The sequence below is a fragment of the Budorcas taxicolor genome, chromosome X, assembly GCF_023091745.1.
Source record: "Budorcas taxicolor isolate Tak-1 chromosome X, Takin1.1, whole genome shotgun sequence".
NCBI lineage: Eukaryota > Metazoa > Chordata > Mammalia > Artiodactyla > Bovidae > Budorcas > Budorcas taxicolor.
Genome location: NC_068935.1, coordinates 10792190 through 10936368, shown reverse-complemented (window position 1 = coordinate 10936368; position 144179 = coordinate 10792190). Strand labels below are relative to the sequence as shown.

General features: G+C 41.7%; 1 protein-coding gene and 1 pseudogene across 1 annotated transcript; one reads left to right on the top strand and one right to left on the bottom strand.

Annotated features, from left to right (window-relative positions):
* Positions 1-30825: 30825 nt before the first annotated feature.
* Positions 30826-31352, top strand: LOC128070279 (ferritin light chain-like; annotated as a pseudogene).
* Positions 31353-51774: 20422 nt separating this feature from the next.
* SYTL4 (synaptotagmin like 4) lies at positions 51775-115030 on the bottom strand. Its single transcript, XM_052663369.1, has 17 exons — positions 114926-115030; positions 85247-85418; positions 84788-85003; positions 84547-84656; positions 84198-84300; positions 74819-74920; positions 74297-74372; positions 73548-73638; positions 73332-73435; positions 68937-69026; positions 67141-67319; positions 66745-66847; positions 66064-66225; positions 57297-57405; positions 55351-55450; positions 54124-54332; positions 51775-51923 (listed from the first exon to the last, which is right to left on the bottom strand). The coding sequence occupies exons 2-17, from the start codon at positions 85354-85356 to the stop codon at positions 51775-51777; spliced, it is 2013 nt and encodes a 670-aa protein (XP_052519329.1). The 5' UTR covers positions 85357-85418; positions 114926-115030.
* Between the last annotated feature and the right edge of the window lie 29149 nt (positions 115031-144179).

Genomic DNA, 144179 nt, shown 5'->3' with positions numbered 1-144179 from the left:
CTTTACTAGAGTGTGAGATGAGTGCAATTGTGTGGTAGTTTGAGCATTCTTTGGCATTGCCTTTCTTTGGGACTAGAATGAAAACTGACCTTTTCCAGTCCTGCAGTCGCTGCTGTTTTCCAAGTTTGCTGGCATATTGAGTGCAGCACTTTCACAGCATCATCTTTCAGGATTTTAAATAGCTCAACTGGAATTCCATCACCTCCACTAGCTTTGTTCGTAGCGATGCTTCCTAAGGCCCACTAGACTTTGCATTCCTGGATGTCTGGCTCTAGGTGATTGATCACACCATTGTGGTTATCTGGGTCATGAAGATCTTTTTTGTGTAGTTCTTCTGTGTATTCTTGCCACCTTTTAATATCTTCTGCTTCTGTTGGGTCCTTTATACCATTTCTGTCCTTTATTGAGCCCACTTTTGCATGAAATGTTCCCTTGGTATCTCTAATTTTCTTGAAGAGATCTCTAGTCTTTCCCATTCTGTTGTTTTCCTCTATTTCTTTGCACTGAGCACTGAGAAAGGCTTATCTCTCCTCTCCCTCTATAAATGCACCCCGAGATCCTCAGGCTATTCTCCCATTGAGATCTTATACAGGAGACCACCCCCAGTAATAGAAAGGCTCAAGGGAGACCACCAACAACTAGCTGACCTGGAGATGTCCTGACACCTCCAGGCCCTGGAAAAGTCTTTTGCCATATCACATGAGAAACCTTAGAAAGGACACCCATTCCTTGGGCAATTGGGTTCATCCCTATCAGCCAGGAGATGAGATGTGGGTTAAAGATTAAAGGGAAGAACCACGTCAGCTTGTTTGAACATGCCATCACACGGTCATCCTGGCAACCCCTGCTGCTGTTAGAGTTATAGGCATCATCCCTTGGACCCACCACACCAGAGTCAAGAAGGCAGTGGCTTTCTGTGATGAGGACACCTGGAAAACAGTTCAGGACCCTCAAAACCTCCTCAAGGTCAAGTTACAAAGAAAACGGCCCTCACCTACGAAGGACACTGAGCCCTGCTCTAGTCACTCTGGGAGCTGACTCGTCAATGCACGGCAGAAGCTTGAGGATTCTTCAGCCTTGCTCCAGCCACACTCTGGCAGCTGGCTGGTCAATGCACGGTGGAAGCTGAGGATCCAGCTATCAAAATATCAATGGATTTTCATTGTCAACCCTGGCCTCTATCCCTGATAGGTATCATTGGTGCACTTTTCAGTACAGGACCAACTAGACTCCCTGGTTGAGGTGGTTTTACAGAATGGGAGAGGGCTAGACCTACGGACAGCTGAAAAGAGAGGACTCTTGTCTCTTCTTAAATCAAGAAAGCTGCTTTTATGTAAACCAATCAGAAACAGTCAGGGACATGGCCCAACAGCTAAGGGAACAAATCATAAAATGGAGAGAGAAACTAGCTAATTCCTGGGGTAATTAGAACAATATCTAGAGCTGGGCATAGTGGCCTCTCCCTTTAGGTCCTCTCTTCATGCTTTTTGTGGTGCTCTTGTTTGGCCCTTGTATTCTCAATGCAGTTACCTAGTTCATAACCTCTCGGATTGAATCCATAAAGTTATAAATGGTAATAGCTCAATATAGCCCCCTAACAATGGGGAGCTCTGAATGTTCTACCAAAACATGAGATGATGATTTCTACAACAAGTGATAGAAGCATCAAGAGGGGGGAATGAAGAGGAAAAGTTAAAATTTTATATAACCTCCTGCTCCTTCTGCCTCTGTAACCCAGCTTGCTCCTTGCAAAGTATAGATCATGTAGGTCTCAGAAAGTGGGGACTCACAATACTAGGAACTGGAGCTTGTCTCACTCACCCTTATCCTGCTCTTTGCAATCACCTAGCTCCTGGAAACCCACAAACCTGCTTAATCGTGCAATGTCCGTGTATAAAAAAGCCTGTAACCTCTTTGTTCGGAGCTCAGAGCTTGGAGTGCTAACTCCCCTGGGCCCGCCAGTGTAACAAATCTGAGTTCTCCAACTCTCCGAGTGTAGTGCTTGGTTTCTTGAGTACTGGTTTCTGCAACAGAGAGAAGGTGGGATGCTGTTGCAGTAGTTCAGGAGGAAAATCACCAAGGCCTAATCTGGGGGTGACTCATGATCAGTGGAGAGAAAGGTACAGAGGTGGGATGTTTTCCGGAGGTAGAACCAATAAAACCCAGTAGGAGTTGAAGACTTGAGGGCAGAGGGGCAACTTGGTTGGGGTAGGTGAGGTAGATAAGACAGATCATGCGCTCAATTTTTAACAAACTCAATAGAGTGAGAAGCCAGGGTGCAGTGAATGTGTGCTCAAGTGCCTTCCCCATAGAGCCTGACAGATGGAGCAGAAAATTCTACCTTGAGCAGCAATGCACCCATGGTCTGCACACCCATTTCTTTGGGTAGTGCTCCTCCAGTCACACCAGGGTGTGTACTTCATGTGTGTGTCCATCTCAAGTGAGTATAGAGAGAGCAGAAGGCCTCTGGTATGTGAATCCAGAGAAATGTGAGAAATGTCAGGGTCAGAGCAAGAAGCCTGGAGGTTGGGAACCTGGGAGTCCCCCCACTGTTGGTCTCTGCAAATCAGGAAGTTGGGATCTGGAAAGGCAAAGTGTAGAGCCTGGGGGAGTGTTACTGTTAAGTTTACATGGTGGGGCTGTTTGATGTGTTTCAGGTCTATTCAGCTTAACACAAGAGTCTCAAGTGTCATGACCTCCCTTGTGGTCCACTGGTTAAGAGTGCACTCCCTATATAGGTGCCTGGGTTTGATTCCTTGTCAGGAAACTAGATTCCAAATGCCACAATTAAGAGTTTGCATGCTGCAACTAAAGGTCACATGCCACAAATAAAGATCCTGCATGCCATACCTAAATATTCCACATGCCACAACTAAATATCCTGCATGCTACAACTAAAAGATGTCACGTGGTTCAACTGAAATATCCCTCATGTCGCAACTAAAAAAAAACTTGCATGCCCCAACTTAAAGAACCCCAAGGCCACAACAAAGATCACACATACTACAACAAAAACTCCACATATCCCAACTAAAGATCCAACGTGTCACATTCCATGTGCCACAACTAAAAGATCCTGCATGCTGCAACTAAAATGATCTTGCATGCCACATCTAAACAACTAAAGATTCCACATACTGCAACAAAGATCCCACATGCTGCAACAAAGATCCCACATACCTCAAGTAAAATATCCCATGTGCCAAAACAAAAGATCCCTCAGGCAGTAACTAAAAAGATCCTACATGCCCCAGATAAAGATCCTACATGCTGCAACTAAAGATCCTACATTCTGCAACAAAGATCTCACATGATGCAATGAAAAGATTCCACGTGCCATGACCAAAAACCCACATGCTGCAACTAAAGAACTAAAGATCCCACATGCCACAACAAAGATCCCACATGCCAAACTAAAGATCCCAGATGCCACAACTAAAGAACCCACGTGCCACAACTAAAAGATCCTACATGTCACTACAAAGATCCCATATACCAGACTAAAGGATCCCTGCATGCTAGAACTAAAAATCCTACATGCCGCAGCAAAGATTCCACATTCTGAAACTAAAAGATCCCCCATGCTGCAACTAAAGATCCCACGTGCTGCAACAAACATCCCACATGATGCAACTAAAACATCCCTCATACCGCAATGAAATATCCAGCATGCCACAGGTAAAGATCCAGCATGCTTCAACTAAAAGATCTTACATGGCACAACAAAGATCCCACATGCCACGACTGAAAGATCTTACAGGCTGCAAATAAAGATACTGCATGCCACAACTAACGATCTCACATGCCGAAACAAAGATCCCACCTGCAGCAACAAAGATCCCACACCAAAGATTCCACGTGCCACAACAAACATCCTGCATGACACAACTAAAGGAACCTGCATACCACAACAGTGAAACAACACACTGCAAATGAAAGATCCCACATGCCACAACGAAAGATCCCTCATGCCACAATGAAAGATCCCACATGCCACAAGAAACATGCCACATGTCACAACAAAGATCATGCATACCTCGACAAAATATCCCATACACCAAAAGTAAAGATCCTGCATGCTGCAAGTAAAGATCCCACATGCCACAACTAAAAGATTCCCCATGCTGCAACAAAAGATGACACATGCTGCAATAAAGATCCCACATGCCATGACTAAAAGATCCAGTATGCCACAACTAAAAGATCCTCCATGGCACAACAAAGATTCCACAGGCTGCAACAAAGATCCCATGTGTCACAACTACTGATCCCATGGGCCATAAGAAAGATCCTGCATGCTGCAACAGAGATCCCACATACTGTAACAAAGATCCTGCATGCCATAACTAAAAGATCTTGCATGCTGAATCTAAAGAACTAAAGATCCAGCATTCTGCAACTCTGATTCCACGTGCTGCAACAAATATCCATCATACAAGAACTAATGAATCCCACATGCTACAGAAAAATGATCCTGCATGCTGCAACAATGATCCCATGTTTGCAACAAAGATCCTGCATACCTCAACTAAAAGATCTCAAATGCCACAACTAAAAGATCCACATGCCACAACTGAAAAGATCCCAGATGCCACAGATAAAGGTCCCACATGACACAAAGATCCCACAAAGCAAAGGTCCCACATGATGCAAGATCCTACATGCCACAAGAAAGATCCCACATGCTGTAACTAAAAGATCCTGCATGTCACAACTAAAGATTCCACATGCCACAACCAAAAGCTCCTGTATGCCACTATAAAGATCCTACATACCATAACAAAAGGATGCCACAGGTCAAAAATATCCTACATGCTGCAACCAAAAGATCCTGCATGCCACAACTAAAAGATCTCGCAGGCTGCAAATCAAGATTGTATATGTCACAACTAGTTATCCCACGTCATGTAACAATGATCTCACATGCCACATCAAAGATCCATATGCTGCAATAAAGATTTCACATGCCTCAACAAAGAACCCGTGTGACACAACTAAAAGATCCCACGTGCTGCAACAAAAAAAACTGCATAATGCAACTAAAATATCCCATGGGCCACAAATAAAGATTCCCATGCCACAACTAATGATCCTGTATGCTTCAAAGATCCCAGTGTCACAAGTTTCCACATGCCACAACTAAAGATTCCGCACACCACAACTAAACGTCCCAAACGCTAAAACTGTAAGATCATGCATGTCACTACAAAGATCATACATACAGCAACTAAAGGATCCCATGTGCCAGAACTAAAGATCCTACATACTACAAAAAAGATCCTACATGCCACAACTAAAAGATCACCCATGCCACAACTAAAGATCATGCATGGCACAACAAAGATCCCACAGGCTGCAACTAAAAGACTCCATGGGCTGCAAATAAAGATACCACATGCCACAATGAATGATCCCATGTGCAACAACAAAGATCCCACATGCCAAAACAAAGACCCCATGTGCTGCAACAGAGATTCTACATGCCACTACAAAGATCCCTCATACCACAACTAAAAGATCCCACATACTACAACAAAAAGATCCTTTGTGTTGTAACCAAAGATACTGCATGCCACAAATGAAAAGAACCTGCATGTGGCAATGAAGACCTCAGATGCCAAAACTAAGACCCAACATAGCCAAATAAATTTTTTAAATATTCAAATATTAAATATAGGAAGATTCATTTAAAACCCTTCACCTGTCTGCAAATAAACTTATCTGTGAAACAAAAACAGTTTACAGACACAGAGAACAGACTTCTGGTTGCCAAGGCAGGGGTGGAGGAAGGCTGTAGGAGAGGAATGGATTGCGAGTTTAGGATAGCAGATGCAAAAGATTATACACAGAATGGATAAACAACAAAGTCTTACTGTATAGCACAGGGAACTATATTCAGTATCTTGTGATAAACCATAATGGAAAAGAAAATGAAAAGAGAATGTCTAACTATGTAACACTGAGTCACAATGTTGTGCACTTGAAAATAACACAACACTGTAAAATAATATACATTAAAAAAAAAAGTGTGTCGAATCACCTTACTGCCAATATATGACTCAAGGGATACGATGTGGTGTCAGTACCCTGTTCAAAACCTTCAGAACCATTTTCATTGGCATAGTTTTTGCTGAAACAGAGAAGTCACTGGTCATCAGTAAATGCCATATTATTTCTCAGAGAACAACAGCAGAGAGTACCCCAGCTGTTACCTTTCCAGGGCTGTGCCTTCTCTGGCATGTAAACAAGTACATTCCTAAGGGTACACATTATATCCCCCACTCCCTTCTCTTCTGAGTCAGCCAGAAGGACACAGTGACACAACCTCCTCCTCCTCCCCAGCTTTTATCCAGAGGATGGGGCACAAAGCCCGGGTCTGTGTCACCAGGCAGGATAAGGGGCTGGGGTAGAGGGGGCAGGCATTCTTGCAAGTGGAGAGGAGAGGAAGCAGGCAGGAGGCAGCTCTCAGGAAGTATTACTTCAAACCCCTAAAGAGCCCCATCTGGGAATCAGCATGGACACAGCTCTCCATGTTGGTATGGATCCATCCAGGGGCAGCTGACTGCCCCGGGAAAAGTAATCTTTCACCCTCAATGTTCTTCTGAGCTGAGCTAACCAGCCTGTGTTTTCCAGCACAAGTCACATTTCCCCACTGAGCTGGGACTGGCATTTTGTAGCCACATCCATGTCAACCTTGCTCCTGTATACCTCTGTTTTTAGGGCTGGCAAATGGTAGGACACAGAGAGAACCTTCTGGCCCTCGCCCAACAAAATTATTTCAGATTCTTAGGCCTCAAGGTTGTCTTCTCAAAGACATTCATTCTGGGAGCTATTATTTATCTCATGAATCACATGCTTTCAGCCTGCAGGTGTCCTGGATGAGTATAGGCAAACACCCAACCTGAGCCATGCACAGAGCTGGCCTTTCCAAAGCTTTGTGATGCGCTCACTTAAGACACCTGAGACCTTCAGGAAGGATGTATTTTCCCAAAGAGCATGGGAATGGGAACAGGCCCTGAGCATCACTGTGATCCTATGGTACTTTCAAATGATGACCAAGGAATGTCAGTCTCTGCAATGTGTTTGTATCTGTTCAATATATATAATATAAAGTCAATACAGGTAATGAATGACTACTAAAATATTGCTCCTAGGTGAAATAAAGGGTTAGGCTCCTGTGAGCCTCTGGTCACAACATTTTCATCAATCAATCAATATATAAACTTGTTTTATATTTCTTTCTGTGGGTAGTGATTTTCCAGTCACACCAGAGAGTATGCTTCAGGTGTAGATCCTTCTCAAGGGAATGTAGAGAGAGCAGAAGACCTCTGGCATGTGAAGCCAGAGAAATGTGAGAAATTCCAGGGTCATACCTAAAAGCCTGGAGGTTGGAACCTGAGAGTACCCACACTGCAGGTTTCTGCAAATCAGAAAATTGAGATCTGGAGAGGCACAGTGTAGAGCCTGGGGGAGTGCCAGTGGTAAGTTTACATGGTGGGGCTGGTTTGCTGTGTTTCAGCTCTATTCAACATGACATGGAAGTCTCAAGTGTCATGACTTCCTTGCTGGTCCACTGGTTAAGAGTGCACTCCCTGTATAGGGTGCCTGGGTTTGATCCTTGGTCAGGAAACTAGATCCCAAATGCCAGCACTAAGAGTTCACATGCTGCAACTAAAGGTCCCACGTGCCACAAATAAAGAGCCTGCATGCCACAGCTAAATATACCGCATGCTGCAACAATGGTCCCACATTCACAACACAGATCCCACGTACTCTAACTAAAAGAACCCACATGCAACCACTAAAAACATCCCACAAGGTGAAAAGGCTGGACATGCTGCAACAAGGATCTCAGATGATACAATTAATAGACCCTGTGTGCCGCAACAAAGAAACCACATGCCACAACTAAAGATCCCACATGCCACAACAAAGATACTGAATGCCACAACTAAAGGCCCTGCATGCCACAACTAAAGCTGCCACAACTAAAGCTACCACATGCTGCAACTGAAAGATCCACATGCCACAACTAAACAACTGAAGATCCCATTTGCCTCTAAAAAGGGCCCACCTACCACAACTAAAAGATCCCTTGTGCTCTAACTAAAGATCCTGCATGTGGCAAGGAAGATTCCACGTGCCACAACTGAGACCCAACATAGTCAAATAAATTAAAGAAATATTTAAATATTAAATATAAAAAGACTCACTTAAAAACATTCATCTGTCTACAAATGAACATATCTATGAAATAAAAATAGACTACAGACACACAGAACAGACTTATGGTTGCCAAAGCATGGGTGGGGGGATGTAGGAGAGGAATGGATTGGGAGATGCAAAATATTATACATTATATATATTATGCAAACTATTATTCAGATGTAAACTATTATATACAGAATGGATAAACAAGGTCTTACTGTATTGCACAAGGAACAACTGTATTCAATATCTGTGGTAAACCATAATGGAAAAGAAAACGAAAAGAGAATGTCTAAATATGTAAAACTGAGTCACTATGCTGTGGACCTGAAACCAATATAACACTGGAAGCAACCTTGATGTCCATCAGCAGATGAACGGGTAAGAAAGCTGTGGTACATATACACAATGGAGTATTACTCAGCCATTAAAAAGAATACATTTGAATCAATTCTAATGAGGTGGATGAAACTGGAGCCGATTATACAGAGTGAAGTAAGTCAGAAAGAAAAACACCAATACAGTATACTAACACATATATATGGAATTTAGAAAGATGGTAAGGATGACCCTGTATGCGAGACAGCAAAAGAGACACAGATGTATAGAACAGTCTTTTGGACTCTGTGGGAGAAGGTGAGGGTGGGATGATTTGGGAGAATGGCACTGAAATATGTATAATATCATATATGAAATGAATCACCAGTCCAGGTTTAATGCATGATACTGGATGCTTGGGGCTGGTGCACTTAGACGACCCAGAGAGATGGCGCAGGGAGGGAGGAGGGAGGGGAGGTCCAGGATGGGGAACACATGTATACCTGTGGCGGATTCATGTTGATGTATGGCAAAACCAATACAGTATTATAAAGTAAAATAAAGTAAAATAATATAATAATAATAAAACTATACTTCAATTAAAAAAAAAAAACCTCATATATTGGCTTACCTCCAATATATGGACTCAGAGAGACACAATGTGCTGTCAGCACCCTGTCTGAAACCTTTAGAACCATTCTCATAGTTTTTGCTGAAACAGAGAAGTCACTGGTCATCAGTAAATGCCACATTGTTTCCCAAAGAACAAACAACAGAGAATACCCCAGATGTCACTTTTCCAGGGCCATGCTTTCTCTGGCACACATATAGACGTGTATAGTCATAAGTGTACACGTTATTTCCCCCACCCCCTTCTCTCCCTATGGTGAGTCAGCCAGAAGCAAGCATGCAGTGATGCCACCTCCTCCTCCTCCCCAGCTTTCATCTGGAAGATGGGGTGCAAAGCCTGGGTCCATGTCGACAGGAAGGATGAAGGGTTGGGGTAGGGGGGCAGGCATTCTAGCAAGTGGAGAGGAGAGGAAGCAGGCAGGGGGAGCTCACAAAAAAAAAAAAGCATTTGTATCCTAAAGAGCCCCATCTGGGAATCAGCATGAACACAGCTCTCCATGTTAATGGGGATCCATCCATGGGCAGCTGATTGCCCCAAGAAAAGTAATCTTCCACCCTCAGGGTTCTCTTGAGCTGAGCTAACCACTCTGTGTTCTCCAGCACAAGTCACATTTCCCCAACTGAGCTGGGACAGAGATTTTTTTGTCACATCCATGTCAACCTTCATCTTGTATACCTCTCTTTTTAGGGTGAGCAAATGGCTTGACACAGAGAGAGAGAGTCTTCTGGCCCTCGCCCAACAAAATCTTTTCATATTCTTAGGCCTCCAGGCTGTCTTCTCAAAGACATTCATTCTGAGAGCAAGCATTTCTCTCATTAATCACGTGCTTTCAGCCTAGAGGTGTCTTGGATGAGCACATGCAAGTACCCAGACTAAGAACTGCAGAGAACTGGCCTTTCCAAAGCTTTCTGACATGCTCAAGAAAGACACCTGAGACCCTCAGCATGAATGTTTCCTCCCAGAGGGCATGGGAATAGGAACAATCCCTGAGCATCACTGTGATCCTTTGGTACTTTCAGAAGATGACCAAGGTATATCAGTCCTTGCAATGTGTTTGTGTCTGTTCACTCTATATTCTATAAGGTAATGAATTAGTGACTATAAAACATTGCTACCAAGGGAAATAAAAGGTTAAGTTCCTATGAGCCTCTGATCACAACATTTTCATCAATCAATATATAAACTTGTTTTATACCTGTTTCTGTCTAAAGTTACAATTTAATCCAATTAGAAGCCCAGAATTTACTAAAACAATTTACATTAACAAAATGATAAAGCCTTCCAACAAAAGACTCTAGAATCTGTCCATGTCTAAATCAATGGACATTCCCATTAGTGTCTCCAGAGGTTCCTTCGCTGATGAAGCCTTAGTAACCTTTACCTACACCCCCCTGGCATTTTTGGACCATCTATGACAGCAGTAAGTTGCCCACAGGCCACTGATGCAAGAAACTACCCTTCTAGGCCTTGTACTACAAACAATTAGAGTGGCAACTATAGGTCACATACTAGGCCATCCTTAAAATAGAAGTCCTCAGAGACCCTGAGCCTGCTATGCTCCATACCCAGTTGCCCAACATGCCTTGGGTCATGGAACCAGCAACCTAAAACCTCAGCATGGTTTCTGAGGCCTTCCTGATACAAGAGAGTTTTCTAGCATATACTTTTTGCAAGAGGGCATGGTCTACTGTCCTTAGTCCCTTGCTAGATGAGATAGTGGAGAAGAAGTCATCCTTCTCTCAGATGTCTTGGCTACCTGAGGAGCCCCTTTAATCAACTGAGTGGACAATATTGGGTGTTTGTACACTACATATGTTCTTGTCTCCATCATCCCCTGTAGGGATGGAAAGCAGTCATACAAATGATGGTGACAATACCCATGATAAAGGATGGGACCAACGGGTCAGCACAATTGGCCAAACTTCATTTTACTACTGGATGCCCTGGATAACAAATGGGCCCATCTGTACATTTTTATAAACTCTTGGGCCACTGCCTAAGAGGTGTCCCCTTTGAGGTAAAGAACTCTGGGAATCACTTGCCTTGCACACACCCAAAATATAAGTCGAGATGTTATGAACTGAATCCTATTCTCTCAAAATGGGTATCTTGAAACCTTCACCCGCAATGTGACTGTATTTGGAGATATGGCCTTTAAAGAGTAATTAAGATTAAATGAGGTCTTTTTATTTTTAGTATAAATTTATTTATTTTAATTGAAGGCTAATTACTTTACAATATTGTATTGGTTTTGCTGTACACTGACATGAATCCACCACGGGTGTACATGTGTTCCCCATCCTGAACCCCCCTCCCACTGCCACCCTCCCTCCCCAGCCCATCCCTCTGGGTCATCCCAGTGCACCAGCCCCGAGCATCCTGTATCATGCATCAAACCCAGACTGGAGATTAATTTCACATATGGTAATATACATGTTTCAATGCCATTCTCCCAAATCATCCCACCCTCACCCTCTCCCACAGAGTCCAAAAGACTGCTCTATACATCTGTGTCTCTTTTGCTGTCTCAAACAGTGTGGAGATTCATTAAAAAATTGGAGAACTGCCATATGACCCAACAATCCCACTGCTGGGCATACACACTGAGGAAACCAGAACTGAAAGAGACATGTGTACCCCAATGTTCATCGCAGCACTGTTTATAATAGCCAGGACATGGAAGCAACCTAGATGTCCATCAGCAGACGAATGGATACGAAAGCTGTGGTACATATACACAATAAAGTATTACTCAGCCATTGAATGTCTTTTTAAATGAGGTCTTATTAAAGATTACATCTTTAATAAACATTGAATAAGATTAAATGAGTAATTAAGATTCAAAGCATGGAGTTGTAATCCAACAAGAGAGTATCCTTATAAGAGGAGACACCACAGAGCTTTCACTCCCTCCTCACACTAAACAAAGAAAACACCATGTGAGCACACAGTAAGAAGACAGTCGTCTGCCAAGGACAAAGGTATAAATTCTTTTAGCAAATTCTAGATTTCCAACTGGATTAAAGTGTGGGCCATTCAAATTCTTTCCTCCCTCTGTATTCAAGTTTTCTGATTTCTTTCTCTCTCATCCATTTTGCTTCTTTGTCACTGGATATACTTTGTGTGTGTCAACGGGGAGGTGTCTTCTCTATTCTGCTCATATTTATGCATTTCTTCTTCAGAGAGCCTCAACTCGGGTTCATTAGGGCTAGGGGCCTCCCCTATGACAATGGTTGCTTAATAAGTTTTAAGGACTCTGGCTTAAGTTGGGTTTGATTTCATCTCATCACTGTCACAAAAGTGCCATGGTCATTTTGCCCTATAACTAGGATTAGGATTTTTACTGAAAAAGAGACAAAGGTAACAGAGTGGCACAGCAGAACATTGCTGGGCCCTCAAGCCAGACAGGGCTGGACTGAAACCATATTCTGCTATGTTGCTGCCACATTGGTTGCATGGAAATCTTTCATTTTGTCTTTTCTCTCTGCACAAAGTTGTTCAGAATCTTTTTTTGAGCAGTGCAAATTTACAGCTTTGGATTTTGTCTACATTTAATCGTGAGTGGTCCAGACCTTCTGGGTGGTTATGGGGAAAGGTTCAGAGACCCAGTGACTCACCTCTTGGGTAGCCCAGGAAAAAGAGGACAATCAGAAGGGTCGGTGGCAAGAGGGTTTTGCAGTACTAAGTGGGTGAGGTAGCCTGTGATTCCTGAGCAAGATGTGATTGGGGTCTTTGAATGGTTCTGCTGGCAGAAAAGGAAACACTATTAAGGGAGAATATGCAGGAATGCATCAGGTGCATTCAATAAGGAGGGCTTCTGAGAGGACCCTATCAGGTGGAGCAGAGTGAGGAAAGAAACTTGGGATTAGGCCATTCAAGATCCTCTCAATTTTACCACGTTAACTCAGCACAAGCTATTAATTTTAGCCCTCACCCCACAATTGGCCACTCCCTGCACAAGCACATGGGTGCATGTGCATGCACACACGCACACACACTCACACACACATGAACGGTACATATGGCTGAAGAGAACTCAGTCCCTGGACATGGATGGGTGGATCCTTGGTCGTGAGTTCCCCATCCTCTGTGATTTGGGCACTGTTAGCTACCACAGTAACACAGGCACTGAAACAAAGGGACTCCATCTCAACCGGACGTCGCCTTCCCTACCACCAATTCCTCTAGGGACTGGCCAGTAGGCGGGGTGCATGGGCAGAGGTTTAAAAGCTCAGACCAGTGTCTACCCGAGCCGTCTTCTTCTAAAATGTATATTCGTTCACTGCCGTTCCAGTGCCTGGCAGCCTGGCAACCCCTGCTTATCAATTAAAGAAGTCCAGAATGACTTCAGGAACATCAGAGGAGGAGAGGTTAGATGTCAAAGTTGAATCTCCAGTTGGGATTGTCGTCATCGCCCTTCAAGAGCTGGATGCTGGTGAGCAATACGGGCACAGGGACTTGCCACTCATCTGGACACCATAGCTCTGAATTGGAAAACGACTGGAGACTGCTGGAGAGCTGGCGGAAGACAGAGGAGGGGGTGAGCGGGCTAACCATGAGATGGGGCTGGGAGCCTGTTATTCCGCAAATAGCCGCCTCTCACGTGAGACCGTTGTGGGCAAGGGAGACAGGGAAGGTGGGACTCGATCAGGGAAGCTGAACCTCAGAGCAGTGAAAAGAGCAGCTGCCCAGCAGCTTGACTCCAGAAGCACACTGCGAACCAATCCCTTGGCTTCTAAGAGCACTAGGTCTGAGGCGCTTCTGGCTGCTAGCAAGGGAGCAGGAAGCTTAGCATGCAACTGGCTCCGCCCACCCTGATGGCCTTGCCAGTTTAGCAAATCCTGCAGATGCCAGGAGCCATTCAAAATGATGTGCAGTCCTGCCTCCTCCTGTGGCTTGGGCACCACCCAGCCCTCTACTCATTCTGGCCCCTATAGTCATTCCTGAGTCAGCTCCAGAGGAGCTGGAGCACTGGGCTATGGGTTGGTGGTGTGGGGCACCCCTCCTTGCACCTACCCTCTGTAAAAACACAAAATCTTTTCTCTTGAAATAGCTTATGCCCAAGAGTTCGCTTTGTGTAGTCAAAGGATAATTTGACTGCCCAGCTTGAATTCTGAAAGATCTGGACACCTTTGACAGATCGGGAGATAGGTGACTGGGGATCACTTCCAGACCCCTGGGCTTCCAGTGAACCGGAGTGCTTCCCCTCTCCTTGAGAAGGAATGGAAGAGGTTCAGCCAATGCGTTCTTTGATAGGGCTCTTGAGCCTCATTAGGACAGAAATTGGGCTCCAGTAGTACCCCACTCCCATTGCAAAAGGAGGCAAAGATGAAGTGAAGGTTCTTGGCTGACATCGTAGAAGGGGAAAAGAAGGTAAAGGTCAGTGTATCAGATCTTCAGGGCAATTAACTCCTGGAGAGCAGGCCACTCTAATGCTCTAGCATTCTGGCCCCAACATGTAGAGGAAAAAAAACCTCACATTTATTGTTGTTGTTGTTTAGTCGCCAAGTGGTGTCACACTCTTTTGCAGTCCCATGGACTGTAATCTTCCTGGCTTCTCTGTCAATGGGATTTCCCAAACAGACTTCTGGAGTGGCTTCTCATTTCCTTCTCTGGGATCTTTCTGACTCTGGGATCAAACCGGAGTCTCTTGTGTCTCCTGCACTGGCAGGTGGACTCTTTACCATGGGAATAAATGATTTCTTTACCAGGGGGGTACTCTAAATGGATTAAAATCTGCTTGTTTGGAATATACTGGATTGGCCAAAAAGATTTTTCAGGTTTTTCTGTAAGATGGTAAGGATAATCTGAACGAACTCTGACCAAACCAATATTTAAACCAATTGGTGTGTAAAAACTGAGTTTGGCACTGCCCGGTTTTTCAGCTAATGGGTTACAGCCTGTTGTGAATAAGTAAGGTGAGGCCATCTATGGTTCCTTTATATTGCAGTGTCTGTGTGGAAAAATGAATGCGTGAGCCTCTTCAAGTGTGAGTGTGTTAATAGGAATATAAACTTGTGACTAAGGAAATATTTGTGCATGTTCATATGTATGAGTGGACAAGTGACTATATCAATGGATATTACCATGTTGGGGTGTGTGTGTGTGTGCGTGTGCATGTGTGTAAATTTAAGCTTGATTATTTGTCTGATATTTTGGGGAGGGCATGTTGCACAGGTTTCAGGATCTTAGTTCCCTGACCAGATATTGAACATGGGGCCACAGCAGGGAGAATGCCGAGTCCTAACCACTGGACTGTCAGGAAATTCCCCTTCTAATATTTTAAATGCACATCTGACTCTTAAACAACAGGAGTTTAAACAGGTCTACATAAATGCAGATTTATTCAATAGCAAATACTGCAGTACTACATGACATATTATTTGAATCCATGGATGCAAAACCCAGATTGACAGAAACATCATATTGTGAGAGCAGATTATATGTTAAACATATTTAAATACACATGAATGGACAGCACACCTAAACTCTGCATCACTCAATGGTCAACTATATTAGTATATTTGAATGACTTTGTGTGAGTCAATGTGTCTCAGTGAGTGTGATCACATTCCTACCTCTGAGCATATTAATGTGTATGTGAGTGACTATGAGTGTATGGATGTTAATATGATTTAATTTGTTGTCACATTCAGGTGAATGTGTGAGCAGTAACTATGAGTGAATGGGTGTTGGAGCATGTTTGTGCAAGTGAATGTGACCTTGGACATGTATATAATCACATTTGTGTGAGTGATCATGGGAGCCTATTCAAACATATGAGTTTGTGTGTTGAAATGAATGGAAGTTTTCATATGGATGAGTGAATGTGTGACCACGGTCATGAATGTTAGCATATTAATGTGTGTGAGAGTGAATGTACATATTTGTGAGCATGTGAAACTGATGTATATTTCCGTGAGTTATTGTCGAAGTGTGTGTGTGTGTATACTAGAACATCTCTTTGTGTATAAATGTGTGAACTTCATGGTAAATGTGAGCATACTCATCTGTGAGAATATGATTATGATGCTGTTTGTGAGTGTCTCATACCTGGGGAATTGTATATGATGGGATTATATGAGAATGTGTGTGAGTGAATGTGTGAGCTTGTTTGAGGAAATGTATATGTAAGGACATTTTCATGAGTGAGTGTGTAACTGTTCATTAGTATAAGCTTGTTACTGTGTGATTTCATTTTTGTAAAGATGATATGAGTATGTGCTTGTGAGTTTATATGAGTGCCTGTGTGTGTGAAAGTATGAGCTTAGTGATGCCTGTGAGAAAATTTGTGTTCACATATATACATGAAAATATTGCTGTTTGTGAGCATATTAATATGCACATATAAGGGCATCTGAGTATACTGTTGTCAGCATATATGAGGATCTGAATTTGTAAGGATGTTCATGTGTTAGTGGCACGTGAGCATTTTGTGTGAGGGAATGTGTACGATTGTATGAGTGTCTATGAAAGTGTTAGCTGCTCAGTCATTTCAGACACTTTGTGACCCCATGGACTCTAGCCTGCCAGGTTCCACTGTTCATGGATTTCTCTGGATTAGAATACTGAAGTGGGTAGTCATTCCCTTCTCCAGGGGATATTCCCAAGTCAGAGATCAAAGCCAGGTCTCCTGAACTGATTCTCTTGAAAGATTCTTTGTCATCTGAGCCGCAAGAGAAGCCTGACTGTGTCTAGACACATGAATAAATTGGTGAATATGTTTTAAGTCTGTGAATATGCTTCAATATTAGAGAATTTGGGTCTGTTGTGCATGTATGTGAACATTTCTTATATCTCAGTGAGTCTGTGAATGTGTTCATGTAAAGAATATTCTGTGAATTTGAGTGAATAGTGACCACACAAGTATATGCAAACATGTTAATGTTTGTGTTTCTTACAGTTTTGTTTCCCTGTGATTGATATCTAGTCTCATAGCATTGTAGTCAGAAAAGATGTTTGATACAATTTCAATATTCTTAAATTTTATAAGGCTTGATTTGTGACCCAAGATGTGATCTATCGTGGAGAATGATAGACCAGGAGAATGTTCCGTGTGCATTTGAGAAGAAAGTGTATTCTTCTGCATTTTGATGGAATGCCTGGAACATAGGTCCATCTTCTCTAATGTGTCACTGAAGGCTTGTGTCTCCTTATTAATTTTCTGTTTTGATGATCTGTCCATTGGTGTAAATGGGGTGTTAAAATCCCCTACTATTATTGTGTTACTGTCACTTTCCCCTTTTATATCTGTTAGTGTTTGCATATGTATTGAGGAGCTCCTGTGTTGGGTGCATAAATATTTACAATTTATTATGTCTTCTTCATGGTTTTGAAAGGTTGCTGCTAAAATGAGCCATGAACAATGCCAGGATTCTTGGCTTCCTGAGGAGATGAATTCAATCTGGGGCCACTGACAAGGCTTGATTGCTCAGAGCTTTTGTGTAATAAAGTTTTATTAAAGTATAAAAGAGATAGAGAAAGCTTTTGACATAGATATCAGAAGGAGGCAGAAAGAGTGTCCCCTTGCTAGTTTTTAGCAAGGAGGTACATACCTATTGGCAAGCTGCTAATTAGAGAAAATAAATGCCTCAAAATTGAGAAAGTGGCTCCAGGCCTCTCGGCCACAACATGCATTCTGAGATAGCTTCGGCATAAGGTGAGTCATCCTGAGCCATAAAACAATTGACATGAATCTTGAAGAAAGACAGATTTCCAAGCAAATACGTAGTTTTATAAACATAGCTTAAGAGAATATTTCCATGAGTAAAACCTGCTGGTTTGTTGAGCCATTATTAGTTCTGAGTCTTAGGCAGAACTGACTTGAAGAAAGGTAGATTCTAAGGTAAATACATAGCTCATTAACATAGCTTACAGAAAACATATCCATAAGAAAAATGCATTGGTTAGCACAAGGTTTGAGAAAAGTCAAGTTTAGGTGGAACCAGGTGTTGTCATGGCAACACAGAATTTTAAAAGAAACCTTTTAATTTTGTATAGAGAAGGGGAAAAAATGTCTGACATTTGTAGTTTGTTTCCTCCTGCTGCTTGAGAGAAAAAAAAAAAAAAGTCTGACATTTGCAGTCTATTTCCTCCACTTGGGGACCCCTAGCCTTCCTGCCTGTTACCTTCTCAGTTTGATGCCTTGATCATTAGGGAATGTCCTTTATCTCTTGTAATATTTTATATTTTAAGGTCTATTCTGTCTGATATGAGAATAGCCACTCTGGTTTTCTTTTGATTTATATTTGGATTGGAATAGCTTTTTCCACTCTCTCACTTTCAGTCTGTATGTGTCTTTAGGTCTGAAGTGCATCTCTCACAGACAGCAATATATGCGGGTCTTGTTTCTGTATTCCTCAGTCAGTCTTTGTCTTTTGGTTGGAGCACATAATCCATTTATATTTAAAATAATTATTGATATATATGTTCCTATTGGCATTTAATTGTTTTCCATTTGTTTTTGCAGATCTTTTCCTTCTCTCATGTTTCATGCCTATAGAAGTCCCTTTAACATTTGTTGTAAAATTGGTTTGGTAGTGCTAAATTCTCTTAACTTCTGCTTTTCTGTATAGCTTTGTATTTCTCCATCAATTTTGAATAACATCCTTGCTGGGTAGACTAATATTGGTTGTAGATTTTTTTCCTTTCAGTACCTTAAATATATCCTGCCATTCCCTCCTGAGTTTCTGCTGAAAGATCACCTGTTAATCATATGGGTTTTCACTTGTGTGTTACTTGTTGCTTTTCCCTTGCTGCTTTTAATATTCTTTGTTTGTGTTTAATGTTTGTTTAGTTTGATTAGTATGTGTCTCGGTGTATTTCTCTTTTGATTTATCTTGAATGAGAGCATTGGCTCTCCTCCGAAGTGACTATTTCCTTTCCCAAGTTGGGAAAGTATTCGACTATAATCTCTTCAAAAATTTTCTCAGACCCTTTCTTTTTCTCTTCTTTGTGTACTAAGTCCCTTCACTCAGGTCCAACTCTGTGCAACCCCATGGACTGTAGCCCACCAGGCTCCTTTGTCCATGAGATTCTCCAGGCCAAAATACTGGAGTGAGTTGCCATTCCCTTCTCCAGGGGATCTTCCTGACCCAGGGATTGAACCAGTGTCCCTTATGTCTCCGGCATTGACATCCGGGTTCTTTACCACTAGAGGAACCTTGGAAGTCCTTCCTCTTTGGGACCCCTATAATTCGAATCTCACTGCATTTAATATTGTCCTAAAGGACTCTGAGACTATCCTCTATTCTTTCCACTCTTTTCCCTCTATTCTGATCTTCAGCAGTTATTTCAACCATTTTCTGCCTCAGTTATTGTTCTTGTTTCCTTCTAGAGTATTTTTAATTTCAGCAATTGTCTTGTTCATCTCTGTTCATTTTTATTTCTTCTAGGTCTTTGTTCAGTTCAGTTCAGTTTAGTTGCTCACTCGTGTCTGACACTTTACAACCCCATGTACTGCAACACGCCAAGCTTCCCTGTCCATCACCAACTCCAGGAGCTTGCTCAAACTCATGTCCATTGAGTCAGTGATGCTGTCCAACCATCTCATCCTCTGTTGTCCTCTGATCCTCCTGCCCTCAATCTTTCCCAGCATCAGAGTCTTTTCCAATGAGTCCGTTCTTCGCATCAGATGGCAACCTGCCTAAGGTTACACAACTGATATATGGAAGCACAGACAGGTTATGAAACTTGCTTAAGTTCACACAACTCACATGTAGAAGCACGGAGAGGTTTGGCAACTTGCTGAAGATCACACAGCTCAGATATGGAAGCACAGAGAGGTTAGGCAACTTGCCTAAAATCACACAGCTCAAATATGGAGGCAAAGAGAGCTCAGACAGCTTGCCTTGGATCACACAGCTCATACATGGAAGCATCAATACATTAGGGAATTTGCCTAAGACCACACATCTCAGATAGGGAGGCACTGAGAGGTCAGGCATCTTGCCTAAGATCACACAGTTCACTAGCGGAAGCACAGAGAGATTGGGCAACTTGTGAAACGTCACACAGCTCAGATAAGCACAGGGAGTTCAGGCAACTTGCTTAGTTCCCACAGTGCTGAAGTGTAAGCACAGAGAAGTTAGGCAACTTGCCTAAAATCACACAGCTCAGAGGTGGAAGCACTGAGAGGTCAGGCTACTTGCCTAAGATCAAACAGCTGAGAAGTTAAAGCAAGGAGATGTCAGGCAACTTGCCTAAGGTCACACAGCTCAGAATTGAAAGCACAGAGAGATTACCCAACCTACCTAAGAACACAGAGCACAGAAGTGGAAACAGAAAATTTAGGCAACTTGCCTAAGATCACACAGCTCATTAGTGCCAGCACAGAGAAGTCAGGAAACTTACCAAAGATCCCACCTCAGAAATGGAAGCACAGAGTGGTTAGGCAAGTTACCTAAGATCACACAGCTCAGATGTGGAAGCAAAGACATCAGGCAACTTGCTTAAGATCAAAGAGCTTCTGTGGAAGCAGAGAGAGTTTAGGCAACTTGCCTAAAATTACACAGTTCACAAGAGGAAGCACAGAGGTCAGACATCCTGCCTAAGATCACACAGCTCACATATGGAAGCACAGAGAGTGTTGGCAACTTGCCTAAAATCACACAGCTCAAATATGGAAGCACAGGGAGGTCAGGCAGCTTGCCTAAGAACAGACACCTCAGATATGGAAACACTGAGAGGTTAGGCAACTTGCCTAAGATCTCACAGCTCGGATTTGGAGGCACAGAGAGGTCAGGCGTCTTGCGCAAAATCACACAGCTGAAAAGTGGACGCATGGAGATGTTCGGCAACTTGTCTAAGAACACACAGCTCATATTTGGAAGCACACAGAGGTCAGACTTCTTGACTAAGATCACACAGTTCCGAAGTGGAAACACAGAGAGGTTAGGCAACTTGCCTAGATCCCATAGTGCAGAAATGGAAGAAGAGAGAGAGGTCAGGCAGCTTGCCTAAGATCAAACAGCCTAGAAGTGGAAGGACATAGAGGTCAGGCAACTTGCTTAGACACACAGCTCTTATGGAAGCAAAGACAGGTCAGGGAACTTGCCTAATATCACACAGGTCAGAAGGAGAAGCACGGAGATGTTAGGGAACTTGCCTAATGTCACAGAGCTTAGATATGGAAGAACAGAGAGGTCAGGCAATTTACCAAATATCACACTGCTCAAAAGTGGAAGCACAGAGGTTTCAGGCAACTTTCCTAAGATCACACAGCCACAAAAAGAAGCACACAGAGGTCAAGCAACTGGCCTAAGATCACACAGCTTGCAGTGGAAGCACAGAGAGACTGGTAACTTGCCTAAGATCTCACAGGTCAGAAGTCCAGGCACAGAGCAGATATGGGACATTCCTAAGATGGGTGCAATCTCAGAAATGACAGAATCATTTCTGTCCATTTCCATGGCAATCCATTTGATATCACAGTAATCCAAGTCTATGCCCCAACCACTAATGCTGAAGAAGCTGAGGTTGAACAGTTCTATGATGACCTACAAGACCTTCTAGAACTAACAGCAAAAAAAAAAAAAAGAAACCCAAACGTGTTTTTTCCATCACAGCAGAATGGAATGCAAAAGGAGGAAGTCAAGAGATACCTGGTGTAACAGGCAACTTTGGCCATGGAGTACAAAGTGAAGCAGGGCAAAGCCTGACAAAGTTTTGTCAAGAGAATGCACTGGTCGTAGCAAACACCCTCTTCGAGGCCCTCAACACCTGACTCGACACACAGACATCACCAGATGGTCAATACTGAAATCAGATTGATTATATGCTTTGTAGCTGAAGATGGAAGCTCTATACAGTCACCAAAAAAAAAAAAAAAAAAAGCCCAGGATATGACTGTGGCTCAGATCATGAACTCCTTATTGCCAAATTCAGACTAAAGTTGAAGAAAGTAGGGGAAACCACTAAACCATTCAGGTATGACCTAAATCAAATCCCTTACGATTATACACTGGAAGTGACCAATAGATTCCAAGGATTAGATCTGATAGACTGCCTAAAGAACTATGGACAGAGGTTTGTGACAATGTACAGCAGGCGGTCATCAAGACATCCCCAAAAAATGAAATGCAAAAAGGCAAAATGGTTGTCTGAGGCGGCCTTACAAATAGATAAGAAATGAAGAGAAGCTAAAGGCAAAGAGAAAAGGAAAGATATACCCATCTGAATGCAGAGTTCCAAAGAATACCAAGGAGAGCTAAGAAAGCCTTCCTCAGTGATCAATGCAAAGAAATACAGGAAACAAATAGAGTGGGAAAGACTAGAGATCTCTTCAATAAAATTAGAGATACCAAGGGAATATTTCATGCAAAGATGGGCAGAATTAAAAACAGAAATGGTATGGACCTAACAGAAGCAGAAGATATTAAGAGATGGCAAGAATACACAGAAGAATGATACAAAAAAGAATTTAATGACCCAGATAACCACGATGGTGTGATCACTCACCTAGAGCCAGACATCCTGGAATGTGAAGTCAAGTGGACCTTAGGAAGCATTACTATGATCAAAGCTAGTGGAGGTGATGGAATTCCAGTTGAGCTATTTCAGAATCCTAAAAGACAATGCTGTGAAAGTGCTCCACTCAATATGCCACCAAATTTGGAAAACTCAGCAGTGGCCACAGGACTGGAAAAGGTCACTGTTCATTCCAATCCCAATTAAAGGCAATCCTAAAGAATATTCAGACTACCACACAAATGCACTCATCTCACATGCTAGCAAAGTAATGCTCAAAATTCTCCAAACTAGGCTTCAATAGTACATGAACCAAGAACTTTCAGATGTTCAAGCTGGATTTAGAAAGGGCAGAGGAACCAGATATCAAATTGTCAACATGTTGGATCACTGAAAAAGCAAGGGTGTTCCAGAAAAATATCTACTTCTGCTTTATTGACTATGCCAAATTCTTTGACTTTGTGGATCACAACAAACTTTGGAAAATTCTTAAAGAGATGGGAATACCAGACCACCTTATCTGCCTCCTGAGAAATCTGTATGCAGGTCAAGAAGCAACAGTTAGAACTGGACATGGAATAACAGACTGGTTCCAGATTAGGAAAGGAGAATAACAAGGCTGTATATTGTCACCCACTTATTTAACTTCTATGAAGATTACATCAAGCGAAATGCCAGACTGGATGAAGCACAAGCGGGAATCAAGATTCCTGGGAGAAATATCAATAACCTCAGATATGCAGATGACACCACCCTTATGGCAGAAAGTGAAGAACTAAAGAGCCTCTTGATGAAAGTGAAAGAGAAGAGTGAAAAAGCTGGCTTAAGACTCAATATTCAAAACACTAAGATAAGGCATCTGGTCCCAATCCCTCATGGCTAATAGAGGGTGAAACAATGGAAACAGTGACAGACTTTATTTTCTTGGGCTCCAGAATCACTGCAGATGGTGACTGCAGCCATGAAATTAAAAGACCCTTGCTCCTTGGAAGAAAAGTTATGAGCAACCTAGACAGCATATTAAAAAGCAGAGACATTACTTTTCCAACAACAGTCTATCTAGTCAAAGCTATGGTTTTTCCCATAGTTATATAGGGATGTGAGAGGTGGACCATAAAGACAGCTGAGCACCAAAGAATTGATGCTTTTAAACTGTGGTGTTGGAGAAGACTCTTGAGAGTGTCTTGGACTGCAAGGAGATCCAACCAGTCAATCCTATAGGAAATCAGTCCTGAATATTGTTTGGAAGGACTGATGCTAAAGCCGAAGTTCCAATACTTTGGCCACCTGATGCAAAGTACTGACTCATTGGAAAAGACCCTGATGCTGAGAAAGCTTGAAGGCAGAAGGAGAAGGGTACGACAGAGGAAGAGATGATTGTATGGCATTACTGACTCGATGGACATGAGTTTGAGCAAGTTCCCAGAGTTGGTGATGGACAGGGAAGTCTGTCATGCTGCAGTCCGTGGGGTCTCAAAGAATCACACATGACTGAATGACTCAAATGAACTGAACACACCTCAGAAACAGAAGCACAGAGAGTTCAGGCAACTTGCCTAGGGTGACACAGATCAGAAGTGGAAACACAGAGAGGTTAGGCAGTAGCCTAAGATCACATGGCTCGGAGTAGAAGCACAGAGAGTTTAGGCAACTTGCCTAAGATCACACAGCTCAGAAGTGGAAACACAGAGAGGTCAGGCACATTTACTAAGGACACACAGCTCATATATGGAAGCACAGTGAGGTCAGACAGCTTGCCAAGATCACACAGCTCAGAAGTGTAAGCATAGAGAGGTTATACAACTTGTGTAAGATCACAGAGCTCAGAAGTGGAAGCACAGTTATGCAACTTGCCTAAGAGCACACTGGTCACATATGGAAGCACAGAGAGGTCAGGCAACTCGTCTAAGTACCCACAGGTCAGAAGTGGAAGCACAGAAAGGTTAGGCAACTTGCCTAAGAACACATAACTCACGTGGAAACACAGAGAGGTTAGGCACCTTGCCTAAGAGCACATAGCTCACATATGGAAGCACAGAGTGTTTACACAACTTGCCTAAGATCACACAGGTCAGAGGTGGAATCACAGAGAGGTCAGGCAACTTGCCTAAGATCACAGAGCTCTTCAGTGGAAGCACAGTGAGGTCAGGCATCTTGCCTAAGATCTCACAGCTGTAGTGGAAGCTCAGAGAGGTCATGCCCGTTGACTAAGCTCAAACAGCTCACAGGTGGAAACACAGAGAGGTCAGACAGCATGCCTAAGATCACACAACTCAGATGTGGAAGCACAGAGTGTTTATGAGACTTGCCTAAGATTACATAGCCCATAAGTAGAAGCACAGAGAGGTCCAGCAACTAGCCTAGGATCAAACATCACAGATGTGGAAGCACAGAGAGGTCAGGCAACTAGACTAAGATCACACAGCTCAGAAGTGGAAACACAGAGTGGTCAGAAAATTCCCTAAGATCAAACAGCTCTAGTGGAAACACTGATAGGTCAAGTAACATGCCTAACATCGAACAGATCCAAAGTGAAAGCACAGAGAGGTCAGGCAATTTGCCTGAGATCACACAACTCCTCAGATATGGAAGCTAAGAGAATTTAACCAAGTTGCCTAAGAAAACACAGCTCTAGTGGAAGTAAAGAGAGGTTAGGCACCTTTTCTAAGAGCACACAGCTCATTTATGGAAGCACAGAGATGCTAGGCAAATCTGAAGGTCACACAGTTCAAGTGGAAGTACAGAGTGGTCAGGCGCCTTCACTAAGATCATGCAGCTAATAGGTGGAAACACAGAGATGTTAGGCAATTTGCCTAAGATCACACAGCCCAGAAGTGGAGGCAAAGAAAGGTCAGTCAACTTACCTAAGATCAGACAGCTCAAAAGTGGAAACAAAGAGAAGTCAGGCACCTTTACTAAGGTCACACAGCTCAGATATGGAAGCACAGAGAGGTCAGGCAACTTGCCAAAATCACACAGCTCAGAAGTGTAAGCATAAAAAGCATAAAGAGGTTACCCAACTTGGATAAGATCACCGAGCTCAGAAGCGGAAGCACAGAGAGTTTACACAACTTGCCTAAGAGCACAAGACTCACATGTGGAAGTACAGAGAGGTCAGTCAACTTGCCTATGATCACACAGCTCAACAGTGGAAGCACAGAGAGGTTAGGCATCTTGTCTAAGAACAAACAGCTCATATGGGAATCTCAGAGATGCCAGGCAACTGTAGTAACATGACACAGCTCTGAAGTGGAAGCACAGAGATGTCAGGCACCTTGCCTAGGATCACACAGCTTAGAAGTGGAAGCATAGAGATGTTCAGTAACTTGCCCAAGATTACACAGCTCAGAAGAGAAAGCACAGAGAGGTCAGGCAACTTGCCTAAGATCACAAAGTTCAGGAGTAGAAGCACAGAGAGATCAGGCAACGTGCTTAAGATCACACAGCTCTTTAGTGGAAGTACAGAGAATGTATAGAACTTGCCTAAGGGCACAGAACTCACATAAGGAAGCACAGAGAAGTCAGTCAACTTACCTAAGATAACACAGTTCAGAAGCGGAAGTACAGAGAGGTCATGCTCCTTGACTAAGGTCACAGCTATGAGCTGGAAACAAAGAGAGGTCTGGCAACTTACCTAAAGTATAGCTTGCAAGTGGAAGGACAGAGGTCAGGCTAAAAACTTGCCTAAAATATCACAGCTCAGAAGTGAAACCACAGAGAGGTCTGGCAACCTGGCTAAGATCATACATAGCAGAAATGGATGCACAGTGATGTCCCACAACTTGCTTAAGATCACAGAGCACAGAAGTGGCACCTGAGAAAGGTCAGGCAGCTTGCCTAAGATCATATAGCTCAGATGTGGAAGCACAGAAAAGTTAGCAAGCTTGCTTAAGATCACACATCTCACATCTGGAAGCAGTGAAAGGTTAGGAAACTTGCCAAGGATCTCAGAGTTAAGATATGGGAGCACTGAGAGGTCAGACATCTTGCCTGACTTCACAAAGCTAACAAGTGGAAGCTCATAGAGGTCAGGCAACTTGGCTAAGATCCCACAACACAGAAGTGGAAGAACAGAGAGGATAGGCAACTGCCAAAGATCACATTCCTCATAAGTAGAAGCAAAGAGAGGATAGGCAACTTGCCTAAGATCACAAAGCTCAGACTTGGAAGCACAGAGATTCAGGACACCTCCCTGACATCATAGAGCTCAGACATGGAAACACAGAGACATCAGGTAACATGACTAAGAACACAGAACTAAGATCACACAGTTCACAAGTGAAAGCCCAGAGAGGTCGGGCACCTTGACTAAGAGCCCACAGCTCACATTAAAGCACAGAGAAATCAGGCACCTTGAATAAGATCACACAGCTCAGAGGTGTGGAGAAAGCAATGGCACCCCACTCCAGTACTCTTGCCTGAAAAATCCCATGGATAGAGGAGTCTGGTGGGCTGCAGTCCATGGGGTCGCTAAGAGTCGGACACGACTGAGCGAATTCACTTTCACTTTTCACTTTCCTGCATTGGAGAAGGAAATGGCAACCCACTCCAGTGTTCTTGCCTGGAGAATCCCAGGGACAGCAGAGCCTGGTGGGCTGCCGTCTATGGGGTCGCAAAGAGTCGGACACAACTGAAGCGACTTAGCAGCAGCAGCAGCAGCAGCTCAGAGGTTTAAAAACAGAGATGTCAGGCAACTTGACTAAGATCACATAGCTCAAGAAGCAGAATCATAGAGAGTTCATGCAACTTTCATTGGAAGACAGTTCCAAAGTGGAAGCACAGAGAGGTCAGGCAACTTGCCTAAGATTACACAGTTCACAAGGAAAAGAACAGAGATGTCAGGCAACTTGACCAAGATCTCACAGCTCAATAGCGGAATCACAGAAAGATCAGGCAACTTGCCTAAGATGAAACATCTCAGACTGGAAACACAGAGAGGTCAGGCATCTTGCTTAAGATCACACAGCTCAGATGTGGAAGCAAAGAGAGGTTAATCACGTTGCCTACCAGCACACAACTCATAAGTGGAAGCACAGAGAAGTCAGCAAATTTTCCTAGGATCATGTAGCTCAGCGCTGGAAGCACAGAAAGATTAGGCAATTTCCTTAAGATTACACAGCTCTTAAGTGGAAGCAGAAAGAAGTTACGCACTTTGCTAAGAGCACACAGCTCATACATAGAAGCACAGAAAGGTTAGGCATTTTCAATAGATCACACGACACAAAAATGGAAGCACAAAGAGGTCAGGCAACTTGCTTAAGATCACGCAGCTCAGAAATGGAAGCACAGAGATGTTAGGCACTTTGCCTAAGACCACACAGTTCATACACAGAAGCACAGAAAGGTTTGCCAATAAATGCCTGATATCACACAGCTCGGAAATGGAGGCAAAAAGAGGGCAGGCAACATGCTTAAAATCACACAGCTTAGAACTGGAAGCACAGAGACATAAGGCAACTTTGCGAAGATAATACAGCTCAGAAATGGAAGCACAGAAGGTCAGGTAACTTTCCTAAGACCACACAGCTCAGTGGTAGAAGCACAGAGAAGTAGGGCGACTTGTCCAAGAACTCACAACTTCAGAATTAGAAACACAGAGAAGTTAGGCAACTTGCCTAATATCACAGAGCTCAGACGTGGAAGCACGTAGAAGTCAGGCAACCTGTGTATAAGATCACACAGCTCTGAAGTGGAAGCACAGAGAGTTGAGGCAACTTGCCTAAGAACACACAGCTCAGAAACAGAAGCACAGTGAAGTTAGGCAATTTGCCTAACATAACACAGCTCAGAAGTGGAAGAACAGAGAGGTCAAGCAACCTGTCTAAGATCACTCTGCTCAGAAATGGAATCACAGAAAGGTTAGGCACCTTGCCTAAGAGCACAGAGCTCATATATGGAACAATACAGAGCTTAGGCAACTTTCCTAAGATGATCCAGCTCAAGTGGAAGCACAGTGAGGGCACGCAATTTGACTGAAATCACACAGCTCACAAGTGGAAGCATTAAGAGGTCAGGAAACTTGCCTAACATCATACAGCTCAGAAGGGAAAGCAGAGAGAGGTCAGGAAACTTGGTAAGATCACACAGCTCATAAGTAGAAGGACAGAGTGATTAGAAAACCTGCCTAAGATCTCATGGCTCACATGGAAACACAGAGAGTCAGGCAACTTTGCTAAGATCACAAAGTTCAGAGGTGGAAGAACAGACAGGTCAGGCAACTTGGCTATGATCACCCAGATAAGAAGTAGAAGCACAGAGAGATTAGGCAACTTGGCTAAGATCACACAGCTCAAAAGTGAAAGTACAGAGAGGTTAAAACCTTGCCTAAGAGCACACAGCTCATATATGGAAGCACAATTTATCTAAGGTCACACAGCTCATAAGTCAAAATACACAGAGGTCAGGCAACTTGCCTAAGATCACACAGCTCAGCAATGGAAGCACAGAGAGGTTAGTCACCTTGCCTACCAGCACACAGCTCAGATGTGGAAGCACAGAGTGGTCAGGCAACTTGGCTAAGATCATACAGCTCAGATATGGAAGTACAGAGAGGTCAAGCAACTTGTCTATGATCCCACAGCTCAGAGTGGAAGCACAGAGTCAGGAAACTGGACTAAGATCAGAGGTCAGAGGTATAAACACAGAGAGGTCAGGCAACTTGCCTAGGATGAAACAGCACTTATGTAGAAGCACAGAGAGGCCAGTCAACTTGCCTAAGACCACACATCTCAGAAGTGGAAGCACAGAGTAGACAGTCACCTTGCCTACCAGCATACAGCTGTTAAGACGAAGAACAGAGAGGTTGGGAAAGGTTCCTAAGATGATGTAGAACAGAGCTGGAAGCACAGAGAGGTCAAGCAATTAGCCTAAGAACACACAGCTCTTAAGTGCAAGCACAGGGTGGTTACGCATTTTCCCTAACAGCACACAGCTCAGAAGTGGAAACACAGAGCCCTTAGGCAACTTGACTATGATCACACAGCTCAGAAAGAGAAGCAAAAAGATGACAGGCAACTTACTTAAGATCACACAGCTCAGAAGTGGAAGCACATAGAGGTTAGTAAAATTTCTAAGATCACACAGCTCAAAAGTGAAAGCACAGACAGATCAGGGGAATTGCCTAAAATCACACAATTCACATATGGAAGTGCAGAGATGTTAGGCAACTTTCCTATGATCACAGAGCTCAGATATGGGAGCATAGAGTGGTCAGGCAACTTGCCTAAGATAACACAGAACAGAAGAGGAAAGAGAGAGGACATGTAACCTATCTAAGATCACACAGCTCACATGTGGAAACACAGAGGTCAGACTACTTATTTAAGGTCACATAGCTCAGAAGTGGAAGCCCAGAGAGTCCAGGTCATTTGCCTAAAATCAAACAGCACTTTATTCGCAGTACAGAGAGGCCAGGCAACTTGCATAAGATCACACATCTCGAAAGTGGAGGCACATAGAGGTTAGTCACCTTGCCTAGCAGCACACAGCTCCTAAATGGGAGCATGGAGGGGTCAGGAAATTTTCCAAAGATCGTGGAGCTCAGAGCTGAAATCACACAGAGGTCAGGCAATTTGCCTAAGATCACACAGTTCTTAAGTAGAAGCACAGAGAAATTTGTCACTTTGCCCAAGAGCACACAGCTCATAAATAGAAGAACAAAGAGGTCAGGAAACTTGCTTAAGATCACAAACCTCAGAAGTGGAAGCACAGAGAAGTTAGGTAACTTGTGCAATATCACACAGCTCAAAAGTGGAAGCACAGAGAGATCAGGAAATTTGCCTACAATCACATATCTCAGAAGTGGAAACACAAGTGGTTAGTCACCTTGCCTACCAGCCTACACAGCTCTTAAGTGGAAGCACAGAGAAGTCAAGCAATTAGCCTAAGAACACGCAGCACATCAGTGGAAGTACAGAGTGTTTAGGCACTTAGCCTAATAGCACATGGCTCAGAAGTGGAGACACGGAGGGTTAGGCAATTTGACTAAGATAACACAGCTCAGGAAGTGCGCTGGACGGCCCCGCGGACCTGTCTCTTGCTTCAACAGTGCTTGGACCGAACAGACCCAGGGACGCCCCTTGCTCCAGCCTCCAACCACCCTCCAACCTTTTTTCCAGTCGCAACCTCCGGAGTTAGCCACTCAGCTATACACGATCACCGGGACCAGCCGCCATTTTTTAACTCCTTATTACCGACCAATCATGAGCTCCCAGATTCGTCAGAATTATTCTACCGAGGTGGAGGCCGCCGTCAACCGCCTGGTTAACATGCAACTGCGGGGCCTCCTACACCTACCTCTCTCTGGGCTTCTATTTCGACCACGACGATGTGGCCCTGGAGGGTGTGGGTCATTTTTTTCGTGAATTGGCCAAGGAGAAGCGTGAGGGCGCAGAGCGTCTCTTGAAACTGCAAAACCAGCGTGGCGGCCGCGCCCTCTTCTGGACGTGCAGAAGTCATCTCAAGATGAGTGGGGTAAAACCCAGGAGGCCATGGAAGCCGCCCTTCTCGTAGAGAAGAACCTGAATCAAGCCCTGTTGGATCTGCATGGCCTGGCTTCTGCCCGCGGAGACCCCCACATCTGCGACTTCCTGGAGAACCACTTCCTAGATGAGGAAGTGAAACTCATCAAGAAGATAGGTGACCACGGGACCAACCTCCGCAGGCTGGCTGGTCCCCAGGCTGGGTTGGGTGAGTATTTCTTCAAAGACTTACCCTCAAGCACGACTAGGAGTTTCTGAAGACCAGTGGCCAGTGAAGAACCCACCTCACATCAGGGCTGCCTGAAGCCCCTCTCTGCAGCCACTAGGCAGCTTTTTAACACCGTGGAGCCCTCTCTCAAGCCTCGGACCAAATGGAAACAATAAAGCTTTTTGCAGCAAAAAAAAAAAAAAAAAAGATAACAGCTCAAAAGTGGAAGCACAATGACGGCAGGAAACTTGCTTAAGATCACACATCTCAGAAGTGGAAGCACAGAGAAGTTAGGTAACTTGTGTAACATCACACAGCTCAAAAGTGGAAGCACAGAGAGGTCGGGCAACCTGCCTGAGGTCACACAGCTCAAAAGTGGAAGCAAAGAGAGGTGAGACAACTTCCCTAAGATATGCCAGCTCATAAATGGAAGAATAGGGAGGTCAGGCAAATTGTATAAGAATCACACCATTCAAATATTGGAAGAACGGAGATGTTAGGCAACATTCTTAGGATCACAGAGCTCAGTTATGGAAGCAGAGTGGTCAGGCAACTTGCCTAGCTAACACAGCTCTGAAGTGGAAGCAGGGAGAGGTCAGGCAATCTCCCTAAAATCACCCAGCTCAGATGTGGATGCACAGAGTGGTTAGGCAACTTGGCTAAGATCACACAGCTCAGATATGGAAGTACACAGAGGTCAGGCAACTTGTCTATGATCCCACAACTCACAGTGGAAGCACAGAGAGGTCAGGAAACTGGACTAAGATCAGAGGTCAGAGGTATAAACACAGAGAGGTCAGGCAACTTGCCTAGGATGAAACAACACTTATGTAGAAGCACAGAGAGGCCAGTCAACTTGCCTAAGACCACACATCTCAGAAGTGGAAGCACAGAGTAGACAGTCACCTTGCCTACCAGCATACAGCTGTTAAGACGAAGAACAGAGAGGTTGGGAAAGGTTCCTAAGATGATGTAGAACAGAGCTGGAAGCACAGAGAGGTCAAGCAATTAGCCTAAGAACACACAGCTCTTAAGTGCAAGCACAGGGTGGTTACGCATTTTCTGTAATACCACACAGAAGTGGAAACACGGAGCCCTTAGGCAACTTGACTATGATCACACAGCTCAGAAAGCGAAGCAAAGAGATGACAGGCAACTTACTTAAGATCACACAGCTCAGAAGTGGAAGCACATAGGAGTAGGGCAACTTTACTAAGATCACACAGCTCAAGTGGAAGCACGTAGAGGTTAGCAAAATTTCTAAGATCACACAGCTCAAAAGTAAAAGCACAGACTGATCAGGGAAATTGCCTAAAATCACACAATTCACATATGGAAGCAGAGATATTAGGCAACTTTCCTACGATCACAGAGCTCAGATATGGAAGCAGAGTGGTCAGGCAACTTGCCTAAGATAACACAAATCAGAAGAGGAAGCAGGGAGAGGTCAGGCAATCTCCCTAAAATCACCCAGCTCAGATGTGGATGCACAAAGAGGTCAGACCAGTTAATTAAGGTCATACAGAAAAGATGTAGAAGCACAGAGAGCTCAGGCCACTTGCCTAAGAATATACAACTCTTTGTTGGAAGCACAGAGAGGTTAGTCACTATACCTATCAGCACACAGCTCCTAGAAAGAGGTCAGGAATTTTTCCTAAGATCATTTAGATCAGAGCTGGAAGCACAGAGAGGTCAGGCAATTTACCTAAGATCACACCACTTAAGTGGAAGCACAGACAGGTTAAGCAACTTACCAAAGATCACACAGTTCATAAGTAGAAACACAGACTGGTCAGGCAAACTGCCTAAAATCACACAACTTACATATGGAAGCACAGAGAATTCAGGCAACTTTCCTAAGATCACAGAGCTCAGATACGGAAGCGCAGAGTGGTCAGGCAACTGGCAAACTTGCTGAGACCTCACAGATCAGAAATGGAAGCACAGAGATGTCAGACCACTTATTTAAGGTCACAGAGTTGAGAATTAGAAGCAGAGAGAAGAGAGACAACTTGGCTAAGATCACACAGCTCAGAAATGAAAGCACAGAGAGGTTAGGCAATCTGCCTAAGATCACAGAGCTTGGAATTGAAAGCAGAGAGAGGTTAGTCACTTTGTCTACCATTACACAGCTCACAGAGAGGTCAGGAAATTTTTCTAAGATCATGCAGCTCAGAGCTGGAAGCACAGAGAAGTCAGGCAGTGTGCCTAAGATAACACAGCTCTTAAGAGAAAGCACAGAGAGGTTAGGCACTTTGCCTAAGAGCACAGAACATGTACATAGATTCACAGAGAGGTTGGGCAACTTGCCTAAGATCACAAAGCTCAGAAATGGAAGCACAAGAGGTCAGAAAACTTGCTTAAGGTCACACAGCTCAGAAGTGGAAGCACAGAGAAGTTAGGCAACTTGACTAAGATCACACAGCTCAGAACTGGAAGCACAGAGAGGTCTGGCAATCTGTGTGGAATCACATAGCTCATATATGGAAGTACAGAGCAGTTAGGCAACTTCCCTAAGATCACACATCTCAAAAGTGGAAGCAGAGAGACATCAGGCAAATTGATTAAAATCAGACAGCTCACATATGGAAGCACAGAGAGATTAAGCAACTTTCCTAACATCACATAGCTGAGAAATGGAAGCAGAGAGTAGTCAGGCAACCTGCCAAGTTAACACAACTCAGAAGAGAAAGGAGCGAGACATCAGGTAACCTCCCAAAGATCACACAGCTCAGAGGTAGAAGCACAGAGAGGTCTGAACACTTATTTAAGGTCACATAGTTCAGAAGTGGAAGCACAGAGAGGTCAGGCAACTTGCCTAAGAAATCTCATCTGAAAAGTGGAGGCACAGAGAGGTTAGCCACCTTCCCTACCAGCACATAACTCCTATGTGGAAGCACAAAGTGGTCAGGAAACTTTGCTAAGATCATGTAGCTTAGAGCAAGAATCACAGAGAGGTCAGGCAATAAGCCTAAGATCACACAGTTCTTAAAAGGAAGCACAGAGAGTTTAGGCACTTTGCACACAGCTCATACATAGAAGAACAGAGAGGTTAGGCAACTTGTCTAAGATCACACAGCTCAAAAATGAAAGCACAAAGTGGCAAGTAAACTTGCTTCAGATAACACAGCTCAGAAATGGAAGCACAGAGAGGTCAGGTGCCTTGCCTAAGTCACAAGGCTGATAAGTGGAAGCACAGAGAGGTCAGGCAAATTGTTTAAAATCACACAGATCACATATGGAAGCACAGAGAGGTTAGGCAACTTTCCTAAGATCACAGAGCTCAAATATGGAAGAATAGAGGCATCAGGCAACTTGCCTAAAATGACATAGCTCAGATGACAAAGCAGGGAGAGGTCAGGTAACCTCCTTAAGATCACATAACTCAGATATGGAAGCACAGAGAGCTGAGGCAACTTGCCTAAGATCACAGTGTTCTATGTTGGAGACACAGAGAGGTTAGTCACCATGCCTATGAGCACACAGCTCCTAGAGAGAGGTCAGAAAATTTTCCTGAGATCATTTATATCAAACCTGGAGGCACAGAGAGGTCTGGCAATTTGCCTAAGATCTCACAGCTCTTAAGTACAAGCACAGAGACATTAGGCACTTTGCCTGAGAGCACACAGCTCAAAAATAGAAGCACAGAGAGGATAGTCAACTTGCCTAAGATCACATGGCTCAGCAATGGAAGCACAAATAGGTCAGGCAATTTGCTTAAGATCACAAGGTCAGAAGTGGACGTACAGAGAAGTTAGGCCACTTGCCTAAGATCACACAGCTCATAAGTGGAAGCAGAGTGGTCTGGCAACCTGTCTGGGACATATAACTCAACAGTGGATGCAAAGAGAGGTTAGACAACTTCCCTAAGATCTCACAGCTCATAACTGGAAGTAGAGTAAGGTCAGGCAATTTGTATAAAATCACAAGCTCAAATATGAAAGCACAGAGAGGTTAGGTAATTTTCCTAAGATCACAGTGCTCAGATATGGAAGCAAATAGTGGTCAGACAACTTGCCTAAGATAACACAGCTCAGAAGAGGAAACAGAGAGAGGTCAGGAAACCTCCCTAAGATCATCCAGCTTAGATGTGGAAGCACAGAAAGGTCAGACCACTTATTTAATGTCACAGAGATCAGAAGTGGAAGCACAGAGAGGTCAGGTAACTTGCCTAAGTCCACAGAGTTCTTTGGTGGAAGCACAGAGAGGTCAGGAAATTAGCCTAAGATCACACATCTCAGAAGCAGATGCACACAGTGGTTAGTCACTTTGCCTACCAACAAATGGCTTCTAAGTCATAGCAGAGATCTGTAAGGAAATGTTGTTAAGATCATGTAATGCAGAGCTGAAAGCACAGATCGATCAGACAATTTGGCTAAGATCACACAGCTCTTAAGTGGAAGCATAGAAAGGTTAGGAACTTTGCCTAATAGCACAGGGCTCAGAAGTCAAAGCTCAGAGAGGTCAGGCAACTTGCCTATGATCACAAAGCTAAAAAATGGTAGCACAAAGAGGTCAGGTAACTTGCTTAAGACCACACAGCTCAGAAGTGGAAGCAAAGAGAGGTTAGACTTCCTTAAGATTTCACAGCTCATAACTGGAAGCACAGAGAGGTTAGGAAATTTGTATAAAATCACAAGCTCAAATATGGAAGGACAGGATGGTTAGGCAACTTTCCTAAGATCACAGAGCTCAGATATGGAAGCATAGAGTGGTCAGGCAACTTGCCTAAGATAACAAAGATTAGAATAGGAAGCAGAAGAGGCCTGGCAACCTCCCTAAGATCACACAGCTCAGATGAGGAAGCACAGAGAGGTCAGACCACTTATTTGATTTCATACAGCTCATAGGTGGAAGCACAGAGAGGTTAGTAAAATTTCTAAGATCACACAGCTCAAAAGTGGAAACACAGACAGATCAGGCAAATTGCCTAAAATCACACAATTCACATATAGAAGCACAGAGAGGTTAGGCAACTTTTCTCAGATCACAGAGCTCAGATATTGAAGCAGAGAGTGGGTCAGGCAACTTTCCAAGTTAATACAACTCAGGAGAGGAAGCAGAGAGAGGTCAGGCAACCTCCCTAAGTTCACACAGCTCATATTCCCAAGCACAGAGAAATCAGACCACTTATTTAAGGTCACGGAGATCAGAAGAGAGTGGACAGAGAGGTCAGGCAACTTGCCTAAGATCACAGCTCTTTGGTGGAAACACAGAGATGTCAGGAAAACTCGCTGAGACCTCACACATCAGAAATGGAAGCACAGAGAGTTTAGGCAACCAGCCTAATTTCACACAGCTTGGAAGCTGAAGGACCAGAGGTTAGTCACCTTGCCTACCATTACACAGCTCATAAGTGGAAACACAGAGAGTTCAGGAAATTTTCCCAAGATCATGCAGCTCAGAGCTGGAAGCACAGAGAGGTCAGGCAGTGTGCCTAAGATAAAACAGCTCTTAAGTGGAAGTACAGAGAGGTTAGGCATTTTGCCTAAGAGCACAGAACACGTACATGGATTCACAAAGGTGTTAGGCAACCTGCTTAAGATCGCACAGCTCAGAAGCAGACGTACAGAGAAGTTAGGCAACTTGACTAAGATTACACAGCTCAGAACTGGAAGCACAGAGAGGTCTTGTAATCTGTGTGGGATCACACAGCTCATATATGGAAGAACAAAGCAGTTAGGCAAATTCCTTAATATCACACATCTCAATAGTGGAAGCACAGAGAGATCAGGCAAACTGACTAAAATCAGACAGTTCACATGGGGAAGCACAGAGAGATTAGGCAACTTTCCTAATGTTACATAGCTGAGAAATGGAAGCAGAGAGTGGTCATGCAACTTGCCAAGTTAACACAACTCAGAAGAGGAGGAAGGGAGAGGTCAGGTAACCTCCCTAAGATCACACAACTCAGATGCAGGAGCACAGAGAGGTCAGGCAACTTATTTAAGGTCACAGAGCTGAGAAGTAGAAGCAAAGAGAGGTCAGGCAAGTTGCCAAAGATCACATGGCTGTTTGGTGGAGCACCTAGAGGTCAGGCAACTTGCCTAAGTTCTCACAGCTCTGTTAGTCACCTTGCCGACCAGGATAGAGCTCATAAATGGAAGCACAGAGAGGTTATGAAATCTTACTAAATCATGTAGCTCAGCACTAGAAGCCAAGATTGGTCAGAAATTTCTCTAAGATCACACAGCTCTTAAGTGGAATCACAGAGAGGTTAGGCAGATTGCCTAAGAGCACACAGCCATACATAGAAGCACAGAGAGATTAGGCAACTTGCCTAAAAACACACAGCTCATAAATGGAAGCACAAAGAGGTCAGTCAACTTGCTTAAGATCACGCAGTTTGGAAGTGGAAACACAGAGATGTTAGGCAACTTCTCTAATATCACACAGTTCTTAAGTGGAAGCACAGAGAGGTCTAGGAACCTGCCTGGGATCACAGGGCTCATAAGTGGAAGCACACAGAGGTTAGACACCTTCCCTTCGATCACACAGCTCATAAGGAGATGCACAGACAGGTCAGGCAAATTGCTTAAAATCACACAACTCACATATGGAAGCACAGAGAGATTATGCAACTTTTGTAAGATCACAGAGCTCAGATATGGTAGCACAGAGTTGTTAGGCAACTTGCGAAGCTAACACAGCTTAGAAGAGTTAGTAGGGAGAAGTCAGGCAACCTTCGTAAGATCACACAGCTCAGATGTGGAAGAACAGAGATGTCAGACCACTTATTTAATGTCACAGACATCAGATGTGCAAGCACAGAGAGGTCAAGGAATTTGCCTAAGATCACACAGTTCTTTGTTGGGAGCACAGAAATGTTAGGCACTTTGCCTAATAGCACACGGCTCAGAGTGGAAGCACAAAGAGGTCTGGCAACTTGCCTAAGATCACACATTTCAAAAATGGAAGCACAAAGAGGTCGGCAACTTGCTTAAGATCACAGAGCTCAGGAATGAAAGTACAGAGTGTTTATACATCTTGCTTAAGATCACAGAGCTCAGAAGTGGAAGCACATAGAAGTCAGGCAACCTGTGTATAAGATCACACAGCTCAGAAATGGAAGCACAGTGAAGTTAGGCAACTTGCCTAACATAACACAGCTCAGAAGTGGAAGAACAGAGAGGTCAAACAACCTGTCTAAGATCACTCTGCTCAGAAATGGAATCAAAGAAAGGTTAGGCACCTTGCCTAAGAGCACAGAGCTCATATATGGAACAACACAGAGCTTAGGCAACTTTCCTAAGATGATCCAGCTCAAGTGGAAGCACAGTGAGGGCACGCAATTTGACTGAAATCACACAGTTCACAGATGGAAGCACAGAGAGGTTAGGGACCTTACCTAAGAGCTCAAATATTGAAGCACAGAGAAGTTAGGCAACTTGCCTAAGATCATACAGCTCACAAGTGGAAGCACCGAGAAGTCAGGAAACTTGCCTAACATCGTACAGCTCAGAAACAAAAGCAGAGAGGGGTCAGGAAACTTGGCTAAGATCACACAGCTCTTAAGTAGAAGCACAGAGTGGTTAGAAAACCTGCCTAAGATCATAGGGCTCACATGGAAGCACAGAGAGGTTAGGCAACTTGGCTAAGATCACACAGCTCAAAAGTGAAAGTACAGAGAGGTTAAAACCTTGCCTAAGAGCACACAGCTCATATATGGAAGCACAGAGAGGTCAGACAATTTATCTAAGGTCACACAGCTCATAAGTCAAAATACACAGAGCTCAGGCAACTTGCCTAAGATCACACAGCTCAGCAATGGAAGTACGGAGAGGTTAGTCACCTTGCCTACCAGCACACAGCTCAGATGTGGAAGCACAGAAAGGTCAGGAAACTTGCCTAAGATCACACAGCTCTTAAATGGAAACACAGCGAGGTCAGGCATCATGACTAAGAGAAAACAGCTCAATGCTGGAAACAGAGAGGTCAGGCAACTTGCCTAAGATGAAACAGCTCAGAAGCGGAAGCACAGAGAGGTCAGGGAACTTGCTTAAGATCACAAAGCTAAGAAGCAGAAGCGTAGTGAGGTTAGGCAACTTGCCTAAGATCACAGAGCTCAGACTTGGAAGCACAGAGATGTCAGGCAACCTCCCTGACATCACACAGCTCAGAACTGGAAGCACAGAGAGGTCAGGGAACCTGCACAGGTTCACACGGCTCAGATGTGGAAGCACAGAGATGTTCAGGAACTTGCCTAAGAACACACAGCTTACATGTGAAAGCACACAGAGGTCAGGCAACTTGACTAAGATTACACAACTCAGAAGTAGAAGCACAGAGAGATCAGGAACTTCACTAAGATCACAGTGCTCAAAAGTGGAAATACAGAGAGGTAGCAACTAGTTTAAGGTCACACATCTCCAAGTTGAAAGCACAGAGAGGTCAGGCAACTTGCCTAAGATAAGAGACTCAGAAGTGGAAGCACAGAAAGATCAGGCACCTTGCCTAAGATCACACAGCTCAGAAGTGGAAGCACAGAGATTTTACACAACTTGCCTAAGGTCACACAGCTTAGATATGGAAGCACAGAAGTTAGACGAATTGCCTAAGATCACACAGCTCAGATGTGGATCACATAGCACACAGATGCCAGAAAACTTCCCAAACATCACACAGCTCATAAAGAAAGCACTAGAGGTCAGGCTACTTGCTTAGGATCACACAGCTCCAAAGTGGTAGCACAGAGAGTTCAGGTAACTTGCCTAAGATCACTCAGCTCAGAGCTGGAAGAACAGAGAGGACAGGCAACTTGCCTAAGATGACACAAGTCAGAAGTGTAAGCACAGAGAGGTCAGGAAGCTTGCCTAAGATCACACAGCTCAAAAGTGGATACACAGGCAACTTGCCTAAGAACATAAAACTCACCAGGAAGCAGAGAGTTTAGGCAGCTTGCCTAAGAGCTCACACCTTGTTAATGGAAGCACAGAGAGGTTAGGCAACTTGCCTAAAATCACACAGCTCAGATGTGGAAGCACAGACCTATCAAGCAACTTCCCTAACAAACAAAGTTCATAAGTGGAAGCACAGAGAGGTCAAGGAACTTGCCTATGATCACACAGCTCAGTGGAAGGACAGAGAATTTAGGCAACATGCCTAAGATCACACAACTCAGATATCGAAGTACAGAGAGATTAGGCAAGTTGCCTAAGAACACAGCACAAGTGGAAGCATGGAAATTTTTGTCACCTTTCCTTAAAGGTCACAGCTTATATATGGTAGTACAGAGATGTTAGGTAACTTGTGTAAGATTGGATATCTCAGATATGGAAGGGCAGACAGGTTAGGCAACTTGCCTAAGATCACACAGCTCAAATTTGGAAACACAGAGAGTTTATGCAACTTGCCTAAGATCACACAGCTCCCATATAGAAGCACAGAGAGGTTAGGCAACATGCCTAAGAACACACAGCTCATGTGGAAACACAGAGAGGTTAGGCATCTTGCCTAAGTGCACACAACTCGCATATGGAAGCACAGAGTTGTTAAGTAACTTGCCTAAAATCACACAGGTCAATGGAAGCACAGAAAGGACAGACATCTTAACTAAGTTCATACAGCTCATAGGTGGAAACACAGAGAGGTCATGCAAATTGCCTAAGATCACACAGCTCTTAAGGGGAAGCACAGAGAGTTCAGGCACCTTGACTAAGATAGGACAGTTCAGAAGAGGAAACACCTATAGGTCAGGCACCTTGCCTAAGATCACACAGCTCAGAAGTGGAAACACAGTAAAAACAGGCAACTTGCCTACAATTGCACAACTCAGAAGTGGAAGCAAAAATGGATTAGGCAACTTGCTTAAGATCAGATAGTTCAAAATTAGAAGAACAGAGTGGTCAGGCAAATTACATATGATAACACAGGTAAGATACTGAAGCATAGAGAGGTAGGCAACTTGCCTAAGATCACAGGGCTCAGAAATGGAAGCAAAGGGAGGTCAGGCAACTTGCCCAAGATCACACAGCTCATAAGTGGAAGCACAGAAAAGGTCACACAAATTGTCTAAGATCACACAGCTAAGATATGGAAGCACGAAAAGGTTATGCAACTTGACTAAGATCACACCACTCACATATGGAAGCACAGAGAACTTAGGTAACTGGCCTAAGATGGGTACAATCTCAAAATGACAGAATGAACTCTGTTCATTTCCAAGGCAAACCATTTAGTATCACAGTAATCCAAGTCTATACTCCAACCACTAATACTGAAGAAGCTGGAGTGAATGGTTCTATGATGCCTACAAGACCTTCTAGAACTAACACCAAAACAAAAAAGATGTCGTTTTCATCTAAGACGATTGAAATGCAAAAGGACGAAGTCAAGAGATATCTGGAGTAACAGGCAAGTTTGGCCTTGGAGTACAAAATGAAGCACAGTAAAGGCTAACAGTTTTGCCAAGAGAACACACCTGTCATCACAAACACCCTCTTCCAACACACAAGGAAAGACTACACATGGACATCACCAGGTGGCCAACACTTATATCAGATCGATTATATCCTTTGCAGTCAAAGATGGAGAAGCTCTATACAGTCAGCACAAACAAGATCAGGAACGGACTGTGGCTCGGATCATGAACTCCTTATTGCAAAATTCAGACTTAAACTGAAGAAAGTAGGGAAAGTGACTAGACCATTCAGGTATGACCTAAATAAAATCCCTTATGATTATACAGTGTAAGTGACAAATAGATTCAAGGGATTAGATCTGATAGACAGAGTGCCTGAAGAACAAAGGACAAAGGTTTGTGACATTGTATAGGAGGTGGTGATGAAAACCATCCTCAAGAAAAAGAAATCCAAAAGGCAAAATGGTCATCTTAGGAGGTCTTACAAATAGCTGAGAAAAGAAGTGAAAGGCAAAGGAGAAAAGGAAAGATATACCCAACTGAATGCAGAATTCCAAAGAACAGGAAGGAGAGATAAGAAAGCCTTCCTCAGCGATCAATGCAAAGAAATAGAGAAAGACAATAGAATGGGAATGACTATAGATCTCTTCAAGAAAATTAGAGATACCAAGGGAACTTTTCATGCAAAGATGGGCACGATAAAGGACAGACATAACAGAAGCAGAAGATATTAAGAAGAGGAGACAAGAATACAGAGAAGAACTATACAAAAAGATCTTAATGACCCAGATAACCACGATGGTGTGATCACTCACCTAGAGCCAGACATCCTTGAATGTGATGTCAGGTGGGCCTTAGGAAGCATCACTATGAACAACGCCAGTGGAGGTGATGGAATTCAAGCTGAGCTACTTCAAATCCTGAAATTGATGCTGTTGAAGTGTTGTACTCAATACGGCAGCAAATTTGGAAAACTCAGCAGTGGCCACAGGACTGGAAAAGGTCGGTTTTCATTCCAATCCCAAAGAAAGGCAATGCCAAAGAATGCTCAAACTACTGCACAATTGCACTCATCTCACACGCTAGCAAAGTAATGCTCAAAATTCTCCAAGCCAGGCTTCAACAATATGTGAACTGAGAACTTCCAGATGTTCAAGCTGGATTTAGAAAAGGCAGAGGAACCAGAGATCAAATTGCCAACATCCATTGGATCACAGAAAAAGCAAGAGAGTTCCAGAAAAACACCTACTTCTGTGTTGATGACTATACCAAAGACTTTGACTGTGTGGATCACAATAAACTGTGGAACATTCTTAAAGCGATGGGGATACAAGAGCACCTTACCTCCCACCTGAGAAATCTGTATGCAGGTCAAGAAGCAACAGTTAGAACCGGACATGGAACAACAGACTGAAACGAAATTGGGAGAGGAGTACGATAAGGCTGTATATTGTCACCCTGCTTATTTAACATCTATGCAGAGTACATCATGTGAAATGCAAGGCTGGATGAAGCACAAGCTGGAATCAGAATTACTGGGAGAAATATCAATAACCTCAGATATGCAGATGACACCACCCTTATGGCAGAAAGTGAAGAAGAACTAAAGAGCCTCTTAATGAAAGTGAAAGAGGAGAGTAAAAAAGCTGGCTTAAAACTCAACATTCAGAAAACGAAGATCATGGCATCCGGTCCCATCACTTCATGGCAAATAGATGGGGAAACAATGGAAACCATGACAGACTTTATTTTCTTGGGCTCCAAAATCACTACAGATGGTGCATGCATCCATGAAATTAAAACACACTTGCTCTTTGTTTTTGTTTTTTTTTTCCTCTCTGATATCTTTATTTTTTTAATTTAAATTTATTTATTTTAATTGGAGGCTAATTACTTTACAATATTGTATTGGTTTTGCCATACATCAACATGAATCCACCACGGGTGTACACGTGTTCCCAATCCTGAACCCCCCTCCCTCCTCCCTCCAGGTACCATCCCTCTGGGTCATCCCAGTGCACTAGCCCCAAGCATCCTATATCCTGCATCGAACCTAGACTGGCGATTCGTTTCTTATATGATAATATGCATGTTTCAATGCCATTCTCCCAAATCATCCCACCCTCTCCCTCTCCCACAGAGTCCAAAAGACTGTTCTATACATCTGTGTCTCTTTTGCTGTCTCACATACAGGGTTATCGTTACCATCTTTCTAAATTCCATATATATGCGTTAGTATACTGTATTGGTGTTTTTCTTTCTGGCTTACTTCACTCTGTATAATCGGCTCCAGTTTCATCCACCTCATTAGAACTGACTCAAATGTACTCTTTTTAAGGGCTGAGTAATACTCCATTGTGTATATGTTCTTTGGAGGAAAAACTATGACAAAGCTAAACAGCTTATAAAAAGGAGAGACATTACTTTGCTGACAAAGTTCCGTCTAGTCAAAGCTATGGTTTTTCCAGTAGTCATGTTTGGATGTGAGAGTTGTGTCATGAGCACTGAAGAATTGATGCTTTTGAACAGTGGTGTTGGAGAATACTCTTGAGACTCCCTTAGACTGCAAGGAGATCCAACCAGTCCATCCTAAAGGAAATCAGTTCTGAATATGCTTTGGAAGGACTGATGTTGAAGCTGAAGGTCCAATACTTAGGCCACCTGATGCGAAGAACTGATTCACTGGAAAAGACCCTGATGCTGGGAAAGTTTGAAGGCAGGAGGAGAAAGGGATGACAGAGGATGAGATGGCTGGATGGCATCACTGACTCGATGGACATGAGTTTGAGCAAGCTCCAGGAGTTGATGATGGATAGGGAAGCCTGGCATGCTGCAGCCCATGGGGTCTCAAAGGGTGGAACAGGACTGAGCGACTGAACTGAACACAGCTCAGATATGGAGCACAAGAGGTCCCTCAACTTGCCTAATATTACACAGCTTACAAGTGGCAGCACAGAGAGGTCAGGCAACTTGCCTTGGAACACACAGCTCAGAAGTGGCAGCACAGAGGTCAGGCAACTCGCCTAAGTACAGAACTTTGAAGTGGAAGCACAGAGAAGTTAGGCAACTTGCCTAACATCACCCAGCTCATAAGTGGAAGCACAGACAAGTCAGGCAACTTGCCTAAGATTACACAGCTCAGAAGTGCAAGCACAGAGATGTCAGGCTACTTGTTAAGACCAAACAGCTCAAAAGTGGAAGCACAGAGAGGTCAGGCAACTTGCCTAAGATCACAAGTGGAAGAACAGAGAGTTCAGGCAACTTGCCTAAGATCACACAGCTCACCTATGGCATCACAGAGAGGTTACACAACTTACCTAAGATCATATTGCTGAGATATGGAAGCACAGAGTGGTCAAGCAACTTGTCTAAGATAACACAGCTCAGAAGTGGAAGCACAAAGAGGTTAAGCAATTCCCCTAAAATCACACAGCTCAGAATTTAAGCACAGAGAAGTCAGGGAAATTGCCTAAGATGACACAGCTCAGATGTAGAAGCCCAGGGAGGTCAGACAACATGCCTAAAATCACACAGCTCTTAAGTGGAAACACAGATGGGTTAAGCAGCTTGCATAAAACCACACAGCTGAGATATGGAAGGAGAGATTTAGGCAACCTGGCTAAGGTCACACAGCTTAGATATGGAAGCACAAAGAGGTTAGGCAATTTGCCTAAGATCACACAGCTTTTAAGTGGAAGCCCAGGTAGGTTATGCAACTTGCCACAGATCACATAGCTCAGATGTGGAAGTACAGAGAGGTTAGGCAACTTGCCTAAGATCACACAGCTCATATTTGGAACACAGAGATGTCTGACAACTTGCCTACGATCATAAGGCTCACATATGGAAGCACAGAGAGGTAAAGCAAGATGCCTAAGATGAAACAGCTCAGATATGGAAGCACAGAGAGGTTAGGCAACTTTCCTAAGATCACACAGCTCACATATGGAAGCACAGGGAGGTTAGGCAACTTGCCTAAGATTGCACAGCTGAGTTGTGGAAACACAGATAGGTGAGGCAACTTAATTTAAATCACACATCTCAGAAGTTAAGCACAGAGTGGTCAGAAAACTTGCCTATCATCACACAATGCAAAAGTGGAAGCACAGAGAAGTCAGGCAACTTGCCTAAGATCATACAGCTGAGATGTGGAAGCACACAGTGGTCAGGCAACTTGTCTAAGATCACACAGCTCAGACGTGGAAGCACAGAGATGTTAGGCAACTTGCATCAGATCACACAGCTCAGAAGGAGACACACAGAGAGGTCAGGCAACTTGTCTATGATCACACAACTCGTAAATGAAAGCACAGACAGGTCAGGCAACTTGCCTAAGATCACACAGCTCAGATGTGGAAGCATAGAGAGGTCAGACAACATGCCTAAGATAACACAGTTCAAAAATGGAAGCACAGAGGGGATGAGCAGCTTGCCTAAAATCATACAGCTCAGAAGTAGAAGCACAGAGATGTTAGGCAACTTGCCTAAGGTCATGCAGCTGAGATGTGGAATCACAGAGAGGTTAGGCAACTTGCCTAAGATCACACAGCTCAGATGTGGAAGCACAGAGAGGTCAGGAAACTTGCCAAACATCACTGAGCTCACAAGTGGCAGTCAGGATTTAAACCAAAATGGCCTAGCTCCAGAGCCATTGTTCCTAAACAGGATGTTATACTGTTTCTGCTTCTCTTTCTACTTTTCATTTAAAGACAGCTGAAAATTCTAAGCAAGGAGAAGTTTTCATCTTTTGTAATTCCACTCAGATGGAAAACTCAAGAGTTTGCCCAGGAGGAAAGAGGGAAAAGAGAAGCTCCCAACCCAAGAAAACTGTCTCAAGCAGAATGATGAAATGGGAAATCGAATGTCCAGGACCTATGGGTGCAGTGGTGAGTCATAGAGAACCTATTCTACTGGGCCGATTAGTGAAAACTATTTTAAAAATGAAAAAGTAAAAGGCAGTTTCTGGGTAGAATTGGACAAATAGCAAATCATCAAATTTGGAGCACAAAGGTCCCTTTTCCCTCCCGGGAAATATAGGAGCTCTGAAAGGCAGGAAGCAAGTTATGGGCAGAAGGCAAAATATAGTGAGTCAATGTGGGAAATCTCCGGTCAGACAGGGTCAGTGGCTCCAAAGGCAAAGATCGCACCTCGGGTAAAATGAATGCCTTCCTTGTCTTTCTCACGCATGCTCCATGTGGCAAGCCAGGGCACGCCAGAGGGTCAAAGCCCTGAGTGAAAACCCAAGGAGGCCTATGGCCTCTCAAGCAGAGTTCCCACCTGGGCCTGACTCTCTATATAAATGCTCCTCTAGCTTAAAAAAATTCAGGAGCTTTTGTTTTGTTTCACTTTATTGTATAGTCAAGACAAATTAATCTTGCTTTCTTTCAGTCAGATTTTACTGTTACTTCCTTTGGAATATTAGTCAGGAAATTCTAACTCCTTAAAATAGGAGACACAGTGGAGTCAGATTGCCAGCCAGACCCAAAGGGGTTACTAGACCCAACCCTCTAGGGCCTATACACACACACACACAAAAGCTATTCCGTCAGTCTGCTGACTAGGTAACATCAAAGCATTCTGATTGTTCTGTCTTGTGAGCAAAACTCCTTTCTTTGAGATATTTCAGAAGAGCCATCCCTTCCTTCAAATCTTGGCCTCTGCCACGCATATCATCTTCACAGGAGGCAGCATGTTCCAGCAGAGTCAGACCTTGATTCACATCCCCACTCTACTGCCTGAGAGTGGGCTGACTTTCCTCACCTGTGCAAAGGAAAGTTTTCCTACTTCATAATGAGTCTTAACAGCCTCAGTAGTGAGGCCAGAGGTCCCCAAGCGCCAGGAGGAAATAAAACTAGAAGTGGCAGAGCTTTTTTTCTTTTTAAAATTTATTTATTAATCTGTTGTCATGGTGACAACACATTAAGTTCTGCTTGAACTTAAACTTTATCTCAAACCTTGAGCTAGCCAATGCATTTTCTCATGGAAATGTCTCCCTTAAGCTATGTTAATGAACTATGTATTTGCTTGGAAATCTAGTCAAGCTATGGTTTTTCTAGTAATCATGTATGGATGTGAGAGTTGAACCATAAAGAAGGCTGAGCATCAATGAATTGATGCTTTTGAACTGTGGTGTTGGGAAGACTCTTGAGAGTCCCTTGGACTGCAAGGAGATCCAACCAGTCCATTCTGAAGGAGATCAGCCCTGGGATTTCTTTGAAAGGACTGATGCTGAAGCTCCAATACTTTGGCCACCTGACGTGAAGAACAGACTCATTGGAAAAGACCCTGATGCTGGGAAAGTTTGAAGGCAGGAGAAGGGAACAACAGAGGATGAGATGGCTGGATGGCATCACTGACTCGACAGGAGTTTGAGCAAGCTCTGGGAGTTGGTGATGGACAGGGAAGCCTGGTGTGCTGCAATCCATGGAGTTGCAAAGAGTCAGACACTACTGAGTGACTGAACTGCCTTTCTTCAAGATTCCTGTCAACTGTTTTATGGTCTTGGATGACTCACCTTGTGTCAATGCTAACTCAAAATGCACGTTGTGGGTGAGGGGCCTGGTGTAACTCTCTCAGTTTTGCAGCTTTCTAATAGGTATATAGCAATGGCACCCCACTCCAGTGCTCTTGCCTGGAAAATCCCATGGATGGAGGAGCCTGGTAGGCTGCAGTCCATGGGGTCGCTAAGAGTCAGACACAACTGAGCAACTTCACTTTCACTTTAATAAGTATATAACTCGTTAAAAAACTAGCAAGGGGACACTCTTTCTGTCCCCTTCTGATGTCTATGTCAGAAGCTTTCTCTATCTCTTTTATACTTTAATAAAACTTTTATTACACAAAAATCTCTGAGCAATCAAGCCTCATCACTGGCCCCGGATCGAATTCCTCTCCTCCAGAGGCCAAAAATTGTAGCTTGGTTCACAGCTCATAGCAGCAACCTTTCAATAAGGACTTGGAGAAATTAGGGAAATAACATGCCTAGCAGAAAGCTTTGTATCCAAGAGGCATTCAGTATATTTTCATGCCCTTTTGTACAAGAGATCAAAAATCACTTGGGCTTTACCTGGAAACCCAGAGCTTTATTTTTGAGATGGGTCACTAGGCATCTGGGTTCTTTATCTCTCAAAACTAAATAGTAGAAATAGGAGTGATAGAAAAGGCCCTCCCTCCTAGAGAAAGTAAAAGATCCAGAAACAGCAGAGGATGCCTTTCCTCCCCTGTGTACTTTTCTCTCCTTCCTGAAGCTGCAGAGATGGGGTGGGGGTGGCTGCAAGACTTAAGGAAGAGTTCCTTTGATACTTTAGAGAAAGGCAAGCATTGGCACTTCTCAGGTGGCTTCTCATTCTCTCCCTGTCTACCAAACATACAGACCAACGCATCAGACCTCAGGGGAGGCATCAGGCAGTAATGTGAGGAGAGGGAACTTTTCTTTGAGTCGGCAAATGATGCTTAGGGAAGGGCATTTGTCACTTTGGTTCTTATCCTTCAAACCATGTGAAAAGCAACAACAAAGTCAGGACACCAGAGACAAAAGTGTCTAGAGAACTAGGGAATGCAAACACTTGACAAGGAAGAAAGTTTTATTGAAGCACACGGACATTTCAGGGGGGATGGAGAACAAAGGAGCAGTGACAGTCCAGGATCCCATTATGCTTTCCAGTGCAATATTAATCCACACCAAATACTATTTTGTTCACTTCACACATACAACAGAAGCCACAGTGTCCACCTGTGACCCCGCAGCCTCACAGGACAGGCAGCTGGCAGCCGACAAGCAGCTGGCAGCCGACTCTACTGAAAGGAACTTCTTCTCCAGTATAGACTCCCTTTACAGATGACTTTGGGAAGGGAAAATGGTGAGAATTAAAAGGTCAGTTTGGGACAGTGGGTTTCAGAAAATGAACCTTAGGTCAACAGACCCTTCTCAGGAAGGTTTCAACCCACCACACCCAGGTTACATCTAGGTCAACTCTGGGAAACAAGAGGAAAAAAATAGGAACTGAAACCACTTCAAGAAGGAGGTCAGAAAAGCTGTGTTCTCTGAACACACTCTCTTGGACACTAACAGCGCCCAGCCCAGAGAAAACACGGGACTGGTTTAGACCATAGCTGGCTATTCAGGCTGATATAACAGTTCAGTTCAGTTGCTCAGTCGTGTCTGACTCTTTGCAACACCATGGACTGCAGCATGCCAGGCTTTCCCGTCCATCACTAACTCCTGGAGCTTGTGCAAACTCATGTTCATTGAGTCAGTGATGCCATCCAGCCATCTCATCCTCTGTCATCCTCTTCTCCTCCTGCCTTCAATCTTTCCCAGCATCAGGGTCTTTTCCAATGAGTCTGTTCTTCACATCAGGTGGCCAAAGTATTGTAGCATCAGCTTCAGCATCAGTCCTTCCAATGAATATTCAGGACTGATTTCCTTTAGGATGGATTGGTTGATGTCCTTGCAGTCCTAGGGAGTCTCAAGAGTCTCCTCCAACACCACAGTTCAAAAGCATCAATTCTTTGGCGCTCCGCTTTCTTTATAGTCCAACTCTCACATCCACACATGACTACTGGAAAATCCATAGCTTTGACTATATAGATCTTTGTCATCAAAGTAATGTCTCTGCTTCTTAATATGCTATCTAGGTTGGTCATAACTTTTCTTCCAAAGAGCAAGCATCTTTTAATTTCATGGCTGCAGCCACCATCTGCAGTGATTTTGGAGCCCAAAAATATAAAGTTTGTCACTGTTTCCATTGTTTCACCATCTATTTGTCATGAAGTGATGGGACCAGATTCCATGAGCTTAGTTATCTGAATGTTGAGTTTTAAGCCAACTTTTTCACTCTCCTCTTTCACTTTCATCCAGAGGCTCTTTAGTTCTTTGCTTTCTGCCATAAGGGTAGTGTCATCTGCATACCTGAGGTTATTGATATTTCTGTTGGTAATCTTGATTCCAGCTTGTGCTTCTTCCAGCCCAGCATTTCTCATGATGTACTCTGCATAAATGTTAAATAAGCAGGGTGACAATATACAGCCTTGACGTACTCCTTTCCAAATTTGGAACCAGTCTGTTGTTGCATGTCTAGTTCTAACTGTTGCTTCTTGACCTGCATACAGATTTCTCAAGAGGCAGGTCAGGTGGTCTGGTATTCCCATTTCTTTCAGAATTTTCCAGTTTGCTGTGATCCACACAGTCAAAGTGTGTAGACTGTAACACATGGCGGACACAAACACTACAAAAGATGTGCTATGTGAGAGCGAAAATGTCTTTTATTCCATTAGGAGCTTTCTAACAACTGCTGTATCAGTTTAAAATGCAAAGAATCAGCACAGGCTGAGAGATCCTCCATTGCTGGTCCTCTGGAACCACTGAAAAGCCTGTACTGGGCATGCCTGTGACCTAGTCCAAAGGCCATTATCTAACTAAAGTGCTCTTCTAAAGCAACTCTATCATAAGGGTCCTGCAGAGTTCTAGGGAAGGTGTTCAGAACTGGAAGCAACTTAGACTTCTTCTTAGCATTTCCAGGAAAACTGTTAGACTCAAGCAAGGCGGAAACTGCTCCAAACAAGAGTTAAAAGCTAAATTTCAGAAATGTGTCAAGGTGGAAATGGAGTGAAAAGCATAAAGTGGAGAAGAGAGAAGGGACCCAGTCACCTCTCTCCAATCTTCTTCTGTCTTTAGTAAACCACCCCTGCTTCCCAGAGCCCTGGCCTCAGACCAGGCATACCCTGAAACACAGACCAGTACAAGTGCCAAAGGCAGCCAGTGCTTCCTATGGGAGGAGGAACCAGGATAGCAAGACAGGTGACTAACAAGTTATTTTAAAAGATAAACGAAATCTCATACAGATATAAGAATCCAGGATTCTGAAAATATATAGTAGTTAATGCACAAATAAAAATATTTTGAAGAGACCCTTATTCTTGAGCCTGCTTTAAAAAGGGGAAGTCTATATCACTCTAGCATAATGAGGGCTGTAGAAATACACATTTATATACACACACATACATCACACACACACACACAAATTATAAATCTTCACCCTTGGTTTCTTCACTTCCTCTGACTTGCCCTGGACAGGGATGGACCTGCAGAGCAGGACAGGGCTCACAAGCCCAGCTTCTGCTTGGCCATTGAGGAACGGAGTTGCAGAGTCCCTTCGGCCCAAGACCCTGGGTACTGTCGCATCTTCTGCCACAGGCTCACTTCTTCCCCAGTTGAGTCCATCCAGTCCACCACTTCCCCGTTACTGATCCCTGAGGAAAAACACCAGAGGAGGCTGAACAGAGATCCCACTCCTCAGCCTGCCGAGGAAGATGGGTTATGCATTAAGGGCAGCATCCCATAAAAGACAGTGTGCTATGCAGATGGGCTAATGGGGACAGTGTTCTGGGAACAGCTCCCTGTTGACTCTGCACTGCCATATTTCTCTGCTCCTGAGATTCCATCAAGAGACTTTAAGTTGATAAAATAGGGCTCCAAATGGCACATGGTAGCTCGAGACCTCTTATTCTAAGGCTATTACAGCTAGGGCCATTCTGTTACTGCCAAGTTGACTTATGATGGAAAGGGAGAGGAGGGGAATATAGGGAAGGGAGGAAGAAAGGAAGAAAGAGGGAGAGAGGAAGGAAGCAGGGAGGAAAGGAGACAGAGAGGGTAAGAGGGACGAAGAAAGAAAGAGAGCTGAACACTTTTATTTTCTAGCTGTAGACTCCAGGCTGGAAGTTTGGATCATGTGGGGCCTCATTTCTATTCTCTTGTACATTCATTCATTCAGGAACATTTATCAAGTGGCTGCTGTGTACTAAGTACTCTTCCAGGCTCTGGAGGTACAGTGTGAACAACACAGAAAAAGTTCTGCCTGCAGGCAGCTTATGTTTGAATAGAGAAGATAGAAAATACAGAAGTAAACCAACAAGAGTGAGATAAGCATCATAAAGTGAATAAACAGAGTGATTTGTAGTGCCTAGGTCAGGGTCTCCCTTAGATGAAGTGGTCTTTGGGCCCCTCTGAGAAGGAGATATTTGAGTTAGGAGCTGAAGGATAGAAATGAAGCAGCCCTTCCAGACAGAGAGAACACTCATAGCAGAGGTTATAAAGTGGGGAGAAACTTGGTATATTTGCAGAACACAAAGCTAGTCAGCATGTTTAGAGCACAGCGAGCAAGCAGTGTTACAGGACAGATAAGAAATGAACAGAGGGTCCAGATCACACAGGGGCCTCTTGGCATGGTGAGAACTTTGGGTTGTTTTCTAAGTACAGTAGGAGCTCCTGAAGGGTTTTAAGCAGGGGACTGACATGAACTGGCTTACATTTGTAAGAACATCCCTCTAGATGCTTTGTGTTAAATACTTTGTATGAATTAACAATATACAAGTAATATTCACAGTCACAGGAATGCAGACTGTAGCGACAGAAAAGAGTATTCAAGACTAAGCCTTGAGAACCACCAATATTCCAAGTTTGGCTAGAGGATGAGGATGCCCCAGAGAAAAGTGTGGTGTCAACAGAAGCTAAGTTATTTCAAGAAAAAGGGAGTGATCAGCTATGTTAAATAGCGTGAAAATTCTAAAATGATGAAAACAAAATTTTGACACAAGCAGTTGCTCAGTGGAGTGGTGGGACAGAGGTGGGATCACAGTGGACTGAAGACTAAAGGAGACATGAGGACATAGGGACGACTCTTTTTCAGAGATTAGAGGGGGGACGTGGGCTCAGGAGAAGGTTTGTTTCTGTTTATTAAAACTAGAAGTACCAGAGCATATCGACTTTCACCTTCAATAGGGAGGCAGAGAGAATAAAACTGATTAGACAGGAGACACAGGAGATTCCAGAAGAAAGGTCATTGAGAAGGTGAGGGTGTTGTGATCTAGAACACTCAGACAGAGCTTGGCCTTTGCTAGGAAGGGCCCCTTCTTTTATATAACAGGATGGAAGGTGGAAATCTGAGGTACAGATATAGGGACATTTGGGGATGTTTTTGGTGGGAAGCTGATGGCATTCCTGGGCATTCAGGGTACTGTTTATCTGTACACGTGACAGTGCATGAGCTTGGCCTCCCTCCAGCCCTGCACATATTAGGCACTCAGTAAATCCGTCTGAATGTTCACTGAAAGGAAAGAAGACAACTCTTGACATAGAGGAGCTATGCAGGGAGGAGCTATGCAGCGAAAGTGGCTCAGTCACGTCCGACTCTTTGTGACCCCATGGACTGTAGCCTGCCAGGCTCCTCTGTCCGTGGGGATTCTCCAGGCAAGAATACTGGAGTGGGTTGCCATGCTCTCCTCCAGGGGATCTTCCCAACCCAGGAACTGAACTTGTGTCTCCTGCCTTATGGGCAGATTCTTTACTATCTGAGCCACCAGGGAAGCCCAGGCAGGGAGAGCGATGGGTCTGTTCAGAGTGAAATATCTAAGAGGCCCTGAAGACAGTGAGGGTGAGGGGAGAAGCTCTCACCTGTGCCGACACTCAGCCTGACCCCACCCAGGAAGTCATTGCTGGCCAGGGGCTCCCGGTCCCACACAGTCAGTTCCAGGCACATGTGTTGGAGATCTTCCAGCCTCACACCATTGTAGACAAATGTATGGTTATAGTGGGGATTCAGGGTCTTCTTCACCACAGGAGTTTTACGCTTACTGGCCTTGTTCCTCATGGGAAGGAGGTATCTGGCAGACAGTGTGGAGGAGTCAACAACCTACTCAAAGCTGGCAACATCTCTCTAAATTCCCCTTTCCTCTCCCACAGGCCTAGCCCACGAAGGTGAGTCAAAACTGGGATCCAGGAACACATATTCCCTCCTTTGAATATGAGGAAGCACAGTTCCTACCACCTCCACTAGATCATTCACCTGATTCAATGCCTTTATCCTGGAGAGAAAATTAACACAATGTTATTAGGGAGCTGTTGTCTATACTCCACCAAAAATGGGTTTTGAATATCTGGTTCCACCTCTATTGGGCAAAGTCCTCTTTGGTAAAAAAAACAACAGTAATAAGCAATTCTTGTTGTTCAGCTGCCAAGTCATGTCTGACTCTGCGACCCCGCGGACCACAGCACGCCAGGCTTCCCTGTCCTTCATTATCTCCCGGAGTTTGCTCAAATTCATCTGCATTGAATTGGTGATGCTATCTAACCATCTCATCCTCTATCGCCCTCTTCTTCTCCTGCCTTCAATCTTTCCCAGCATCAAGGTCTTTTCCAATGAGCTGGCTGTTCACATCAGGTGGCCAAAGTATTGGCACTGTAATAAGCATAGGCATTGCCAAACATGATTTCATATTTTCTAGAGAAGTGAAGTCAGTGGGGGTGAACTGTAACTTGGGGAAAGCTGGCATTGCTTAAATACTGTGGGGAACAAAGTCCTGAGTCCCCATCTTGATAGTCAAGGAATGCAGATTTTTATTCAGGATTAAGAGCACAAATCCATAACAAAGGAAAAGTTGGATCTAACTGTCCACCACTCTCCTTTTTGGAAATCAGCACTGCAGCCCAGTCCAAAATGAGCCCCAACCAGTGCCAACACAGTAGTGGAGGTTGGGCCATTACCTAATTCCAAGAGCAAAGTTGGCTGCTGGAGGGGGCAGGACACACAGGGATAATATCCACAGAGAAAGGTTTAGCTAGATTCCTCTCTGAGTGCTCATGTCCTGAAACCGGTTAATTTGAGCTGGTCCATGGACTCACCCTTTTACAAAGCTGTCTGAAGTCCCTCCTAATTTGGCAGCTGTGAGGTTCTTGGCTTCTTTGATCCACACCTGGAGCTCTCCCCCTTCCCCACCTTTACCTGGAAGGGATATCAGCCAAAGCAAATGAGTTCTGACACCTTCACATTTCTCTCAAGCTTTATCTACATAGCACTTTCTTTCCTGGTTCCTGAAGACAGCCAGCTCCACGATAAGCGGACCACACCTGCCTTGTATTCGCAGTACCCAGCACAGTGCCTGACAGTGAGCAACAGGCACTCAAGTCATAACAAAAATAGCAATAAAGGCTTACTGAAAACTGGGTATGTGCCATATTCTACATTAAGCATTTATTCCTCAAAACAATTATATGAGATATCGACTATCATTGTCCTCATTTTACACATGAGAAGATTGAGGCATAGAGAAATAAAGTTGCCTGAAATTTGTTGAATGATTGAAAAAAGGGAACTCCTCCATTTCTGTTCTGGATGCCATCCCCATGGCAACAAGACTCATCAGGCATCATCAATTTCAACCCCCAGCGCACATTTTAATATCTCATTCTCTACTGGTTCCATTCCTTTCAGTCTAAACAGAAGCTAATCTCACTTCTGCTTTTAAAAAATTCTTTTGAAAGAATATTTCCCTTCACCCTATCTCCTTCTCAAGATTTCCTCCATTGTTCTCTTTTCTTTCACCATCAATTTTCCTAGAAAATAGAGTCCACATGCATCACTTCTACTTTGCTTCATTCACTCAGCCTAGTTTCTAGTGAAATCTGGCTTCTGCTTCCACTGAGATCCACTGAAAATGTAATCTAATGCTGAGGAGGTGTGTCTTCTCATTGGGCCTGACAGGCCAGTGGTATTTCAATACTGTTGACAACCCTGCTCCCTTCTTCAAGCTCTCTTCCAGCATGGCTCTCTTCTGATAAGCCTCTACCTCACTGGCTTCTCTTCCCCCTCTTCATACTTTAAATTGTTCCTCATGCTTCTCTCCTTGCCTCTCTTCTCTAGTCATCCTGCACACCCTCCTCGGAAATCTCATTGACTTCCCCAAACCCTATAGATTAGATCTTGCTGCAAGGAACTTTTAAAGAAATTTTTCTTTAAATTTCTTGATTTTCTTGCATTGCCAAAGCATCAAGTTCAACTTCTTACTATTACATCCATGCCCCTTTATAGCCAGGCTCCAACCCCATCAACAATTTCATCTCCACTCCCACATCTATATATCAGAACTCCAGCCCCACTTAACTAAGAAGTTAATTGCCTCATAGTCACACGCCACCTCACATTTACCATGCTTTTTTCAAACCTTTGCTCCTGCTATCTCTTCTTCTTAGAAAGTGCTCTTCTCACCCCACTCTCTTCCTTTTCTGCCTGGTAAAGTCTTAAGTCAAATATCATCATTACTTCCTCTTTAAAACTCTCCCAAATACAACCAGACAGAATTCATCACTCCTGTATCTGTGTTCTTTGAGCAGATGACTGTCATTCTTTCTAAAATAAGCTGTACAAGGGAGAGCAAAAATCATGTCTTATTCACCTACATATCCAGTCACTAGTACAGTGCCTGGTGTGTTGACTTACTCTTCCTCAGCCTTCAACTTCCTGTCCCTTATACTTATACACCACCCTTTCCAACCACCTCCTCTCAGTCCTGAAGTTTCTGTTCTGCTCTGACCTCTTAGTAGCGTTCCAGAGCTGGACCAAGATCAAGTTAGTTTAACGGCATCAAAAAAACAATTTCAACTTGAAGGCATTCCCTTCCGGTTGAAAAACAGAAATGGCTTACTTACTACAGAAATCTTCCTTAGAAGACAATCCAGTGTGAATCATAATCTGGTCTCTCCAATAGTGCTAGCCGCTAGCCAGTACCAACCTTGCACAGATCAAGTGCGGAAAACTAAGAGTTAAATCCAAGGCCCCCAAGAAAACTTACTCTTTTTCCGGTCACTTCCAACGGGGAGTTTGGAAGCTGGGATATATTTCAATGAAACCACCAACTCGCCTTTGTGTGCTGGCAAGCTAGTCGAGGACTCAGCACTGATCTGAAACACAGAGAAACCCAATAGGTCAGGTTGGGCTATTCAGACTGTTGAGACCCCTCACAGAGGCAAATCTAAAATTACCCTCAGGAAGAGCTTCACAGCATAAAAGTATCCTCCTCCTTATTTATGAATACCATCCTGGATCCCTAGGCCATGGAAGCCACAGGATTCTAGGCAGTTTCTTCAGAAGGAGCTGCAGAAGAACTAGCAAGGAGTCTTCTGTGATGCTGACTGTTTTGCTACTATGAGGATACTGTTACTAGATTTCAAATACCCTTGAACGTCTTCAAGAAAGGCTTGCCATACAAAATGACAGGGGACCAATGGCATGCTGAAGAATCTTGTTACCAACATTGTTAGTGATAGCCCCAAAGTGGAAACAATCTAAATGTCAATCAATATAGGAAAGGTTACATGAGTGATTTTAATGCCCTTGTATGGCATATGGCATGTGAGCCTCAAAAAGGATGCAGTGACTCTCTACACGCTAACAGGGGAAGATACCCAAGATGTACTGTTAAGTCGACAAAGCAAGATGCAGAAAAAGTATCCCACTTATATTAAAACATATTCTTATTTGTATATGTGAATATATATATATATATTAATAATGATTATGATCATTATTACTCATACAGTACTTACTATATCTGCCAGGTATTGTTATAGTATTTTAAGTATATCATTTTGTTTAATCCTCAAGATACTCCCTGTGACATGAGCACAATTACCCCCACTTTACAGATTATTGAACGGAGGAACAGAGAAGTTAAGTAACTTGCCCAAGGTCACAGAGTAATTGGCAGAGCCAGGATTCAAATTCAGACAGACTGGCTCTCAAATCCATGCTTTTAAGCACTATGTTACACTGCATAGAAAAACCCAGAAAGATACAGACAAACTTAACACTTGTATCTTCTAAAGAAGGGAGTAGAATGCGGAAAGGAAAAAGGGCTTTCACTTTTTACTCTCTCTATATCTATAGTGTTTTTTTAATGAGAAAGGCAAGTATCACTTGTATGATTTTCAAAGATCAGAAGTCTTTTTTTAAAAGAGAGCTTGCATTAAATTATTGATGATTGATTTATACTTGAAATGTCAAAGTCAACACGTAAATGCTCTGAAGGCAGTTGTTTCATATACTAGTTTTTAGTTTTAAATTAATTGGAATTATTGAATAATTTGAGGATTGTAATAGTTAATATCATTAATGTTATTTTTTTCCTACTTTTTTTTTTATTTTACTTTACAATACTGTATTGGTTTTGCCATACACTGACATGAATCCACCACAGGTGTACATGAGTTCCCAATCCTGAACCCCCCTCCCACCTCTGTCCCCATATCATCTCTTTGGGTCATCCCAGTGCACCAGCCCCAAGCATCCTGTATCCTGTATCGAACCTAGACTGGCGATTCATTTCTTACATGATAGTATACATGTATCAGTGCCATTCTCCCAAATCATCCCACCCTCTCCCTCTCCCACAGAGTCCAAAAGTCTGTTCTATACATCTGTGTCTCTTTTCCTGTCTCACATACAGGGTTATCATTACCATCTTTCTAAATTCCATATATATGTGTGTTGACTTTGATATTTCCAGTATAAATCAATCATCAATAATTTAATTCTAAATTCTCCATTAAGAGAAAGTGATGGTGGTGAAGTCGCTCAGTCGTGTCCAACTCTTCACGACCCCGTGGACTGTAGCCTACCAGGCTCCTCCATCCATGGGATTCTCCAGGCAAGAATACTGGAGTGGGTTGCCATTTCCTTCTCCAGGGGATCTTCCCGACCCAGGGATCAAACCCAGGTCTCCCACATTGGAGGCAGACGCTTTAACCTCTGAGCCACAGTGGAAAGGGGAAAATAATAAGATGAGCAAATAATGCAGAATAAAGTTTGCATTCATTACAAAATAATAATAATAATAATTTAATCCTTAAAACATTATTTCTCCATTATTTTCTTGCATTTTGTGTTGCTTGTAAGAAGTCTCTTCTTAATACTGTTTTTATTCCTCTACATATTATTTTTTTCCTCTCTGAGAGTATCTAGAAATAAAAAGAATTCTTTCTGGAAAAAAATAAAATAAAAAAGAGAGCTTGCAGATATTTGAGGGCTCGGTGAAACTCTGTTACTAAGATTTGAATATGCCATAATTTTAATTTTATGTTACTTTTGGTTAATGACTCTCTCTACCACTAGAATCTAAATGCCAGGAGACAGGAATCAAGTGTTTTTTATCATTGTCCATCCTAGCATGCCTGACACTTAGCAATGTACCTGGCATATATAGGTGCTCTACAAATATTTCCTGAAAGAATGCAAGAGGGAATGAGTGGGTGTCAGGGATGAGTAGTAAGTGCCAGGAGGAGCAGGATGGTTTCACTCTGCTGGCTCTCTTGGCATGCTTGTGTCTTGGAATCCAGAGCATGAGCTGGTGCAGATCAGAGGTGCTCTTTCACTGCCTGTGTTCACGGGGGCTCCTCTAACATAGGGACTCAGCTCTTAAGTATAGCAATACAAGGAAGGCATAATCCCCATCAGTCTGGAAAAATGTATCATATACCAAGAATGCATGGCAGTGTAATGGATGAAAGAGACATAGAAGGATAGGGAGGTGGATGCCAGGAAGAGAAAACTGAATGGGAGCAAACGGATCACTAGGGCAAGAAAAAAAAGAAAAATCAGAGACAAAAAATGGAGAATGTTTTCAGTTAAAATAAGTATGCAATACTGGAGTGGTCTTTCTGTTGTTTATAAAATATCTATACAATTTGTCAGTCTTTAGATTGTGAGCTTCATGTTAGCTGGAAATTGACGTAATTGGCGTACTTGTTTAATTTTGAGCATATTTTCATTCTGGCTCAAAATAATTTCAAAGAGCAAACAGTTCCATTTCAGTGCAGGGTTTTCTTTTGATGGAGGGCATTCTTTGTTGGCACTAGTTCATGATGGTTTACAATGACATTTCCATTAGAACTGCATCAACTGTAGGCCCTTGAGAGAATGACTTATATACCAAATGCTTAAGAAATTCTAAATTTCTAATAATATGCTATAGTTTTATTATACTGGCTTTCCTATTTGTATTAGTACTTAAAGGGAGATTTTTAATGTGGTTACTATATTTTTGGAGGGCAATAGCTTCACAATATTGAATGTTCATTTCTTTTGACTCAGCAATTCCACCACCAGAAATTTCTCCTACAGTTACACTCACAAAAGAAGGACTAGATATAGTATACCATAGTTTTAACAGAGAAAAAAGAGGCAAAAATATTAAATGCCCATCAGTGAGGGAACTGTAAATATAATACAGGTACACGAAGAATGTGTTATGTGTCCTTAGTCACTCAGTTGTGTCTGACTCTTTACAACCCCATGGACTGTAGCCCACCAGGCCCATCTGTTCCTGGGATTCTCCAGGCAAGAATACTGGAGTAGGTAGCCATTCCCTTCTCCGAGGGATCTTCTGGACCCAGGGATTGAAACCAGGTATCCTGCACAGCAGGCACATTCTTTACCATCTGAGTCACCAGGGAAGCCCACATGAAGAATACTATTCAGCAGTTAAAATGAGATAAACCTGCAGTGATGGCATAGAAAAATGTCCATGATAAATGACAAAGTGTTAAATGAAAAAAATCAAGATATGTATACACACAATGAGAAGAGCTCATTTGTGTAAAAAGGAAAAAAAAGGAAATCCATATTTATATATCTGTGCTGCTTAATACAAAATTTCTATAAAGATATTCAAGTAGTTGATAACAGTGCTAACCTACTTTTCTTTTTATATACTTCTATAATGTTTTATGCAATCTCAAAAACAACAGAATGATCTGTTTGTTTTGAATGCAAACCATTCAATATCACGGTAATCCAAGTCTATGCCCCGACCAGTAACACTGAAGAAGCTGAAGTTTAACAGTTCTATGAAGACCTAAAAGACCTTCTAGAACTAACACCTCAAAAAGATGTCCTTTTCATTATAGGGGACTGGAATGCAAAAGTAGGAAGTCAAGAAACACCTGGAGTAACAGGCAAATTTGGCCTTGGTGTACAGAATGAAGCAGGGCAAAGGCTAATAGACTTCTGCCAAGAGAACGCACTGGTCATAGCAAACACCCTCTTCCCACAACACAAGGGAAGACTCTACCCATGGACATCACCAGATGGTCAACACCAAAATCAGACTGATTATATTCTTTGCAGCCAAAGATGGAGAAGCTGTATACAGTCAGCAAAAACAAGACCGGGAGCTGACTGTGGCTCAGATCATGAACTCCTTATTGCCAAATTCAGACTGAAATTGAAGAAAGTGGAGAAAACCACTAGACCATTCAGGTATGACCTAAATCAAATCCCTTATAACTATACAGTGGAAGTGAGAAATAGATTTAAGGGATTAGATCTGATAAACAGAGTGCCTGATGAACTATGGATGGAGGTTCATGACATTGTACAGGAGACAGGAATCAAGACCATCTTCGTGGGAAAGAAATGCAAAAAAAAATTATGGCTGTCTGAGGAGGCCTTACAAATAGCTGTGAAAAGTAGAGAAGCAAAAAGCAAAGGAGAACATTGGGGTACACGTGTCTCTTTCAATTCTGGTTTCCTCGGTGTGTATGCCCAGCAGTGGGATTGCTGGGTCATAAGGCAGTTGTATTTTCAGTTTTTTAAGGAATCTCCACACTGTTCTCCATAGTGGCTGTGCTAGTTTGCATTCCCACCAACAATGTAAGAGGGTTCCCTTTTCTCCACGCCCTCTCCAGCATTTATTGCTTGTAGACTTTTCGATTGCTGCCATTCTGACTGGTATGAAATGGTACCTCATTGTGGTTTTGATTTGCATTTCTCTGATAATGAGTGAAGTTGAGCATCTTTTCATGCATTTGTTAGCCATCTGTATGTCTTCTTTGGAGGAATGTCTATTTAGCTCTTTGGCCCATTTTTTGATTGGGTCATTTATTTTTCTGGACTTCAGCTGCATAAGTTGCTTGTATATTTTTGAGATTAGTTGTTTATCAGTTGCTTCACTTGCTATTATTTTCTCCCATTCAGAAGGCTGTCTTTTCACCTTGCTTATAGTTTCCTTTGTTGTGCAGAAGCTTTTAATTTTAATTAGATCCCATTTATTTTTGCTTTTATTTCCAGTATTCTGGACAGCACTGTTTATAATAGCCAGGACATGGAAACAACCTAGATGTCCATCAGCAGATGAATGGATAAGAAAGCTGTGGTACATATACACAATGGAATATTACTTAGCCATTAAAAAGAATACATTTGAATCAGTTCTAATGAGGTGAATGAAACTGGAGCCTATTATACAGAGTGAAGTAAGCCAGAAAGAAAAACACCAATACAGTATACTAACAATATATATGGAATTTAGAAAGACGGTAATGATAACCCTCTATGCAAGACAGCAAAAGAGACACAGATGTATAGAACAGTCTTTTGGACTCTGAAGGAGAGGGTGGCATGATTTGGGAGTGTGGCATTGAAACATGTATACTATCAGATAAGAAACGAATCGCCAGTCTATGTTCGATACAGGATACAGGATGCTTGGGGCTGGCACACGGGGATGATCCAGAAAGATGATATGGGGTGGGAGGTGGGAGGGGGGTTCAGGATTGGGAACTCATGTACACCCATGGCTGATTCATGTCAATGTATGGCAAAACCAATACAGTATTGTAAAGGAAAATAAAGTAAAAATAAAAATTAAAAAAAATAAAATCAGTTAAAAAAAAAAAAAGAAAAGCAAAGGAGAAAAGGAAAGATATACCCATTTGAATGCAGAGTTCCAAAGAATAGCAAGAAGAGATAAGAAATCAGCGATCAATGCAAAGAAATAGAGGAAAACAACAGAATGAGAAAGACTACAGATCTCTTCAAGAAAATTAGAGATACAAAGGGAACATTTCATGCAAAGATGGGCTCAATAAAGGACAGAAATGGTATGGACCTAACAGAAGCAGAAGATATTAAGAAGAGGTGGCAAGAATACACAGAAGAACTATACAAAAAAGATCTTCATGACCGAGATAATCACGATGGTGTGGTCACTCACCTAGAGCCAGACATCCTCAAATGTGAAGTCCAGTGGGCCTTAGAAAGGATCACTACTAACAAAGCTAGTGGAGGTGGTGGCATTCCAGTTGAGCTATTTCAAATCCTGAAAGATGATGCTGTGAAAGTGCTGCACTCAATATGCCAACAAATTGGGAAAACTCAGCAGTGGCCACAGGACTAGAAAAGGTCAGTTTTCATTCCAATCCCAAAGAAAGACAATGCCAAAGAATGCTCAAACTACCACACGATTGCACTCATCTCACACACTAGTAAAGTGATGCTTAAAATTCTCCAAGCCAGGCTTCAGCAATACGTGAACTGTGAACTTCCAGATGTTCAAGCTGGTTTTAGAAAAGGCAGAGGAACCAGAGATCAAATTGTCAACATCCGCTGGATCATGGAAAAAGCAAGAGAGTTCCAGAAAAACATCTATTTCTGCTTTATTGACTATGCCAAAGTCTTTGACTGTGTGGATCACAATAAACTGTGGAAAATTCTGAAAGAGATGGGAATACCAGACCACCTGACCTGCCTCTTGAGAAACCTATATGCAGGTCAGGAAGCAACAGTTAGAACTGGACATGGAACAGACTGGTTCCAAATAGGCAAAGGAGTACATCAAGGCTGCATATTGTCGCCCTACTTATTTAACTTATATGCAGAGAACATCATGAGAAATGCTGGGCTGGAGGAAGCACAAGTTGGAATCAAGATAGCGGGGAGAAATATCAATAACCTCAGATATGCAGATGACACCACCTTATGGCAGAAAGTGAAGAAGAACTAAAGAGCCTCTTGATGAAACTGAAAGTGGAGAGTGAAAAAAGTTGGCCTAAAGTTCAACATTCAGAAAACGAAGATCATGGCATCCAGTCCCATCACTTCATGGGAAATAGATGGGGAAACAGTGGAAACAGTGGCTTTCTTTATTTTGGGGGGCTCCAAAATCACTGCAGATGGTGATTGCAGCCATGAAATTAAAAGACGCTTACTCCTTGGAAGGAAAGTTATGACCAACCTAGACAGAATATTGAAAAGCAGAGACATTACTTTGTCAACAAAGGTCCGTCTAGTCAAGGCTATGGTTTTTCCAGTGGTCATGTATGAATGTGAGAGTTGGACTATAAAGAAAGCTGAGGGCCGAAGAATTGATGCTTTTGAACTGTGGTGTTCGGTAGACTCTTGAGAGTCCCTTGGACTGCAAGGAGATCCAATCAGTCCATCGTAAAGGAGATCAGTCCTGGGTGTTCACTGAAGGGACTGATGTTGAAGCTGAAACTCCAATACTTTGGCCACCTGATGCAAAGAGCTGACTCATTGGAAAAGACCCTGATGCTCAGAGGGATTGAGGGCAGGAGGAGAAAGGGACGACAGAGGATGAGATGGTTGGATGGCATCACCGACTCGATGGACATGGATTTGGGTTTACTCCGGGAGCTGGTGATGGACAGGGAGGCCTGGCATGCTGTGAGGCCTGGGTTGCAAAGAGTTGGACACGACTGAGTGACTGAACGGAATGGATATTGTTTTAATTTTGAACCATGTACACATAAATCCTTTTATTATTAATGTTCTTGATAAGCAATATATGTAGACATGGTAAAAATTTCAAATGTTATAAAAAGGCATATAGAGAAAACTAAATCACCCTCCCACCTCAGTTTCTTATTTTAGAAGCAGTCACTACTACTACTTCTATGTCTATCTTTCCAAGTTATTCTATCTACCATGAACTATTTTTAGCATTGAAAATGCTAATTTTAAAAAGTTTTACAGAAGAATCTTGCCACTGAAAAGTTCTGATAATCAAAAAGTCCTAACTCTGTTTTAGCAATTTCATCTTAACCAGAATGACAATAACCTACTGAACATCTTCTATGTGCCAGGCACTGATTGGTACTCTGTCTATGATCCTGCAGAAGAGAATATTATTATCATTTCCACTTCATAGATGAAGAAACTAAGGCCCACAGGATTTAGGTGACTTCCCTAAGTTAGTTTTTAAGTTAGGTAATTTACCTAGCTGTCAAATCACAGTGTCTGGATTCAAATCCAGGTCCACACTCAGATCCCAGGTAATATTACACCCTCTGCTAAACTCTCCCCTGCGATTCCATCTCAAAGTAATACTTCCCCTGGCTTGTATGACAACGAGCATGGGAAGTGGAGCTCCATGAATTGGTTTACTTCCCATTTCTGTAGTGAAAACGGTAGTTTGGGAAACCAGCACAGATTAGGATATATCCAAAAGGTTAGCTTGGAGAAAAGGCACAAGTCAGGATGTTAGGATACACCCAGACTCTGGAAGATTAGGAAGCAAAGCTTGACACACATATATATGAAAGACTTCAAAGGGGAACCACGGCTTCATCGTTCACCTGGCTTGTAACAGAAGAGATTACTGACACTTGCCGTCCAAGAGCATCCAAAATCACTGTTAAACTAGGAAGCCCCAGCAGGGGGCGCGAGAGTTCCACAAACTACAATCAAAACTGTTCCTGCACAAGTCTCTGCAGATGATTCTACGTCAGATGTAAGCTCTGTAAGGAGTTGTTAAAGCAGCCTACCTTTCCATGTAAAGGGAGACAATGATCCAGTTTCTTATCAAGCTTCCAGGAATCCATCTGGACCTCTGCCTCTCCAAGAAAAGTGTTTCTGCCAAAACGACCGTGATGCCACACCGAGAATTGCAAAGTCCTCTGGGCCAACAGAGATTCTGGGATTTCATACTGTGAAAGGAAAGGAGATACCCAAGATGATTAGTTCACAGTAATTCCTCAGAAAAAGATTATTCCAAAATCTGAGCAAGCATACACAAAGTCCATAGTCCTGATCAAATCACTTTAGTCCCTAAGCACTTTGAGCTTCATCCCTCAAAGCCTTTACTTATCCCATTTCACAAAAACCTACCATACTCCAGGGGAGGACCTGGGATATAATTTTTCCTTCAGTGAGTGAGAGAACACTGGAATATGCAAAAGAACTGCCAGGGAGACTCCTGATTACAAATGACCCCTTAAAATGAGATTTGCGACCACGTGGCCCTCCAACTTCACCAGAATCCAAGCAAATCAAACCAGCTTTGTTTGCTGAGAGGTCAGGATGTGAACAGATGCCCACAGTGTATCCTCAAACAGAGACATGGCCACTGAAAACCATGTTGACCAGCCACATAGTAGAGGAATTGCTACAGCTCAGCACACAAGACAGAACAAGTTCTCCTATCCTCTCAGACTCTAGATACTTACTCTGAGGATCTCATCATATAACGGATTAATAGTGTCCTGCTTGATGCTGGTTTTTCTTTTTCCTTGGCGGGATTTGTCTGGCAGAAGATAAGCCTTCACATATCTAGAAACCAAGGAGAATACTGAGTCATTGGCTGTCTTTTTGGAAACCTGCTTCTCACTTCCCTGCCCTCCATACACATATGCCATGATGAAATGAAAATATCACATCAAGCCCTCCTCTACACACCATTCTTGGATTTTCCTAATCCTGGCCCCTTTCCCACATCTCCCCTAACCACTCTCAATCACACCTCCCTGTCTGCCCAGGAAGTGAGAGCTTTGGTTCAAGGGTGCCCAGGGAGATGTTGGGGTCTGATCATCTCCAAGCACTGTGCAGGGTCCAGAAGCACTCACGGATTTGAGCGCTTCTTGGCTTCATCAGCATAGGCCAACTGTTGGCACTCCTTCACGTGAATGACCAGAGCCTGTTTTTGCTGCTCGTACTTCAGAGAAAAGGCAATCTTTCCGGTCACAAAGATGTTCCCGAAATCACCGGCTTCACTATAGATGCTCATCATGCTGCCAATCGTACTCTGAAGATAAAGCACCCACATAACAGGTGGTAACTAGACTTATCATGGTGAGCATTTTTAAACTTTCAAAAATCATTATGTTGTATAACAGGAACTAACATAGTGTTATAGGTCAATTATACTTCAAACACAAACAAAACTCATAGAAAAAGATAGCAGATTTGTTGTTATAAGAGGCAAGGGGTCTGGGGAGGGGGAATTATATGAAAGTGGTCAAAAGGTACGAACTCCCAGTTATAAGATAAATAAGTGCTTGGGATATAATACACAACATGATACACACACACAGCATAATTAACACTGCTGTGTGTTATATATATTAAAGTGGTTAAGAGAGCAAATACTAAGAGTTCTCATCACGAGGAAAAAAACTCTATTTCTTTAATTTTGTATCTATATAAGATGATGGATGTTCCCAAACTTATTGTGGTAACCATTTCAAAATGTATGTAAGTCAAATCATTATGCAGTACACCTTACACAGTGCTGTATGTCAGTTATATCTCAATAAAACTGGAAGAAATAAAGAAGATAAAGCACCCATAAACATCTGGTGAAGGCACGCTCTCCCTGCTACATTGCTCACGTTTTCACTCATGAGAAAGTCATAGTCACTAAACAAAACAAAAGCCCCTGCAACTAACCAGTACTGCCAATGGTCTTGTAGCCAGAATATAAGAGACAGCTAACAGCACATTCACAACTGCTTACAACTGCTCAGGTTTATCAATCAGCTCACCTGGGCTCTGAGCTGTTCTTCTTATTCTCTTTTTATACATTTTTATTGTTAAATTTCAACTGCCCCAGAAGGTCGGCAAGGAGGCAGCGTGCCCCTGAGTCTGATTTTGGTGTATACTATGTATGTTACAATGTTGGTTAGAAGGTATCAGTTACCAATTAAAACAAGGGGTGTTAATTATCTGTGGGTTTCTTTTCTCCACCTTATCCCTCTCAAGGCCTATAGAGAAAAGTGACTGTGTCATATTTGGAGGGAAAACCCCACCAGAGGTGAAAAGCTACGTTCCTCTCAGCTAATAATCAACTCTGCAAGCCTACCGTTCTCTTCCTGTGTGTGAGTGTGATCATCTATTTACCCTGCTTTCTGACTCTGTTTCCCCTAAACATCAATCTTCATACTTAATGGCAGAACTAGGCCCTGATTCTTAAATGTCCCTTTAACTTTATGATTCTGATTGGTATTGTTTTCCCTTAACCATATCCTGATGCTAGGTAACCCCGCCAAGACCCTTATGGCGTTCACTGCCCTTGAATGTGAGACGTGGGGTGTGCTCTGATGAGAACACCTGATCTTTCTCAGTTTGAGGCCTGGGTACCTTTTTAGGGTAGAAGTTATGGGTTACTGTTCACAAAGCTATGATGAACATCTCTAGCCCTAACTACCTGAAATAAGAATTTCCAGGGCAGAGGCTGAGAAAGTCACCTAACTGCGCACTAAGCAACTACGGCCTAACTTGAGAAAAGGAACAAACAACTGCATCTCGCTTACCCAGAAAGAATAACCAGAACTTCCCCACATCCTAACTCTGCTCTAGGGAAGTAGTTCCATCTTACCTGGCGCCCCAACATGTCCACAGCCACAGAACCGACAGAACTTACCATGGAGGAACCACTTCTCATGCTGCTTCTGGCTAGCTTCTGACGATGCAGCTTCACCAGGTGGTCAATGTCTTCTTCTTCTTCCTCTTCCTGGAATGATAAATATACATTCAGAGTTAACAGAAATAAGAAAAAGTTCAAACCCGAATATCTTTCCTTTAGTAGGGGCCATAATTGTTGCTAAGCTCTGAGGTGTCATGTGCACACATACATGCTTATCTCTATCTTTGTGTTTCCCTATTTCAGGCTCCCAAACTACATCCCAACCACCCTTCTCAAATCACAAAATAGTAAGAATATCTCTTTCTAATTTGACTGCCCCAACCCAGCCATGTCTTTACATTTTATTAAGTGTGGCATAAATCCCTTGGAGGAGATTACCATTAGCCCCACCACTGAGCCACCAAGCAGATGACCCACAAACTGGAGAAAAATTATATCAAAGAGTGTCCAGGAGTCTCTGGTGGACATGTGGGTCAACAGTGGCCTGCTGCGGGGTCAGGGGCACTAAATACAACAGGCCTGGGAGCCGCAGAGCATGCTGGCATAAGTCCTATTGAAGGAGGTCACCATTACTGCCATTACCCCTAAGGGAGGGAATACAGCCCCACTCATCAGCAGAAAACTGGGTCAAAGATTTACTGAGCATGCCCCCCCATCAGAGCAAGACCCAGATTCCCCCACAGCTAGTCCCTCCAATTAGGAAGTTATCACAAGCCTCTTATCCTTATCTATCAGAGGGCAGACAGAATGAAAACCACAGTCACAGAAAACTAACCAAACTGATCACATGGATCACAGCCTTGTGTAACTCAATGAAACTATGAGCCATGCAGTGTAGGGCCACCCAAGATGGGCGGGTCATGGTGGAGAGGTCTGACAGAATGTGGTCCACTGGAGAAGGGAATGGCAAACCACTTCAGTATTCTTGCCTTGAGAACCCCATGAACAGTATGAAAAGGCAAAAAGATATATGACACTGAAAGATGAACTCCCCAGGTTGGTAGGTGCCCAATATACTACTAGAGTAGAGAAATAGCTCCAGAAAGAATGAAGAGGCTGAGCCAAAGAGAAAACAACGCCCAGCTGTGGATGTGACTGCTGATGGAAGTAAAGTTCAATGTTGTAAAGAACAATATTGCATAGGAACCTGGAATGTTAGATCCATGTATCAAGGTAAATTGGAAGTAGTCTAATAGGAGATGGGAGTGAACATCGACATTTTAGGAATCAGGGAACTAAAGGGACTGGAATGGGTGAATTTAATTCAGTTGACCATTATATCTACTACTGTGGGCAAGGATCCCTTAGAAGAAATGGAGTAGCCCTCACAGTCAACAAAAGAGTCCGAAATGCAGTACTTGGGAGCAATCTCAAAACAACAAAATGATCTGTGTTACAAAGGCAAACTATTCAATATCACAGTAATCCAAGTCTATGCCCCAACCACTAATGCCAAATAAGCTGAAGTTGAATGGTTCTGTGAAGACCTACAAGACCTTCTAGTACTAAGACCAAAAGAAGATGTCCTTTTCTTCATAGTGTACTGGAATGCAAAAGTAGGAAGTCAAGAGATACCTAGAGTAACAGGCAACTTTGGCCTTGGAGTACAGAATGAAGCAGGGCAAGGCTAACAGAGTTTTCCCAAGAGAATGCAGTGGTCATAGCCAACACCTTCTTCCAACAACACAAGAGATGACGCCACACATGGACATCACCACATGGTCAATACTAAAATCAGATTCATTATATTCTTTGCAGCCAGAGATGGAGAAGCTCTATACAGTCAACAAAATCAAGACAGGGGACTGCCTGTGGCTCAGATCATGAATCTTATCACAAAATTCAAACTTAAATTTAAGAAAGTAGGGAAAACCACTAGCCCATTCAGATTTGACCTAATACAAATCCCTTATGATTATACAGTAGAAGTGACAAATAGATTCAAGGAATTAGGCCTGATAGACACATTGCCTGAAGAACTATGGACAGAGGTTCGTGACACTGTAAAGGAGACTGTGATCAAAACCATCCCCAAGAAAAAGAAACGCAAAAAGGCAAAATGGTTGTCTCAGGAGGTCTTACAAATAGCTGAGAAAAGAAGAGAAGTGAAAGGCAAAGGAGTTAAGGAAAGATACCCAACTGAATGTAGAGTTCCAAAGAATTACAAGGAGAGATAAGAAAGTCTTCCTCCATGATCAATGGAAAGAAATAAAATAAAACAATAGAATGAGCAAGACTAGAGATCTCAAGAAAATCAGAGATATAAGGGAACATTTCATGCAAAGATGTGCAAAGATGGGCAAAATTAAGGACAGAAATAGTATGGACCTAGCAATAGCAGAAGATATTAAGAAGAGGTGGCAAGAATACACAGAAGAACTATACAAAAAAGACCTAATGATCCACATAACCACGATGGTGTGATCACCCACCTAGAGCCAGACATCCTGAAATGAGAAGTTAAGTGGCCTTTATGAAGCATCACTATGAACAAAGCCAGTGGAGGTGATGGAATTCCAGTTGAGCTATTTCAAATCCTGAAAGATGATGCTGTGAAAGTGCTGCTCTCAATATGCCAGCAAACTTGGAAAACTCAGCAGTGGCCACAGGACTGGAAAAGGTCAGTTTTCATTCCAATGCCAAAGAAAGGCAATGCCAAAGAATGTTCCAGCCACTGCACACTTGCACACATGTCACACACTAGCAAATTAATGCTCAAAATTCTCCAAGCCAGGCTTCAACAGTGTGTGAACCAAGAACTTCCAGATGTTCAAGCTGGATTTAGAAAAGGCAGAGGAACCAGAGATCAAATTGCCAAGATCCACTGGATCACTTAAAAAGTAATGAAATTACAGAAAAACATCTACATCTGCTTCATTTACTACGCTAAAGCCTTTGACTGTGTGGATCACAACAAACTGTGGAACATTCTGAAAGAGATGGGAATACCAGACCACCTGACCTGCCTCCTGAGAAACCTGTATGCATGTCAAGAAGCAACAGAACAAGACATGGAACAACAGACTGTTTCCAAATCGGGAAAGGAGTACATCAAGGCTGTATATTGTCACCTTGCTTATTTAACTTATATACAGAATACATCATGCAAAATGCCAGGCTGGATGAAGCACCAGCTGGAATCAAGATTCCTAGGGGAAGTATCAATAACCTCAGATATGGAGATGACACCACCCTTATGGCAGAAAGTGAAGAACTAAAGTGCCTCTTGATGAAAGTTAAATAGAGTGAAACAGCTAGCTTAAAAAATTCAACATTCAAAAAACTAAGATTGTGGCAACTGGTCCCATCACTTCATGGCAAATGGATGGGGAAACAATGGAAACAGTGACAGATTTTCTTGAGATCCAAAATCACTGCCGATAGTGACTACAGCCATGAAATTAAAAGACACTTACTCCTTGGAAGAAAAGCTATGATCAACCTAGACAGCGTAATAAAAAGCAGAGACATAACTTTGCTGACAAAGGTCCGTCTAGCCAAAGCTATCATTTTTCCAGTAGTCATGTGTGGATGTGAGAGTTGTTGGACCATAAAGAATGCTGAGCTCCAAAGAATTTATGCTTTTGAACTGGGGTGTTGGAGAAGAATCTTGAGAGTCCCTTGGACTGCAAGGAGATCCAGCCAGTCCATCCTAAAGGAAATCAGTCCTGAATATTCATTGCAAGGACTGATGCTGAAGCTGAAACTCCAAAACTTTGGTCACCTGATACAAAGAACTGAGTCATTTGAGAAGACTCTGATGCTTGGGAAAGATTGAAGGCAGGAGGAGAAACTGACTTGATGACATGAGTTTGAGCAAGCTCCAGGAGTTGGTGATGGACAGGGAAGCCTGGCATGGAAAGAGCTGTACATGACTGAATGACTGAACTGACTGACTGAAGTATTCACTTGAGCCTCCAACCGTATATCAAGCAATGTTTAGAAAACAAAAGAGATAGTGAAATATAATCTCTTTCTTTAAGCAGTTTAGCAACCAGATTTACTTTAGAATTGAGGGAGAAATGAAAATTCATGTTACCTTTTCCTAAAGAACTAAACAGGTAAGTTGAGAGTACCAGGTAGTAAAGTCAACTTTACTTGCATGCACGCTAAGTTGCTTTAGTTGTATCTGACTCTTTGTAACCCTATGGGGAGTAGCCCACCAGGCTCCTCCCAGAATCCTCCATGGGATTCTCCAGGCAAGAATACTGCAGTGGGTTGCCATGCCCCCCTCCAGGGGATCTTCCCGACCTAGGGATTGAACCCATGTCTCTTACGTCTCCTTCATTAGCAGGCAGGTTCTTTACCACTAGTGCCACATGGGAAGCCCAAAGTCAACTTTATATATATAATTTTTCATATGGTGACCAAGTGAAATACAAGGGTATTTACCATATCCACACTGAGGCCGGGGACAGATTTGCTCCTGTCTCCCAAGGCGCCACTTTCATGCCCCACATCTTCCGGGCGAAGATCGATCACAGACTTAGTATATTCTGAGTGGAAAATCAAAAACCAAAGCAAAAGAAACATACTCTTCTCCATACCAACAACCCACCAAGTACTTCAAACATCAATCTCAAAAGGCCATGAAGGGAAACCAGCTACCTGAAGGCCTGAGGATTTTTCTGGTGTTCTTCTTGAATATCATTTCACCCTCGTCCACAGATACCACATTTTGACCCCTAGGCTGAGCTTCCTAGGAACAGATAAGGGCGAAATAATGGAAAAAGACAGTTCGGTAGGTGGAAAAGTGGATTGGGGAAGGAGACTCAGATATTCACTAAATTTATGACAAACTTAAAAGATTAATTTAATCTTAGGGCTTTAACTTAATCCTAGGAAGTTGCACAAAATCTATTTGTTTTTGTTTGTGGTTTATACTAACTTCTTAAACTTTTATTTTGTATTGGGATATAGCTGATTAACAATGTTGTGATAGTTTCAGGTGAACAATAAAGGGACTCGGCCATACATATACATGTATCCATTCTACCCCAAATTCCCGTCCCATCCAGGCTGCCACATAACTTTGAGGAGAGTTCCATGTGTTATACAGTAGGCCCTTGTTGGTTATCCATTTTAAATGCAGCAGTGTATATATGTCCATCCCAAACTCCCCAACTATCCCTTCTCCATCTTTCCTCCTGGCAACTGTAAGTTCATTCTGTAAGTGTCTTTCTAAAACCTATTTTCTCACGTTTCAACCAAAACCGTAGAAAATGCTACCACGGGAATCTGAACTAAAATTTGTTTGCTTCAATTCTTAATTGAAATTCTTCCTGAGAAAGGAAGAAGAGAGAGAGAGAGAGAAAGACAGAAAGACAGAGATCGACCAACCAATAACTAAAGCTTACCTTTTCTACTTGAGGTTTGGGGGCAGACATCTTCTTCCATTCTGGAAAGAGGCCAGATTTATCCAGAGAGTCTCTCCTGGGGGCAGATACAGAAACTGTAATAAAATCACCTCCTCCTCCCTTCCCTGTCTATCTAGGGACCCAAGCTCTATGGAAGGAAAGCCACTGGCTTAAGGTCCTAACCAAATGCAGAAGGTCAACTTCACATCCGATTCACCTTGAAGGAATGCAGACAATCAGATAAGTAGCTTTGTACAAATACAAACACTCATACCCCCATGCCTAAGGGACAGCAGCATCCACTGGTGCTGGTCCAGGGGTCCCAGAACACTCTCCAAGATGCAGCAGGCTGTGCTCAGAGAAGTGCTAGCGGGGGACTCACAGCAACAGAGAGAATACTTCATTCACCTTACCAACTACAGAAGGCAGGAACACTGAAGGCAGGGGACCCCCACACCCTGGCTCTAGAGAACAAAACAGGAGCTTGGCTGAGCAGAATGGCCGGGACTGGGGACATCTCACCTGGACATGCTATCCGAGTCAGCTGTATAGCTATCCAGGCTCTCACTCTCAGCTTCCAGTGCACTCTTTCCACTTTTCAGCTTGGGCACTTCAAATGACATGCTACAATAAAAACCAAGAGCCAACACATAAAGAAAGTGGGCTCTCCTGCTGGGTGTTGGCTTCCTTCCAACTCCTTCACAGTGGTAGCCTAAGTGATCTTTCTAAGAGCTGAGTACACTTTTAAAACTGCTCAGAGGTTCTCTATTGCCCTTGAGATTGAGTTCAAACTCCTTAGCATGGCAAGAAAATCCTTATGAGCTGACCCCCTGCTCATCTCTACAGACTCATTTTTCACCCTCTGCCTCTCCTCATACTTTACATTATGGAATGATGAAGCTCTCTTGGTTCCCTGAATATGACAAAGCTGCTTTTCTTCCCTCTTCTCTCTGCCTGGGATGGTCACAGTGGCCATTTTTCTTGTTTACTTCAAACTCCTGGCTAAATCTACTCCTTCTTCCAGTCTCTCCTTACATGTCAATTCCTTCACATTTCTGACCATGCCCCAAACGCAAGTAGCCTTCCTATGTGCTCCTAAAGCAACTTGATGTCTTTGTAGTAATCATATGCATAATTCTTATGTCTTTTATACAAATTATTTAATTTGCTCGATAAACAAACTACTTCTTTAGTGTCTTTCTCCTCCATTAGACTAAGTTCCAGGAGATCAGTGATCACATATTTTGTTCACTGCTATGTTCCCAATGCCTAGCAGAGAAACCAGCATATACTGGGCACTCCATTATTTGTTGACTGAATTCTTGACTAAATGCCTTCAGTGGGCCTTAAAGTATGTACATAAATAAGCAGTATGCTTTGAAGATATTATTAAGAAGACCACCAGAATTTCTTTTCAGTTTAATGAAGGATGACCCTGGGCATTCAAAACAACAGTCCTCATCTCTAAAGGGAAGGACACAATTCCTGGACCCCTTACCTCAAGAAATGCTTGTAATAGTCTCCTAACTGAACTCCCTACTTCTGCCCTTGTCCCCATACAATCTACCCTCAACACAGCAGCTAAAATGAGCTTTAAAAATATAAACCCAGGGAATTCTCTGGTGGTCCTGTGGTTAGGACTCCACACTTCCACTGCCAAGGGCCCAAGTTCAATCCCTGGTTGTGGAACTAAGATCCTGCAAGCCTGGCAATGTGGAATAAATACACACACACACACACACACACACACACACACACACACACACACACACACATATATATATACACACACACTAGATTATATATATATATACACACACATATATATATATATACACACAGTACAGAATTACCACACAACCCAGCAATTCCACTCATAGGTATCTACCCAAGAGAACTGGGAGCACGTGTCCACACAAAAAAATTGTATCTAAATGTTCACAGCAGCATTATTCACAATAGCCAACAGGTAGAAACAGTCCAAATGTCTATCAACAGATGAACAGATAAAGGAAATGTAGTACAGCCATATAATGAAATATTATTGACAACAGAAAGGAATGAAGTGTCACACATGCTGCAACATAGATGAACCTTGAAAATATTATGCTGAAGTGAATTGCAAGACACAAATGGCCACATTCTGTATGATTCCATTTATAGGAAATGTCCAGAATAGGCAAATCCATAGAAACAGAAAGCAGATTAGTTGCTGCGGAAATGGGGAGTGACTGCTTAATGGGCACAGGGTTTCTTTTTGGAGTGATAAAAATGTTCTGAAATCAGGCAGTGGTGATGGCTGCACAATATCCTGAAAGTACTAAAAGATACTGAACTGTATACTTTAAAACTTTGCTTCTCTCTTCTCAAATGTCATCTTATTGTTATTATTATTATTATTAATTATGCATAATAATTATTAATTATTATTAAGCCTTTGCCTGCATACATACACGCTTTCCTGGTACTCCCTTTTAGACTACTTCATTTTTCTCCACAGCACCTGTCAACATCTGACATATATTTACTTGATTATTCACTTACTGTCTGTGTCCCCCACTCCCAAATCTACACTCCTCAAGCAAGGAACTTTGTTGTCATCACCAGTATATACTATTGCCTAAAACAGTGCCTGGAAAATAGTAGGCATTCATAGACAAACAAGTGAAGGAATTAATAAGAAAAGAACACAAAATGAAATAGCCAAAATCTATAGCGTCTTAGGCAGGAGAGAATAAACTTTCCAAGTTATCATAACATGATATTTGAGATAGCTCTATGAAAACAAACAGCAGGGGTTGAAATCCTAGGGCATGCCAGAGGTGAAACAGTGTCATTTCTTGAGAGATATATTAGCTTTTGTATATTAGATATATTAGTCAAAAACACAGCAGGGAGTTTGATTTCATTTTCACTTTAGAATCATTCTTTTCCACTCTTCACTTCGGAGAACAAAGAACCCAAAGCAGAACCATTCCTCTAGAGAGAGAGTTTAATAGTGGTCCATGGAGAGTGTTTTCTGCTTGTATTTTTTCCTAAAGATTAATATGTACTGATCCAAAGCTGATACAAACCACTCTAGGGCAAAAAACCAATTATTTGACATCTGTGCAGTAGAAAAATAAACTTAGAGATGGGAGCCCTGGGCTCTAACTATCTGTATGATCTGAGGTAAATCACTTACCCTGCTTTCTTTTCTGCAAAAATAAGGGAGTTGAATTAGATTATTTGTGAGGCTCCATAATTTTATGAAAAAGATCATTTATGGCCACTTAATCCGTTTTCATGTTTAGGATAAATGAAAGTCTTCTGGGTTCAATGAGACAAGAAGTCATAGACAGCCAGAAGCAGTAGGCTTCAGAAATTACATTCTGACCAGTGATGTCAGATGTGTTCAATCAAGTTCAGGAAATAAAAGCCCTTCTTATCCACAAAAGAAGGGGAGGGGCTCGTCACCTAAAACAGATGAGTCACCCAACCAAGGCTGTGTGGATAAAATCATAGTACATACATACAATGACACACCATATGAGAACAAAAAAGAATGAGGCAGACCCCTGGTGCTGACATAGAAAGATGCCAATGTGATATTTTTCTGTCATTTTTTTTTTCCATTTGCACCTTGGGCTATAACTAACATTAATAAAGTGCACGTGATTTGATGAGTTTTTTTATTTATTTTAATTGGAGGCTAATTACTTTACAATACTGTGTTTTTTGCCATCCATCGACATGAATCAGCTATATGTATACATTTGTGAAACCATCACCACAATTAAGCTACTGAACATGTCTATCACTCCCCAAAGTTTCCTCATGCCCCTTCATAGTCCATCTCTCCCTCCTCAGACCTGTCTTCAAGTAAGTGCTGATCTGCTGTCATTAACATTTGGCTTGATTTTTCTAGAATTTTATATAAACAGAGTCAAATACAGTAGGTCCTCTTTTTTTGTTTGGCTTCTTTCACTCAGCATGATTATTTCAAGATTCATCCATGTTATTGCATGTATCAGTAATCCATTCCTTTTCATTGCTGAGTAGTATTCCACTGTATAAACAAAGCAAAGTTTATCCTTTCACCTGCTGATAGACACTGGGGTTATCTCTAGGTTTTGGCAATCACAAAGCCGCTATGAACATTCATGCACAAGTCTTTGTATGGACATATTCTTGTGTTTCTCTTGAGTAAATATCTAGAAATTTAAAGGCTGATTCACAACGTAGGTGCATGTTTAACTGGTTAAGACTCTACTAAACTCTTTTTCAAAGTGGTTTCACCATTGGACATTCCTACCAGCACTGTATGAGAATGCCAGTTGCTCTACATCCTCATTGAAAATTGGCATGGTTGGGGATCGGGTCAAGATGGCAGAGGAGCAGGACGTAGAATTCACCTTCTCCCACAAATACATCAAAAATACATGTGAAACAATTCTCACAGAATATCTACTGAATATTTTCACTGAATATCCTCACTGAATATCTACTGGAAGAAGACCTCAGACTTCCAAAAGGGCAAAAAAATCTCCATATAACTGGACAGGACAAAGGAAAAAAGGAAGAGAGAAAGGAATCAGGACTGGGACCTGGGCCCCTGGGAGGGATCTGGGAGGGAACTGTGAAAGAGAAAAGGGTTCCACCCACAGGAAAGTTCCTTCACTGGTGAGAGATCAGCCAGGACAGAGACGCAGCTTTAGAGCCTCAGAGCAGAGTGTAGTAACAGGTCTGCAGAGGGCAGAGCAGATAGGGGCCTACACAGACAGTGCCCATGGCATTCCCCAGCCTGGGACACTGGTCTGCTGGGGCGGGTGGGGGCTAGGTGCTGAGTCTCAGGTTATAGAGGCAGAGCTGGGGAGAAGGCTGGGGGTGCCTGCAAGAAAACAGCCTGAGGGGGCTAGGGTGCGGCGCGCCACATAACGGTAGTACAATAAGAAGCCTGGGCCCGCCAGAGAGGCAAGGTGCCATTAGAGGGGGGTGAGCCAGGAGAGGGGTGGGCTCGCCACAGAAGCTTCTTTCCCCACCCATGTACTCTCATATTGGCAAGGCACTGCCTACAAAAGCTCCAGGGGTGGGTGCAAGCCACCACTGCCATCTCAGACCCCAGAAGAGGGCACAGTCTGCTGCTACCACTGAGGGCCCCACAACCGGGTGCCAACTGCTGTACATGCCTTCCTGGGAGCGCACGTGCACTCTCCCTGTCAAGGGGATAATAGCCAACACACACTGAGGAAAGGGACGGCAAGCATCCAAACCAAAAACAGCCCTCATGCCAAAAAATTATTAAACACACTACGCTACGCAGGAACACTCCTGCAGATGAACACCCCTTCTAGAATAAAGTAGATATTTGTTTCTCCTAAACTCACAAAGTAAGAGAAACATGAGCAAAATAAAGAAGCAGAGGAACCACTCCCAGTTAAAAGACCAAGAGAACTCCCCTGCAGGAACAAACAACGAAATAGATCTCTTCAGTTTAATAGACACCAAGTTCAAAAATGGGGTAATGAAAATACTGAAGGAATTAAGAAAGCATAGTAAGCATAGTGTTAGTTACCTAGTTGTGTCCGACTCTTTGCGACCCCATGGACTGTAGCCCACAAGACTCCTCTGTTCATAGAATTCTCCAGACAAGCATACTGGACTGGGTTACCATGCCCTTCTACAAGGGATCCTCCTGACCCAGGGATCAAACCCGGGTCTCGTGCACTGCAGGCAGATTCTTTACCATCTGACCTACCAGGGAAACCCAAAGAAAGGAATTAAGAAAGATGAGTATCAAAGAATTGATGCTTTCGAATTGTGGTGCTAGAGAAGACTCCTGAGGGTCCCTTGGACAGCAAGGAGATCAAACCAGTCAATCCTAAAGGAAATCAACTGTGACTATTCATTGGAAGAACTGATGATGAAGTTCCAACACTTTGGCCACCTGATGTGAGGAGCTGACTCACTGGAAAAGACCCTAATGCTGGGAAAGATTGAAGGCAGGAAGAGGAAGGGACGACAGAGGATGAGATGGTTAGACAGCATCACTAACTCAATGGACATGAATTTGAGCAAACTCCGGGAGATAATGAAGGACAGAGGAGCCTGGCATGCTGCAGTCCATGGGGTCACAAAGAGTCAGATACAACTTAGCGACTGAACAACAACAATGTATACAGTATGATCCTTTTGTAAAAAGAAAATTTTAAGAATCCAACTCATATTTGTACATTGAGACAGTGTGGTAGTCTATACACCAGAATCATTAATGACAATAAGAACTGTCTGGGGCAGGAGAAGTAAACTTACGGGGGACTCATTTGATGTATTTCTATATTGCTTTTCATCAGTCATATAAAACATGATAAAATCTCATTTCTCTTTGGATAAAGGAAAGTTAGGGGGGAAAAAACACAAATAAAAAGTCAAAACTTCGCCAGCAGCAACCAAATGAGGAAAGGAATAAAGCCTCAAGACATGAAGTTTGAAAAGTGAAGGCTAATAAAACAGAAGAAAATCTAGCTTGGCAAAACTTCTTCCAATGTGTACAGATTAAGTGAGTGAGTAGGCAATCCTGGGGTAAGATAAAGACAAAAATCCTCAAGATTTATACCCCAGATATCAAGGGGGCACCCCAACCAAGGCAGACAAGCCTTTTGCAGGATGCCATCTCTCAGGGCACTGGTATGAACTAGAGGATGCATCTAGAGCTAGACTGAGACCAGACACTTAAGACTGAGTGAGCCAGACAGGGAAGCCTGGTATGCTGCAGTCCATGGGGTTGCAAAGAGTAGGACATGACTGAGACTGAAAAACAAGAAGACACTTATGAGAATTTCAGGAGACTGAAACCCAGTATCCCCAAGTTATCTTTTGCCCATCCCTTCAGTTTAGTTCAGTTGCTCAGTCGTGTCCAACTCTTTGCGACCCCATGGACTGCAGCATTCCAGGACTCCCTGTCTAACACCAACTCCTAGAGCTTTCAAAAATTTGTGTCCATCAAGTCAGTGATGCCATCCAACCATCTCATCCTCTGGTGTCCCCTTCTCCTCCTGCCTTCAATCTTTCCCAGCATCAGGAGCTTTTCAAATGAGTCCATTCTTCACATCAGGTGGCCAAAGTACTGGAGTTTCAGCTTCAGCATCAGTCCTCCCAGTGAATATTCAGGACTGATTTCCTTTAGGATGGACTGGCTGGATCTCCTTGCAGTCCAAGAGACTCTCAAGATTCTTCTCCAACACCACAGTTCAAAAGCATCAATTCTTTGGTGCTCAGCTTTCTTTATAGTCCAACTCTCACATCCACACATGACTACTGGAAAAACCATAGCTTTGACTAGACAGACCTTTGTTGGCAAAGTTATCTCTCTGCTTTTTAATATGCTGTCTAGCTTGGTCATACCTTTTCCTCCAAGGAGCAAGCATCTTTTAATTTCATGGCTACAGTCACCATCTACAGTGATTTTCGAGCCCCCCAAAATAGTCTCTCACTGTTTACACTGTTTCCCCATCTACTTGCCATGAAGTAATGGGACCAGATGCCCTGATCTTAGTTTTCTGAATGTTGAGTTGTAAGCCAGCTTTTAAATTCACCTCTTTCACTTTTATTAAGAGGCTCTTTAGTTCTTCTATTTCTGCCATAAGGGTGGTGTCATCTGCATATCTGACGTTATTGATATTTCTCTTGGCAACCTTGATTCCAGCTTGTGCTTCATCCAGCCCGGCATTTCACATGATGCACTCTGCATATAAGTTAAATAAGCAGGGTGACAATATATAGATTTGACATAATCCTTTCCTGATTTGGAGCCAGTCTGTTGCTCCATGTCCAATTCTAACTTTTGCTTCTTGACCTGAATACAGATTTGTCAGAAGGCAGGTAAGGTGCTCTGGTATTCCCACTTCTTTAAGAATTTTCCACAGTTTGTTGTGATCCACACAGTCAAAGGCTTTGGCACAGCCAATAAAGCAGAAGTAGATAATTTTCTGGAACTCTCTTGTTTTTTCCATGATCCAATGGATGTTGCCAATTTCATCTCTGGTTCCTCTGCCTTTTCTAAATCCAGCTTGAACATCTGGAAGTTCTTGGTTCACGTACTGTTGAAGCCTAGCTTGGAGAATTTTGAGCATTACTTTGCTAGTATAATTGTGCAGTAGTTGGAACATTCTTTGGCATTGCCTTTCTTTGGGATTGGAATGAAAACTGACCTTTTCCAGTCCTAGGGACACTGCTGAGCTTTCCAAATTTGCTGGCATCATCTTTTAGGATTTGAAATAGCTCAACTGGAATTCCATCACCTCCACTAGCTTTGTTCGTAGTGATGCTTCCTAAGGCCCACTTGACTTTGCATTCCAGGATGTCTGGCTCTAGGTGAATGATTACACCATCGTGGTTGAACTTTTTTATATAGTTCTTCTGTGTATTCTTGCCACCTCTTCTTAATATCTTCTGCTTCTGTTAGGTCCATACCATTTCTGTCATTTATTGTGCCCATCTTTGCATGAAATGTTCCCTTGGTATCATCTCTATCCCTTTGTAACCCCTCCCTTGGGTTATAGAAAAGAATTATATAAAAAGCAATTCCTTTTTCCCCTAAGTATTTTGCTTCATTATTTTAAATTTATTTTTAAATTAAAGTATAGTGGCTCAGATAGTAAAGAATCTGCCTGCAATGCAGAAGACCCAGATTCAATCCCTGGGTCAGGAAGATCCCCTAGAGAAGGGAATGGCTACCTGCTCCAGTATTCTTGCCTGGAGAATTCTATGGACAGAGGAGCCTGGCAGGCTACAGTCCATTGGGTCACAGAGTCAGACACGACTGAGGGACTAACATGTCCACTCATTACAAATGTTCATAATAGCATTGGTCGAAAAAGTGGAAAGAACCCAAACATCTATCAACAGATGAATGGATAAACAAATGGGAGTATTTACATATAATGGAATATTATTTGGCAATAAAAAGAAATAAAGTACTGATATATGCTTCAACATGGATGAACCTTGAAAACATTATGTTAAGTAAGACAAAACAGTCACAAAGGACCACATATTTTATGATTCTATTTAAATAAAATGTCTAACACAGAAATTAAAAGTAAATCAGAGACTGTTTAGGGATGGGGAATGATATGGAGGTGGGGGCGGGCAGTGATAGCTAAAGCATACAAGGGTTTCTTTTTAAGGTAATAAAAAGTTCTAAAATCAATCAAGGTGGTGGTTGCACAATTCTGTAAAATCTACTTCATTGTACACTAGTAATGGGTGAATTACATGGTCTGAATTATAGCTTGATAAGGCTGTTACCAGAAAGATACTACACAAAAATGACTAACTGCTTGGTGGTTTCCATAATATTTTTTCTTAAGTTTAGAGGGATATTCATGACTAATATCCTTTACAGTAAAGAAACACTCATCTGAAGATTAGTGATTCCTATATTTTATTTCAGTGTTTATTCTGTTAAATTCAAGTAAAATGAACAAAAGCTTTTAATATATTATGATCTAATATTATAAAAGTTTTTTGATCTATCCATCCACCTATCCCTTTATCTATACATATACAAAAAACATATCTGAAATAACTTCATATAATATGAATACTGGGGTAGTAAGGTTTTGGGTGATTTGTTGTTTTCTTTATTGTTTTCTACACTGGTTAAATGTTTAATAATGAGTTTGTGTTATTTGCATTTGTCTTCAAATTGTTCTTATAAAGAAAAAAGTAAATATACCAAAATGTTAATGTTTATATGTAGGTTACAGGATTAGGATTTTTTTTCCTTCCTTGTTTACTCTTTTCTGTACTTTCCAAATTTTCCTACAATGAACATCTATTATTTTATAAATAGAAGTTAAAAACTAAAACAATTAGAGGCGTGTATAGCCTTTTCTTTAAATGATTGCTTGGTTCTTACCTTGGCTCCTTCTGTTGCTCCTGAATGATCTTTCTTCCTGGCCAGATATCACCCAATTGTGACTGATGAAGGAGAGACTGTTCCACTGTCTCTCTTTTATTCACTTCAAGACAAACAAAAGCATGGCATATGGGTGATGATAGTGGGTGGGGGGGGGATGTGGGGGAAGGGGAACACAGTATGTTTCCAGAAAGGATGGCAACACAGTCTTTATGTTGCCCACAAATGGATTGAGCCCATGGAGTGAAGGAAGACACACCGCCTGTAAAAATACACTATGATCCCACAGCAGCGGGTCTACGACTGAGGCCAGGTGCCTCAGGGAGCCATATCCCAACAGGTCTGGTACCTGCAGGCTTGCGGCGCAGGGACATCCTGATTATCTCACTGCCGGTGTGGTAAGCAAAGCGGTTCACTCTGTGGTCATAAAACCAGTCTCCAGTTGCTTTCTTCAGCTCTCTGGGAAGGAATAAAAGAAAACGAGAAATGGATTTTTAAGAAAATGGCCCTTGACATTCAACTAATAAAGGACAAAGGGAGAAACCACAACTGGGGCCCCCTTTCTTCTCTCAACTCTAAGTAACACTCACATTTCCTTGGCGCACACCTTGCACCTCCAGGTACCATTGCTTTCCTGAATGCGGCAGTCCCGACACACCAGATGATTACAACCCCAACAAGTGTTGGTCTTGGGAGTCAAGCGGCCCAGGCTCTCCTGGCACCGGGCGCAGGTCCGATCGCTATAGTGCTGGCTGCCCCTTTTGGCCCCTTTCCTTTTTATCTCCAGTAACTCGTTCTTCAGTCGCCTGCCAATACCCAAAAGAGAAGCACAAGTGATTTGGAGGCTGCATGGGCTGGATAGAGATGGGTCGAGAGGTGGAGACAGTAAGACTATTTAGTTCTGTGAAAGCAACAGAGCCCAACCTGACCCAGTGAGGAATTGTAAAACTCATACACAAGTTCCTCTGAAAGTCAGATGAGAAGTATAAGGAATAGTCCGGGTATCATTGGTTAAGGGCCTGGGAACATGATTTTTCTGGGACTCTTACCTAATCCTTTTCTCATCTGCTTTTCTGAGTTCCTCATCTCGTTGTAGAACACTGAGGATCAAATCCCTTTCCACCTCAGACAGAAAAGAGAGATCAAGTATCTCCGACATGACTTGTCCTAGTTTTTCCTTCTACTCTTCTTTCTTCAAATATACCAGGTCACCAGATTTGCCTGAAAAAAAGATAACAACTAATTGTGCACAGAGAATTTCCTGCTTCCCCTGGAGCAGCTAAACAGACACACAGAGCCGTATGGCCAATGCGCCATTCCTATACCTCCAGGTGACTCCTCCTGAAAAGGAAGAGACGAAGTTTGCAAGGGGAAAAATCTATGCATGACTCTGGCAAACAGTTGGGTCTTTCAACGTAAGCATCTTAGTCTGGAAAGAGGACACAACAGCTGAGTCAAATTCTCCTTCTACCAAGTGGATCCTCAATTATCTAATTTTCAATACTTTTAATGTTCTCAAGTCACAAATCTATTCAGCCAAATAATCAGACAGCTGATCTCTGTAGTGGAGAAAACCACACAGGGACCTCTGCCAGTTGAAGCCTATTTCCTTCCAAACCTTTCCTGACCAGAGTCCTGGATTCGGTCAGCTTTTTGCTACACTTCGAAATGGCCATCACCTACTCTATCTCCCAAAGTTCTTATTGCTAACACTACCTCAAGAATATCTTCACCTATTTCACCCAGATTTGTTGAGAATCTACTCTGACAGGAATTGTACAAAGTGCTACAGATACAAAGACGAGTGAGGCACAGTTCCTGTGCTGAAGATCACAGAGGAGAAAGGTACATGCAGAGTACAGTGTACTAATCACTCTTAGAGGGATAATAAATTGTTGTGGGAACTTAGAGAAGGGAGTAATTAGTTTTATCTTGCCTAGAGAGGGAAAAGAGAGAACTATATACATGCGGAAGGTTTTATAGAACAGGTGGATTTTGCCTTATAGAACAGAGTATATGTTTGTTGGTTGGGGAGAATAGTAGGAGATATAGCTGGAAACCTGATTATGTAATTCTCAAATATTCTTAAAAATTAAGAATTTTTAAATTGATGACACAGAGAATAGAAATCCATCAAACACCTTTGCTGTTGCTTTGTTTTTGATATTGGGAAATCACATACTCAAATTTGTTTTACAAAGATCACTCTAGCTATAGTATGAAAGGCTGGTTCAAAAGACAAATTGAAGTACAATAACAAACTCCTGAAGTTGGTGAAGGATAGGGAAGCCTGGCATCAGGGTCTTTTATGATGAGTCAGTTCTTTGCATCAGGTGGCCAAATTATTGGAGCTTCAGATTCAATAACACATTGTAAAATGTGCATACTCCAAAAGCAAGCAATACCACATCTAAGAATCTAGCTAATAGAAATATTCACATAAATGTGTATGCATGGTGTATGTACAAGAAAGTTATTGCAATATTATTTGTAAGAGCAAAAACAAGTTCTTTAACAGAGAAATCATTAAACAAAACAATATTTCCATATGATGGCATACTATGCATCCATTTTTAAAATGTGGTAGATCTGAATGAAAATATATCTTGAGTGAAAAATAAGAGTCATTTTAGGACTATACTTGAATGATCTGTTTGCTAAAGTATCTATCTACACATTTGTATATGCAAAGAAAAAAGTCTAGAACAAAACCCATTATCATTGGTTCCTCTTGAGAAGCAGAATTGAGGGGGGCAACTTTTACTTTTTATTTTATATAGCTCTGATTTTTTTACAGATAAGTCTTACTTTTAAATTTCAAGAAAGAAAACATTCAAAGAAGACAGATTACTGGACAAAAAGACAACCTAAGTGACTCGATGGACGTGAATCTGAGTGAACTCCGGGAGTTGGTGATGGACAGGGAGGCCTGGCGTGCTGCAATTCATGGAGTCGCAGAGTCTGACATGACTGAGCGACCGAACTGAACTGAAATTTATTTAACTATGCTTTTAACCAACTGGGCAAAGTCACTGTATCTCTGTCATCCTCTGGTTTTTCAACTACAAAATGAACTACTTCTCAAAGGTGTCAAGAAAATTGAATAATGTGTGCAAAAAATCCCATCAGTGTTTGGAACACACATTTGGAATACATGTACTCACCGAATCTGCTTCAGGGCAGACCTAAACCAGAACAGGAAGACAAGAGAACACAAATAGGTTTGAGAAGTAGAAATGACAAAATGGAGTGACTGATTGAACGGAAAGAATGAAGTGTGAAGGCAAAGATGCCTAGTGTGCATGTCAAAGTTAAACACCTGGCTAGTAAGAGCTGTAACAGTGACAGGGGCTGTAAGAGAAGAAACAGTCATAGAAGTAAGGCAAGAAGTTTTGTTGTAGTCATATTGAGAGTCAAAAGTGAGGATCATACTAACCTTCTCTGTTCTCCCTTGAAACTACATAAGTGCTTTCCCTTTTAAAAACTAATTACCAACAAGACAATAATAGAGAGTACAAAAAAAGTAATGGCAACCCACTCCAGCATTCTTTCCTGGAGAATCCCACAGACAGAGGAGCCTGGTGGGCTACAGTCCATGGGGTCGCAAACAGACACGACTGAGCACAAACAATATACCAAAGCTACACAGGTTCTGGAAATACCAACACTTTCTTGATTTCATTATTTCTTGGTCTTTATTGAACTATAAAATGCTAAGCCTCTTTTATAGGCCCTTTCTTAGGAAGTCTTGAGGAAATATTCTTACTTATCACCCTCAAGGAGAATATATACTCTCCATGAGAACAAGGACTTTTTCAGTATCGTTCTATGTATCTGGCCTGGCACCTAACACTGTATTTGGCACAGTGTGTTGTTGCATATGCCACCACTACTGTTGATCACCATCACTGTCATCATCAACCCCAATCGTTCCATTCACTGAGAATTTATTACATGCCAGGCAACAAGTACTTGACATACATTCATTTAATGCTCACAACAACCCCAAGAATGAGGTACTATTGTTATCCACATTTTATAGATGAGGACTCAGGAGAGGTTAGGTTAACGCACCCAAGAATAAACACAGAGTAATTGAAGTTGCTAGGATTCAAGCCCAGGCAATTGCATTCAAGAGCTAGTGTTCCACTGGCTCTAGCCAGGCAGGACCATGGCCAAAACAATTATAAAATGTTGAACACAGCAATCAAAAGCACTGTGGAAATGGATTCCCATATTGTGTGATTATGGTTGAAGAACTGGCCAAAAAAAATCAGCAGCTCCTGGATAAACTAGGTATCACCAACTGACTGGCAATTAAAGACTAAGGATGGCACAGACACACTGAAATGAAAGCAAAGCCAAATTTATTAGAAAACTGATATTTATGGAGAGGCAGCAGAGTTCTGTGATGAGACAAGCACACTGGCACAATAATGAGACCAGCTAGGAGTAAAAGCCAAGGAAGTAAGAGTGTCATTAAGGAATCAAAGACAGCACGATAACAAAATGGAACTGCTAATACTGAACATCTTCCCTTTAATTTTCACTCATGGAGTTGACCAACCAGGACTGCCCCCCTCTGAAATCTTAAATTCAAGAATCCCTATTTTTGAATTACAGCTTACTCCCACTACACCTATCTACAGCTTTACCAAGACCACAGTCTCTTGAGCCTTCCTCCACTTTCTCTTGGTCTACTTGCCTCCGATTGATCTATCTTCCTTCCCTATCCATCCTGGACTCCCGACAGTGCAACATTTGAACCACTCTCACCAATATCTTCCATATCCATGCACCTTCATCTCACTGCAGCAACTGTCCATCAAACTCCCAAACCTGTACCAAGGCTATATAGTCTGCCTTGTCTGCTCCTATACCCAGGTCCTAAATAATTCCTGGTCTACAACCTCAGCTGTACCCTCACTGTCACCTAGAAGTCTTTTTACTTGCCTTTAGTTCAGTTGGTGGCTTCCCTGGTGGCTCAGATGGTAAAGAATCCGTCTGCAATGCAGGAGACCCAGGTTTGATCTCTAGGTCAGGAAGAACCCCTGATCTTCCCAACCAATCCAGTATTCCTGCATTGACAGGTAGGTTCTTTACCACTGAGCCACCTAGGAAACTCCCCACTCCAGTATTCTTGACTGGGAAATCCTATGGACAGAGGAGCCTGGTAGGCTGCAGCCCATGAGGTCGCTAAGAGTTGGACACGATTGAGCAACTTCACCTTCACCTTTCACTTTCATGCACTGGAGAAGGAAATGGCAACCCACTCCAGTGTTCCTGCCTGGAGAATTCCAGGGACGAGGGAGCCTGGTGGGCTGCCCTCTATGGGGTTGCACAGAGTTGGACATGACTGAAGTGATTTAGCAAGCCTCTTTCACAGGCCCTTTCTTAGGTAGTCTTGAGGAAATACTCTTAATTCTCATCCCCAAGGAGAATATATAAGCCATGACCTCCATCAGCTTCTTGCCTCCTCTGCCCTATCACTTGCCAATCTGACTACTTTTGGTAAAGCTGCATTCCATCCTCAACCTCACCTTCGATGATAGGTTGCTATTTCCAATGTTAACCCTGTTACTAGCCAGCTCACTTGAGATGTGATCTTGTAGATTCAGTAATGGGAAAATAGAATAAGGAAAAAAAAGTTAAACGCAAGAAGAAAAAACATAGAAAAATGAAATAAATAGAAAATAAAACATAAGATGGTAAAAAAAAAAAAAGCTCCAATATGTCAACTAACATTTTTAAATGTATAAGTAAAACTCATACTTTAAAATACAGAGGTTAACAGACTACATCAGAGAAGGCAATGGCACCCCACTCCAGTACTCCTGCCTGGAAAATCCCATGGACGGAGGAGCCTGGTGGGCTGCAGTCCATGGGGTCGCTAAGAGTTGGACACGACTGAGCGACTTCACTTTCACTTTTCACTTTCATGCATTGGAGAAGGAAATGGCAACCCCCTCCAGTGTTCTTGCCTGGAGAATCCCAGGGACGGGGGAGCCTGGAGGGCTGCTGTCTATGGGGTCGCAGAGTCAGACACGACTGAAGTGACTTAGCAGCAGCAGCAACAGACTACATAAAATTTAAAAATCCAGGTATGTGCCATTTCACAAGGGACACATCTAAAACATAAAGATCACGAAAGACTGAAAGTAAAAAGATGGAAAAAAGATATACCAGGTAAATGAAAACCAAAATAAAGTTGAGACAGTTATATTAATATCTAAAAAACAAAATTTAAAAATAATAAAATCATTATATAAAAGATAAACTACGTAGAGTTAAAAAAAAATCAAGTATGTTTTATTAACATGCACTCAGAAAATCCCTCCAAATATATAACAGAAGATTATGTACAACTAGAGAGAGAAACTGAAAAATTACCATCAAAATGGTAGATCATAGAACATAGCCAAAAGGATACAACACAGGGAATATAGCCAATATTTTATAACTATAAAAGAAGTCTGGGCTTCCCTGGTGGCTCAGATGATAAAGTTTCTGCCTGCAATACAGGAGACCTGGGTTCAATCCTTGGGTCAGAAAGATTCCCTTGAGAAGGGAATGGCTACCCACTCCAGTATTCTTGCCTGGAGAATTCCATGGACAGGGGAGCCTGGCGGGCTACAGTCTATGGGGTTGCAAACAGTCAGACATGACCAAGTAACTAACTCTATCACTGTCACTTCTAAATGGGGTCTAACCTTTAATAACTGTAAATCACTATATTGTATACCTTACAAATAACTATATGTAACATATAATAAAGTATATTAACTATTATTATTGTTGTTTAGTCACTGAGATGTGTCCAGCTCTGTGCAACCCCCTGGGCTGCAGCATGCCAGCCTTCTCTCTCCTGCATTATCTCCCAGAGTTTGTTCAAATTCATGTCCATTGAGTCAATGATGCTATCTAACCATCTAACCCTGTCGTCCCCTTCTCCTTTTGTCTTCAGTCTTTCCCAGCATCAGGGTCTTTTCCAATGAGTTGGCTCTTTGCATCAGGCAGCCAAAGTACTGAAGCTTCAGTTTCAGCATCAGTCCTTCCAATGAATATTTAGGGTTCATTTCCTTTAATATTAACTATAGTGAAGTGAAGTGAAGTCACTCAGTTGTGTCCGACTGTTTGCGACCCCATGGTCTGTAGCCTACCAGGCTCCTCTGTCCATGGGATTTTCCAGGCAATAGGCCTGGAGTGGGCTGCCATTTCCTTCTCCAAGGAATATTAACTATACTTCAATTTAAAAAGAAAATATGATGTAATCTATGTAAATTAGCACTATACTGATAGGTGTAGTCAAGAAATAAAATAGAATTTGTAAAAAAAAAGGAGGGGGGAATAACATACTTCTTTCAATTACTAATAGTATAAGCAGATAAAAAATTACTAAATATAAGACAAGTTGAACAAAATAGGTCTAATTTAATGAACATATGCAGAATTCTATATCTAACTGGAACATTTACTGCCCGCCCCACCAAATGATCGTGTACTAAGTTATAATGCAAGTCTCTATGCCAAAGAAGAAATCATAATTTCATAATTGTACTAAACCTATCATTAACATCTTAAAGACGAAACCTGCTCCCTGCCTCACCACCACCACCATGCCCATACCATAGGGCAGAATGTTTCCTAGAAATTCATAAATGAAAACAAGGCATTTGCAATGACTTAAGTGATATATTTTTATGGCAAATGGCATATCACATTTTAAAAAATAGAATTCAAAAAAATACTGAGGCACAAATAAGAAAGCCAGACAGATTTGCATCACAGAAAACCTGTGACCTTTCATTTTCTCCCAATTGACAAACAGTACTAGGATTTAATGGAGAGACCAAAGCCCGAGAAAACTTTAGTCCTTCACTGAAATTCAATTACAGGTATACTGGCGGCTACAGTCCACAGAGTCAAAAAGAGTCAAACACAACTGAGCAACTAACACTATCCAGTCAAAAGTGTAAGGATTATCCACTGAAAAGAACCACAGCTCAGATAACATGAGTGTCCAAACCCGAGCTCTGATGGACAGTTTGTTCCACATTAGTTGTGGGGTGTCAAGACTCAGATGAAACATCTTATGGGCTTCCTGCCCACAAGAAGATATTTTAGGAAAGATGGTGCATAGAGTTATAAAGTTGCAAATACTTATTAATCAAAATTCAGGAAAATATTGTAATGCAAATACCTACAAATCAAGTTGCTGTTGTTGTTTAGTCATTAAGTCATGTCTGACTTTTTTGCAACCCCATGGACTGTAGCCTGCCAGGCTCCTCTGTCCATGGGATTTTCCAAGCAAGAATACTGGAGTGGATTGCCATTTCTTTCTCTGGGGGATCTTCCAAATCCAGGGATTGAACCCATGTCTCCTGCACTGGCAGGCAGATTCTTTACCACTGAGCTACCAGGAAGCAAGAGGGAACTGAGAAATCTACCATCAAAATGGGAAGTTAACCACAATATTGTAAAGTAATTAGCCTCCAATTAAAATAAATATATTAGTTTTTTATAATGGGAGGTTAATATACATCTCTCAATTACTGATAGCACAGCAGATAAAAACTTAGTGTGTGTGTGTGTAAACAAGTTAAACAACACAATAATCTTGGTATAATGAACATATGTAGAATTATTTATCCAAAGAGATATATCTATTTTATACCCTATTCCTGTAGATTAAGAGAACATTAATACCAACACTAAAAGAGCTAGTTTTCAAGAAGTGGTGGGGGAGCTCTCTTGAATTGTCTTAAATTCTGCTGCTGCTGCTGCTGCTGTCGCTTCAGTCGTGTCCGACTCTGTGTGACCCCATAGATGCTCCCCCGCCCCTGGGATTCTCCAGGCAAGAACACTGGAGTGGGTTACCATTTCCTTCTCCAATGCATGAAAGGGAAAAGTGAAAGGAAAGTCGCTCAGTCGTGTCTGACTCTTCGTGACCCAGGGACTGCAGCCTACCAGGCTCCTCTGCCCATGGGATTTTCCAGGCAAAAGTACTGGAGTGGGGTGCCATTGCCTTCTCCGCTTAAATTCTGAAGACCAGCTAAATAGAGCAAAGATTTTTATTAGTTATATGATCTTGGGCAATGACCAAAATATAAAAAAAGACCATCAAAGACATAGAATTTCTTGTAAGAACAGTGCTTGATTTAAAATCTTTGTGGTATTCCCAAAATGGAAACATGTGAATTAGAAAAACATCAAATAATGTCCATGTAGTGGCCAGCAAATAAAACAGATTTTTTTGTGTTTAATTTGTTGGGCACATCGGTACCCCCCCCAAACATGCAATGCACATGGCACATGTAAATGGGAAGATGGTAATACTTATGCTCAAACTAGAAACTTCTACCAGATGTGGCCTTCTTGAAGGTAGGCACTGTATCTGGACTTAGTACCCACAAGAGCTTACTTGGCACAGTGTCTGATGCACAATATGAGATCAATAAACTTTGCTGAATGTCTTCACCCAGAAATCTATTTGCATTTATATGCTTAAAGTTACACTCACAGAAACTGAAGAGTGGCACTAGAGCTGAGAGCAAAGTGTTTTTATATTCCTGAGGCAGTCTGGTGTCAGGCCCAAAACACGGCCTTTGGACCCCAACTGCCTGAATATGAATCCTAACTTTATGAATGACTATCTGTGTGACCTTGGGCAAGCTACTAAACCTCTCAGTGCTTCAATTTCTTCATTGGTCAAAGGAAGAAAACTGTGCATGTGTGCTAAGTCGCTTCAGTCGTGTCCGACTCTGTGCGAACCTATGCACTGTAGCCCTCCAGACTCCTCTGTCCATGGCATTCTCCAGGCAAGAATACTGGAGTGGGTTGCCATGCCCTCCTCCAGGGATTCTTCCCAACCCAGGGATCGAACTCATGTCTTTTATGTCTCCTGCACTGGCAGGCAGGTTCTTTACCACTAGCACCACATGGGAAGCTCTCAAATTCTTCACCGGTAAAAGGAAGAAAACGATATCTACTGTCTTGGGTTTGTTATAAAGATTCATGAGTTTTTAAAATACGCAGCAGTGTTCTTGCCTGGAGAATCTCAGCGATGGGGGAGGCTGGTGGGCTGCCGTCTATGGGGTCACACAGAGTTGGACACGACTGAAGCAACTTAGCAGCAGCAGCAAAGTAATGTGAACAGAGAGAGTGCTAAATTCTAAGGTTTAGCTATTGTTTTTTTGTCAGTTTTTATATGTGCATTTGTTCTTTAAGATGTAACTGGGTCTTACAAAGTGACATTGATTTTCTATTAAAGAATACAGATGAATTGTGAGTTAAACTGCATTTAAGTTTAAAGTTTCAGGCCTTTTTTTCAGTGAGCAACTATGCTGACAACTTTAGAGATGACAGAGAAGTCCAGAAAAACTGACCCACGCTTAAGGGCAAAAAGACTGAACCAATATTAAATTATTCCTCTAAACCTATGAGTAATAATTATGTGAGGGTTTTGCATATAAATTCTATTCCATCATCAGTCATGTCCCACTTAAATGATACGACAAAAGCATTTTGCTGTTTGGGCCAAGGGCAATGGACAATTTTAGCAAAGTTTATAGCTCACTGAAAATGAAAAAGTGAACCAGTGTCTTTCAAAGGACATTAGTTTAACCAAGAAACCCTGAATTAAACTGCTATCATTAAGCAAATGATAGTATGTTTTACACAGAAACTGATGAGTGATATGGAAAACTTGCATTGCTGCACGTCATTCTGTATACTTTTGAACAAATATTTAGAACTGATCTAGCTATGTCAAGAAACATGAAGATGTATACATTTTTTGAAAAATGAGAACTGAAATGGAGCTACAAATTATAACTGCTCATGAAAATTGGGGATTATAAAATGTCAGTGGCCTTCTATTTCTGGCCAAGAATGGATTTTTACCTTGCCTGGACCCCCTCCACCTCCCCAAATGAACAAAATACATGAAACAATGGTAATTTTGAAGACACTGAGTATCAGGAAATGGGGGACTGAGATCCCTGGGAGACAGGAAGCAAACAGGGTGAGCCCTCTGGCTTTCCAGGCTCATTGTCTTGAGAGAGTGTCCAGGCCATGGTGCAGGGAGGACAAATACAGGCAGGGCCCGGTGAACTCCCTGAGTTGTGGTGACAGAGATGGGAGTCTGGCTGGAGTTCATAGGACAGCGTGCCTGAGAGAGTCACACAGAGAGAAGTGCAGAGGGTCTACAGAGGGCCTCCCTCACATGTTCAGCAAAGGGCACATCAACAATGTGGCATGCCTGTGAGGAAATTACACTAGGCCCGAGAAAGAACCCTAGCTGAAAGGATTCAAAAGAACAGTGCCTGTCACTCAAACATGACCAGAAACAGTGCCTGTTCCACCAGTCAAACTGGAAAACCTCATGATTCACAGGGTACTGGGCAGAGTACTCGGAAGGGTCTTGCCTCCATAATGGGCAAGAATTAGTCCTAGATTGTGCACTGCCTGACAAATCGAAACAGAAGAGCCTGAAAGGATTAATCTGTTTCAAGTAACTCAAGTGCATCCAAGAACAGAGCTCAAGCATATCTGTACTAATATAAAAATATCAGCACCCAACAAGGTAAAATTTATATCTACTACCCAATAAAAAATAAATAGGCATGCAAAAAAGCAGAAAATACAGTCCATGCTGAGAGGAAAAATTAATCAAAAGCTGACCAAGAATGGACACAAATGTTAGAATTAGCAAAGTCATTAAAAGAGTTATTATAACTGCATTCCATATGTTAAAAAGCTAAATAAAAACATGAAAGGTTTTGTAAAAAAGACTCAAATCAAACCTAGAGATAAAAAAACAATGTCTTCATGTTGATATATGGCAAAACCCACCAAAATATTGTAAAGTAATTAGCCTCCAATTAAAATAAATTAATTTTAAAAAAGCAATGTCTGAGATGAAAAATATACAGAATTGGATTAATAGCAGATTACACATTGTAATAGAAAAGATTATTGAAGTTGACAGCAATAGCAACTATTCAAATGAAACAGAAAAAAACTCAAGAAAACAGAGCATTAATGAGCAGTGTAACAGCTTTCAGCTGCCTAATATGCATGTCATTGGAGTCATCAAAGGAAATGAGGGCACCGAAAAAATATTTGAGAAAATACTGGCCCAAGTTTTTTCTAAATCTGATGAACAATACAAATTCACAGATCCAAGAAGCTCAATGAATTTCACAAGAAGCAGAAAGAAAACTGCACCATATGGGACAGCATAGTCAAAATTTTTAAAACCAGACATAATGAGAAATTCTTAAAAGCAGCCAGCAGGTGGGAGGCAGGAGAGAAACAACATACCATACTCAGAAGAATAAAGATAATGATGAAAGTAAATTTACCACTGGAAACAATGCAAACGAGAAGACAGTGGAACATCTCTGAAACGCTGAAAGGAAATTATCTGCCAACCTAGAATTCTAAACCCAGCGAAATGTCATTCAGAAACAGAGGTGAAATAAAGACTTTTTTTTAATGTAAAAATTGAAAGAATTAATCACCATCAGATCTGCAACTATAAAAAATGTTAAAGGAAGTCCTTCAGGCAGAAGAAAAATAATACCAGATAGAAATAATAGAAATACGGATCTATAAAAAGTAATGAAGAACACTGCTGCTGCTGCTGCTAAGTCGCTTCAGTTGTGTCCGACTCTGTGCGATCCCATGGACTGTAGCTCACCAGGCTTCTCTGCCCATGGAATTTTCCAAGCAAGAATACTGGAGTTGGTTGCCACTCCAAAATACGCAGGTAAAAAATATTATTTTCTTATTTATGTTTCCTTTAAAAATATAATTGACTCCTTAAAGCAAAACAATTTATAAAACATATTGTGATGTTCAAGACATATACAGAACCAAATTAGAAGAGTTACACAATCTGTTTTCAAGACTTATTATAAATCTACAGTAATCAAGGGAGTGTTTTAGTAGCATACAGGTAGACACTGGAAGAGAACAGAGTCTAGAAATAAATCCTTATGTTTATAGTCCCTTAATTTCTGATAAAGATGTAAGGGAGGGGCTTCCTTGGTAATCCAGTGGTTAAGAATTTGCCTACCAATGCAAGGGACATGGGTTCAATCCCTAGTCCAGGAAGATCCCACATGCCGTGGAATAACTAGGCCCATGTGCTAGAACTACTGAGGCAAAGCACCACTACTAAAGCCCACCCGCCTAGAGCTTGTGCACCACAACAAGAGCAGCTACCACAATGAGAAGCCTGCACACAGCAACACAGAGTAGGCCTCACTCACCGCAAGTAGAGAAAGCCTGCATGCAACGATGAAGACCCAGCACAGTCAAAAATAAAATTATTTTTTTAAAGATGCATGAGAATTCGGTGGAGAAGTGACAGTCTTTCCAACAAATGGTGCTGAGAAAACTGGGTAGACATATGCAAAAAAATGCAGAGATTTCTTAGATATAATACCAAAAATGTGATCCAGAACTTGCCAAAACATAAACTAAAAACTGTGCTCTTTGAAAAATGCTAATAAGAAAATTTAAAAAAAAAACTATAACTACTGGAAGAAAATATTTGTAAACAGTATATCTGATAATGGCTTGTATCCAGAACATGTAAGGCACTCTGAAAACTCTACACTCTACAATGTGGTATTACCTCATACCAGTCAGAACAGCCATCATCATTAAAAAATCTACAAACAGTAAATGCTGGAGAGGCTGTGGAGAAAAAGGTACCCTCTTGCACTGTTGGTAGAAATGTAAATTGATATAACCACTATGGATAACAGTATGGAGATTCCTTAAAAAACTAAAATTAAAACCACCATATGACCCAGCAATCCCACTACTGGGAATACACCCTGAGAAAACCATAATTCAAAAAGAAACATGTACCCCAGTGTTCATGGCAGTGCTATTTATAACAGCCAGGACATAAAAGCAGCCTAGATGTCCCGCAACAGATGAATGGATAAAGAAGAAGTGGTATGTATATACAATAGAATATTACTCAGCCATGAAAAGGAATGAAATTTGTCATTTGTAGTGATATGGATGAACTTATCATCTGCCATATAGAGTGAAGTTAGCAGAATGGGTAAAGCAAATATCGCATATTAATGCATATATATGGAATCTAGAAAACAGTACTGATGAACCAATTTGCAGGGCAGGAATAGAGATGCAGATGTAGAGAACAGACATGGTGTGGGGTAAGGAGAGGGTGGGACAAATTGAGAGAGTAGCACTGACATATATACACTACCCTGCGTAAAATAGCTAACTAGTGTGAGGCTTCTGTATAGCACTGGGAGCTCAGCTCAGTGCTCTGTGACGACCTAGAGGGATGGGAGGCTCCAGTGGGAGGCTATATATGCATACTTTTAGCTGATTCATGCTGTTGTACAGCAGAAACACAACACTGTAAAGCAATTATGCTCCAATTTAAAAAAAAAAAAGTAGTTCTTGCTAATCACCCCCACCAAAAAAAAGAAACACAGGATTGGGACACAAGAGCCAAGAAAAATCAATGCTTTATGTGTGTTAACGTTTATCTTTACTTAAATAAAGATTTTTGAGACCAAAAAAAAACTAAACTTTTTAAATGAACCAAAAATTTAGGCAAATGTATCACCAAAGACATATAAATCGCAAATAAGCATCTGAAAAGATGTTCAACATCATTAATTCTTAGTGAGACGCAAATTAAAATCACAACGAAATGCCACTACTCACTCATTAGAATGACTAAAACTAAAAATGTAACAAATGTTGGCCAAGATTTGAAGCAACTGGAACTCTCACACACTGCAGTGGAAATGTATTAATAAAATGATACAACCATGCTGGAAAACATGTTAGTAGTTTCTCAAAAAGGTAAACATATATCTCCCATATGGCCCAGACTTTCCACTTCTAGGTATTAACCCAAGAAAAGCAAGAGCATCTGTCCATGCAAAGACATGCATGTGAATGATAATAACGGCATTATTCATAATAGCCAAAAACTGGAAACAACCCAAATGCCCATGAAAAGGTGAATGGATTTTTCTTACTTGAGGTATATCCATATAATGGAACATTGGTCAACAACAGAACAGACTGAACTACTGACAGCAATATGGACGAGTATCAAACTAATTATGTTGACTGAAAAAAATCAGACAAAATAGAACACACAGTAGTACATTATTTCATTTACATAAAACTGGTAGAAAATGAAAAATAATGTATAGTGACAGAAAACAGATCAGTGGTTGTGAGAAAATGAATATAACACAGAGATGAACAGGAAGGAAGGATTAATGTGGTTTATTTAGTCACTAAGCGGTATCCAACTCTTATGACCCCATGGACTGTAGCTCACCACGTTCCTCCAAGGAAGGATTACAAAATAGCAAAAGGAAAACTTCTGAAGGTAATAGATATGATTACTTTCTTGATTTTGGTAATGGTTTCATGGATATACAGAGATGTCAAATTTTATTAAATTGTATACTTTATGCACAGCTTATTGTATGTAAATGATGACTTAAAAACGTACTTTTTAAAGTTTTAAGATTAAATGTAACTAAACATTTTGTAACCAGCAGCTTTACACTCCCAAAATACCTCTAAGGCAGTAGGAGACTTTAAATGCATTCAAACAGTAAAATATTTTTTAAACAAAGGGGCTTTTATAAAGAATACAGAGTAGATTGGAAATTTTTTCTATTATTAGTTGCTTATTACCTAAGAGATGTATTTCATCTTCTAACCCTTCCAAATGAAGATATTCCATGAGTATTGAACCGTATGTTAAAAAGACAAAAAGACAGCATACTGGGAGCTGAGAAGATGGAACAACAACAAAATGTCTGCATAACTGTTTCCTGAAATTAATATTTATACTGTTATTTAGTAAGTGCATCCAACAAGGCACTTTTTAATTTTTAGATTTATATGTTTTGTGAGGTATCCTTTCTCAGCTACAACAGTCATAAACTCAAGTATAGGCGCCTCCCTGGTGGCTCAGTGGTAAAGAATCTGCTTGCCAATGCAGGAGACTCGGGTTTGACACCTGATCCCATGCTGTGTAGCAACTAAGCCCACACGCTGCAGCTACTGAAGACTGGGCGACCTAGAGCCTGCGCTCTGCAGCACGAGAAGCTACCTCAATGAGAAGCCATGGACTGCAACAAACAGCAGCCCCACTTAATGCAATCAGAGAAAAAGCCTGCATGGCAACAAACACCCAGCACAACAAAAAATAATTTTAAAAAAATCCAATATTAAGATAAACAACTTAGAATCAGACCCTCAGGTAGCTGTATCCCATAAACGAAGATTTTGTTCAAATGAAGGACCACAGTGTCACTGCTCTCAAAGTGAGAGCAGCAGTTGTTACACTATTAATAAATATTAAAATTAATCTTAAAGAGGGTTTGTTTCATCTCATACCCTTCTTTACTTCTATTTTTGTAAATGCCTTATAAAATATTGGGACAGTGAGAAATATATAGTTTGTAAATAAATTTATGTGTATTTCTTGCTGTTGTGTAGTTGCTAAGTCATGTCCAACTCTTGTGACCCCATGGACTGTAGCCCACCAGGCTCCTGTGCCCTTCGGATTTCCCAGGCAGGAATACTGGAGTGGGTTGCCATTTCTTTTTCCAGGGAATCTTCTCCACCCAGGGATTGAACTTGGGTCTCCTCCTTGGCAGGCAGATTCTCTGCCACTGAGACACCGGGGAAGCCCTTGAGTATACTAGAGGTGATCAAAAATTTTGCTGGTAATGGAGAGTGATCAAAAAGTTGGGAAACAATTTACTTAAAGGAGGGTGAAGAGAAACAATTCTTACTAATTGCCACGTATTACCATGATTCTGCTTACATATAGTTATATGTTAATCAGGAAAGAATAAATCATTCTGATGACTGTAATGCAGTTGCCCAGATGCAAGCAGAGCAGCTTAATGAATGGAGATCATGCTGCCATAAGGTACATTCCACGGTGGACTCTATTAGCTAATTGTGATGAAGGCAATTACCATATCTGCAGCAGACCAATCTATCTATGTGTGCGGGTTTCCAAAACATGAGTGAAGCATACCTAGCAAAATCCAGCCCACTTTGGAGGAAAAGAACTAATTATTTTCAAATCTAAAGGTGTGAGAGAGAGGATTTTAGAGCATAGAGAAATGAAACCAAAACATGTTATGTGGTGAGTCTGCCAAACTCACCCTTGCGCCCCAAAAAAGTCTCCATGTAGAAAAGAAAGTTCCCAGGGATGCAGGGCTTCCCTAAATCCCCTTGTTTGGATCCAGCCATCTATACACAAAGGCACCAACTGACAACATCCTCTTGGCTGGTAACAGCTGAGTGACATGCAACATTGCTTACAGTCAACAAAAGTTTTACATTAGGATACTGTGTTGGCTATTTTATCAATCGTCCCTTTCAATTTTAAGGTGATGTCTGTCCAAGAAAAGAAATCTAAATGTTTATTAAAATGTGTCTGTCTTCTATATCTAGTCAAGGTTGCTCAGACAAATTTAAGGTAGATTCAAATTGCAAAGGTGCTAAGTCTGGTTTCTCAGATTTTTCCAACTTTTCTTGGATACAGACTCCCACTCTCGTCCCCTGAAGTCCCTTCTGGCTCCTAGATTAAATGATGTAAATGTATCTGGCCCCAAAGATTATTCTGTGAGATCTCCCTCTCCTGTACTGGTAGTTATCTCTGAATGTCTGTGTGGTTCCAGGCCTTCGAAATTCTACTTCTTTCCCTGACGTGGAGCTCTGTATTCTGCACTGTTTACAGAACTGCTGACTATTTAGGAAGGCCAACTATGTGCTAAATGCCGTGCTCACAAAACAATGCAGAGTATCTGCCCACAAAGAACACACAGTCTATCAAAGGAAATATTTAGAGAGACAGTCATAACAGAACATGGTAATCAAAGAAATATAAACACAGGGTATTATAAGAATGCCAAGTTGGGGCATCTATTCCAGCTTGGACAAAGAGAAGTAGAATGAAACAGCAGTAGCACATGAAATGGTTGTAAATATCTATCAGATGGTTAACCAGGTAGAGGGCACAGCATTTACAAAAGCAAAAGCATAAGCATAGAGACACAAAGCAATGTGGTACAGGCAAGAAGTGCAGTGATATTGTATAGCAAATTGTAAGGAAGGATGTGGAAGAGGCAAATGGGGATCACAGGAGGAGCTTGATATGCTATGCTCAGAGACATGGATAATTAACCTTGGACAATGGGAATGACTGAAGACTTTTCGGGAAGGCAAGGACTCATTAGATCACTCTGAAAATTTTGCAGAATACAGATCTGAGGAGGATCTAGTATAAACCCAGGGAGAAGATGATGAGAGCCCAAATGAGAGCGCAGTGATAGAAGAGACGGAAAGGGGCCATACTGAAGATTTAACACTGAGATAAAACCTGCCAGACCTGTGGATGTTCTATAACACAGAACAGCCTCTTCTACTAGGACCTGGAGTTCTGATTTGCTAGGTTTCTAATTAAGAGCAGTACGGCATAGAAAAGTGCCTACAAGGACTGGATCTAGAGCCTTCAAATCATAGCTTCACTACTTTTTAGCTGTGTGATCTTGGGCCAGTTATTCAACCTCCCTGAATCTGTTTCCCCATCTGCAAAAAGTGATTAATAATAAGAGCCACTTAAAGCTGTGAGGATTCAAGTATATTCATGAGTAAAGGGCACAGCATAGTGCCTGGTCTAGAATAAGCATTCAGTTTTGATAGCTGTTTAATTTTATTATTATTAACCATATGCTTTAGAAAATATATGAGCAAATTGAAGTTTTGACATCTTACTATGAAATTTGAGAAATCAAATCAGCATTCTTGCCCAGATAGAAAGTCACCATATGTCTCTGCAGGGAAGCAGCTGACAAGCATAAATATTAAGCAAATGTTAGTAATTAGAAATGATCAGTTTAAAACATATTTACACACTGTCCCAGACTGCATTTCAAGTGACTCATAAAGACACATAGTGAAGTGAGTGAAGTCGCTCAGTCGTGTCCGACTCTTCATGACGCCATGGACTGTAGCCTACCAGACTCCTTCGTCCATGGAGTTTTCCAGGCAAGAGTACTGGAGTGGGGTGCCATTTCCTTCTCCAGAAGATCTTCCCGACTGAGAGACTGAACCTGGTCTCCCGCACTGCAGGCAGATGCTTTACCATCTGAGCCACCAGGGAATATAAAGATATATAGAACAAGATAGCAGAAATTTAAAAACCAGTATCAAAAAGAAAAAAAAGCAAGAGCAGAGACAAAATAGAGTAAAAATCAAGGCTCCAAAACAAAAGGGCAACTGAGGCTTCCCAGTGGTCAGCTAGGATCTCCAGACCCCCACAAGCCCACCAGTGGAGCAAATCTACATATATAGTAATCTTGCTTGAAAAATTCCACGGACAGAGGAGTCTGGCAGGCTATAGTTCAAAGGGTCACACAGAGTCAGACATGACTGAGCACACACGAAAAAGAATAGAATGCTTTAAAACCCAGGTCATTTATACGCGTAAAACACTTTTTAAGTCTAGTGAGAGTCGACACGTCATTTTTTAATAAGCCTTATCACCATCGCCGTGTGAAACTCCATTATCTTTCCTTAGTCAACCAGCTTTGATAAAGCAGCGTGCCCCTCAGGGAAGACCCTCTTCTCATGCCTGGGTCACAGATGGTGGGGATTTCTAAACTGAACTCTAGCTAGCATCTAATTCTTTCGTGCAGGACACATCATCTAAAAATCACCCACACAGTCCCCTTAAATGAGAAATCATGATGGCTCATGACTAATCCAACCCATGTTCACATGCAGCTGTGATTTCATGCATTTGGTTTCTTGTTTAATTTTAGGGATGCTGTGATCTAGCTATGGCCACAGAAACTTTAAACACAATGAAATAACCTGTAGTCGAACTTGAATTGAACTGTATATGTGGCAGATAATCTTAAAGTGTTATTTAAGGACTATAAGACATAAAATAAATGCTAATTTCCTTTAGATATAACATTAATAAATGTATCTATGAGCATATGTAAGTGGAAGAGTAGGTATAAATTGGAGACTATAAAATAAAGATACAATATTAACGTACAGGCTCTCTTTGCCTCCTAAACTGCTTTATCATAATTACACATTACATGAAATCCCTAGAACAAGATTAGTACATGTATTATCAACATCTGGTCAATAGCTAGAAACAATATCCTAATATTGCTTAAAATACTATAAAAACTACTAAAAATAGTTGTCATGTATAGTTCACTATGTATCTTTATGAGTCACTTGAAATGCAGTCTGGGACAGTTTATAAATATCTTTTAAACTGATCATTTCTAATTACTAACATTTGCTTAATATTTATGCTTGTCAGCTACTTCCCTGCAGAGACATATGGTGACTTTCTATCTGGGCAAGAATGCTGATTTGATTTCTCAAATTTCATAGTAAGATGTCAAAACTTCAATTTGCTCATATATTTTCTAAAGCATATGGTTATAGTAAAAAATACTATAAAAACTACTAAAAAAAGTATAAAAAATTTAAAATGCTAAGAAAAGTATAAAAAATTTAAAACTGCTAAATATTCAAATTTCATGTGCATATATTTGTTTTATCTTCAATTGTGACACAGCATATGAAGTACCTTTAAAAGTTCCAAGGGGGGAAGATAAATTAATTTTCATTATTCAGTTAACGTAATTTACAATAAAGCAAGGCACTATGTCTAGGTGGACTTTCCTAGCCCCACATACATAAACATTTGACCTTGGTATTACTACTATTTCTAAACAGAACTACACAATCAGTAATCAGCATATCAATGAGGTGCCCTTTCACTTTAGAAAAATGAATAATCTCCCTCACTAGACAATTAACTATATGAGAGAGGGGGCTTTGTTTTGTTCATTTCTGTGCCCTTCAGCGCCAAGAGTGCTGTCTGGTACATAATATGCACACAATAAATGCTTGTTGAATGACTGAGCTGGCATTAAAAATACCATAGATCATACTTAGCCACACCCAAAAGTTTATCACCCAGGACTTCACTACATTTGACATCATTAAGTCAAATACCCCACTATAGCTACAGCTGCCTGTCCTTCTGGCCTGTTCATTCAATGACCTCTCCCAGCCCTACACCAGTTCTCAGACCTCATGGCGGGGAGGTAGTCCTCATAGACCTTTCACTTCCGCTCTGTCAGCTCCTTCCTGTCTTCACTTCTTTTCCTAGACAGTTTGGATTCTATTGTTTCAACTGCACTCTTGTCATCATCCTCAATAACCCATTTCATTGCAACTATCTAATAAAAACGTAACCTTGGAAGAGCCCAACTGTTGTGCTTTATGCTGCACTGGGACTACTGAGATCTGCTGGAGAAAAAAAAAAATCACAATGTGGTGGATTATGACCAATATGAATTCTTGGTTGCCAAGCTCACTTCAACACTGCCTGACACTCCAGCTATGCTTCTGTGGTCCTAGCTTGCTCTCCTGTCCATCACAGTATTTCAAACTTTCCACAAGCACCTCAATACTCCATCCCTAACCCTGCTCCACTTCAACCCCTTGCTCTAAGAGGATTACCTTTCCTCTTCCATCATAGGGAAATATAAACACCATCAGACAAGCTCCTGCCACCAAATCTATAAACTTATCGTTACCTATATTTATTCACTTTTTTTTCCTTCAAAACTGTAATGTCCTTCCTCTTGTTTAAGGGTAATCTCTCCACTCCATTCTGGGATCCTCTCCCATCTGGAATAAGGACTTTATTTGGTAAGGATTTTGCTCTATCAATTATCTCTTTCCATCAGCCTTTAAAGACATCTAAGTCTTCCTAAATTTAAAAAAAAAAAAAAAGAAAAGAAAAAACGTCTCTGGATTTCAATTTTTCCCCTACTACCACCCTTTCTTTGCTCTTCAGAGACAAATTTGTCTAAGGAATTGTCCATATCCACTGCTTCCACTTCCTCATACCCTAAATATTTCCTAACCCGTCAAAGTCTAGCATTCCCCCCCTACTCCCCTGAAATTGGTCTAAGGTCACCAACAACCTCCTAAATCCAATGGATAGTAGTCAGTTTTTATTATTGTAGACATCTCTGAATCTTTAGCAACATTGACTATTTTTTAATGGAGCCATTCCATCTTGAAAAACTTATCCTCCTGATAGTCAAGTAGATGCACAAATATATATCATAAGAATGTTCAGTGTTTAAACCAGCAAAAAAAAAATATACAATTTAAACATCAATACAAAACTGATTAAATAAACTATGGCACATACATATTATGGAATGCAATGTCATTGTTAAAAAGAAAGAGGTAAGGGACTTCCCTGATGGCCCAGTGGTTAAGATTCCATGCTTCTACTGCAGGGGACAAGGGTTCCATCCCTGGTCAAGGGACTAAGAACCCACATGACACACAGTGCAGCCAAGAAAAGAGAGCGAGATAGTTTTACATATACTAACACTGAAAGCATGCCACAAGTGTTAAGTAAAAACTACATTCCAGAACATACATATGATAATTCCGTTTGTATTTTGTAACATATAACTGCAGACAGGATGGATGAATAGATGAATGGAAGGAAGGAGGGAAATATTTCATATGGGCAGGGAAAATGTCTGAAAGGGGATACAAATTTAATATTGTTACCTGTGAGAAATAGGATATGGAGAGGAGAATGGATTACTTATATGTTATCTTTTATTGGGTCAAGTAATAAAAATGTAGTCAGATCCCTAAGCACACCAACATTTCCAAAGCAGGTAAGAAAGAAGTTCAAAGCAGATCAAGAGGGAATGGCCAGAAAAACTGGGTAAAGTATATTTCAGTGTGCCAGAGATAAGGGAGGAGAGAGAGAAAGGTAGCTAAAGGTTTTAAGCATGGAAAGAAAGATCTACTCAAAGTACGAAGAGAGAGGTGTACAATAAATAAAGAGCATGAATTCTTGAAGAAGGTCAAATGACCAATAGATGTAAAAAAGTTTCGCTCTTACTTACTGGTAATAAAGATTTTTTAGAGGTTAAAGCGTCTGCCTGCAATGCAGGAGACCTGGGTTTGATCCCTGGGTCGGGAAGATCCTCTGGAGAAGGAAACGGCAACCCACTCCAGTATTCTTGCCTGGAGAATCCCATGGACGGAGGAGCCTGGTGGGCTACAGTCCATGGGGTCGCACAGAGCCGGACACAACTGAGTGACTTCACTTTCACTTTATCAATTAAGCAAAATTTTAAAGACAATACTCAATTTTAAAAGGGAAGATGTAAGAAGTACTCTCACACTTCGCTAGCAAATGCAAGGCAGTTTTGATCTAATAAGGACCTACTGTATAGTATAGCATAGGGAACTCTACTCAATACTCTGTAATGACCTCAATGGGAAAAGAATCTTAAAAGAAGTAGATATGTGTATAACTGAGTCACTTTGCTGTACAATAGAAACTAACACAGTAATTTAACTCTACTCCAACAAAATTAAAATAAATTTAAATTTGATTTATAAAAAACCAAACTTCATACAACTTATCACAATTGCAATTAAATCATTGATTATAAAATGTGTTCCTTTTTAAAACATATACTCCCTGGTTGAAATAAGTTCTACTCCCAAAAAAGGGCATCATCTACCTTTTTATACACTCCATCTCAAGCACCTCGTCTAGAAACTGGCACATTGTTGACTCTCAGTAAATAAACCCACGCATGCTCAGTTGCTTCAGTCATGTCGGACTCTTTGCGACCCTATAGACTATAGCCCACCAGGCTCCTCTGTCCCTGGGATTCTCCAGGCAAGAATACTGGAGTGGGTTGCTGTGCCCTCCTCCAGAGGGTCTTTCTGACCCAGGGTTCAAACCCGAGTCTTCTGCATCTCCTGCACTACAGGCAGATTCTTTACCACTGAACCACCAGGGAAGCCCAAATAAACCTATATTTTCTGAAAAGTGACAGGCAGTAGTTTAAAGACACTGATACTAAAGCTATTAGAAAAAACATTTATTTATTTGGCTGTTCTGGCTCTTAGTTGTGGCATGTGGGATCCAGTTCCTTGATCAGGATCGAACCTGGACCCCCTTGCATTGGGAATGAGGGGTCTTAGCCACTGGACCACCAGGGAAGTCCCACTGAAGCTATTCTTATGCCTGAGTTGACAGAGATACAAACAAGAAACAATGCAGAAGTCAAGGAAATTTTCCATCTCTTATGAATTGTTAAACATCAAGTTAGGTTTAGATAGACACAGATATGAAAGCCACAATGGTCCGTCAGTTCAACTATTCTGGCAGCACTGTCCGATTTCCTACCCTCTGATACTTCTGCCACAGCGACCCAGAAATGTCCCCCAAACTAGATAGTCTCCACTTTGTTCCTACACCTGGGCTGATGAGGGCTTCTGGAGAGAATGGATACAGAGTTCTGTGACTTGGAAGGAGACAAATTCAAGTTATCCAAGCCTCTCTGGGCTCACTATGATGTGGCAATCTGGATGGTTTGCCGCTAAGGGGCTCCTCTATTCATCCTTCTCAAATGCTGTTCCAACCCATCACCACTCTCATCAGTTGGGATCGCCTCCAAAATCCTGTCCTTCCACAGTTCCTTCCTTCTCCACAGCTCCAACAGTCCTGCTCTCATTCCCTCCTGTCTCAACGGAAGAGCTAGCTCTCTTTTTTGAACACCCATCTTTTCACCTCTTTCATGCTGAAGCCCCCACCCTCTTTCATCCTCCAAATCAACCAACCTGGCATCAATCAAGCTCTGAAATGGGTTCATCTCTCTCCTATATTTAAAAAGAAACAAAATTAACATTTTCTTCTCCCTTGTGCTCCACTGTCTATGGGAAACACTCTCCTTCCCATCAGAGCCAAGCCTCTTCAAAACGTATACCATATTCCCTATCAGTCCCTCTAAATGCTACCCCCAACCCTCTACAATCTGCCTCTCTCCTCCTGCTGCATTGATATTGTCACTGACATCCTAATTGCCAAATCTAATGAACATGTTTTTTAAATGTTTTATAGTATGCTTTATCTGATTACAAGAGGAACAAAGTTATGACTATGGCAGACTAAAGAGAAAAAAAAACTTACACTGTGTAACAGACAATGGGTAAATATCCCTAAAAAATAGCGTTCTTATAAATAAATGAAATATATAATCCAAAAGAGAAACGTGGGGAGGATATTGAGGGGAAGTCTCGGGAAAAATACAAGTAGCTAACACATATGAAGATACTCAGCCTTACTAGTGACCAGATAAATGAAAGTTAAATCAGTTAGATACTATTTTTCATTGTCAGATTGGCAAAAATTAAAAAGACTGTCCGTCCTCAGCAAAGGAATGAGGAAAAGCACTCTCAATGGTGAGAGTGTAAATCCTCTTGGATGCCACTTTTCTGATGCCTATTCATATTTTTAAAATGTGCATTTCCTTTGACCCAACAACTGTCCTACTAGAAAGCTGTCCAGCAGAAATTACCTGTATGTTTACCTAGCTCTACATACATCATTGAGCACTGTGCAAAGATGCTTATTGCAGCATGTGGTGGCTTGGACTAGGGGGAGAGGCAGAGGAGATGGAGACGTGGCAGAATATAATAACATGATGGCCAGGATTTGCTGATGAATTGGGTGTAGGGAGGGGGTGAGAGAAAGAGAAGAATCAAGGGTGACTGTAGGTTCTTGGTTTGAATGGATGATGGTGTCATTTTACTGAGACAGGAGAGGGTTGAGGGAAGGAACTAGGGATTTGAGAGGCCTGTTTTGGAAACAGACTCAGAGACATAGAGAACAGACTGGTGGCTGCCAAGCGGGAGGAGGCTGGGGAAGGGATGCATTGGGAGTTTGGAAGTAGCAATGCAAACTAGTATATAGAGAATAGATAACAACAAGGTCCTACTATATAGCAGAGAACTATATTCAATTATCCTATGATAAACCAAAGTGGAAAGAATGTTTAAAAAAATAATGCATAGGGAATTCCCTGGTGGTCCAGCAGTTAGGACTGCACACTTTCAATACCCAGGGCATGGGTTCAATCTGTGATCTGGGAACTAAGATCCCGTAAGCTGTGTAGCAGGGCTAAAAATTGTGTGTGTGCGTGCGCGTGCGCGTGCATATATATATAACTCTATAGATATATGTATGTATACATAACTATATATATATGTATACCTGAATCACTTTGTTGTACAGCAGAAATTAACACAACATTGTAAATCAGCTATATGTCAATAAAAAATTTTTTTAAGAGTATTGTTTTGGCTATGTTAAGTTTGAGATGCCTATTTGATAGCCAAGTAGGAATGCTTAATAGCTCATTAGATCTATGAGGCTGCAGCTTAGAAGAAAGGCTTGGGACAGAGACATAAATTTTGGAGTGACAGATGGTATTTAAAACCATTGGGCTGGATGAATGCTTCTAGAAAGATTCTGTATAGAGAAAAGTCCATGGACTGAGCCCTGGGTCACTACACTATATCGAGACGTTAAGGAGATAAATTGAGCAGAAGAGGTTGGACAGAAGTTTTTTGTACAAACCAGTTTCAGAGAAGTTATCATTCATTAAATGGTGGAGAATCACATATTTACCAGGGTATCAAGAGTCCAATTCCTTCCAGCCTGTCTTTGGAAAAATTCTAGCCTTATTTTTTTTTTTTTTTGAATGTTTCAAAACATTTAAATAGAACAGTACTTTTTTTCTTTCCTGTTACACAGTGGTTCCCTCACATGGTATAATTCTCCTAGTATAAAACTTGTCAAGTACCACACAAGCAGTAATCAGCAATGGCTTTTTCATAAAGTTAATAATCTAATAATCCAATAAATCCAATAAATAATCCAATAATCAAGAGTGACTTGAGGCCAGAAGCTTAATTTGTTAGGCATCTTTTATTCTTTTGAGCTGTTCACTTCCCTATCACACAGCAACTTTCTCCAGCTTCTTACTGAGCTCACTGGATAAATGCCTTAAGACATCTGACAAGCCATACCCTCTTCCTAGTGCGGACCACAAGAAGCACAGCATCTTTACATTTCCACTTTAAATTTTAGAAGTTTCCATCCAGAGAGTCATGCCTTAAAAAAAGGAGAGAGGAAGTACTTCCAAGGAGGTCAAAGTTGTCATCAGGCATGCAATCTCAAAGCAGAATTGTATGAGAACTGGGCCTGGGGCAGACTGAGGACACTTAAGTTTCCGGTCCAGGAGAACATAAAAGAGTGCCAATTCCTACAATGGTGATGTCATATATTAATTCATTTAACAAATATTAGCAAGCACCTACAATGTGCCAGGCCCTGTCATGGATGCTGGGGTCCACTGGTCAATGAAACAGACAGCAATCTCTGCCCACATAGAACTTATACTATGGAGGGAGAAGAAAAAAAAATGAATGAGAAAGAAAACAAGAAAAGAAAAAGAATAACAAGAAAAAAAATTAATAAAATACACAAATATTACCTTAGAGTAATAAGGTAGGGAAGGGGCATATATCAATAGAATGTTCAAGGAAGGACTTAAAACTTTAAAACTTATTTAAATAAGTTTAGTTAGGGTGGTTAGGAATGACCTCACTAAGGTGACATTTAAGTACAAAGTCCTAGCTGTAGATTCTGTACTTCAATCCCATCATCACCTGCCCTCAGGCCCTTGAAGGGATGGTATCCCCAGGTCCTTGCACAAATATTTGTTAATCTCTTGTGCTCAAGACAAAGGGAGCTCCAGATCTAGAACTTGTCTTAGATTACAACCTTTGAGATGGAAAACCAACTGTGGTCAGCACGTACTCAGTCACTTAGTCATGTTTTGACCCTATGGACTGTAGCCTGCCAGGCTCCTCTGTCCATGGGATTTTCCAGGCAAGAAAACTGTCGTGGGTTGTTATTTCCTTTTCCAGGAAAATCAACTGAGAGAGGTTTTAAGGGATTTTCCTGAGGTGTAAACAAAGAGTTTTAGGACACAGAGTATCTGGAAATTCTGCTTAGGGGAAGGAACTGTGTGTTCAGTAAGGTTGTTCCAAAGGAGGTGACTTTAGAGCTAAATCTTGATGAACAGGAATCAATGGCAGGGAAGTAGGTACAGGTGACAAAGTTATCACTTCAGGGAAAAAAAAAAGAGAGAGAAAAGAGAGAGAGGAAAAAAAAAAAAAAGAGTAATTTAAGCAAAGACCCAGAGATGGGATCAGGAGGGAAATTTTCTCATGGACTGTTCTTCCCTAAGGTTGTCCATCCATTCCATGATAAAACAAGCCCACACTAAGCCTCAGACATTCTGGCCTGGCTGTTGGGAAATCCTTAACACTTTCCACACCCTACCTAGTGGAAAAGGAAAAAACTGAGCCAAGCACACATCCCTAGAATCAAGGGTCACCTTCTCTAACTTCAGGACAATTCCCTCTGAGCTGATAGCCCTGGGTACACAGGGCCAGGTGGGGGTGATGTGCTTATAGTGGCAATGTGGCAAGCATTCCCACAGCGGAAGTGAAGTGGGTGAGCCATCAGTGAGGTAAGCGCTCCAAAGTCTCTGCAGTCCCTCCGAGGTGGAATCAAGGACCAAAACTTAGGCTTCAGCTTGGAAGGGAAATTTTTCATCACTTAGCCCTCATCTGTGAGCTATTTAGTGTTCCTAAAAATCTAAGACAGCAGAGTTGGTGTGATAGGGGAGAAGAATACAGCTCAGCTGCAGTCAGATGGCCCAGCTCTGGCTCTCATCAGTTGGGTGATTTGAGTCAAGGTACTTAAAACTCTCAGAGTCCCCCTTTTATTATGTTGTTGTTGAGTCACTAAGTCATATCTGACTCTTTTGCCATTCCACGGACTATTCGGCTGCCAGGCTCCCCTGTCCATGGGATTTCCCAGGCAAGAATACTGGAGTGGGTTGCCATTTCCTTCTCCCCGGGATTTTCCCGACCCAGGGATCGAACCCGTGTCTCCTGCGCTGGCAGGCAGATTCTTTACTGCTGAGCCACCAGAGAAGCCTAAGCCTTCAGGCTTATAATTGTGGTACCTCACACATAGTTATCATTAGGATTATGTGAGGTAATTACATAAAGAACTTCTCACAGTGCCTGGCTCAATGGATTCTAATAACCCTGATTAGTAGCAGCTTTAAGGGGAAAAACACAGAAAGTATCAATCAGAAATGTCACATACACTCACAGACCAATTATCCCTGAACAGGCCTCCAAACTCCATTTCACTGCTCTGACCTAGTGAGAGGCACCTGAAATTATGCTATCAGAAATGTTCATCCCCTGCCAGGAAAAGTCTCACAAGCCAAGTTGGTGGTCTTTTAATATTAGAATTCCCAACAGATGCAAAAAAAAAACAAAACAAAACAAAAAAAACCAACAACTACAACTATAGCCGAAAACTTCATTAGGGCCTCAACTCTTTGCATTAACTATTGTTCTCTCCACACACCATCGGGTAAACACATAAGACCATTAACACCTTCAAATTAATGGACTTATGAGGGGTGGGGAGGGGAAGCAGAAAAGAAGCCAAGAGGTACAATATGTACTGAAGACTAATTTCTGCAACAAATGTACAAGGTCTAGGATCAACCCTGCCCAAAGCAGTATTCTGGAACACTAGGTCCTCTGGTCTTGGAGAAGCAGACAGGATATTGCAGGAAGAAAAGTTTGGTTAATTAGAAACATCACCTGTTCCAGTCGCCAAAATTCTAACCCAGTGATTTTAGCACCCAAAATTCCAACTATCTTACTCAACGTTAAGGCTTGGAGGGACATCTTTTCTACTCCTTTACAAACCATCACAGATGGAAACGTTCTATGTCTCTTCTGAAGGCTCTGAGGACCCTCTTTCAGAAGCGTACCTCGCTGACTGCTGTAAGTTGTCGGTTAGTGGCTAAGTCGTGTCAAACTCTTGTGCGACCCCATGGATTGTAACCCATCAGGCTCCTCTGTCCATGGGATTTCTCAGACAAGAATACTGGAGCGGGTTGCCATTCCGTTCTCCGGGGGATTTTCCCGACCCAGGGATCCTGCATTGGCAGGCGGATTCTTTACTGCTGAGCTACCAGGGAAGCCTAAGGGTGGCAAGATAAAGAGGTTCAGCTCCAGAGGACACAGCCAGGTCCTCAGCCCCAAGCGCAGAAGGTGCCCACTGAAGCAGGACTAGGGGCCAACCGGCCTCCAGCCTTTACCTGCGGTGGATCCGCAGAGGCCAGGGAAGTGGACGCCGTGAGGGCCAAGGTCCGGAAGCAATGCGGAGCCCAGACACCGCAGCAGAAAAGGTGACTCGACGCCTGGGAGGGCGTAGTTCCCGCTAGGAGCTCTGCCCCACCCCCGGCCCTAGGGCCAGCTCCCGGGAGGGGCCCCGGCTCCCGAGGGCGGGAAAAGCCTTCCACACTGGAGGAAGCAGAGACTCGAGGGGCACAGCCCTCGGCGGCGACGGACGGGCCGGGGAAAGGGCCTGGAGACTAAAGTAAAGCAAAGTGGTGGGGAGGGACCACCCAAGCTGACGGGAGTCAAAGCGCGGGGGTGCGGTCCGCCCTGGAGGACGGGGCCAAGGGACAGAGGGTAAGCTCCGGACAAAGCGAGACTGGGAGACGGGGAGCGGGGAGGGAAGAGCGCAGGTCCCCTAGATGGGGGTGGGGGCGCTTAGGCAGTGAAAAGGGGCTGGGGGCCCAGGAGGCGTCCCGGACCGAGTGCGGAGGGACGGCGGGGGGCCACGGACCTACCTGTCACCTGCAACAGGTGCCACGAGAGGGCGAGACGTCCCGGTGCCGGATTCAGGGAAGGGTCTCCCGCTCCGGGAAAACCGCAGCCCCACTCCGCCAGCCGGCCCTTCTCACCCTCCCAGGAGGCGGAAAAAGCTGCAACTTTCCCTGGAGCGGGGAGGAGCTGGACTCTTAAAGGGGCCGCACAGCACTCCGGGCTCCATGATAGGGGGCCGCACCACCGGCCACCCCAAGGGGAGCTCTGAGGACCAAATCCTTAAGGCACTGGAGGGATGCGGTCCCAGGTTAGCAAAGGGAGCTTGATGACTGACATAGGAGTCTGACTAGACCTGGGTTTCACAGGTGGTCCCTCTCTCAGATGATACATCATGTCTCCCGTTCAGCTGAGCCACAAACTGTTGTGTACTGCTAAGAAGACGAAGACTCTCGACCATATATAATTTGGGAAGAAAAAATACGATGCTATTCTGATCCTTTGACTTTCAGTCTTTTATGGCAAATAAAAGTATCTATCCAAAACAGAAACGTTTTGGGGAAAGGACATAGACTAAATTCACACACAGACACAACTGGTTAAAATATTCAGCTCACTAGTGATCCAAATGGAGTAAATTAGAACCATAATGAAACTCTTCAGCAACGGCTTTTGTTTGTTTGTTTGCATAACATAATGAAGACAAAGTGGCCACAAAACAAGCTCTTTCATAATTGCTAGGAGGAATGTGTTTTGACTTAAAACCCTTTTAGAAAGCATGTGAGCAGTATATATCAATAAAGATTTAAATGTTTATATTTACCCAGTAATTATAGATTCCTCTCCCCAGTCTCCCTACTCCCCCTCATTCTTCTCATCAGCTATTAACCAGGCTCAAGTCCTTTCCATCTGTCATCAGCAATTAAACATGCTCAAGTCTCTGTCACCTTGAAAAAAAATCCTCCCTACACACTAGGTACCTCTCTAGCTCCTCTTTATGGGCAATTTCTATCCCCTTCTTACTCAGCAATTTGGCTTCCTTACCCCCAACACTCCACTGAAACTGCTCAACAAGATACTCAACCAATGAACTCTGTGTCAGAAAAACTATATTAAATAAATAAATGCAGTGTTTTCCCTGCTTATCTTCCTTGACCTCCCCCCTACATTTAACACTGTTAACCATTTCCTCCTCCTTGAAAGTCTTCCTGTGGCATCTATGATGCCGCACTCTTGCCTTGCCTCCAAACCCTTTGCCTTCTCCTCGGTCTCTTTTGCAGATTCCACTTCTGCTATCTAGCCTCTGAAAGCTGGACATTCTCAGGACTAGGCTACCTATACTCTTTCCCTGTATGATCTTTCACTCATTTGGCATGAATTACCATCTATATGACCACACTGGTAATTCTATACCTCTATCCAGACTTCACTGCGCTCTGCTTTCTTGACATTTCCACTTGGATGTCTCAAACTCAACACATCCAAAGCTGAACCCACCACCTTTTCTCTTAAATTTGCTCCTCCTCATCTCAGTAGCTGACAACATATCACCCAAGGCAGAAACTTTGCAACAAGCATGCTGCTGCTAAGTCACTTCAGTCGTGTCCGACTCTGTGCGACCCCATAGACGGCAGCCCACCAGGCTCCCCCGTCCCTGGGATTCTCCAGGCAAGAACACTGGAGTGGGTTGCCATTTCCTTCTCCAATGCATGAAAGTGAAGAGTGAAAGTGATAAGTAAAATTGAAGTCTCTCAGTCGTGTCCGACCCTCAGCAACGCCATGGACTGCAGCCTTCCAGGCTCCTCCATCCATGGGAACTTCCAGGCAAGAGTACGTGCCATTGCCTTTTCCTGCACCAAGCATACTACCTGGCATATAGTAAGTCCTCACTAATATTTGCATATAATGAATGAATGAATGTTTCCTAAGAAAACAGAAAGGTACACAAATTTTTTGCAGAATGATATAATCCCACTATTACTTACAATAATAAAATATTAGAAAAAATCTTTACGGTTCACAGTGATAAGAGAATACACCCTCTATGATTTCAATACCTTTAGATCATGAATCTTTGCATCTTGTTCTATGTCCCTGTCCTGGCTTATATAGTTTATGAGAACTCGAATAGAATTTGTTTTCTAATTTTGTGTGAAAATTGTTTAAAACTTAATTCTGTTGAAAAAAACTCTTAGGGTTCAAAGGATAAGTAACTTATAGTCACAGAATATTATATAAACAATAAAAATGATATTTACACATAATTCCTAATGACAAGAAAATATTTATACTCTAGGATTAATTGAAAGTATGTGCTGTACTTACTTGCTAGGTGGTGTCTGACTCTTTGCAACCCCATGGACTGTAGCCTGCTAGGCTCCTCTGTCTGTGGGATTCTCCAGGTAAGAATACTGGAGTGGGTTGCCATGCCCTCCTCCGGGGGATCTTCCCAACCCAGGGATCGAACCCAGGTCTCCTGCATTGCAAGCAGATTCTTTACCGTCTGATCCACCAAGGAAGCCCTGAAAGTATAATACAACTTTAATATAAGATATGATCACAAGAATTAGTGGAAATGAGTGGAAAAGACTAAAAAGAAATGCGGAAAATAGCAAATAGTGGCTGTCTCTAGGTGGTAGAACAAAATGAAGTTTTTGCTTTCCTCCTTTTTTTGTATTTTCAACTTTTTTTCTTATTTCTATTGAAGTATAGTTCATTTACATTGTTGTTAATTCCTGTTATACAGCAAAGTGATTCAATTATACATATATATATATATACACATTCTTTTTAAAATATTCTTTTACACTATATTTTTTCTGTGACTGTGGTTTTCAGTCTGTCTGCCCTCTGATGGAGAAGAATAAGAGGCTTATGGAAGCTTCCTGATGGGAGAAAATGACTGAGGGGAAAACTGGGTCTTGTTCTGATGGGTGGGGCCATGCTCAGTAAATCTTTAATCCAATAAGATTAAAAATCTTAAATCCACAGCCTTGTCTAACTCAATGAAAACTATGAGCCACGCCATGTAGGGCCACCCAAGATGGACAGGTCATGGTGGAGAGTTCTGACAAAACGTGGTCCACTGGAGAAGGGAATGGCAAACCACTTCAGTATTCTTGCCTTGAGAACCCCATCAACAGTATGAAAAGGCAAAAAGATAGGACACTGAAAGATGAACTCCCCAGGTCTGTAGTTGCCCAATATGCTACTAGAGATCAGTGGAGAAATAACTCCAGAAAGAATGAAGAGACAGAGCCAAAGCAAAAATAAAACCCAGCTGTGAATGTAACTGGTGATGGAAGTAAAGTCCAATGCTACAAACAGGAATATTGCATAGGAACCTGGAATGTTACGCCCATGAATCAAGGCAAATTGGAAGTGGTCAAACAGGAGATGGCAAGAGTGAACATCCACATTTTACCAATCAGCAAACTAAAAAGGACCAAAACGTGTGAATTTAACTCAGATGGCCATTATATCTACTACTGTGGGCAAGAATCCCTTAGAGAAAATGGAGTAGCCATCACAGTCAACAAATGAGTCCGAAATACAGTACTTGGATGCAATCTCAAAAACAACAGAATGATCTCTGTTCGTTTCCAAGGCAAACCATTTAATATCACAGTAATCCAAGTCTATGCCCCAAAAAGTAATGCTGAAGAAGCTTAAATTGAACAGTTCTATGAAGACCTATAAGACCTTCTAGAACTAACACCCCAAAAAGATGTCCTTTTCATTATAGGGGACTAGAACACAAAAGTAGGAAGTCAAGAAATACCTGGAGTAAGAGGCAGATTTGGCCTTGGAGTACAGAATGAAGCAGAGCAAAGGCTAATAGAGTTTTGCCAAGAGAACACACTGGTCATAGCAAACGCCCTCACATGGACATCACCAGATAGTCAATTCTGAAATCAGATTGATTATATCCTTTGCAGCCAAAGATGGAGAAGCTCTATACAGTCAGCAAAAACAACACCGGGAACTGACTGTGTCTCAGATCATGAACTCTTAATTGCCAAATTTAGACTTAAATTGAAGAAAGTAGGGAAAACCACTAGACCCATTCAAGTGAGACCTAAATAAAATCCCTTTATGATTATACAGTGGAAGTTACAAATAGATTCAAGGGATTAAATATGATAGATGGAGTGCCTGAAGAACTACGGACGTAGGTTCGTGACATTGTACAGTAGATAGGGATCAAGACCATCCCCCCAAAAAAAGAAATGCAAAAAGGCACAATGGTTGTCTGAGGAGGCCTTACAAATAGATATGAAAAGAAGAGAAGTGAAAGGCAAAGAAGAAAAGGAAAGATATACCCATTTGAATGCAGAGTTCCAAAGAATAGCAAGGAGAGAAAAGAAAGCCTTCCTCAGTGATCAATGCAAAGAAACAGAGGAAAACAATAAATGGGAAAGACCAGAGATCTCTTCAAGAAAATTAGAGATACCAGGGGAACATTTCATGCAAAGATGGGTGGGTACAATAAAGGACAGAAATGGTATGGACCTAACAGAAGCAGAAGACATTAAGAAGTGGCAAGAATACACAGAAGAACTATACAAGAAAGATATTCATGACCCAGATAATCATGATGGTGTGACTATTCACCTAGAGCCAGACATCTAGGAATGTGAAGTCAAGTGGGCCTTAGGAAGCAGCACTACGAACAAAGCTAGTGGAGGTGATGGAATCCCAGTTGAGCTATTTCAAATCCTAAAAGATGAGGCTGTGAAAGTGCTGCACTCAATATGCCAACAAATTGGGAAAACTCAGCAGTGGCCACAGGACTGGAAAAGGTCAGTTTTCATTCCAATCCCAAAGAAAGACAATGCCAAAGAATGCTCAAACTACCACACAGTTGTACTCATCTCACATGCTAGCAAAGTAATGCTCAAAATTCTCCAAGCTAGGCTTCAACAGTATATGAACCATTAACTTCCAGATGTTCAAGTTGGTTTTAGAAAAGGCAGAGGAACCAGAGATCAAATTGCCAACATCCGCTGGATCATCAAAATAGCGAGAGAGTTCCAGAAAAACATCTATTTCTGCTTTATTGACTATGCCAAAGCCTTTGACTGTGTGAATCACAACAAACTGGAAAAATCTTAAAAGAGATGGGAATACCAGACCACCTGACCTGCCTGCTGAGAAATCTGTATTCAGGTCAAGAAGCAACAGTTAGAATTGGACGTGGAACAACAGACTGGTTGCAAATCAGGAAAGGAGTACATCAAGGCTGTATATTGTCACCCTGCTTATTTAACTTATATGCAGAGTACATCATGGCAGAAAGGAAGAAGAACTAAAGAGTTTCTTGATGAAAGTGAAGGAGAAGAGTGAAAAAGTTGACTTAAAACTCAACATTCAGAAAACTAAGATCATGGCATCTGGTCCCATCACTTGATGTCAAATAGATGGGGGAACAGTGTAAACTGTGACAGACTTTATTTTGGGGGTCTCCAAAATCCTTGCAGATGTTGACTGCAGCCATGAAATTAAAAGACACTTGCTCCTTGGAAGAAAAGTTATGAGCAACCTAGACAGCATATTAAAAAGCAGAGACGTTACTTTGCCAACAAAGGTACAAGTCAAAGCTATGGTTTTTCCAGTAGTCATGTATGGATGTGAGAGTTGGACCATAAAAAAAAAAGCTGAGCCCTGAAGAATTGATGCTTTTGAACTGTGATGTTGGAGAAGACTCTTGAGAGTCCCTTGGACTACAAGGAGATCCAACCAGTCCATCCTAAAGGAAACCAGTCATGAACATTCATTGGAAGGACTGATGCTGAAGCTGAAACTCCAATACTTTGGCCACCTGATGTGAAGAACTGGCTCCTTGGAAAAGACCCTGATGCTGGGAAAGATTGAATGCAGGAGCAGAAGGGGATGACAGAGGATGAGATGGTAGGATGGCATCACTGACTCAATGGACATGAGTTTGAGTAAACTCCGGGAGCTGGTGATGGCCAGGAAGGCCTGGCATGCTGCAGTCCATGGGGTCATAAAGAGTAGGACTCGACTGTGTGAGTGAACAGAACTATATTTTTTAAATTTTAATTTTCAACTTTCTTATAATGAGCAAATATGGCATTGATGATATAAAATTTTTTGGAAAAACCTTAAAAGGGAAAAAAATTATTTTAATTCTAACAGATAAAACAGCAAAATTCAGCTTCCAGGCTCTACCCTTGTTTTTCTTCCATACTTTAGTCCTTCAGTATCCTGCCTACAGCCTGAAGTGTGAAGAAGCCACTTCAAAAAGGAAATCCTTTTGTTCTGTCTAGCTTTGCCAACTCAGCTCACGGGGCCTGCTGCTCAGCCCTGGGCTATGAATGTGTTCACCTCCCTATCCTGGCCTGTAGGGAATTCAGACCAAGCACTTCTCTGCTTCTTCTTTGCAGGTGGTCTTTGGCAGAGCTGGAAATACCTTCATCCAATAGAGAATTCAGAAAATATTTAGTCCAATCCCCTTATTCCTCAGTAATAGTATTTTGTGTTCTTACTTCTTTCTATATGTGCACATTCTTACTCTCCAAGGTCCACCTCATTAAGGAGAATATTAGGATCTGACTCCTTTACTCTAAGACAGTCTCACGAACCAGCTACAAATACACAAGGACAAACATCAACGATGAACCAAAACAATCAGCAGCCTGTTTACACAGATCCTATGCCTTACAAACTGCTGTCTATTTCTGTTTGAGCCTCCTTGTTTGCCCCAAGGATACTGTGCTCTAATTCTTATGCCAAATATTGTGAGGGGTCCAGTGCAAGCAAACCCAGACACTCAGTTCAGTTCGGTTCAGTTTCTCAGTTGTGTCCGACTCTTTGCAAGCCCATGGACTGCAGCACGCCAGGCCTCCCTGTCCATCACCAACTCCTGGAGTTTATTCACACTCATGTCCATTGAGTCAGTGATGCCTTCCAGTCATCTCATCCTCTGTCATCCCCTTCTCCTCCTACCTTCAATCTTTCCCAGTGTCAGGGTCTTTTCCAAGGAGTCAGTTTTTCGCATCAGGTGGCCAAAGTATTGGAGTTTCAGCTTCAGCATCGGTCCTTCCAATGAATATTCAGGACTGATTTCCTTTAGGATGGACTGGTTGGATCCCCTTGCTGTCCAAGGGACTCTCAAGAGACTTCTCCAGAACCACAGTTCAAAAATAGCCAGATTGGTTTCCCAAGTGGCTACAGCATTTTACATTCCCACCAGCAATGTATGACAGTCCTAATTTATCCACATCCTTGGTAACAGTGGTTATTATTGGTTTTTTGATTAGACATTCCAGTGGATATGAAGTGGGTATATTATTGTAGTTTTGATTTGCATTTCCCTAATAACTAAAGATGTTGAGCACCTTTTCATGTATTTACTAGCCATTAGTATATCTTCTTTGAAGAAATGCGTATTTAAATCCTTTATCCATTTCTAAATTAGATTATTTGTCTTTTATTATTAGTTGTAAGGGCTCTCTATATATACTACTTATACTCTTGAAAAGAGAGGATGGGTTGAGGGAAGGGAAAAGGGAGAAGGATATTCTTAGGAGAAGTGGCATGGAGTTGAATGCAGATGTTAACAGCAGGTTTTGCTGTTTGATTCAAGAGGAGGGTCACCGTCAGGATTAAATGTTCTGAATTTTATTGAGGATGGGTCCTTTGTGATTATGGCCAAAATAAATAAGTGCAGGACTGGTTTATTCTTTGAGGGTTGGTAACTTTTAAGCACTATTCAAAGATTTATTCTGAGTGGTCATTCATTCTAATAAAAGCATTTCTGAAGGAAGGAAATCCATTATTTACCAGGCTATGAAAGCAAAAGATAGGGGCGCCTTGTTACAAAATGTAATGACCATATGTGTTTTATTTTCCTTTGCCACTCTAGCAATGTTTGATGCTATTGCTCGCTTCTTACTTATTTAAGTCTCGTCTCCTATGAAAGTGACAAAGTGTTAGTCACTCAGTCATGTCCGACTCTTTGCAGCCCCATGGACTGTAGCCCATCAGGCTCCTATGTCCATGGGATCCTCCAAGCAAGAATACTGGAGTAGGATGCCATGCCCTCCTCCAGGGGATCTTCCCAACTCGGGGATCAATCCCAGGTCTCCCGCATTGTAGGCTGATTCTTTACCACCTGAGCCAGGGAAGCTCTCCTCCTCTCCTATTGTTTCTGGAATATCATAGCTTCCTGGTTCTCCTCTCTCTGTCTTTCTTACTCTTCTCAGACCACACTTTGTCTGCCTATACTTTAACATTCAAGGCTTAACCATCACATTTACTCAGGAGAAATCTGTGGGCACTAACATTTACTAGTGCTTATTAAATGCACTGGTTTTAGGAGCTGGAAATGCAACAGTAAACAAACAAACAAAGATCTTGCACACATGGAGCTTACATTCTAAGTCAAAAAACAATAAATAGTAGCACAGTAGCAAACACACATAGCACTTACTATTATACCAATTACTATTCTAAGATATTAATCTAACACACACACATACACATTTAGTCCTCACAAAAAAATCCTATGATATAGATAGCATTACTACTCCCATTTTACAAATTAAAAAAAAAACTGAGGCACAGAGAGGTCACATGGTTTAAGTTGGGATTTGAAACCAGACAGTATGGATCCAGAGTCTATGTTCTTAACTAGCATTTTATATTGCTTCTCAGTTATAAATAATCACATCAAATAAGTACTAAGAGGTAGCTAAACTGGTATTTCAATTATCATTACTCACCAGTTAACTCCCTTACATCCAGGAGAACTCTAGAAATTAATTCGAGGAAGAGAAAGAGAATGTTTAAGAGGATTAATGGGAGTAGAAGGCACTATGGTTCCCCTGTTAAGTATGTTGGTCACTCAGTCATGTCTGACTCTTTGGGACTCCATGGACTGTGGCCCACCAGATTCCTCTGTCCATGGGATTCTCCAGGCAAGAATACTGGACTGGGTTGCCATTCCCTTCCCAGGGGATCTTCCCAACCCGGGGATGGAACCCACATTTCCCACATTGCAGGCAGATTCTTTACTGCCTGGGCCAGGGAAGCTCTGTTCAAGGCAAGCGAAAAGGTCTCAGTTAAACCTTTCAAGAGGTGAGACTGGTATCTTAATCTCAGGTTGAAGGCTTGCTGCACTACAGAAATGTTTAGGCCTGCCTATGTAGCCACTAAAGCAGGAAGGGTTTGTGGGAGAACTTACCATATGTCCTGTGGTGTTTGAATAAGGCAAGCTTGTGCTTGACTTTCAACTGAAGAAAAACTGAAGGCAGAAAACTGGTTGAAGTTGTTCACAACAGCAGGACAAAGAGAGAGGTCTAGACTTCCAAGGGACCATGTTTTCTATGGGCCAGGTAGTTTCCTTAGAGTGTATCTGGCAACTCCAGCAGAAGAATGAGGATCCCATGAGGAGAAAGTTGTGTGAGCAAGAGCCATAGGGGAAGACAGTCAGTGTATATTGTTCCCATCAGGAATGGCACAGGGAGAAGGCCCACTAGGGGAGTGCGAAGTGGAGTCTCTGAAGAAACCACAAAAATACATTGCAAGAAAAGGCAGTACTGGGGCACTGACAGCAGCTTACACCAGATCCACTCAAAGATCCACTCAATTAAGCCTCGCTGTCCCTTTAAGACTCTCCCTTCCTACCTACTGGGACTGTCAACACTAGAGGAACTCGAAGCAGCAGAGCAAGTAGGTCAGGAAGGAGCCAGGAGAGTGAAAGAACAGACTAAGTCACTTTTCTTCACTGAAGATCTGTGGGACCTCCAGTCAACTGCACTGGAGGTTGGGGGATGAAGAAGCTTTAAATTGCATGTGAGAAAAATTTTTAATTTGGAGTGGTGGAACTCTGTAATGCCTATTGATTATATTATTGTACATATCTGAGAGTAGCCTAAAAGCTAACGGGTCATATATGTAACATAATGTGCAATTGTAATGTGTTACCAAATGAAAGCAGGGTAAAGGAATAGAGTGATGAGGTGATATTTTACATAAGTTAGTGAAGGAACGCTTCTCAGAGGATGTGATAAAATGAAGTGAAGAACCAGGCCCTAGGAATATCCTTAGCCTTCATCCCTTTTCAGTATACACATTCTCCTTGGACTATTTCATCCATTTCCATGGCTTGTTTCTCCTGATGACTCTTAATCTTGAATCTTTACCCTAAATTCTCTCCTGATCTTCAGGCTTACATATTTAATGTCTACTAGATATCCCCACCTCAGTGATCACAACTATTTCAAATTCAACTTCTCCCAAATTAAACTTCATCTTCCTTCCAAACCTCTTCTATTCCTAGTGTTGTCCATCCTAGTGAATAGCATACAAATAGCACAAGTCAGAAATTGTCCCCATACCTAACTCATCCCCAGATCCTATTGTTCTCATCACATAAACAAATCTTGAAATCCTTCTCACTGCCACTACCCTAAATCAAGTCATAATCATCTCTCACTTGGACTACAATAATAACCTCCTGACTGGTCACCCTACTTCCAATCTATCTTCTACCCTGCAGCTAAAGTAATCTTCCTTAAAGTCAAACAAGATAATGGAGAAACTCAATGGCTCTTGATAGTTCTCACGGTTGTCTTTTATGTGGCTTAGAGGGACTTTCATGATCTGCTTCCTATCTTTTTTTTTTTTTTTAATTTTCAATCGGCTTTATTTTTATATTCTCAAAGTTTATGTTAAAGGGTAGGCTCTGTTAGCTATTTTTAAAATGTTACTTATATTTTTAGTTGGTGGAAAATAGTTTTACAGTTTTGTGTTGGTTTCTGCGAAAAAACAACATGAACCAATCAAAATTATATATATGGTGTGTGCATGCTCAATAGTGTCCGACTCTTTCCAACCCTATGGACTATAGCCTGCCAGGCTCCTCTCTCCATGGGATTCTCTAGGCAAGAATACTGGAGTGGGTTGTTATTTCCTTCTCCACGGGATCTTCAGAACCTAGCGATTGAACTAGGATCTCTTGCAACTCCTGCCTTCACAGGCAGATTCTTTAACCACTGAGCCATGTATATATCCTTTCCCTCCTGCCTCCTAGTTCTTACATGCCATCTCTTCCACCACTCCTTGTTCTTGAATGCTCCTCTTCCAATCAACCTAAATGATCTGCACTTCCAACCAAACCTCAAACTCTCTTATGTCTCTTCCATCCTCCCTTTATCTTTGCCAGGCTAATCCTTTCTCATTCTTCAGCTCACATATGATCTCTTCTGGAAAGCCTTTCCTGTACCCCACTAATATGGGTGCCTGATCTCTGGGCTCCCACTGCCCCACAGCACCTTCCATATATCTCGGACACAGCACTCACTCCATGGCATTCTCGTTGTTCAAGTGGTGGACCTTCCCATTAAAACGTGAGCCCCTTGAGAGCAGAACCTATGTCTTATTAATCTCTGTATCAGTAAGACCTGAAATATAACTCAGGTTCTCTTTCAAAATTCAGAGTGTTCCTCTGCCTGAATTCTTCTTTTCTTCATTCTTCCTTGCCCTTTAAATTACCAATCATTCCTAAAGATTTCATTAGCTTATCCTACAGGATGTTTGTGTGCTAAACAGCTAGCAGATTCATTTCTCCTAGGTTCTCAAAGTCGCCCCTTGTCCCACAGGACATTTGGCAATAGATGAGGGTACTTTTGGCCAGCACAACCAGGGGAAGGAATGAGGTGCCACTGGCATCTAATAGGTAGAGGCCAGGGATGCTTCTAAACAACCTGTAGTAAACACTGGAGTGGGTTGCCATTCCCTTCTCCCAGGGATCTTTCTAACCCAGGGATCAAACTAGGTCTTCTGCATTGCAGGCAGGTTCTTTACTGTTGAGCCAGCAGGAAAGCCCCCAGTATACAGCACAGCCCACCACCTTCCCACAACAACAAAGAAGTATCCAGGTGAAAACATCAATAGTATGGAGGCTAAGAAACCCCACCCAAGGCCAAGCAAAGCCCTCATCTCTGGTGGAATTTCTAGCCTTGTTTTCTTATGCTGAATTACAGAGCTGCCTATGAAATCCAGCCCTGTCTTCTGGGGTCTAAGATAATAATGAGGAGGAAAAAGGAGTCATAAAGATGAAGTCCTTGTGGTCCTGGGTTTTCCTGGATGAGCAAAACCACATTTCAGTGTGTGTTAAAACTCATATTTGGGAAAATACTTTCTCTACAGGGAGATGTACCATTCTACACATGGCCCAAAGCATTTTAACTAGATTCAGAGAACTCTTTAGAGCTACTATTTTTGGCTTTACATGTATATCTCTTTTAATCCTCACAATAGCCCTATAAATTAGGCACTGTTACTATCTCCGCTTTACAGATGAAAAAACTGTGGCTCAGAGAAGTTAAGTAACACATTAATGATAAAGGAAGGAATAAGTACTTAAATCCAACACCTTTCTATTACACTATGCTAGGATGATTCAGTACTGAAAGCACATAAAAATCAAGTTCTCAACACAGAAAATATCTTCTAATTCTTCCAACAGTTTGTTTGCTTCTATCAAATTTAAAAAAGAAAAAGTAGTTTGGTATCCACTCTTAAGTCCAGTTAACCCTTTGCTTGATTCTTCACACTTGAGTAGGACCTATTTTCCTTTGGTACATTTCCATTAGGGGCACTGTAGTCCAAAAGGATCAGGCCTGGGCTGAGAATAAAAAAGATATAAACTCAATTCAATTAATCATGTGTGCTTAAAAAAATGACTCTCATGTATGGCACTGTTCCTTGGTTTCTCACCTTCAAAATGATAAAGTTTGATTATGATAACAATAGGATATGAGAGATGTGATATATCCCATATACAGGCTTTTCTAATATGCAACTTCAGTGTCATTGCTCAGGCTCAGGTCCAGCCCCTAGCCAAAGGTCCCTAGGATTCCATCTGCTTTTCCTTCTTTGCAAAAGTGCTGCTGCCATTTCTATTCCCTTGAGGTTCTCATCAGTATTCCCATTCTACCATTCTGTAGAGTGGGAAACCATCTCAATACTCTAGATGATAACCACAGGAGTCCATTTTATGTAATTTGTTATATCATCACAAAACTAACCCTTCCCTTACAGGAAGTGACTATTACATGGGCAAGAATCAGAGGAAAGCATGGATTCTACAGCTTCTCTGTTGTTAATAAGACTACTATTGAAGACTGCTCTAGCATCATATATAATGCTTCAGAAAAATGGTAGTCACTGTAATAAGATTGTGCCAGCCTTATAATGCCTCAGTTAATTAAGCATCCATATGCCTCCATGCAAAGGACAGTTTTTGCTCATGCAGTAGCCTATAGTCTAATCATTTCATATTACAACCTGCATTACTGATCTCTCTCCCATTCTGCTTATATCAATTCTCATATTTTTATATCAAATCACAGGCTTAACCTTCAAGGATCTGGAGGTCATATCTCCATCTGTCTTGCTGCTGCCATTCCTTTTTGATAAAAGGCAATTCAAAATTTCTCTCTTTAGACTTACAAGGAAGGGCTGTCTGCACATCTCTTCACTTAGGTTTAATCTCTGCTTTTTCTCTTAAATTCTCTTTGTAGTTCTTCTTGCACTCCTGATTGACAATCTTGAGGCTGTTTCCAGTGTGTAGCCAATGGTATGTGAAGATAAAACCTGACAAAAATAGATTGCAATTACATGAGCAACTGGGAATCTTCACCAAATTTGCTGAGTCCTAGCACCAATTTTGAGTAAAGAAACAAGTTTACTGAGAGACTACCCTTTTCTACCTTTCTATTTGAAGTTCAGTAAACTGACAATTAGTGGCTTCCCAGGTGGTACAATGGTAAACAATCTGCCTGCCAATGCAGGAGACACAAGAGACGTGGGTTTGATCCCTGGGTCAGGAAGATCCCCTGGAGAAGGGAATGGCAAGCCACTCCAGTATTCTTGCCTGGGAAATCCCATGCACAGAGGAGCCTGGTGAGCCATAGTCCATGGGGTCACAGAGAGCACACATGCAAACTGATAACTATCTCATCTCTGGATGAACTGAAAAGTTGCAACAGGATTTAGAAAGGAAAGATAGATACTTAGCTAGAGGACTTAGCTAGTGGTCTTTCTTAAAGAAAAAGATTGGTTCCCTCTGAGCTCTAAGTCCTATGACTGGCCTGTGTCAAAGTTTACAGATGGTATCTCTTTCTGTAGGTCTTCAAAATAATCACAAAATTTTTTAGAGTAAAACTAGGGCCTTGAAGAAAAACAGAACAGGAAAGAAAGAACAAGGATGATGTCAAAACTCCATCTTCCATTGCTTCTGAGGAAGAAATTGGTAGAAAGTTGATGCTTCTGTTTCTCTGAAGCAGTGATGAATAGACAATCAGATAGGGCACCCTGCAGGGGGAAAAAACAACTGTACATTGGCATCAGCTAGCTCAGAATAGCCTCCACTCTGTACGCATCTGATAGCTTATGGTGAACGATGTTGGATTCATGATCTCCGAAGAAGATACAGCTTCAGGACCAGGGAGCAGGCTTGATCACTCCAGAGCTTTGGTGTAGCAGAGTTTTATTAAAGTACAAAAAGGGACAGAGAAAGCTTTTCACAAGAGACATAAGAAAGGGGATGGAGAGTGCCCTACTCATTGTCTTATCAAGGCCTTATATACTTTTATCAGACCCACTTCCCCAACATACATCTTAAATTAACAAGATTGAGTTCAGTTCAGTTCAGTTCAGTCGCTCAGTCTTGCCTGACTCTTTGCAACCCCATAAGTTGCAGCACACCAGGCCTCCCTGTCCATTACCAACTCCCGGAGTTCACTCAAAACTCACATCCATTGAGTCGGTGATGCTATCCAGCCATCTCATCCTCTGTCGTCCCCTTCTCCTCCTGCCCCCAATCCCTCCCAGAATCAGAGTCTTTGCCAATGAGTCAACTCTTCACATGAGGTGGCCAAAGTACTGGAGTTTCAGCTTTAGCATCATTCCTTCCAAAGAACACCCAGGACTGATCTCCTTTAGAATGGACTGGCTGGATCTCCTTGCAGTCCAAAGGACTCTCAAGAGTTTTCTCCAACACAACAGTTCAAAAGCATCAATTCTTTGGCGCTCAGCTTTCTTCACAGTCCAACTCTCACATCCATACATGACCACTGGAAAAACCATAGACTTGACTAGACGGACCTTTGTTGGCAAAGTAATGTCTCTGCTTTTGAATATGCTATCTAGGTTGGTCATAACTTTCCTTCCAAGGAGTAAGCGTCTTTTAATTTCATGGCTGCAATCTCCACCTGCAGTCATTTGGGAGCCGAAAAAAAAAAAAAAAAGTATGTTACTGTTTCCACTGTTTCCCCATCTATCTGCCATGAAGTGATGGGACCAGATGCCATGATCATAGTTTTCTGAATGTTGAGCTTTAAGCCAACTTTTTCACTCTCCTCTTTCACTTTCATCAACAGGCTTTTCATTTCCTCTTCACTTTCTGCCATAAGGGTAGTATCATCTGCATATCTGAGGTTATTGATATCTCTTCCGGCAATCTTGAGTCCAGCTTGTGCTTGTTCCAGCCCAGCGTTTCTCATGATGTACTCTGCATAGAAGTTAAATAAGCAGGGTGACAATATACAGCCTTGACGTACTCCTTTTCCTATCTGGAACCAGTCTGTTGTTCCATGTCCAGTTCTAACTGTTGCTTCCTGACCTGCATACAGATTTCTCAAGAGGCAGATCAGGTGGTCTGGTATCCCCATCTCTTTCAGAATTTTCCACAGTTTATTGTGATCCACACAGTCGAAGGCTTTGGCATAGTCAATAAAGCAGAAATAGATGTTTTTCTGGAACTCTCTTGCTTTTTCCATGATCCAGCAGATGTTGGCAATTTGATCTCTGGTTCCTCTGCCTTTTCTAAAACCAACTTGAACATCTGGAAGTTCACGGTTCACGCATTGCTGAAGCCTGGCTTGAAGAATTTTGAGCATTACTTTACTAGCATGTGAGATGAGTGGAATTGTGTGGTAGTTTGAGCATTCTTCGGCATTGTCTTTCTTTGGGATTGGAATGAAAACTGACCTTTTCCAGTCCTGTGGCCACTGCTGAGTTTTCCAAATTTGCTGGCATATTGAGTGCAGCACTTTCACAGCATCATCTTTCAGGATTAGAACTAACAATAGAAAGGTCTTACCAGACCTTACAATATACCTCTTAAGATAACAAGATTAGTCGGAAGGTTCTTGTTAAGGAGAAACATGTCCTTGAGCAAAATACATTGTTATACTGACTAAGACAAAGCAGGGCTTCCCTTGTAGCTCAGTCGGTTAAGAATTTGCCTGCAGTGCAGGAGACCCAGGTTCAATCCCTGGGTTGGGAAGATCCCCTGGAGAAGGAAATGGCAACCCACTCCAGTATCCTTGCCTGGAATATCTCATGGACAGAGGAACCTGGTGGATTGCAGTCCATGGGGTCACAAAGAGTCGGGCACCACTGAGTGACTAACACACATAACACAAGACAAAGCAATGTAGAAAAAAAAAATGTTTGTCCTTTTCTCCTTCTTGACAGCCCCAGACCCCTTTCTCCTCCTCAGGGACCTTGGACTTCTTATCAACTTGCCTAAGAAGTATCTCTCATCCCCCCTCTTTTCTTTTATGTCCAATGAATATTTTCTTCATGTGTGTGTGTTAGTCGCTCAGTCGTGCCTGACTCTGCGACCCCATGGACTGCAATCCACCAGGTTCCTCTGTCCATGAGATTTTCCAGGCAAGGATACTGGAGTGGGTTGCCATTTCCTTCTCCAGGGGATCATAGCCAATGAATATTCAGGACTGATTTCCTTTAAGATGGACTGGTTGGATCTCCTTGCAATCCAAGGGACTCTCAAGAGTCTTCTCCAACACAACAGTTCAAAAGCATCAATTCTTTGGTGCTCAGCTTTCTTCACAGTCCAACTCTTACAGCCATACATGACTACTGGAAAAACCATAGCTTTAACTAGACAGACCTTTGTTGGCAAAGTAATGTTTCTGCTTCTTAATATTCTATCTGGCTTTGTCATAGCTCTTCTTACAAGGAGCAAGTGTCTTTTAATTTCATGGCTGCAGTCACCATCTGCAGTGATTTTGGAGCCCAAGAAAATAAAGTCTGTCACTTTCCATTCTTGCCCCATCCATTTCCCATGAAGTGATGGGACCAGATGCCATGATCTTGTTATAAGTGTACATAAAGTTATAAACTTTATATAACTATCTCAGTTATAAGTTTATATAAAGGCCTGGCAAGTTCCCTATAACTCAAATCCAAATGTGCAGTAGCCTGTAATGCCTAAGAATCCTCTCAATAGTCTTAAAGTCATAGGTAGAGGATGATTTAGCACAGGCTTAATTCTAGAAAGCATCCTTCAAATCGATGACTGAAAAATAATTGGCTCATTCAGGAATTTTGGACAATAAAATATAAGGATTAGGCACCACAGGATATAAAGGAACCACAGCCGAAGCTCAGAGCCTTGTTAGTTAGCAAATGTCTTCTCCAGCACAGAGCCTATCTGCAAAGCTGCTTTAAAAAAAAAACAAAAAAACAACTAATTTTCCATTTAAAAAAATTACAAAGAAATAGGAAAAAATGCCACATTCAAAGGAAAAAAATTAAGTGGCAGAAACTGTCCCTGAAGAAGCACAGGCACAGAAGTACCAGACAAAGACTAAAACAAGTATCCTAAATATGCTCAAAGAACTAAGGGAAAATACGAAGAACCAAGGGAATCAGGAAAGGGATATATTTTTTAAATGAGAATATCAACAAAGAGGTTAAAAATGATAAAAAGGAACAAAAAAAGAAATTCTAGAGTTGAAAATACAGGAGCTCAACAAAAATATCCACTGAAGGGGCTCAACAGTAGACGGAAGCAGGAAAAAAGAATCAGTGACACTGAAGATATCACATGAAATGATCAAGTCGGAGGGGCAAAAACAAATGAAGAAAAGTCAACAGAGATTAAAAGACTTATGGGACATCAAGTAACATATGCATTATGACAGTCCCAGAGACTGAAAGAAAAAAGGAGTAGAGAGGTTATTTGAAGAAATAATGGCTGAAACCTTCCCAAATTTGAGGGAAAATATGGATTCACAAGTCCAAGAATCTCAATGAACTCTAAGTAAGATTAACTGAAGAGGCTTACACCAGGATACATTATAATCAAACTGCCAACAGCTCAAGTGAGAATCCTGAAAGGAGCAAGAAAAAGTGATTCATATGCAAGTGATCCTCAATAAGATGATCAGCAAATTTCTAAGTGAAAACCTCAGAGTCCAGAAGTGGCATAACATATTTATAGGGCTGAAAGAATAAATGTTAACTGAGACTTCTATATTATATGTGACTAAACTGTCCTTCAAAAATGAGGGAGAAATTAAAACATTCTCAGATAAACAATGTTCAATATCAAAAAGGAAATTCTAGCCACAGAAAGTAGACAAGAAAATTAAATAAAAGGCATCTAAATTGGAAAGGAAGAAGTAAAATTATCTGTTTGCAGATCACATGTTCTTGTATGTAGAACATTCCAAATATTCCTGCCCCCAAAGAAGCTCATTAGAGCTAATAAACGAATTCAGTAAATTTGCAGGGTACAAAATAACATACAAAAACCAGTTGCATTTCTAAATACCAATAATGAACAATCTGTAAAGGGAATTAAGAAAATAGTTCCATTTATAATAGTATCAAAAAGAATAAGTATAGGCAACAAAACCAAAAATAAACAAGTCGGACTACACCTAACCAAAAGCTTCTGTACAGCAAAGGAAAGCATCAACAAAAGGAAAAGGCAACCTACCACATGGGAAATATGTCTGATAATATTTTAATATTCAATTAGTTAATATTTAATTTAATATTTGCAGATAATATATCTGATAAAGGGTTATTATCCAAAATATATAAAGAGCTCATAACACTCAAAGGGGAAAAAGCAAACAATCTGATTCAAAAATGGGCAGAGGATCTGAATAGACTTTTTTTCAAAGAAGACAAACACATGGTCAACAGATACATGAAAAGGTGCTCAACACCACTAGTCTTCTGGGAAGTGCAAATTAAAACCACAGTGAAATACCACCTCAGATCTGTCAGAATGGCTATTTTCAAAAAGGCATGAGATAACAAGTATTGGTGAGGGAGTGAAGAAAAGGGAATTGTTGTGCACTGTTGGTGGAAATGTAAATTGGTATGGCCACTATGGAAAACAGTATACAGGGTCTTCAAAAAATTAAACACAGAACTACTGCATGATCTAGCAATTCCAATTCTGGGTATTTATCTGAAGGAAACAGAAACACTCAGTTGAAAATAATTGTGCAACCCCAATGTGGACTGCAGCATTATTTACAATACCCAGGATATGGAAACAGCCTAAGTGCCCATGTACGGATGACTAGAAAGAAAATGTAATACACATATACAATGGAATATTTCTGTTGTTTAGTCACTAAGTTGTACCCAAATCTTTGTGACCTCATGGACTATAGCCTGCCAGGCTCCTCTGTCCATGGGATTTTTCAGGCAAGAATACTGGAATGGGTTGCCATTTCCTTCTCAAGGGGATCTTCCAAACCCAAGGATCAAACCCACATCTCCTGCATTGGCAGGTGAATTATTTTACCTTTGAGCCACCATTCAGTCACAAAAAGAAGGAAATATTACCATTTGTGACTACATGGATTGACTTTGAGAGCACTATGTTAAGTGAATTAAGTCAGAGAAATACCATGTGAGGTCTCTTATATGTGAAGTCTTATTTAAAAAAAGAAAATCCTCACAGTTATACTAGACTGGTGGTTGCCAGCAGCCAGGATTGGGGAGTGGGTGAAAAGGGTGAAGGTGGTCAAAAGATACAAACTTCCAGTTATAAAATAAATAAGACCTGGGATGTAATGTATTCCATGGTGAATATACTTAGCAATACTTCACTGTGTACTTGAAAGTTGCTAAGAGAGTAGATAAAAGTTCCAGAAGAAGAAGACAAAAAGAAAGGCCATGAGAAAATACTTGAGGAGATAATAGCTGAAAATTTCCCTAAAAGAGAGAAGGAAATAGCCACCCAACTCCAAGAAACCCCAGAGAGTCCCAAGCAGATTAAACCCAAGGCAGAATACCCCAAGACACATATTAATCAAATTAAAAAGATAAAACACAAAGAACAAATATTAAAAGCAGCAAGGGAAAAACAACCAATAACACACAAGGGGATTCCCATAAGGATAACAGCTGATCTCTCAATAGAAACTCTTCAGGCCAGGAGGGAATGGCAGGACATATACTTAAAGGGATGAAAGAGAAAAACCTACAACCCAGATTACTGTACCCAGCAAGGATCTCATTCAAATATGAAGGAGAAATCAAAAGCTTTACAGACAAGCAAAAGCTGAGAGAATTCAGCACCACCAAACCAGCTCTTCAACAAATGTAAAGGATCTTCTCTAGGCAGGAAACACAGAAAAGGTGTATAAACTTGAACCCAAAACAACAAAGTAAATGGCAACAGGATCATACTTATCAATAATTACCTTAAATGTAAATGGGTTGAATGCCCCAACCAAAAGACAAAGACTGGCTGAATGGATACAAAAACAAGACCCCTATATAAGCTGTCTACAAGAGACCCACCTCAAAACTAGGGACACATACAGACTGAAAGTGAAGGGATGGAAAAAGATATTTCACGCAAATGGAGACCAAAAGAAAGCAGGAATAGCAATATTCATGTCAGATAAAATAGACTTTGAAATAAAGGCCGTGAAAAGAGACAAAGAAGGACACTACACAATGATCAAAGGATCAGTCCAAGAAGATATAACAATTATAAACATATATGCACCCAACATAGGAGCACCGCAATATGTAAGGCAAATGCTAACAAGTATGAAAGGGGAAATTAACAAAAACACAATAATAGTGGGAGACTTTAATACCCCATTCACACCTATGGATAGATCAACTAAACAGAAAATTAGCAAGGAAACACAAACTTTGAATGATACAATGGACCAGTTAGACGTAATTGATAACTATAGGACATTTCAACCCAAAACAAGGAATTTCACCTTTTTCTCAAGTGCACATGGAACATTCTCCAGGGTAGATCACATCCTGGGCCATAAATATAGACTTTGTAAATTCAAAAAATTGAAATCATTCCAAGCATCTTTTCTGATCACAATGCAGTGAGATTAGATGTCAGCTACAGGAAAAAAAAAAAAAAAAAAAAAAAAACTATTAAAAATTCCAACATATGGAGGCTAAACAACACGCTTCTGAATAACCAACAAATCACAGAAGAAATAAAAAAAGAAATCAAAATATGCATAGAAACGAATGAAAATGAAAACACAACAACCCAAAACCTATGGGACTCAGTAAAAGCAGTGCTAAGGGGAAGGTTCATAGCAATACAAGCTTATCTCAAGAAACAAGAAAAAAGTCAAATAAATAACCTAACTCTACACCTAAAGCAACTAGAAAAGGAAGAAATGAAGAACCCCAGGGTTCATAGAAGGAAAGAAATCATAAAAATTAGGGCAGAAATAAATGCAAAAGAAACAAAAGAGACCATAGCAAAAAACAAAGCCCAAAGCTGATTCTTTGAGAAGATAAATAGACAAATCATTAGTCAGACTCATCAAGAAACAACGGGAAAAGAATTAAATCAACAAAATTAGAAGTGAAAATGGATAAATAACAACAGACAACACAGAAATACAAAGGATCTTAAGAGACTACTATTAGCAACTGTATGCCAATAAAGTGGACAACTTGGAAGAAATGGACAAATTCTTAGAAAAGTACAACTTTCCAAAATTGAACCAGGAAGAAATAGAAAATCTTAACAAACCCATCACAAGCACGGAAATAGAAACTGTAATCAGAAATCTTCAAGTAAACAAAAGCCCAGAACCAGACAGCTTCACAGCTGAATTCTACCAAAAATTGAGAGAAGAATTAACACTTATCCTACTCAAACTCTTCCAGAAAATTGCAGAGGAAGGTAAACTTCCAAACATTCTATGAGGCCACCATCACCCTAATACCAAAACCTGACAAAGATGCCACAAAAAAAGAAAACTACAGGCCAATATCACTGATGAACATAGATGCAAAAATCCTTAACAAAATCCTAGCAAACAGAATCCAACAACATATTAAAAAGATCATACATCATGACCAAGTGTGCTTTATCCCAGGGATGCAAGGATTCTTTAATATCCGCAAATCAATCAATGTAGTACACTACATTAACAAATTGAAAGATAAAAACCATATGATTATCTCAGTAGTTGCAGAGAAAGCCCTTGACAAAATTCAACATCCATTTATGATAAAAACTCTCCAGAAAGCAGGAATAGAAGGAACATGCCTCAACATAATAAAAGTTATATATGTTAAACCCACAGCAAACATTATCCTCAATGACGAAAAATTGAAAGCATTTCCCCTAAAGTCAGGAACAAGACAAGGGTGCCCAGTCTCACCATTACTATTCAACATAGTTTTGGAAGTTTTAGCCACAGCAGTCAGAGAAGAAAAAGAAATAAAAGGAATCAAGGTTGGAAAAGAAGAAGTAAAACTCTCACTGATTGCAGATGACATGATCCTCCAAATAGAAAGCCCTAAAGACTCCACCAGAAAATTACTAGAGCTAATCAATGAATATAGTAAAGTTGCAGGATATAAAATTAACACACAGAAATCTCTTGCATTCCTATACACTAAAAATGAGAAAACAGAAAGAGAAATTAAGGAAACTATTCCAATCACCATTTCAATGAAATAATAAAATAGGAATAAATCTACCTAAAGAAACAAAAGACCTAGATATAGAAAACTATGAAACACTGATGAAAGAAATCAAAGAGGACACAAGTAGATGGACAAATATGCCATGTTCATGGATCAGAAGAATCAATATGGTGAAAAATGAGTATACTACCCAAAGCAATCTATAGATTCAGTGCAATCCCTATTGAGCTACCAACGGTATTTTTCACAGAACTAGAACAAATAATTTCACAATTTGTATGGAAATACAAAAAACCTTGAATAGCCAAAGCAATCTTGAGAAAGAAGAATGGAACTGGAGGAATCAACCTGCCTGACTTCAGACTATACTACAAAGCTACAGTCATCAGGACAGTATGGTACTGGCACAGAGACAGAAATATAGATCAATGGAACAAAACAGAAAGCCCAGAGATAAGTCCACACACCTATGGACACCTTATCTTTGAAAAAGCAAGAAAGAATATACAATGGAGAAAAGACAATCTCTTTAACAAGTGGTGCTGGGAAAACTAGTCAACCACTTGTTAAAGAATGAAACTAGAACACTTTCTAACACCATACACAAAAATAAACTCAAAATGGATTAAAGATCTAAATTTAAGACCAGAAACTATAAAACTCCTAGAGGAGAACATAGGCAAAACACTCTCCGACATACATCACAGCAGGATCCTCTATGACCCACCACCCAGAATATTGGAAATAAAAGAAAAAATAAACAAATGGAACCTAATTAAAATTAAAAGCTTCTGCATAACAAAGGAAACTATAAGCAAGGTGAAAAGACAGCCTTCAGAATGGGAGAAAAATAATAGCAAACGAAGCAACTGACAAAGAATTTAATCTCAAAATTATACAAGCAGCTCCTGAAGCTCAATTCCAGAAAAATAAATGACCCAATCAAAAAATGGGCCAAAGAACTAAACAGACATTTCTCCAAAGAAGACATACAGATGACTAACAAACACATGAAAAGATGCTCAACATCATTCATTACCAGAGAACTGCAAATCAAAACCACAGTGAGGTATGATTTCACGCCAATCAGAATTGCTGCGATCCAAAAGTCTACAAACAATAAATGCTGGAGAGGGTGTGGAGAAAAGGGAACCCTCTTCCACTGTTGGTGGGAATGCAAACTAGTACAGCCACTATGGAGAACAGTGTGGAGATTCCTTAAAAAACTAGATATAGAATTGCCATACGACCCAGCAATCCCACTGCTGGGCATACACACTGAGAAAAGCAGAATTGAAAGAGACATGTGTACCCCAGTGTTCATCACAGCACTGTTTACAATAGCCAGGACATGGAAGCAACCTAGATGTCCATCAGCAGATGAATGGATAAGAAAGCTGTGGTACATATACACAATGGAATATTACTCAGCCATTAAAAAGAATACATTTGAATCAGTTCTAATGAGGTGGATGAAAGTGTAGCCTATTATACAGAGTTTAAGTAACTTGGAAAGGAAAAACACCAATACCGTATACTAACGCAATATATGGAATTTAGAAAGATGGTAATGATGACCCTATATGTGAGACAGCAAAAGAGACACAGATGTAAAAAAACAGTCTTTTGGACTCTGTGGGAGAAGGTGAGGGTGGGATGATTTGAGAGAATAGCATTGAAACATGTATATTATCATATGTAAAACAGATCGCCAGTCCAGGTTCAATGAATGAGACTGGGTGCTCAGGGCTGGTGCACTCGAATGACCCTGAGGGATGGGATGGGGAGGGAGGTGGGAGGGGGGTTCAGGATGGGGAACAGATGTACACTGATGGCTGATTCATGTCAATGTATGGCAAAAACCACTACAGTATGGTAAAGTAATTAGCTTCCAATTAAAATAAATAAATTTCAAAAATAATAAAAATAAAAGTTCTCATCAGAAGTGTAATTATGTGGGGTGATGGATGTTAACTAGACTTATTGTGGTGATCATTTTGCAATATATACAAATAGGGAATCATTGTGATGTACACGCAAAAATACAATGCTATATATCAAATATATATATACATGCATGAAGGAAGGAAGGAAGGAACGTCGCTCAGTCGTGTCTGACTCTTTGTGACCCCGTGGACTGTAGCCTACCAGGCTCCTCTGTCCATGGGATTTTCCAGGCAATAGTACTGGAGTGGATTGCCATTTCCACATGCATATGTATCAAAAAATAAAATACTCAGGAATAAACTTAACCAAAAGGTGAAAGACTTTTATGCTGAAAATTATAAAAGGTTACTGAAAGAAATTAAGGAATACACAAACAAATAGAAAGCCATCCATGTCTAGGAATTGGAAAATTCAATATTGTTATGATGCCACCAAAAGCAATCCCTATTAAAATTCCAATGACATTTTGGCAGAAATTTTAAAAAATATCCATCCTAAAACTCCTATAGTATCTCAAGGGATTTTGAATAGTTACAAAAATCTTGAAGAAAAAAAAGTTGAAGACCTCATACTTCCCGATTTTGAAACTTACTACAAAGTTACAATAAACAAAACAGTGTGTTACTAGCAAATACAGACATATAGATCAATGGAATAGAATTGGGAGTCCAGAAATAAATCTTCACATATATGGTCAATGGTCACACGATTTTCAACGAGGGTGTCAGGGCCATTCAGTGGGGAAGGGCAGTCTTGAACAAATGGCACTGGGAATACTGGATATCCACATGCTGAAGGAGAAGTTGGATCTTTACCTTAAACCAGATACAAAAATTAATTTGAACTGGACCAAAGACTTAAATGTAAGAGATTAAATCTATAAAACTCTTAGGAAAAACATAGAAGAAAGGGTTCATGACACTTGATTTACCAAAGTTTTCTTGAAAATGATACCAAATGCACAGGCAACAAATTAAAAAAAAAAAGTTGATCTCTATCAAAATGTAAAACTGATGTGCATCAAAGGACACTATCAACACAGTAAAAAGGCACCCCACAGCATGGGGAAAATATTTGCAAGCCATATACTTGATAAGGGATTAGGATCCAAAATATATTTTTAAAACCCCTACAACTCAACAACAAAAAACCAAACAACCAGATTAAAAAATGGGGAAAGGAATTAAATAGACATTTCTCCAAAGATATACAAACAGCCAAAAAGCTCATTAATCCTTAGGTGTGAGATAACAGAAAACATATATATTTGGTTACATTCTTGGTTCTAGCACAGAACTCCAAAAACCCTTTCCTAAAAGCACTAGGAGCACCTCTTATTCTAATATTTGGTCTTTCACCCCAGTGGTAAGAGCACTAGGAGTATCTTTTGTTCTAACGAGGTAACTCCAGGTAAGTTCCTAGATGGGGGCTGGTTATCAGAATGACCAAGCTAGGATCAGAAGCTTGGACTTTTTGGCTCCACTTTCTCCCTATCCTGCAGAGAGGGGAGAGAGATTGGAAATAGAGCAATAATTGATCATACCTATGTGATGAAGCCTCCATAAAAATCCCCAAAGTAAGAGTTCAAAGAGTTTCCCAGTGGGTGAACACATCCAAGTACCAGAAGGGTGATGCACCCCAGCTCTTCAGAGACAGAAGCTCTTGCACTCAGGACCTCACAGAACTCATCCTATGTATCTTTTTATATGGATGTTTAACTGTATCCTTTGTCATATCCTTTAATAAACCAGTAAATGTAGGTAACTGTTCTCTGGAGTTCTATGAGCCACTCTGGTTAATAAGTTGAAACCAAGGAGGCAGTCATTGGAACCTCTCATTTATATAGCCAGTTAGTCAGAAGTATAGGTGATAACCTGAACTTACAACTGGCATCTTAAGTGGAGGTGGAAGGCAGTCTTGTGGCACTGAGCCTTTAACCTATGAATTTAATGCTATCTCCAAGCAGATAGTGTCAGAGTTGAATTAAATTGTAGGACACCCACCTGGTATCACAGAGAATTGCTTCATGTGGGGAAAAACACGGAAGTATTCAAAGTGAAGTGTTCTATGTTAAAGTAAAGGAGACACACAGGAGAGGAGAATGGTAGGTTTTTCCAATATAAAACGGAAATGCAAATCAAAACCACAATGGAATATCACTTCATACTCATTAGGGTGGACTGTATTTTTAAAAAAATAACAATGTTGCTGAGGATGAAATAGGAACCCTTGTGTACTGCTGGCAGGAATGTAAAATGATAAGATGTAAAATGACAGAATGTAAAAGTAGGATGGTTCCGCAAAAAGTTAAACATAGGGGCTTCCCTGGTGGCTCAGTGGTAAAGAATCTGCCCTCCAATGCAGTAGATATGGGTTCGATCCCTGACACAGGAAGATCCCACATGCATTGGAGCAGCTAAGCCTGTGTGCCAAAACTATTGAGCCTCTTCCCTAGAGCCCATGAGTGTTACTTGTTCAGTCATATCCGACTCTTTGCGATCCCATGGACTGTAGCCCACCAAGCTCCTCTGTCCATGGAATTTTTCAGGCAAGGATACTGGAGTGGTTTGCCATTCCTTTCTGCAGGGGATCTTCCTGACCCAGGGATCAAACCCAGTCTCCTGCATTGCAGGCAGATTCTTTACTGTCCAAGCCACATGGACTGTAGCCCATCAAGCTCCTCTGTCCATGGGATTCTCCAGGCAAGAATAGTGGAGTGGGTTGCCATGCCCTTCTCCAAGGGATCTTCCTGATCCTGGGATCAAACCCATGACTCTTATGCCTGTTGCATTAGCAGGCAGGTTCTTTACCACTAGTGCCACATGGAAAACCCTGCCCTAGAGCCCATACTCCACAAGAGAAGCCACTGCAATGAGAAGCCCACACGCCACAACTAGAGAGTAGCCCCTGCTCCCCACAACTAGAGAAAAGGCCACACTGCAACGAAGACCCAGCACAGCCAAAAATAAACAAATAAAATTATTTTTTTAAATTAAACATAGAACTACCACACAATCCAGCAATTCAACTTCTGCATATATATCCAAAAGAACTGAGAGCAGGGACTCAGACAGATATTTGCACACCCATGTTGATAGCAGCATTACTCACAATAGCCAAAAGGTAGAAGCAACTCAGGTGTTCAACAACGCAAGAAGGAATAAACAAAATATGGTATATACACACAATGGACTATTATTTAGCCTTAAAAAGGAAGGAAATTCCGATACATGCTACAACATAAATGAACCTTGAAGACATTATGTTAAGTTAAACAAACTATAACAAAAAAAAAGTGTTATAATTTCACTTATGTGAGGTACATATTCAAATTCATAGAGACAGAATGAGAGGGGGAATTAGTGTTTGCTGGGTACAGAGTTTCGGTTTGTGAAAATATGAAAGTTCTGGAAATGGGACAGTGATGATGGTTGCACTTAATGCCACTGAATTATACACTTAAAATGGTTAAAATTATAAATTTTGTTATGCATATTTTATCACAATAAGAAAAAAGACGGCACACTAAAACTGTCTCCCAGGTTTTGTGAGAATCAAGTGAGATCTATGTAAAGAAGGTCTGTAATCTATTGGATTGGCCCAAAAATTTGGGTTTTTCTCTAACAACTTGTGGAAAAACTCAAACTTTCAGGCCAACCCAACATATGGGCCTTCACAAATAGTAACTCTTTTTAATCATCACCCTGTTTATGCCAACCTGATACCATTATCCACATGCTTAATCAAGCCCTGCTCACCTAGCAGCATACTGTTGGAGTTTAAGTGCTATCCAGTGATATCCACCTTCATTTCGCTAGGCCCTGGATTCCACGTGCCAAAGCAATGGTCTCCCAGATTTCTGGTTCTGAAACAGAACAAGACCCCAAATTGACAAAAGTTTTAGACAAGCCTGGTGGTTTCTATAGAAAAAAACTCAAAAGACTTCCTCCTTTTAATCAGTTTTCCCCAATGCTTAGTTTGGAAGCAGTCCTCAATCAGCAACAAGAGGTCAGCATGCCACTGCCAAGAACAAATGAAATCTTCTAATTCAGCTGAGTGCCCAACTCCCTGGTCTGCTACCAAGCAAAAGATCTCATAAGGCAGCCTTTGGACAGGTGAAGAATCCCAAACCTCCTTTGAAGCAACAGGATTCTGGGGAAGGAATACAGAAAATATATTCATTGAGCATGAATTAAGAAAAGTAGTTAGATAAGAAATAAAAAATGAAAATGCTAAAACTGAAAGACTGAACAGCCAGCTTTGATGGATTAGACAATTATCTGTAGAGTAGCCTCAGAGCTGAACCCTCAAACATTCTCAGAAAGTATAAACACTGGTGCAGAACCAGTGTGCAAAACCTAGGAATGATGTTTCTTTCTGGAAAGCAAGGCAATTGGTACCCATAGCCAGATACTGACAAGGATCTGTGTCAACATTCAGGTGCTCTCTGAGGGTCCCGAGTTACCTTATGTCTGCAGGCCTCCTAGACGATTTTCTTAACTTAGATAATGCTACAAGAGCTATTTTGAATCTTTTCCATGAAAAGATGTCTATCCAGAAGTTGCTACCTTTCAGAGGGGGATGTCA

What these genes read in the sequence shown, in the direction of transcription:
- SYTL4 (XM_052663369.1), bottom strand. Translation starts at nt 85,356, where the DNA reads ATGTCGGAGATACTTGATCTCTCTTTTCTGTCTGAGGTGGAAAGGGAT. An exon ending in TGGAAGTGACCGGAAAAAGA is followed by an intron (nt 55,451 to 57,296) that starts GTAAGTTTTCTT and finishes TATCCCTTCCAG; the next exon opens with GTAAAGGTGGGGAAGGGGGA. An exon ending in TCAGACAGCTTTGTAAAAGG is followed by an intron (nt 54,333 to 55,350) that starts GTGAGTCCATGG and finishes ACTGTCTGCCAG; the next exon opens with ATACCTCCTTCCCATGAGGA.